The sequence below is a fragment of the Cervus elaphus genome, chromosome 27, assembly GCF_910594005.1.
Source record: "Cervus elaphus chromosome 27, mCerEla1.1, whole genome shotgun sequence".
Lineage (NCBI taxonomy): Eukaryota > Metazoa > Chordata > Mammalia > Artiodactyla > Cervidae > Cervus > Cervus elaphus.
This window is the reverse complement of record NC_057841.1, coordinates 50,139,262-50,261,157: the sequence shown is the minus strand read 5'-3', so window position 1 is coordinate 50,261,157 and position 121,896 is coordinate 50,139,262. Positions and strand designations below refer to the sequence as shown.

The 121,896-nt window shown below is 39.6% G+C and overlaps 1 protein-coding gene across 2 annotated transcripts; it reads left to right on the top strand.

Moving 5' to 3' along the window:
- Nucleotides 1-11,395: 11,395 nt before the first annotated feature.
- SMAD2 (SMAD family member 2) lies at nucleotides 11,396-99,021 on the top strand. 2 transcript variants are annotated; one of them, XM_043889686.1, is made up of 11 exons: nucleotides 11,396-11,521; nucleotides 41,479-41,767; nucleotides 67,329-67,418; nucleotides 68,474-68,667; nucleotides 70,041-70,175; nucleotides 72,440-72,514; nucleotides 83,406-83,459; nucleotides 84,683-84,895; nucleotides 87,270-87,407; nucleotides 87,723-87,867; nucleotides 90,681-99,021. In XM_043889686.1, exons 2-11 carry the CDS (start codon nucleotides 41,532-41,534, stop codon nucleotides 90,802-90,804), a joined length of 1,404 nt encoding a protein of 467 aa, XP_043745621.1. In that variant the 5' UTR covers nucleotides 11,396-11,521; nucleotides 41,479-41,531; the 3' UTR covers nucleotides 90,805-99,021. The 2 variants fall into 2 exon arrangements, with proteins under 2 accessions (XP_043745621.1, XP_043745619.1); XM_043889684.1 differs by lacking the exon at nucleotides 11,396-11,521 and adding an exon at nucleotides 11,730-11,942.
- The last annotated feature ends 22,875 nt before the right edge of the window (nucleotides 99,022-121,896 follow it).

Sequence of the window (121,896 nt, the reverse complement as noted above, 5' to 3'; positions counted from 1 at the left end):
TACTTGGCATTCTTGTTCAGTTTCATCTCTTCCCCCACCTCCTCATGCCCCCTCCTCTCTCTCTTCCTCCCTCCTTCCCATCCAGACATGTTCCTCTCATGTCTGGACCTCTGCACACCTGCTTTCCTTTGTGTCTTGACTCTTTGTCTGGTTAACTTCTGGTGGTACCATCTTGGCTAGAGTTGCTTCTTCTTCTGGGAAGCCTACCCTGCCCAAACCCAGCAAGCTGCCTCCTCTAACAGAATAAAGAATCTTGTAGGGCAAGGACTGTGCCCTGTTCTTTCTCCTTCCAGCACAGGGCATGATCCCTAATACAGGGGAGATTCTCCAGGAACACACAGCTCTGTTGAATGAAAGGAAAACTTGGCTCCTTGGCATCTCCAAACAGAAGTCACAAAATGTCATTTGAGAGATAATTGTTTCATTAGTTCAGTGAAATACTTTCTATATTGGCAGCCAACTCCAATAGCAGCGAGGCTGTATGTTTGCCAAGCTTTCAATATCCATGAATGATCCTTTATAAAAAGCCTGGCAGAATCTTGTAGACTGATGGACAGCATATTTAGAGCTGATCAGAAAGGGAGAGGAAATTTGACCCTAAAGTTAGGGTCTACACAGTAGTATAAAAAATTGTATAAGAATGTTCATAGCAGCATTATTCATGAAAGTGCAAATGCAGAAATGCTCATCAACTGATGAATGAATAAACAAGTGTGGCGTACGCATACAACGGAATATCATCTGGCCGTGAAAAGGAATGAAGTTCTGAGACATGCTACCACATGGGTGGACTTTGAAAATATTGTGCTAAGTGAAAGAAGCCAGTCCGTTTACATGAGACATCCATAATAGGCAAATCTACAAAAGCAAAAAACTAGGTTAGGTGTTGGCTAGGGCTGGGGCAAGGCGAAGAGAAAGGGAAGTGAATGCGATAGTATGAGGTTTATTTTGGGGGTGACAAAATGTTCTAAACTTCTGCTGTGATGATCACTGCATAGTTCTGTGAACATACTAAAAACCATTGAACTGCATAGTTTAAATGGGCAAGTTTCATATTATGTGAACTATATCTCAAAAAAAAAAAAGCTGTTTTTGAAAAGCTGTAGAGAACATTCATTGCAAAAATCATATCTCAGTAGGCTGTGAAAAAAATAAATTTTTAAAGATAATCCTTACTTGTAAGAGTTCTACTTGGTGCTTCTTGATAAGTGAAAAACCAAATCTCTAAAATCCGGGCTTCAGAGCTTCCCTGGTGGTTCAGTGGTTAGGAATCTGCCTGCCAATGCAGGGGACACGGGTTCGATTCCCAGACCAGGAAGATCTCACATGCCATGGGGCAATTACGCCTGTGTGCCACGACTTCGGAGCCTGTGCTCCACAACAAGAGAAGCCACCACAATGAGAAGCCTGTGCACTGCAACTTGAGAAAGCCCACAGGCAGCAGCAAAGACCCACTGCAGCCAAAAATAAATAAATAAAAATTAAAAAACCAAAATCTGGGCTTTTGAACTCCTGCGTGCATAGTCTAGGGAGCCCCACTCACTGTCGGGTATTCAGGATTACAAGATGCTAAAGATGCCAGCCAAGCTGCTATAGTGTGATGAACTCTAGGGAGAAAGCTGTAAATGAGGTGAGTAGAGAGATTATTCAAAGGACATGCGTAATGAGGGGGGAAACAGCACAATTATGCTTAGAGCGTAAAATGTAAACATGTACCTGGAAACTGACACCTTGAAAAGCACCATTGCTTCTGTGTAGACCTCTCTCGGCCAGCTGTCCAATTTGGGGAGTCTTCATTTCAGACACCGCTGTGACTGGAAGGAGTGCTGACCTGGGACTCAGGACACCCACCTTCAAGTCCTGGCTCTGTCATTTATTCTCCAGTCAACAGACAATTATTATAAAGCCTACTACACGCCAGGCACTGTGTCTAGTTCTGTTGACTCACAGTTCAAAGGCACACACCCTACCTCAAGGATCTTATTTTTCAGAGAAAGATGATTTTAAAAAGTATAATAAGTGTTGTGAAGGGGAGGTGGAGGGATCTATTCCCTTTTGAGGAATAAAGAAAGAAAGAGGTGGGAGTGAGGAAGAGGCTGACCGTTTAGTTGAAGTTGTATGTTACCCGCTTGTTTGCTGTCTCACAGGCATGTCAGCTCCTTGAGGAGAGAGCTTCTCTATTTTATTCATTAAAAAAAAAAATAGCCACACACCACACTTTCACTTACTTAATATGCATGCGTCCTAAGTCCTTTCATTGTGTTTGACTCTGCGACCCATTGTACTGTAGCCCGCCAGGCTCCTCTGCCCTTGGGATTCTCAGGCAAGAATACTGGAGTCGGCTGCCATGCCCTCCTCCAGGGGATCTTCTCCACCCAGGGATCAAACCCATGTCTCTTATGTCTCCTGCATTGGCAGGTGGGTTCTTTACCACTAGCGCCACCTGGGAAGCCCAGTTAAGAGTATACAATTCCATAATTTTTAGTATATTCACAGATTTGTGCAATCACCACCACAATCTATTTTAAGGCATTTTTATCCCCAGCAAGAAACTCTGTAACCATTAGCAGTTACTCCCTATCTCATCCCTCTTTGCTCTCAGACCTAGCCAACCACAAATCTATTTTTTATCCTTATAGAATTGCCTATGCTGGATGTTTCATATAAATGGAATCATACAGCATGTGGTCCTCTGTGACTAGCTTCTTTCTCTTAGCACAGTGTTTTCAAGGTTCATCCACGTGGAAGCATGCTTCAGACTTCATTCCTTTTCACCACCAAATAATATTACATTGTGTGGATACTCCACACTTTGTCCATTCATCAGCTGATGGGTGTTTGTTTCCACATTTTGGTGCTTATAAATATGCTGCTATGAACATGTGTGTGTGTTTTGAAGTGAACATATGTTATCATTTCTCTTGGATACATAACTAGGAGTAGAATTGTTGGGTGGCTAAGACAGTAAAGAGTCCATCTGCAATGCAGGAGACCTGGGTTTGGTCCCTGGGATGGGAAGATCCCTTGGAAGAGGGCATGGCAGACCACTAAAGTGTTCTTGCCTGGAGAATCCCCATGGACAGAGGAGCCGGGTGGGCTACAGTCCACGGGGTCTCAAAGAGTCGGACACGACTGAGTGACTAAGCACTTGGTTACTCTGTGTGACCTTTTGAGGAATTGCCAGACAGTTTCCCAAAGTCCACCGTTTTATACTCCTCCCATCGATTTCTCTACATCCTTGCTAACACTTGCTATTTTCTTTTTGATCATACATTCCAATGGGTGTAGTCACCTCAGTCAATTTTGTATCCCTAGTGCTTCCAAGGGAGAAGGCAATGGCACCCCACTCCAGTACTCTTGCCTGGAAAATCCCATGGACAGAGGAGCCTGTTAGGCTGCAGTCCATGGGGTCGCTAAGAATCAGACACGACTGAGCGACTTCACTTTCACTTTTCACTTTCACGCGTTGGAGAAGGAAATGGCAACCCACTCCAGTGTTCTTGCCTGGAGAATCCCAGGGACGGGGGAGCCTGGTGGGCTGCCGTTTGTGGGGTCGCACAGAGCCGCACACGACTGAAGCGACTTAGCAGCAGTGCTTCCAAGAGAATCTAATACAGGCAGATGTCAATTCATATGTTGAGAGAATTTGAGAATGTTTGTCATTTGGGGTTTCCCAAAATCTGATCCCCTTTCTTTTTTTTTTGGGGGGGGGAGTAATATAAGATTATTGGAGAGAAGCAGATCACATTTACAACATAAATGTCCAAAAGTGTCACCTCTTTACATTCCCAGAGCTGCCTGCAATTAGAGCAAGGAACATGTGTTAAACTTAGTAAACCTAATGGGTCTGCCACAGACTTCAAAGAGAGAGCCCTAGTGATACAAAGTAGGTTTGGTGGAGAATCCACTCTGGCGGCAATAACAGGCACTGCAGTGACATCGGCCTTCCAGGACCAAGAGTGCTGGTAGTCCCAGTGGTGGATGGTACCTGGGTCCAGTGCTGTTGAACTGGAAGCTTAAGCTGAGGTATCCTGTTTTGAATGGTGGTGGTCACCTCCTTCGAAGCGTTGTACCACGATACTGGTTGTGATCTTAGCTTCTGCCCAGACTTGCTTGTTCTTGCTGACTCTCTGAGCCTGTTTCTGCAGACTTTCCAGCAATTGTCAGTTACCCAGTATCCTTTCACGAACTCCCTTTCTCCTTAATTCAGCAAATGTCAGCTTCTTTTGCTGCTTGCAACTAATAAACCTGTTACAATGAACCCTGGATGGATGAGTGGGTGGGTGGATGGATCATCAATGGATGAACTGGGGCTACATGGAAACAGTGTTTTGAAGTACAAGTAGAGGTTCATCAGGGCTCCAGGTGACTCAGTGGTCAAGAATCCACCTGCCAATGCAGAAGACGAGGGTTCGATCCCTGGGTCGGGTAGACCGCCTGTAGAAGGAAATGACAACCCAGTCCAGTACTCTTGCCTGGGAAATCCCATGGACAGAGGAGCCTGGCGGGCTACAGTCCGTGGGATCGCAAAGTCAGGACACAACTTAGTGACTAGCGACTAAACAAGAGGAGGTTCATCAAGCACAAATGCATCTCAGGCAGAACAAAGAGCAAGGCATAGTCACCGAGGCATGGAAGAGTATGGTGTATGGGGTAAAACATCAGGAGTTCCACCTGCCTAGGGTACAAGAGCAGGGTGGGGAGGGCTGAGGTGTAAAGCTAAAGAGAGTAGCCTAGGACAGATCATGAAGGATCTTTTGGGTTATGCTAAAGAGACTTGATTCTATCTTAAAAAAAAAGAACTATCAATTTAATCAGGATAGTGACATTATCAAGTTTGCATTCAGAAAATAAACTATAAAAAAAATTTCTGGCAGCAAGAAGGTGACTGAATTGGAGAGGAAGACTAAAGATGTGAAGACCAGTTAAGGAGCTATAGCAAGAATTCCAATGAAAGATGCTGAAAGTCTGAGTCAAGGCAGTGACCTTGGACAAGAGGTATTGGATTGGAGATGTATTAGGGAGATAGAGGAATTTGTGTCAATTAGATATATAGGCAAGGAGAAGGAAGATCACAGACAGTTCCAAGGTTCTGGCTTACATTAGTCAGAGATGGTGATGCCATTTACACACTCATTCCTTCAACAAATATTTATCACTTATTGTGGGTGTGCGCTGCTATAATGCAGTGAAGGAAGCTGACCTGCTCCTGTGTTTGCTGTGGTAACAACTGCTCTGCCGCAGGCTCCACTCATATGTCTTCTCAGATTTTCTGGGCCTCTTGCTCTGTCTTAGCTGCTACCATGAGTGATTTAGTTAAGTCCCTCATGATTTGACAACCTGAGGCAGACCAGCCACATACCAAGCTTTTTCCTACCACTTCTGGCCTCCAGGGAAGGGACCTGCTTTCTGAGTGGCTATCCAAGGATATAGATCACACATGGGAAGTATGGGAAAGTTAGCCCCCTGTGGGGCAAGCTGTGACCAGTGGGTGACTAGAGACATAAGATAAAATTCCTTCCTTCCTCAGATGTTCCAAGGCATGAGTGCTCCATGCTGTCTGTCTGGCCAAGTGGTTGCACTTGTCAAGGCTTGCTATGAAGCAGTGTTCAGCATAGTCATGCATCGCTATGCATTGGTCTCCGTTTTTTCTTGCCTTTTCCCTGTCCCTGACCTGGGATAATATCTCCTAGAGAAAGCATCAGCATCCTGGATTCAGCTTCAGCTTTCTAGGGAACTGGGATAGAACACACCCAGAGAGGAAACCAGAAGATAATGAGTTCACTGCTCACATGTTTGAGTTTGAGGGAAAATTATCCATCCATTCAAAAATATGTATTGAGTACCTCCCAGGTATGCTTGAATTAGGGACAATATGGTGAACGAAATAGGCATGCTTGAGTAGGGGATACTCTGGTGAATAAAGCAGACAAGTTTCCTGCTCTTACAGAGTTCACATTCAGCAGGGAGAAGTGACATGATAAATCAGTAAAGAAATAAATAGATATAATTCCAGAAAATGATAAGAGTTCTGAAGAAAAAAGTTTAAAGGTGATATGAGAGTGTGACTGGTGTGTGTGTGTGTGTGTGTGTGTGTGTGTGTGTGTGTGTAGAAGGGTTGATTCTAATCTAGAACAGAGAATAGCTAGAAGCTTTTTCCATGGACAGAGGACCAGGTTTTCCATAGGAAATGTCTGGAGAATAGATTTGGAGACAGACATATTTGTCTAGTGTTGGAGTTCAGGTGTGGAGGAATCTGCCCCATTTTCAGTGTGAAATTTGGTTAGGACATGTGCACAGAAGGTCAAAGGGAGCCTGAAGAGAGGAGCAAAGGCATAGGTGAGGGTGTAGACCAGGGACAGGTCAAGGTCGGCAGTGTCAGAGCAGCAGAGGCACTGTATCTCTAACCCCTAAAGCGGTCATAGCACTTTGGAAAAGCCTGGGCTTCAGTTTCCTTAGCTGCAAATAAGAGCTTTGATCAGGTTCCACTATTGTATGAAGGCAAGGGGGAGCTGATAGGAAACTTCTCCATAGCTATGTAATTCACCCCTTGAAATCCACCGTTGAAGTCCTTAGGACCCAGGAGTAATCAGCTCTCTTCCATCATTAATTACATTCTGGCCACTCATCAGCTAACACAATTGTCAGACTCTTTTAGCAAAATGTCTTTTTCATAGCTGAGGACTGCTTACAGTAAGGACAAACAATTGGGGCTCATTAATTCAATCATTAGGACACTGATTATGCATCTATTGTCTACTCCAGTCAGTTAAGTAAGCTCTTCAGTCTTCATCAGAACAATTATGCTAAAAAGCTTGAAATTTTCTAAGTGTATTATACCTTCATACACTTATCCTGCCCAGCAGCAGCCTGCCTCAGTCAATATTGTCACACACAGACAATTATAATCAAGGCATAAGGCCCTATTGTTGACATCTGACTACCAAATTATCCCTCTCACAATAGAACTTTAAATAATTTGTCCATTGTCCTTCTAGGATTTAGACAGTGGCCCCTGTTTAGTTTATTTCAAATACAGAGATCTCAGATAACATTTAAATGCCTTTATGGGAACACTCATTTCACTGGAATTGTAATTTTCCAAGTAATATTTGAACAATCATTTGATTAGTAATCTCACGATAAATTAGCCAGTGATTCTTTATGCTTTCAAATGTACAGATAGAAATATTAATTATCAGATGCCTGGATAATGATGAGAAATATAACTTGTTTTCTCCAAATGTATTTCTTTCAACCACAGCCATTTCTTTTCCAATCTCATTTTCTTTAAATCAAAAAGCCACTTGCATGTTTTATTTCCTTGAGTGATTTTTGCCACGGAATGAGAATTCTCTACCATGAAGAACCGATGCTTTTATGATAGGCATATAAGAGATATCTGATAAATACTTGCTGAAATTCTTTTTTCTTGTATATGTTTTCTTATCTCCAGCATTTCCTATCAGATAGTACATATTTTTTATTTTAAGTAAAAATTAGCATGTGAATGTGTGTTTGTAGAGGCAGGTGTATGCATCTTCAACATAACTTCATTTAAAACATGAAATTTCATTGTATTGAGATAAAAATGCAGTTGGTATTAGGTTTCTTCATTTACAAAAAAATAACCCCACACATTTGTTCTTTACAATTTTTACTTAGGTTATCTCATTGATCAGTATCCTTTCAGTAGCAAATAACTGAATCTTTGAGATGTAATACCGCAACTTTGTTCCATGAGGATGAACAAATATAGAGATTGGATATTCATAAGATACTCAAAAGTTTTATTGAGGGCAAATACAAACTGGAAGTGGCAAAACTGTGTAGAATGCTTGCAGACCTCTGACACACATACAGCCTCTTTCTGCTATACAAATGCTGTATTTCATATTTCTTCAATTATGTGGTATTTTATCTCAGATTGTGGGGAAACAACTGAGAACAAGACGCTTACTGTCCTTGTCCTTCAAGAATTCACAATCTAAATGACGAGACAAAACACACACACGAGAAGTTAAAAAACTACTCAGGACTAAACTAATAGATCAAGACATTAATCAAAGCAAAGTCATGGTATGTAAATCTTTCTGACCACGAGAGAAAATTCATAGGTGAGTGATATCCTTAGGGCTGGAGTAACAAGGAAGAGCTTAACAGATTTAGCAGAAAGGAGAAGGAATGTGAGTTCTAGCCTTTGAAAAATCAATACATGGAGATTATACACACACACACACACACACACACACACACACATTCTTTAAAACTCAAACTACAGAAGAATTAATGATAAAAGTTGTCCACTCATGACTTCAAGGCTCTTTCTAGAAGCAAAGACTGTTACCATTTTCCTTACGTGTCTTTCTGGAACATTTTACTACTTTTAAATAGATTCTTGATTTTGGTTTTTCAGTATCGTGTATAATAAAGTGTTAAACAAGGTGTCTTTCATATAAACATAAGATTTTAAATATAATTTATATAATTGGGACCTACTGATAGATCTTGAGGTACCCTAATGAATTTCTAAGCCATGGCGCTCCCTGCTCCATCTGCCTTCAGTTTCTATCTTGACCCACTTTGGCTCAGATGCATTTCTAACTGAGGGGCAGAAAGCATGCTCCTTTCCTAAGCCTTTTGGGGACCACATTGGTAGCAAGATTGCCCCTCCTCCCCTTTCCTTGATCATACAAATCCTGGAAGGCTTCCTAAATGGAAGAGTTAGGGATCCAAAGTCTGACACTTTGGAGAGATGGTCTTAGACCTCAAATATATTATCCATTGAATTAATATGCCTCTCAAAGTACCTCTCACACCAGGAGCAGATTCTTCTGGAATTCCAGTCAGATCTGCTTCTGTTTCTACTTGTCCTCACTCACATGGACACCCAAGTGCACAGCCTGGTCACATAGGAGAAAATACTTGTGTTACCCAGGTAGCTTTTTATAGGCTATTTTATGTAAAAACTGGTGGTCTGTTAGTAGAAAAAAGGACCACAAATCATAAACAGCCTTCCTACTTCTACATCGAATAGCCTTTGCCCTAGAACATCCTCCTTGGTGGCACTGGGAAGTGGAAAGGGAAGTCTTAAGAGGTGGAACAGCTCCACCAATTGTCTTCCTAGCTCTCCTTCACAAGCTGTTTTTAGAAAGAGGTCAGTAGAACTGCCTCTAAATTTACAAGAGGAGACGCCACTCTGGAGGTAAACTTTTGAAGGTAAGATTTCTGCTGAGTGGGTTCATCTTGACCTATGTGCCTGCAGGCAACAGAAGGGAAGAAATGATAATGATTATTGGTTTTCTTCGAACTTCAAAACCCTGTGCTATTCACTTTCATATTTACTACTTTCTTTAATCATCACACAACTAATATTTATTTATTTAATTTTAATTGGATAAGATGGTTGGATGGCATCACCGACTCAATGGACATGGGTTTGGGTGGACTCCAGGAGTTAGTGATGGACAGGGAGGACTTGCGTGCTGTGGTTCATGGGGTCGCAGAGAGTCAGACACGACTGAACGACTGAACTGAACTGAACTGAACTGCATTTTAATTGGAGACTAATTACTTTACAATATTGTAATGGTTTTTGCCATATATTGACATGAATCAGCCATGGGTATACATGTGTTCCCCATCTTGAACCCCCCTCCCACCTCCCTCACATAACTATATTTAAGCAGCTATCATTGCAGGAGAATTTTACTTGCCAAAGATCACAGATTTGAAGCACAGCTGCATTCAAAACTACAATTTGCCCAACTCCGGGGTTCATGCTCTTCATCACAAACTTTTGATGTTTGTGACACTTCCATGTTCGAGAAGGGAGATAGTAGAAATGGAGATTTTTTTTAAAAAGGATATTTGGAAAATCCGTGACACTGAGGATGACCAAATCTCTCTCCAGGTTCAACAGTAGGTCTCCTCCAAAGAGAAGCCTTCATTTCTGAAAAGAAAGAATATATTTCAGAAAGTCTATTTGAAATGGTCATTTGGTACTTCCTGCTTGCTGATTTGTATTGCCAGTGCTGCTCTGCCTCGAGTCCTCTGTTAAATTCACGAAGCAGTGTACATGAGAGTGAGTGTCAGACAGGAACCTAGAATACCGTGTTACAGGTCTAGTCTCTGCCACCAACGACCTATGTGAGACCCCAACTTCAGGTTCTATGGTGTTCTCTGCCTAACATTGTACATGCTTGATAAACGCTTGATGTGATTGGCTGGGTTCAAGATTTCGGGCACAGGCTCGGGGTCTGCAAGGAAAAGGCGACCAAAGTTTCTAGCAGCTTAGAGGCTTTGGAGTGCAGACGTGCGAGGATGGGGCCTAAGAACAGCGCCTGAGCAGTGCAGAAACTCAGAGCAGTGCAGTTAACTCAGCAATTGAGGGACATCGTGCCAATCACTTGTGTTCTAGACTTCACAAGGAGCATTCAGAGAACGCATGATGAGCACCATTTTTTAACGAAGACAGGACCAAGGTTCCGTTCAAGAAAAATACCAGTCACCCCCCCGCCCCCCCACCAGACCCTACAGCCCAAGCAAAGAGCTCGGCCCCGGGCTTATTTACATCTCGGACCCCGCCCCGTTTACCACCACGAGGGCCGCGCCCACTCATTCGCACAGGGCGCGCCCCGCGTGGCTCAGACACGCAGGCTTCGGCACACCCTTCCTCGGCCCCTTAGCTCGCCCACCGTCGGGGCCTCCCACCCCGAGGATGAGCACGCCTCCACTGCCGGCTTGACTACAGAGAAGGTGGGCCGGGCGGCGGCCTCCGACAGGCCCCACCCTGTGGTGCCGGCCAGAGACGGGGACGGAGGACCAGGGCCGAGGTCAGGACGGACGGGTGGTCGCCCTCACGGCAGGTTACGCGCCTCCCCTCCCCGCCCCCCACTCCCTTTCCCAGAGTTTCCCGTGCGAGCGCGCGAGAGACGAAGCCAACCGAAACCGCGGGCGTCCCACCCCGCCTAAGCCCTCCGCCGCCCTCCCGGCCGCGCCTCGCCTCACGCTCTACGGGGGAGGCGGGACCAATCAGCGAGCGACGTCTCCCTTCCGATTCGAGGCCCCCGACGCGCGGCTCACACCCCGAGCACCCAGCGCGCTGATTGGCTGCGTGCGCCGCCGGTCCGGCCGGGAGGGCGGGGAGGCCGGAGGGAAAGGAGGTGGGGAGAGGTAGCGGCCCGCGCCTCTCAGAGCCCACAGCTCGCGCCCTGGCCCTAACCCGGGCGCTCGGGCCTAACCCCTTCCCTTTCTTCGCTCCCCAGGTCTCCCGCGCGCGCGCGCGCCCAAGGCCGCGCGCTCGGCCAGCGTGCCTCGCGCCCCTAACGGGCGTCCGGGGGCACCAATCAGCGGGCGGCAGGGTGCCGGCCCCCCGGGGCTGCGCCGGCGAATCGGCGGGGCTCGCGGCCCGGTGGTGGGAGGCGGGGCTACCGCGCGGCCGCGGCGGCGGCGGCGGCGGCGGCGGCGGAGGAGCAGCTCCCAGCCACCAGCCAGCGAGCGCCGAGCGAGCCGCCCGGAGGTGGGTGCGCCGCGCCGCTGCGGCCGGCGGCGGAGGGCGCAGGGCGGAAGCGGAGGTGGGCCGGCGGGCGCGGCGGGGGAGGACGGCTCGGCCGTCGGGGGCCGCCCGGGGTGGGGGCGAGACGGGCGGGCGCGCGCCCGAGGGGAGGAGGGGCGGCGGCGGCGTCCCCACCCCCTCCTCCCCGCGGGCGGCGGCCGGGCCCGCGCCGCCCCCTCTCCCGTCCCCTCCCCGCGCGCCGGGGCCGCCGGCCGGGCTCCGGCTGGGGGGGCGGGGCGGCCGCCAGAGTGTTTTCAGTTCCGCCTCCAGTCGGCCCATTCCCCTCTCTCCTCCCGGTCCCTCCATCCCCTTCGGAAGAGGAAGGAACAAAGGTCCCGGACCCCCCCGGATTCTTGACGGGGCGGGACCCGGAGCCCCGGTCCAGGTAACGCCACGGCGCCCGGCGGGGCCTCGGGGCCGGGGTGTGTCTCTGTGGGGCTTGGGGTCGGTGAGGCGGGCCGGCCGTGTCACCTGGCCCGGCCGGGGGCCCGGGGGGCCGGGGTGTGGCGAGGCGCCGGGCCGCTTGGTGGGTGCCGGAGCGCGGGGCGGGGCGGCCGGGCGGACGGGGTCGGCGCTGGGAGCCACCCGCCCGCGCGCGCGGCCCGGGGCGGGGGCCGGCTGTGTGGCCCGGCCCGTCCCCTCCTCCTCCGTGGCGGACACCCTCGGTAGTTTGTGGTGGTGATTTTCAAATCCCGCAGGGACAGAGCTTTGGTTTCGGGGACTTGTTGGGAAGCCCGAGTTAGGAGCATGCGAGACTTTGCTTCTACTTTTTTTTTTTCTCCTCCCTCCCCTGGTGCTGTAACCTTTGTTAACTATTCTCGTTTCGGGGTTCAGAATCGCGAGCGTGTGCTCTCACACAAACACGCACACGGCTTCAAGTCCACATAACTTCTCCACTCGCTTGTGAAAGTTGCTCGTGAGCGGAGCCTATTAGTTTTTTTTTTTTTTTTTTTAATCACACGCCTTTAGAGAGCACGCTAATTGATTTCACGTATTTCAAACTTGGTTTTCAAATCCTGCAGCTTTAATTGTTTTCTTCTCTCTTGGGGAATACTGCCCTTGGATTGAGTACTTTTGTCTTCTACTTACTTAATCTTTTCGTGGTTAATGGTTTCCTTTTGATCCTGAACAAAAGAAAAAACAGTAGTTAGGTTGGTTTTGTTATTCCTTCCTCTGGACCCTTGAAAAAGCTAAATACTACCGGTTTGTTGTCAACTAACCCTTTATTTAAAAAGAAACATTTCCAGGTAAAACGAAAATCAGGTAGCATTTTTCCATCAATCTTGTCGTGTTTGTTACAGTTTGGGCTATCCTAAATTGTGGTGTTTTAAAGTTTCAACACGACACAGCTAAATTTGTTGTGAATAAATAAGTGATCTCGCAAACTTGTTTGGAGTAATTCCATCTTTTCAAAAATTCCATCTTCTGATTTCATATGAATTGAACCTTCACCACTGATTGTTAAGGGTGCCTTCCTTGAGACTAATAGATAATACACTTTCTATTATTTTCATATACATTAGCTGTTCTAGTTTTGATCCCTTAAAAAAGTTAGGGTTAGGGGATGTCTAAGCTGAATAGTTAAATTTGGGAAGTTGTGAGCAAGTAAATGAAGCAAATATTCACAGAGATAAAAGAAGTAATGTAAAATGGGCTTCATAAATGTGTCATAGTTTGAAGATGTTTTTCATTTGCCTGAAAAAAAAAAAAAAAACAACATACAGGATATTGAGAGAATTTTCTCTACCAAAAGTTCATTTAGCAAACATTTATATCAAAGTCAGAGACCAACACTGATTTTATTTTTTTAAAGTTTATGTTTTTTTATGCTGTAAAATTAGTTGCTGTAGTAAAGAAGAATAGTTCAAATCTATGGGCATTTTCTAAGATGAGTGCACACTTAAGCCCTTAATGTTAAAATTGAGTTTGAAGTAGTTCATTGGTCTATTTTAATTAAGGTGTTTGGAAACATCCATTCTGGGCTTTTTTTTTTTTTTTTTAAGTATGAAATTGCTGTTAGAACTTGGTTTTTATAGTTTGTAGCTATACCTTCTAAAGTGATTTCACATTGTAAGTGTTCAGCAAAGTTTGGCTTTTTAAAGTTGTAACTAACCTGTACCTAGTAATAAATGGTCAAATCTCTACCCACACATCTGTAAGGTTCATGAAATAATAGTTTGTAAGAAACTGTGCAGAGTAATTTCCTGTTGTTTGTGGCTTGTCAGGCTTGGTATGTGCTTTAACTCTTTAAGTAGGAATTTGGGGATAGTTTTGTATATTTCAGCAGAAATTCTCTTTAGTAAGAACAAAGGTTGTTTCTACTTCAAGATGGCAAACTGTCCCCTTTTCATTTTCATACTTTAAATACTTCAAACGTGTTGCTGAAATCTTGTTACTTCACATTGAGGGAAAATCTGAGTGACAGAATAGTTCAGCTGCATGACCTACTGATCAAAGACCTATTGAATAGTTATATTGCAGATATTTTCAACTTCGGGTTTTTTAAAAGGTCCGAAAGCACTTCTTACTCTTGTTTGGTTTTGTACTTTAGGACTTCTAAGGCCTCGTTTTTTGTAGCAGCTTTTTTATACAGGTGTTTCTGTAATGCATATAAAATCTGTATTTAGTGCAGTCTGGCAGATGGAGCCTTATTCATATTCTTGGGACAAGAGTCATTTTTAGAGGCTGGAGAGGGGCATGTCTTTTGATGGGAGTAGAGGAGCCATTTTTATCTGTAGGAGGAAAGATGTTTTCCACTAAGTATCACAAAGGTATGCCAGAAAATGTGAAATAAAAAGATTTCAAAACCAGCCCAGGCAGAGTTATGCATTTATTCAACAAGTAACTTGTATTTAATGAAAAGGTAACATTTACTCATTTATTAAACAGTAAAATGTTTTGTTGTGTGTCAAGCCCTGAGCTAGGCAGTAAAGTAACAGGGAACAAGTATACGCTGTTCCTTTATGGAACTGGAAAAGTGGGAAGTCTTCCTGTCTCCTTGCCCTGTCCTCCAGTGTTTAGAAAATCATGTTAATGTATTGATACAAATTGAGGGAGATGGTAGCACGGGCCTGAGCCACTTCCTGAAGTACGCTTGTGCCGCTTTTCAGCACAGCACTGGGGAAGGGGTCACGTGTTCAGTATCGTCGTCTCTGGGAACAGGTCATGTATTTTTTTTGGAAAGAGGGAACTTGTCACCAGTTTTGCACAGTCTCTACAAATTGAAGGTATGACCAGTCTTTCAGAAATTAGTATTTGTTGCTGAGCAGGTGAACACTTGAAGAGCTAAGCCTAAGTTGGCCTTGGTTTGATTATGCACTGCCTTTTATATCTTCCCTGATAGCACAGTTGGTAAAGAATCCACCTGCAATGCTGGAGACCTCAGTTTGATTCCTGCTTCGGGAAGATCTCCTGGAGAAGGAAAGGCTTCCCACTCCAACGTTCTGACCGGGAGAATTCCATGGACTGTATAGTCCGTGGGGTATCAAAGAGTCGGACACAACTGAGCGACTTTGGCTTCACTTGATAGAAAATGGTTAGGGAAAGAAAGCAAACCTGAACTGGTCAGGTTCGCGTGAAAGAACCAGAAATAAAGTATAAAAACAATTAGCTAAACCAAGAATGAGGACTGGGCTGTAACCTTGTGTAGTGGAAAGGCCCTGGGTTTTGGGGTCAGAGAGACCAAAGTTTACAGTCAGTTTCTGTTTTTTTGGACAAATTAGTTTAACTCCTGAGCCTTGGTTTTCTGACTGAAAATGGAGCTGATAGCACCTACTTCTTAAGGTTATTAGAAAGAGTAAATGATTGTGATGAGGGTATGAAGGTATCTAAAACAGTGCCTGAGAAGACATAAGGGTCTTCTCAGATATCTCCTTTGTTCTCTTCTGGTTGTAGTTTTCACTTGTTTTCTTTCTAATTCAGACGACTCTCCTACCTTCTTCTCCTTGACCTATTATAACATACATATGAGAAACAGACATTAAGCAGAAAGGCCAAGGGTAGCCAAATTGTCCCAAGTCCAAACCTTATAGCCCTAGTCATGGGAGAGTCATTGCTACCCTTAATTAGATCCTGTTGGCATTTATTTCCTATGTTTTTAACAAGTGAAGTTATCTTACTTCTAACCCACAGTAGATTAGAGACAAATAGATTGTGGGTAATGTGGGAGTCTGAGGCCAGTCTAGTGGGGAGTGAGTGGACTAGGAGGATGGGGAACTGTTAGCCTACTGTCCATTGTAAGGTGAAACAGATAGCAGCTTGGTGAGGATAATGGAGATAATCTACAAGACACAGAAACAAATACTCGGAGCCTAACTAGCCTGTCTGGAACCATTCAGTGCAGGACCAGACCTGAAAGCACAGCAATGAATGTTCATCAATTAGCTTAAATCATATTTGGGAAAATCTATTTAAAGAGCGTGGTAATCGACATAATACACTTTAGATCGTCATTCAGGATGATTAACACATGTTCTTAAAGGAGCAGAACGTGATTCTAATGATTTATTTCATGAAAGATCCACAGTACCTACTGTGACCAAGCTGCTTTTCTTTTGTTTTGCCATCCTGGGGGCCTTCATTCCAGACTGAAAAAATCTTTCATGCTAGGCCAGTAGTAAAGAAGGGTGATCTGAATGGTATAGCACCCACACCTGTTCTTCAGAGGAAGTCATTCTGTCAGTCTGCAGGGATGTCATGTACAATTGCTCACTTGGGTTTTAAGATTAAGTATGCTAGTGATTTCTAGAACCAGTGTGGACAGTTGGCTAGTCTGTCTATTGAGGTCTTCATGCCTCTTATAAGTGATTTCTGTTCAATATTAGCCTTGATGACTTTTTTGGATCTTCCTCGTTCCTATCTCTGAGTTATACTTTCTAAACCATCTACTCCATCGAATGTTAATATTAATTGGTGACCTTGTAATTATAGCCTTAGCTATTTGGAAAAAAAAAAAAAAAAGAGGACTTTTAAAAAAACTAGTAGTACAAGAGTAAACCAGTCCTTTTTGTTTAAAAATGCACAGTTTGAGGCTTATTGCTTTTATCTCTGATTTAATTTTGATCATTTCTTCAGATTGGTATAATTGTGATCTGTTCAATTAGGACATACTTCAATACTGATTATAGGTAGACATCTCAAGGATAGCTCTGAGTTTCAATTTCAGTAGTTTCACGTAGGAAGAATGTAATTTTGCCAAGGCAGATGGGTTTGGACCCTGCTTTTGGTTTGGCTAGTTAGCCAGAAATATTAAGGTAGTTGAGGTCATTGTGGCTTACACACTTGCCATACATTCTAGAGTGTATGGGTTTCTTTTGGATATTAAGTGAGCCACACTGATAGAGAACAGATACCTGGTCATTTAGATCTGTCTTTAGGTTTGTGCTTTTAAGAAAACAAATCCTAAAGTGATTCATTCTCATTAAAATTTTACTAAGAAATTGTCAGTAACTCTTTTAGGTAGTTCTGTAATTTTTCAAAATCTTGGGATTGTAATTTTTCAAAATCTTTGGAACAGTGAAATGTAAATGCAGACTTTAGTTTTGATCTTTTCAGTACCCATGTCCAGTTTGCATCTGAAAACCTGCATTTCCTTAACCAATCTGTAGTGCCTTTCCCACCACCTCCCTTCTCTTGGAGGGCGTAGGCATAGCTTCAGGTTTAAAGTATTCAGCTAGTAAGGAAGAATAACTGGGAGGAGCCACTGCAAGTTCATCAAATTTACTACCTTGAGTCTTTTAATTCAAAAACTCTGAGGATACACTGTAGTAAATCTGTGATCTTGTAGTTTGCCTGTTTAAGATAAAGTACATTTGCATATGTTACTTCAACTTTTTCCAAAATTTCTGTAAAGAGATAATGGTTAAGGATTTGTAAATATTAAAGAAATGCTCTGTTTTAATCACACCCTTCATTACAAAATGTGTGGTGGTGAATCGGGTGTTCAGAGTTCACAGAATAAACTCCTGATAAATGGTGCAGTGGAAGCTGGGCATATGGGCTTTCTCCCTTGATTTGAATGAACTATGGAAACTTTTTTGTTGACTAGAGATTCTCTATCTATGGCAGTGAATGCAAATCTTCCTTGTTTAGACCATGTTTTTTTAATTTATAGACAGGTGGTTAGGCTGTAGTTCAGGTAAGCTGGCCAATTAAACTTTTTGTGTAATGTTTTAAGTATCAGGAGGGTCCTGCTTTGGCCTGAGGTTTGTGCATTGGTCATTTTTGCTCTAAACAGTTTTTAAACGTCACACAGACCTGTGCACACAACAGCAACCAGAAGGAAGGCTCCTGCCAGCAACAGCAACATTATACAGAGTCTCAGAATATAAGCAAAGTGGCAGTTACTAAAGTCCCGCCTGTACAGTTTTCCTGTCATTCTTTTACCCCCAGGAAGCCTTTGAGGCTCTAGAGGAATAATACATTGTAGAGAAGAATCTTTGCTGTAGACCCACACCATTCAGTGTAGTAGACACCAGCTACATGTGACTATTTAGCACTTAAAATATGGCTACTGTAACTGAGGAAATGAATATTGAATTTAATTTTAGTTAATTTTAAAGAAAATTCTGTTGGATATTCTCTAGTCTTTGTTTTAATTGGACTTTTACACCTGAGGACTTGCACCCAGTTGATGTGGGCGTTAAGTTGTTGCTTCAGCAGAAGGTCAATACAGACTCTGGGAATTTGAAGAGAAGTTGGAGTAATGAATATTTGTGCTGATTTGAGTCTGGGCTTGTGTAGTCTCTTAATAATTGCATCCTTTTTTACAATTTGGGGATGATAAAGGAGTATGTAATTTTATGTTTATAAGCTGAATATAGACCTGTGGATTCCACACAGCTCATTAAAAGTGAAAGGAATGTAGCTGAACTGAAGAACAGACAGACTCTGCACAGCAGTCCTCCTTTAATGTGGACTTTCTCTGAACTAATGACCTGCTTTTTAGGGTTAAATTCAAGCTCTGACATTAGGTCTTAACAGTCCATAAAATTGAACACATGCATGTTTCTCTTTGCTTTTGTTTAAAAGGCACATTACCCATTGCTTTCCATGGGGCCAACTTGGGTTTCCGGTTGGCAGTGCCTTTCCTTACTAATGTATAACTTTGGGAATAAGACAGTTACAGTGAGGATTGAGAAATATGTTTTTTTAAACTGGTTTTTATGTGTGTGTGTGTGTGTTCATTAATGCTTTCTATTGTCCTGGTTTCTTTGACTAAAACAGTTGTAGAAATCCAGGTCATTAATATATCTTGCTTTTTTCCCATCTTGTGTGATACATGTTTGAATGTGGATTGTCAAAAATCTAATAGCAATTTTATATTATTTCAGCAGGAACTTAGGTGTTCTTTTTGAGGCAGCACCATCACTTTTCACGTATTTTATGTTGAAATGTCTAACTTGATTTTCTTTTGAAATAAATATATGGATATTTGGGAAATGTTTCATACTTTTAATTTGAAGATGTTTGACATCTACGTTTACTTTCAACACTGAATGACTTTCTTTGTTCTAGGCTTGAACTTCGTGTTTTTTGTCACCCATTTCCATATTTGCCTTCCTGCTGCCCTTAGAAAAGTCATCACTGAATTCTGAACTGCCAAGTTTAGCAGTCTTTATCCATTATCATACTACGTCAGTGTTTGCCATCATTGTACTTCCTTTATCTAGATTTCTTAAAATCATACAAAGAGACATTAGATAAGGCCCTTTTCTCCTCCTTCAAATATTAAATAATATGCACAGCTTTATACACACACACACACACACATTATATATATATATATATATATAGCTGATTTAGAGTGGGAGGCAAGGGAGAAAAAAGTCTCCAGGTATCAGAAGCTTAGAAAATCAATTAGTATCAAGGAAAAACCTTGGGGAATTTATTAGATAAATAATCCAGTAGCTGGGGCTGGGATGTTATGGCCATTTGGGAAAAGGAGATAAAATTCTGTATACTAAAATGTATACTAAAATGCACACATATATGTATGTATCTGTTCCGTTATCATTGAAACTTCTGTGGACTCTGAGAAAAACAAGCTTGTCTATGGAAAAAGTAGAAAAACACTAATCTTTGTAGACGGGCTTAAGTATCCCATGAATGCCAAGCATGGTAAATAAAAAGCAGACACTAGTTAGATGTAGAATAGTCGGTTTTTTGTTTTTGTCTTTTGAATAGTGGGTTTTTAAAGTAGGTAATACATTATTGTATTCAAACTTGAAATTCAAAAGATACATTGAAGTCTTTTTGCTATGCCTGTCCTTTGCCACTCAGTTGCCTTTCCAAAGGCAAGTAGCATTAGGAGGTTTTCTTGTATTGTTCTGAAAGCATTATGCATATATGAGCAACTTTGTGCATGTGTTACCTTTTATTGCAAAAAGTGGTCCTGTATTTGGCTTAATAATGCAGCCTGTAGGTTATTCCTTGCCAGTATATAATTACTTTTTAGCTTTCTTTTGGTTGCACAGTATTTTTTTGTATGTGTGTCTATAATATATTTCATCAGTCCTCTGTTGATGGACGTTTATTTCCAGTCTTCTGTTAAAAATAGTGCTGCAACAAATAACTTTGTTTCTGCATCATTATATACATCCATAGAAGAGATTTCTAGAAGTAGGTCAGAGGATATCTACATTTATAATATATTTTAGGAAATGCACTTTATTCATTTTTTGAATAATAAGAGCACATGATGCCAGATTCGAAAGGAACAAAATAGTAAATGATGAAAAGTAACTCTCCCTCAGATCTCTTACCTCCTGCTATCCAGTTCTGTATCCTTCTAGAGCTGCTCTGTTCAGTAGATAGCCACCAGCTGTATGTGGCCCTTGAGCACCTGAAATGTAGCTAGTCTAGACTGAGATGGGCTGCATGTGTAAAACACACTGGATTTGTAAAACTTAAGGTAAAAAAAAAAAACACTGTAAATAAAGTATTTTGATCTTTAATACTGATTACACAGTGAAATAGTATTTTAGATGTTTGTGTGTGTGCTGAGTCGTGTCCAGCTGTTTGTGACCCGGTGGATTGCAGCCCGCCTGGCCCCTCTGTCCATGGAATTCTCCAGGCAAGCATATTGGAGTGGGTTGCCACTTCCTACTACAAGGGATCTTCCCAACCCAGGGATGGAACCCTTGTCTCTGTTTCCGGCATTGGCAGGTGGGTTCTTTACCACTGAACCGCCTGGGAAAACCCTTTTTAGATATGGTAGGATAAGTTCATACGTGCTGCAGTCTATGGGGTCGCAAAGAGTCGGACACAACTGAGTGACTGGACTGAACTGATTGCATTATTAAAATGATTCATTTCAGTTCAGTCACTCAGTCATGGCTGACTGTTGGCGGATTACTTTTAACTGATTACTTTCAACTATTTTTACTTTTTTTTTTTAAATGTAGCTAGTAGAAAGTTTACAATTAACATGTGTGGTTTGCATCCTATTTTTGTTGAATGGCACTGGGTCTAAAATTCCATATGTATATAAACATGTCTGAACATATGAGAGTTCCTCTTAACAGGCAGGTTTTTTTCCTTTGCATTCTAATCTATAGGATCAGAAATCTGGATGTTGGTTAACGCAGACCAGGTGGTTATTTATTGTCACATTCATTCTCAACATTTAGTGGGTCTCATCAGTGACAGTCATGCTTCCATTGACTTTCACGATGTTTGTCCACTTTGGAGAGAAGCCCGGTATCATTCTTGGTGCATGTTGTTTGAACCCGTTCCCATCTGCACTGGTTTCTGACACTTGTACACAGCAGTCGTCCTGGGGTCCCCCTCCACCCTCATGGGGTTCCTTAGCCTTTCTCCTTTGTTAGATCTCTTATTCTTTTGCTTTCCCTTCTTTTCATAAAACATATCCTTCCCTTCAGGACTTTCCTTAAGAGAGAGTGTATGTGGAAAATATTTGGAGATATTGTATGTCTGAAAATAGCCTTATTCAATCCTGGGTGGCTAATAGAATTCTTGGTTGAAAATAATTGTGTTTCAGAATTACGAGAGCATTGCTCTGTTGGCTTCACTTAGTGTTACTGTTCCAAAAATCAAATCCATTCTGATTCTTTTCTATATGACCTTTTAAAAAATTTATATCTGGGAACTTTTGGCTCTTCCTTTGTCTCCTCAGCATTCAGAAGTTTTACAGCCACCAGCCTTTATGTGGGCATGTTTGATCCATTGGCCTGGGGTCTTGATGGACCTTTTCGATCAGGAAGCTACCATCTTTCAGTTCAGGGGATATTTCTTGATTTCTTTGATAATTCCCCCTCCCTCCATTGTCATCTCTGATGTTTGGACATTGGGCAATCCAAGAGCTCTTCTTTTAGTGTTTGAATGGTTCCCTTTGTAAAGGTTGTTTCCTCTGTAAAACATGCTACTCTTGGTCAGAGTTGCTATATTTTCTCTCGTTTCTCTGGGTGTAGTGATGATTTTGACAGTGTTTTCTTTCTCTATATAAACTTCTTAAAGCTGTTTTTCTGTTTTTGCTTCATTTTTCCTCAGATAATCCAAGTAATTCTTAATTAAGAAAGTAGGGGTCTAAAAAGCTGATTGGAAACTCAACATATGGGTGAGGCATGTCTCCTTTCAGTTTCATTGAAGAATAATCTGAGTGGACTGTTTGTTGGTAAAGTCTTGATTTCAGTGTCTGTCTGTTTTTCCTCCTAGGTTGGTCAGGTACCCCAGAGAGGAGTCTTGTTCTGGCTAAATGAGTAAAGGTCTGGCTTCTAGTATTTTGGGAACCAGAACTCAATGAAGGAAAGGGCTGGGGAGTGTCTGCATTTAGCATGGAGTCCATTTACTCCATCTCTTCTCCTAACAGGACCCAGACCGTTCCCCAGTCCAGGTAGACTGATTTCCTCTCTGCCAAGAATAAACGTTTAGTCTTCTGCAGAGGGAAAGGGGCAGTTACCCATTGGGGGAGCAGATCTAAGTAGGTGATTGCTTCTCAGATATCTCCCACTCAATCCTGTCTCTCTTATCGCCTTCCCCCTCCAGTCTTCAGCTCCTGTTATGCCTGCTGGTGTCCACGACTTAACCTTTTGAGAATTCTGCTGTGTAAACAGAATGGTTCTCTACAGGTAGCTTAGAGTTAGTAGTAGTTTCTGAAATCTGTTCACAGTTACTATTCATCCGTCCATTTTCCAGTTATCAGAATTTTGCCTTCTTACTCTTCACCCTATCCTCATGAGATTGTCTTTTCTTTTTAAATTCCTTTATTTGTGTGTGATTTTGGTTTTTTGCTGTCTTCACCTACAACCACTGATTAAAGTTTTACATTAAAAATTTCAGGAGTGCCTCCTGAAAGAATTGGAATATAATGTGTAACTCCAAATCAGTGGGGATGAAGGGGTTGAAATGATGAATATGTGATCATTCAAGCAGAAGCCAGGAAAGGAGAAAAAAGAATTGAAGAAATTGCTTAGGAAGTAGAAAACAAAATAAGATGATAGAAAGTTAGCTTTGATATCTCCATAAACCAGTACATAATTTCAGATTAAGTTTACTGGTTAAAGGAGAATGAAAATTTAAAAAAAATTTAATTAAATGCCTCTTATTAGTAGATACACTTAAAACTAGGATGACGTAGTTTTAAAGTAAAGAAATGCAAAAAGTTGTGTTAGGCATAATCCCCATTCGGGCTACTGTAATGAATTCTGTAGACTGGGTACGTTATTAAACAGTGAAAATCTATTTCTTACAATTCTGGAGGCTGGGAATTCCAAGTTCAAGGTGCCATCAGATTTGGTGTCTGGTATGGGCCCGCTTCTTAGTTGATAGACAGCTGTCTTTTTGCTGTAACCTCATACAGCAGAAGGGGGCAAGGGAATTCCCTGGGGTCTCTCTTAAAAGGGCATTAATCCCATTCAGGAGGCCTCCACTCATGATCCTAATCACTTCCCAAAGGCCCCATCCCCAGATAACATCACATTGGGAATTAGATTTCTGCATAAGAATTTGGGTGCAGGGCAAGGTGGGTGTGATAGGGACAGTCTGTAGCGATCTATACAGTAACACTGGCAGAATTACAAGGATAAATCAACAAATGTGTAATAATTGTACTAGGAGATTCTAATATATGTCACAATAATTTAAGAAAAGATAGATAAAAAATAAGGTTATACAGGATTGGAAATGTGCAGTTAGCAAGCATGCAACAATTACAGATGATATATTCTTTTCAGATGCCTATGGAATTTTATAAAACTTGGTTATGTATCAAACCTCAAAGCAAATGTTGACAAATTCTTAAGAATTTGTACCCTGCAAGTCATGTTCTGGGACCCTAGTGCAGTTAAGTTAGAAATGTAACAGGAGGATAGCATCAGCTCCCGAATCCATAGTGGTATGCTGGAAAACATCTCTAAATTTAAGAACGAATCGTAAACATGAGAAATGTTTAGGATGATGAAAATGCTGCTTATCAAAACTGGGATACAACAAAAACTCATTTGCCTGCCTGGGAAATTTAGAACTTTAAATGTTTATTAAAGAATTAAGAATGAAAAAAAAAAGAATTAAGAATGTTTAGTAAAGAAAAATAAATGCATTAACTATACAATATAATGAGTTAGAAAAAGGAAGGAAATAAAGTTGAGAAATATTAATTGGGGAAAAATATAATTGAAGTGACTGGACCTAAGGCGCTAAGTTGAAAAGACTTAAGTTAGCCAAGATTGATAGAGGAGAAAAAGAAGGCACAAATATATTAGAAATGAAAAAGGGATAGGACTGTGGACAAGCTGAAATTTCAAAACTGAGAACACTGAACAGCTTTTTGCCTTTAGATTGGAAAACAGGTTAAATGGAAATCTCTGGCAAAATAAATGACCAAAAGTGGCTTAAGGATGTGAAACTTGATTAGATTATAATTTTAAAATCTTAATTCATGGTTAGAAAATACAAAGAAATGAAATTAAATAAAAATTTCAAAAAATCGAAACCCCAAGTGAAAATCCCAGATGCGCAAGTCCTGTAAAACTTAGGAAGGACCAGTAATTCCAGTGTCACGTAAAATGTTACGTGGTCTGGGTCCTGTTAGAAGAGATGCAGTGAATGAACATATGAGAAAAAATCATTTTGCTGGGCTACTGTAATCTTAGTACCACCAGCTGTCAGGACAGATGTAGTATCGGAAGGGAAACACACAGGCTACACCTCACTAATAAGCGCAGCAATGAAATTTTGGATAAAATGTTAGTATTTGCTCATAACAGAAAAGCCACTGTGATTAATTAGGGTTTGTCTCAAAACGTAAAAATGGTTAAACATTAGAAAACCTGTAAATGAAATTCATCACAGTAACACGTCAAAAGAGGAAGCTCTATGATAATCTCAATGGGTGAAGGAAAACATATGATAAAATTCAGTACTTATTCTTGACAGAACTTCTTAGAAAATTAGGAATATAAGGGAACTTGGTTAATTTGAGTAAATGGTCTTTGTTAAAAAAAAAGAAGTGTACCTGTGGCATGATTACAACTTTGTGAATTTCTGTAACAGGTAAAAATTACTTTGATATAAATCAGGAATATGAAGGGTATATTGACTCAGAAGGGATCCAAGGAAACTTTCTGAGACAGAATATTCTGTATCTTGACAAGGATGGTGGTTATATGCAGGTATGTATTTATCAGGACTCACTGAATTACATTTTTAACATCTCATGCATTTTATTGTATGTGAGCTATGCCTCAATAAAGTTGATTTTTTTAAAAGTTAATATGGTTGACACTTGAACTGTGCCTGTCCACTTCTGTGTGTGTGTGTGTTTCAGTAACTATGTACTACCCCATTCATGATTGAATCTTCAAATGTAGAACTGTGATACAGAAGGCTAACTGTAAAGTTATATGCGAATTTTCAAATGCATGGAGGGTCAGCATCTCTAATCTTCTCGTTCAAGGCTCAATTGTATATAAAAACCAATGCATTACTATATGCCAACAACAAGCAAAATCTGAATTTAAAAAAGACACCCTTTAAAATGGCAACACAAACTACAAAATACCTAGGAAAAAATAAAAACATGTGGGACCTTAATGGAAAAAATTATAAGACCCATATAATATTCAATTATAAGAAGATATACTTGTGTTTATGAATAGAAGATGCAGTATCATACATATCAGTTTTCCTCTACTTATTTATAAAGTCAGTATCATTCCAAGTAAAATTGCAGAAAGGTGAAAGAGAATTCATTTTGTCCGATACCAAGACATAATTCTGTAGCTTTAATGGTTAAGATGTGATGGTATTTGTTTCAGATATAGGCTAATGGAAGGAAAGGAAAAAAAAGCCTAGAAACACAAGTAGCATTTGTAATCACTAGGGAAATGATTCGATATATGGTACTGGTGTACTTGATTGTTTCTGTTGGGGAGGAGAAGCTACCTACCCTACATCACACACCAAAGTAGATTGCAACGGTGAACAGCAAAACTTTGCAATTTGACTTTTAAAAGGTGACATCATATGGAAGGACACATAATTTAAAATATGTATACATATTTTAAAATACTGATAAATTTGAGCTCTTTAAAGTGAAATACTTTATTTAAAAAAGGCCATTAAAAGTCACTTGCTAGGTGAAGATATATGTGGCTTGTGTAATTAACAAAAGATGATTATATAAAGAATTCCCAGGTAGCTCAGCTGATCAAGAATTCGCCTGCAATGCAGGAGACCCGGATTCAACTCCTGGGTTAGGAAGTTCCCCTGGAGAAGGAAATGACAACCCACTCTAGGATTCTTGCCTGGAGAACTCCATGGACAGAGGAGCCTGGTGGGCTACAGTCCACGGGGTTGCAGAGGGTCGGACACGATGAGGGACTAAGCACGGACAAGGAAAAGATGGTGAATGTGAACAAACGATTCAAAGGAACAGGATCCTGAAGAATCAGTAAACATGAAAATGTTCTCAAATTTCTTAGTAATTGGGGAAATGCTAAGTGTTGACAGCCCTCCTCTCTGTTGCAGTCATGCTTTTGACGAAAGTTTGAGAGACCAAGTAATGTGTTGATGATCGTGGGTAAAATAGGAACTCACTTTTCCCTGGTAAGAATGACAATTAGTGTAATCATGTTGTTAGTACTTGGTAAAGATGTGCATGTGCATGTCCTGCCAGGCAGCGTTTCCACTTTTCGGTATGTTGTCCTAAGGCATTGTTTTTCATACGTTTTTTACAGACCCGTGGTGGGTAGTATATTGATACTATATGAGACAGAGGCCGAATTAAAATTTTTGAAATTGAGTGTGATCTGTTTTCTACTGTATTCCGTTTTTGTTTTTTTCTTTTTTGTTCTTTTAAAAAAGATACTGCTCAGGATCAACTAAGTTGATTTCATAGTCATCAGTAGTTCACAACCCTCAATTTAAGAGAGATGGCAGAGGATAACATATAATAAAATGCCTGTTTTAAGTGTCTTTGTGAGGCTGCAGTGAAAAATCGTTTTTCCTGCTGTGGGGTTTCTTTTTTGATCAAGAAGTTCAGAAGTTTCTGTCCTTAAAGAGCTCTCATATATGAATGAGAAGTTGTATACCAAACTACAGATGGGAGCTTGTAAGAGTGGGTAATTGGAAACAACCTACTCTTTAGAAGGAGACTAGACACTGAACTGTGTTGGAGTCATACAGTGGAATGCTGTATGACAGCTAAAGTGAATGCCCTAGAGCTGCAGATTATTTGTATGTATTGGCATGAATAGTTCTAATAGTGAAAAGAATGAAGCGACATGAGCAGTGAAGTGTGCAAAACTTTATTGTTACGGATACCATGTGTATCAAAACCTTTTAATGACCATTGGGGAAAGTAAAAATCATGGCTATCTCTTGAGAAGCAAGAGGAAGGACAGTGGGATAATAAAGGAGTTCATAGGGGACTTTTAGCTAAATCTGTCTGTCATGTCTTGTATCTAATCATATACTGCAAAATGCTGAGTTGACAGAGCTGGATGGGAGATCCAAGGGTATTTCAATATATGTTTTTGTATGACTGAAATACTTATTTTTTAAAAAAATAAACAGTAACCACAATAAAATTCACGATAACTGGAGGAAAAAGTAAATTTAATGAGATATGTAACACCTTTATGCAGAAAATTAGACCACTTACTGATGGGTATTAAGTCCAAAATAAATGGAAATATCTCATTTTCATAAATAAGAATACATAGTGTCATAAATTAATACAAATTCATTGCCCTTCCAAAGTTCCATAGGGTTTTGGTGGAATTTGACAACATCAAATTAAAAGTCATTGTTTAGTCACTAAAGTGAAATTGAAAGTCGCTCAGTCGTGTCCGACTCTTTGCGACCCCATGGACTATATACAGTCCGTGGAATTCTCCAGGCCAGAATACGGAGTGGGTAGCTGTTCCCTACTCCAGGGGATCCTCCCAACCCAGGGATCAAACCCAGGTCTCCCACATTACAGGCAGATTCTTTACCAGCTGAGCCACTAGGGAAGCCCAGTCACTGAGTTGCATCCAACTCTTTTGCACCCTCATGGGTGTAGCCTGCTAGGCTCCTCTGGATTTCCCAGGGAAGAACACTGCAGCAGGTAGTCATTTTCTTCTCCAGATCTTCCCAACCCAGGGATTGAACCCGAGTGTCCTTCATTGGCAGGCCAATTCTTCACCACTGAGCCACCAGGGAGGTCCATCAAATTAAAAGTAACATCCAAATTAAAAAAAAAAGTGAGGGAGGACTCACTTTTCAAATGTCAAAACTTGCTCGAAATCAGTAGTAGTAAATAAGCACACCAATGAGCAGAATATGAAGTCCCCAATGAGACACTTATTTACAGGGATTTGATATGTGACAGGAGTGGCATTTTGAATTAGTAAAGAGAAGATAAACTATTTAATAAATGGTGCTTATAAAATAGGCTTCCCAGGTGGCTCAGTGGTGATGAATCCGCCTGCAGTACAGGAGATGCAGTTTCCATCCCTGGGTCAGTAAGATCCCCTGGAGGAGGAAATGGCAACCCACTCCAGTACTCTTACCTGGGAAATCCCTTGGACAGAGGAACCTGGTGGGCTAACGGTCCATGGGGTCGAAAAGAGCTGGACACGACTGAGAGGCTGAGGATGCACACGCACACGCTGGTAAAATAGGCATCCTTAAAGGAGACACTTAGACTGCCATCTCACCCCTTAAATGGAAAGTCCTGGTAAGTTAAAAACCAAATGTGAAAAGCATATGTAGACTTCTACAAGAATGTCAGAGCAATATCTTTATAAAATCAAGGTATCTGTGTCTCAGATTCCTCATTTGTAAATAATAGTACCCACCCCACTGAATTCTTAAGAGAATCAAATGAGTTAATGCTTAGCTGACTGTTAGACTAATGTGTCATTGAGTAAACACTTAGTACATGTTTGCTATTATATTTGAATGCAGAAAGATTTCTTTAAGAAATTAACAAAATTGTATCATAAAATACTTTGATTAAAGTATAAATTTGTATGCTAGAAAGACAGTGTAAGAAAATGAAAAAACATTCTGAGGATTTGGAGAGTTTTTTTGTAATACACATTCAGTTGATAGGGCTTTTTATCAGAATAAAAAGCAGTATATGAAGAATAGCAAATTGAAGACTGAAGAAGTGAAATGTAGGGAATGCCATTTGTAAAACTGTTTTACAGTTATTAATAACTTGAGGGCTTTATTTGCCAGTTTGGGATAATCAGACCTCTTACTTAACTGAAACTTTCCAGTGAGTAATCTTGGAATCCCAATTTTACTAAAATATCACTTGATAAGCTTTCTTCTTTGTGAAGTTTTCCTGTTCTGTTGAAATTTGCACTATGTAAGTATCACAGCTGGAATTAGGAGCAGGGTTAGTATATGAACTTTTCAGTTCTTGCAGATGTTGAGAAAAACATTTCTGACTTTAGTACAGAGCTTGCTACCACACTACTGAAGGAAATCTGTATTATGTAAAAGATTCATTCATATTTTGATAACTTGATCATAAATCTAATTTTCTTACTTTCTTACTCTGTTTTGTCCTCAAGTTGGAACATGCAGAAATTGATACCTTATAAAAACCTAAACTCAGTCTGTTTACATTTCAGAACTTTTGGCTGCATATATGATACTGTAGCTGTTTAAAATGCTCAACTAATTAAAGTGTATTAGCATTACTGAAAAAATTGTTTTATTGCATAATTGAAAAAGTCTCCAGAGATAATTAGCCAGGAGTTAACCAGCCATGATTACTAAGACATGACAAGTTAAGACTGGTAACTTTAAGTGATCACATAGTTCCAAAGTGATCATAACTGCTCTTTTCAAGACATGGGACCCTGATATCGAGGCAGTAGCAGGTCATGAGGCCATTCAGATGACCCAGAATAGGCTTAAACTTTGCATGTTTTCATTTCCATGAAGAAAAAAGTTTTTATAGAAGATTTTATAGAAAGTTTTCAGATCCCTAAGAATACATCTTAACTCACAAGAAACATTTTTCCTAAAAAAAGTGAAACAGAGACCCTGTTTATTCAGGTTCTTCCAGACACTGGGAATCCCTTTCATTTTGCTGGTAATATAAAAGTTTAATTTTTATTCATTTTCTTAGCTGTAATTCTCATGGCTGAATTAATTGAACTAAAGGTATAGAGGCACTTTTAGATAGCATCTTGTTGTATTTGCTTGTTCTGGCAGTTTTTCGCAAGGAACAGGGCTCTTTCCTCTAACTTAGGAACAAGAGTTTTATTCTAAGGATAAAATGGGTGTGGAGCTTAGGCGGTGCCTGGCGCGTCCTCTGACCCGAGCCTTCTCCACAGGACTGCTGGCTCTGCCTTGCTCGGGTGCGCGCGCTCCTCCGCTGCCTACCCGCTGCGGCCGTCCCCTGGTCACGTGATGAACACGAGTAAAGCCATGTATTAATACTGACCCTGTAACCTTAGTTTTCAGATTGGCTTCTGTTTCTGTGTCCTGAATAGTGATTAATGCACCATTCCGTGCTGCTTAGTTACCCTGGTTAGTAACCATTATCTTCAAACCCTCCTTTTCCCTAAACTGTCAATATCCAGTTGGCCAGTAACACATGTGAATTGTTTTCTGCAGTCACTAAAGTAATGCTCTTAATATTAGCGGTAACTTCTGTCTTCGGTTTTTTAAACTGGACTGGCCTCGCTCTTCCCTCTCTTCTCCCTTGTTGCTTCCTTGTATTCGGTTCTAGCAATACCTGCATTTTTTTTTTCTTTTTTTGTAACTTCTAAACCGTTTCCTGTCTCTCAGACATACTGAACTTTCTGCCTGCTGTTCATTTTCTCTCTCTCTCTCGTCACACTTCTGCTCTGTCGTTGCTTTTGTGATGCGTCTCCCTTCCAGAGGCTGAGTTAAGGAGCCGGTTCTGGGCGCTCGGATGAGACTGTCACGTGGTCCTGAGGCTCAGGCAGCTGGCTGCGCCAGAGCGTGCCTGTGGCGCACAGTAGGGGCTCAGCAGAGTTTAAACGTGGCCAAATGCACTTTTTGCTGCCTGTTAGTTGCAAATGTCTGCTTTGGTTTGCAAACATCTACATGTGTTCGGTGAAGTTTTATGTGTCTGCTTTGTTTTGTCAGGTTGTAGTTTTATATGCTATAGTATTTTTCAATTATAACATTTACTCTAGTATACTATAATATACAGCACTTTTATGTATGCTTATTTATGTGCATTTTTACAGCATCTCCCACTCTAGACAGCTTAATGGTGCTATCTACTGTCCAGTTCTCATTGTTCTTTACTTACCTCACAGTGGGAAAACTTTAAAGGAAGTCACATAATCTAATTTTTTGACTCCTTTCAGATTTTTAGCATCTAAATCACAGTTGGGCTATCAAGGATGTCAGGGCAGTGTTGCTATGTGGAATTCCAGAGGTGTTCCCATAAAATAGTTACTATGGCCAAGTAAATTTATGAAATTTGGGACCCTTGGGACAGTCTCCTGAATTAGGTTGGGGACCTGTTAATTGTTTTTTCCTTTTGAGGGGCGTGAATATGATAATGATTATTGATAATTAGGTTGTGACCATTATTTTCTAGCAAACTATACCAAGGCCTCAGTATCTTTAGCTGGAAGATCACTTTTGAGAATGACCTTTTGAGAATTCAGAGTCCTTTTCTGAGAGTTGTACTTAATTATTTTTTAAACAGTAAACGTATTCCCCCTGTACTGCAGCCTTGCCACCACTGCCCCAATTAAGTCTGTGATTGGATGTCATTTGGGCTCTCGGTTTTTGTTCTTAATAACTCCCTCCCCCCACCACACCTGTCCCTGCTCCCCAGCACACACCTAGATGTACCTGTAGAGGCCCACCTCCAGGTTGTGGCAGACACGTGGAGGCTTACTTACGTTGTTGGTCAGCTGCTGCCTCCTCCCTTCTGCAACTTACAGTATGAGTTGGCATATTGAAGGTTTGATAAGTTTTTTAGTTAAGAAATCCTTTTAACTTTGCTTATTTGGAACTTCTTAGTGTATTTGTTTAGGTGCTTTTTAATTTTTCTGAGTTGTGATTTACATGTGATAAACGCCCAAACCTTAAATTTTCAGTTCTATGAGTTTTGCTAATTGTTTACTCACATGTAATTATTTCTCAAAGGAATATAGAAAATAGTTTTATCACCCCAGAAAGGTACTTGTGCCTCTGGCCATGCATTCCTCTGTGTGTTCCTCCCTTTTCCTGAGACAGTTTATTTTGACTTTTGTCACTACATTAGTTTCCCCACTTGTTAGAAGTCATAAGTGGAATCAGTGTATATTTTGTTCTTAAATAATAACTTTATTATTTTTTTCCCAGCATGAGAGTTTTGAGATTCATCTGTGTTGTGAAGTGTATACGTAGTTCACTCATTTTTGTCCCTGAACAGTATTCCATTGTGCGAATATACGGCAATTTAGTTTTTTTTTTTTTCCCAGTTTTCTTGATATTTGGGCCATTTCCAGTTTAGGGCATTGTGAATATGGCTGCTGTGAACATTTCTTGTACAAGTCTCTTTTTGTGAACCTGAGTTTCCATTTTTCTTGAATATAGGTCTAGGAGTGGAATTATTTTGATATAGGGTAGATGTATGTTGAACTTTTTAGGAGCTTGCCAGTCTTCCAAAGGCCCAGAACCATTTTACACTCACATCAATAGGGTGTGAGCATTCCGGTTGCTACACGTGTCAGGCCGAGTAATGGTCCCCAAAGACACCCAGGTTCTAATCCCCAGAACCAGTGAATATTATGTAATACAGCAAAAGGGACTTGCCAGGTGTAGTTCAGGATCTTGAGATGTGGAGGTTTTTGTGAAATATCTGGATGAGCCCTAAATGTAATCACAAGTGTCCTTACAGGAGGGTAGAAGGAGGTTTGATTACAGAAAGAGAAGGCAGTATGACCGTGGAAGCAGAGACTGAAGTGATGTGCTTTGAAGATGGAGGAACGGGGCAAAGCCAAGGGATACAGGAGGCCAACAGACGCTGAGAAGGGAAGGAAGCAAAGTCTCCTCTTAGACTCTTCGGAAGGAACCAATCCTGACGATACTTTGACTTCCTTTTATTTGTTAAAACTCATTTTGGTAAATCTGTATTGTTTTAAGGCACTGAGTTTGTGATAATTTGCTACAGCAGCAATAGCAAACTAATACATTCTACGTCTTCACCAGCATTTGGTGGTGTCAGAATATTTTTAAACCATTTTAGATGTGTAATGCATTGTGAGTTTAACTTGCATTTTTCTGAAGGTGGTTGATATTCAGTTCAGTTCAGTCGCTCAGTCGTGTCCGACTCTTTGCGACCCCAGGAACCACAGCATGCCAGGCCTCCCTGTCCATCACCAACTCCAGGAGTCCACCCAAACCCATGTCCATTGAGTCGGTGATGCCATCTATGCATCTCATCCTCTGTCATTCCCTTCTCCTCCTGCCCTCAATCTTTCCCAGCATCAGGGTTTTTTCCCAGTGAGTCAGCTCTTTGCATCAGGTGGCCAAAGTATTGGAGTTTCAGCTTCAAAATCAGTCCTACCAATCAACACCCAGGACTGATCTCCTTTAGGATGGACTGGTTGGATTAAACATTTCCTAATGTGCTTATTGCACTCCTGTATCCTCTTCATGAAATAGCTGTAATTTGCCTTTTGCCTATTTTTTTTAAAAAACAGAGTTCATGTTTTTATTTGACTTGCAGTTCTTTACATATTCTGAATAGTAGTCCTTTGCCATATATATTTATAACATTTTTTCTCTAATCTGTGACTTGTTTTTTTAAAGGTGTCTTTAGGTAAGCAAGCATTGTAAGTTTTGATGAGGTTTGTGTTACTTATACTTCTTATTATGGTTAGTGCTCTTTATATCTTAAGGACATAAAAGTATTTTTTGTTTCCCTCTAGAGATAAGATTTTCCTTTCCCATTGAGGATGGTATGAGATAGTGATTGAGGCTTACTATTTTCCATGTTGTTGAAAAAAATGTTGAAAATAGATTGACTTGGTGCCTTGGTAACCTTGATAGCAAGGGCTTCCCTGATAGCTCAGTTGGTAAAGAATCCGCCTGCAATTCAGGAGACCCTGGTTTGATTCCTAGGTGGGGAAGAACTGCTGGAGAAGGGATTGGCTACCCACTCCAGTATTGGGCTTCCCTTGTGGCTCAGCTGGTGAAGAATCTGCCTGCAATGCTGAAGACATGGGTTCAATCCCTGAGTTGGGAAGATCCCCTGGAGAAGGGAAAGGTTACCCACTGCAGTATTCTGGCCTGGAGAATTCCACAGACTGTACAGTCCATGGGGTTGCAAAGAGTCAGACACGACTGAGCGGCTTTCACTTCACTTGGGTTGCAAATGAGTTGACTGTATATGTGTGTGTCTATTTCTGAACTCTTGTATTTCACTCTTTTTATTTTTCTTATGCATACTCCATGATCTTGATTACGAAGTCTTGAAATAAGTTGGTATAAGTCCTCCAAAATCATCCTTTTTTCAGGATTGGTTTTACTGTTCTAGATCTCCTGTTTCCATGGGAATTTTAGCATATCAATTTCTTTAAAAAAAATCCTGCTGAAATTTCAACAGGGCTTGCATTTATATGTCAAACTGGGAAGAATAAACATTTACACAATATTGAGTCTTCCAGTCTGTAAACATGGTCTGTATTCATTTCAGTCTTCTTTCATTTACCTTAGTAATATTTTGCATTTCTTAGTATAAAGGCCCTGAGTATCTTTATTTAGATTGACCTATAGGTTTTTTGTTGTTGCAGTTATGCATTTAAATTTCCTTTTCTGTTCTTGTATGTAGAGATATAGTTAGTTTTAAATGTTGACCTTCTATCTTAAAACCTTACTGGTTCACTTACTAATTGTACTAGTGTTTTTATAGATTTTTATGCAGTTTCCAATAGAGACAGTCATATCACCAGAGAATATACTTCTTTCTTGCCAGTCTCTGTGTGTTTTACTTCTTTCTTGCCTTATTGCAGTGGCTGGAACACCCAGTGCATTACTCAATAGAAATGGTGACAGTGGGCATCCTTGTCTTATCCTCAGTCATAACGGAAAGGGACTTAATGTTTTTGATCATTAGATATGTTGCCAGCTGTAGTTTTTCAGTTATCCTTTCTTCCTTGTTTCAGTTTCTAATTCTCTTTAGAGTTTTTAATCGTGAATAGATATTAAATTGCTTCTGTGGTAGCTCAGCGGTAAAGAACCGGCCTGCCAATGCGGCAGATTCAAGTTTGATCCCTGAATCAGGAAGATTGCTGAGAAGGAAATGGCAACCCACTCCAGTATTCTCTCCTGGGAAATCCCATGGATAGAGGAGCCCGGTGGGCTATAATCCATGGGTTCACAAAAGAGTCACACATGACTTAGTAAACAACAATAGATGTTAAATTAGCATTTTCGTATGCTTTTCTTTTCCTGCATCCGTTAAGAGAATCATACGGATTTTTCTTGTATACTGTAAATGAAGTGCTTGTTTTTTTGTTTTTTTTTTTTTAAACTGGTAAGCCAGTTTTGCTCCTTGGGATAAACCTCACTTGGTGATGATGTATCACATTTTCTATATATGGTACTGGGAATGATTTGCTAATATTTTGTTAAGGATTTTTCCTTCTAGTAGTAGCAGACCCTTGCTTTGTATTAGTGCAGAATTTGGCCAAAGGCAATTGCTTGCTTCTGGCCCATTTTCAGATTATTGTATTGTCCATCACTAAGTCCTGTCTGGCTTTTGTGACCCCGTAGACTGCAGCATGCTAGGCTTCCAGAGTTTGCTTAAACTCCTATCCATTGAGTAGTGATGTTGTCTAGGCATCTCTTCCTCTGCCACCCCCTTCTCCTGCCCTCAGTCTTTCCAGCATCAGGGTCTTTTCCAGTGAGTCTATTCTTCACATCACGTGGTCAGAGTATTGGAGCTTTAGCTTCAGCATTAGTCCTTTCAGTGAATATTCAGCGTTGATTTCCTTTAGTAATGACTGGTTTGATCTCCTTGGAGTCCAAAGGACTCTCAAGAGTCTTCTGCAGCACCACAATTCAAAAGCATCAATTCTTTCGCCGCTCAGCCTTCTTTATGGTTCAGTTCTCACATCCATACATGACTGCTGGAAAAACCATAGCTTTGACTATCCAGACCTTTGTCAGCAAAGTGATGTCTCTGCTTTTTAATACGCTGTCTAGGTTTGTCATAGCTTTCCTTCCAGGGACCAAGCGTCTTTTCAGTTTATGGCTACAGTCACCATCTCTAGTGATTTTGGAGCAAAGAAAATAAAATCTGCCACTGTTTCCACTTTTTCCCCATTTATTCACCATGAAGTGATGGGACCGGATCTCATGATCTTAGTTTTCTGAATGTTGAGTTTTAAGCCAGCTTTTCCACTCTCTTCTTTCACCTTCATCAAGAGGCTCTTTAGTTCCTCTTCACTTTATGCCATTAGAGTGGTATCACCTACATATCTGAGGTGTTGGTATTTCTCCCAGCAGTCTTGATTCCAGCTTGTGATTCTTCCAGCCCAGCATTTCACATAATGTACTCTGCATAGAACTTAAATAAGCAGGGTGACAATAGACAGCCTTGTCAAACTCCTTTTCGAATTTTGACCAGTCTGTTCCTTGTCCTGTTCTAACCGTTGCTACTTGACATGTATTTAGGTTTCTCAGGAGACAGGTAAGGTGGTCTGGTATTCCCATCTCTTTAAGAATTTTCCACAGTTTGTTGTGATCCACACAATCAAAGGCTTTAGTGTCAGTGAAGCAGAAGTAGATGTTTTCCTGAAATTCCCTTGATTTCACTATGTTCTAGTGTATGTTGGCAATTTGATCTCTGACTTCTCAGCCTTTTCTAAATCCAGCTTGTACATCTCGAAGTCCTCGGTTCACATACTGTTGAAGCCTAGCTATGAAGGATTTTGAGCATAACCTTGCTAGCATGTGAAATGAGCACAACTGTATGGTAGTTTGAACATTGTTTGGCATTGCCCTTCTTTGGGATTGGAATGAAAACTGACCTTTTCCAGTCCTGTGACCACTGCTGAGTTTTCCAAATTTGCTGACATGAGTGCGGCACTCTAACAGCATCGTCTTTTAAGATTTTAAATAGCTCAGCTGGAATTCCATCACTTCCACTAGCTTTGTTTGTAGTAATGCTTCCTAATGCCCAGTGATTTTACCCTCCAGGATGTCTGGCTCTAGGTGAGTGACCACAGCATCATTCGGGTATGAGCGGCATCAGATCCCTTATGGTTATACAGTGGAGGTGACAAATAGGTACAAGGAATTAGATCTGGTAAACAGTGACTGAAGAACTACAGTGTTACGGAGGTTTGTAACATTGTACAGGACGTGATGACCAGAGCCATTCCAAAGGAAAAGAACTGCAAGAAGGCAAAGTGGTTGTCTGAAGTTGTTGTTTGGTCGCTCAGTTGTGTCCGACTCTCTACAACCCCATGGACTGCAGCACGCCTGGCTTCCCTGTTCTCACCATCTCCCAGAGCTTGCTCAGACTCATGTCCATTGAGTCGGTGATGCCATTCAACCATCTCATCCTCTTTCATCCCCTTCTCCTCCTACCTTCAGTCTTTACCAGCATCAGGGTCTTTTCTAATGAGTAGACTCTTTACATCAGCTGGTCCAAAGTATTGGAGCTTCAACTTCAGCATCAGTCCTTCAGTGAATATTCAGGGTTGATTTCCTTTAGGATTGACTGGTTCGATCTCCTTGCAGTCCAAGTAACTCTCAGGAGTCTTCTCCAACACTACAGTTCAAAAGCATCAGTTCTTTGGTGTTCAGCGGCCTTTATGGTCCTAGTCTCACATCCATACACGACTACTGGAAAAACCACAACTTTGATTATCTGGACCTTTGTTGGCAAAGTGACGTCTCTGCTTTTTAATATGCTGTCTAGGTTTTTCATAGCTTTTCTTCCAAGGAGCAAGTGTCTTAATTTCATGGCTGCAGTCACCATCTGCAGTGATTTTGGAGCCCAAGAAAGTGAAGTCTGTCACTATTTCCTTTGTTTTCCCATCTATTTGCCATGAAGTGATGTCTGAGGAGGCTTTCTAAATAGCTTAGGAAAGAAGAGAAGCAAAAGGCAAGGGAGAAAGGGAAAGATATACTAATTGAATGTAGAGTTCAGAGAATAGTAGGGAGAGATAAGAAAGCCTTAGTGAACAGTGCGAAGAAATACAGGAAAGCAATAGAATGGGAAGCACTAGAAATCTCTTAAAGAAAATTGGAGATATCAAGGGAACATTTCATGCAAGAATGGGCGTGATAAAGGATAGAAATGTTAAGAACCTAGCAGAAGAGGTGGCAAGGATACACAGAAAAACTATATTAAAAAAGTCTTAATGACCTGGATAACTACGAAGGTGTGGTCACTCACCTAGAGCCAGGCATGCTGAGTGTGAAGTCAGATAGCTTTTCTTCATACTCATTCCTCAGCCTCAGGGCACGTTTGCTGCTGGGGGTGGTGCTATTTCCTGCCTTCCTCTAAGAGTGGACCAACGTGATGTTACACGTGAATGGCTTGTCACGTGGCAGGTGCACAAGTCGGTTTTGCTCCCCCCACCCTCCCAGATCGGTCTCTGCTCCTCCCTCTGAGGCAGGGGGATCTTCCTTTGGGCCTGGGGTGTGGGAGGCTTTCTGCATCTCCTCTCCTGGCTGAAGGCTTTGTTTCATGTGAGATGCCACTTAATGGGGAGGAGCTCTCCATTATCTTTACTTTTATCTTTAATATTCAGTAGGTTGAAATATTCAGCAGATTGACTGTTAGCTGTTTCCTTTGCATCTGTGGGTTGATGTCTGATATCATTTTTGCAGTGTTCTTGGCCATTATCTCTTCTTATGCTTTTTCTGCCCCATTTGTTTCCTGGGACCCCAGTTATACTCCCCTTAAACCCAAGTTCACATTTGATGTTGGATGTTCTGGGATGTCTTTCCACACTTCTTTTTTCTCTTCGTGTTTAAATCTGAGCACTTTAATTTGGCCTGTCTTCAAATTCACTGCTTATTTCTGTCTGTTTCTAAATCCATCTAAAGAGATCTTTAATTTCTGATATTGTATTTTTCATTTCTCACATTTCCCTGTGATCTTTTTTTATAGCTTCAGTGTCTGTGATGAAAATCTCTGTTTTGTTATTCATGCTCTCTCTCCCATCAGTGTTCATCATAGTTAAAAGTATGTCTGATAATCTCCAAATCTAGGCCCTCTGATCTGATTATATTAATACTGTCCTCTTTTGACTGTGGTTTGCTACTCTCTCTGTCTTGTAGTTTTTGATTGAATGCTGAAAGTTTCTGTAAAATCAATGCAATGGCCCATCATTTCTTGTGAGGCTAAGTGATAAGATGTGTGTGTGGTTGACCTAGTTCTCGGCTTGTTTGCAACTTCAGCTTGATTAGCTCAAGTGTTTTGAGAGTAGGCTTAAGACTTCACATTCTACAAGATTTGTTGTCTTATTGTAATTTTAGTTCTCTCCCTATGCTTTATATCTGAGCCATCAGCTTTCTGAACTCTGGGTGATTTCTCTGCTTTTCTCTGGGTTCTTGTGATTTTGGAGTGCTACCCCAGGCTCTTGTATCTTCCAGTGCTTTCTGTCAGCAATCCTTTCCTACCCTAGCCTTGGTAGTTCAATTTACAGAGTATCTCTGTAGAAGTTCTTGTCTCAGCTGTCCTGTCCCACATCAGCCTAGGCAGCTCAGTGTCTGGAGTCTCTTGGATTAATTTCTCTTACCTCTCCTCTGCAGGGCATTTGAGGAAGACCTTTAGCTTCTTGGGTTATCTCAGCTTTCAAGCCTTGTCCTCTACCCTTTGGCACATTTTGGCCAACACTTGGCGCAGGTCTGTGGGATTGAGTGGTTGAGTAGTGCAGACTTGTTCTGTGGAATCCTTGGAATTCTAATATATCTTGTCAGCTTACATGTTGCTGTTAAAATGTATTAAAATTTAGGTTGATTTCTCCTTATTCTCACTGTGGTGGGATTATTCCTCCATAGCCACTCCACCAGGAAAGAGACCATCTGTGGGTTCCTTTTTCTATCAAGACTCAACACTTTTTGAAATTTAGTTCCACTCAGGTTACTTTGAATCTTAAACTTCCTGATCGGTTCAGAAAAACCATGATTTTATATCTTTCCTGTCTTGTATTGATTGTTAGGGTGAAAGTGATGATCTATTGTGATCTTTTACATCCTGATTAGAAGTGGAACTCCTTTGTGGAATACTTTGTGGTATATAATCTAGCAAATACCTGATCAAGTTTGTTATTTCACTTTGCTGTAGTTGGATTTTCTACTGAATTTCTCAGAGCTAGATTTTGAAATATTTTCCATTCTTCTCAAATCTGAACTCTCCAGTTCTGTCCTCAAGTGGCAAATTATCTTATCTCTTACTTTGAGATTACAGCCATTGACATTAAATTGTAATGGAGGGGCTTGTGGAGAGTGTGGGAAGAATTTGCAGTGGCTGCTGAGGAAACTGGGCGGATGAGAAACTGACATAGCTGCAGGGAGAGAGTTGTACAGAAAGGAGCACAGGATTGTATAATAGTTTACTACTAATGTCATCAGGTAGAAAACTGCAGTTGGGAGATAGTTATTTTTAAAGTTGGAGGAAAGCAAGTGGCTGTGGTGTAAATCCTGATTTTCCTGTAGAAAAGTCGATAAGTATATCTAAACTTGATGGTTTCAAGGGCTATCATTACTGAGGTATAAATAGCAAGAATAAATTTAAAAGATTTTAAGGAATTTGTACCTTGGTGTAAGATTTGTACCTTGGTGTAAGAAGAGCTGTATTTGACTTTATTCCCTATACATGTTGTTACTTAGATAAAAATGAACATTTTTTAAAAAGAAGCTTAATTAACAGACTTCTCAGGGGATGGTAAAAGTGAACCAAGTCTTTTCTTTACAGACTCTTTTTACTTTTATTTTTTCCTTCTTGTTTACTTCACACTTGATGCCTTTTCCTTTGTTACAACTTTAGATTTTCCTTTATGATACTTAGCTATGAAAGTTGAAAAAACTCTGGGGTGGTTTGGCTTGTAAATTAAAAAGTATCTTTTGTTAACATGTTTTGAGAATAGATTGAAATGCCAAAAAGTGAGGAAAACTTTCTTTTGGTGAAAATACTTTATTGATACTATTAAAAATTAAAAATAAAGTAGTATGGGTAATGAGAAACTTGTCCAGTGTTGATAAAGATGAGATTTTACTTGCAAAAGTATTATATTTATCCACTTATAACATTGTCTTGTTTTTAGAAGAATTTGTTTTTTTCACAGTTCATTTAAATTGGTAAAGATATTTTCAAGAGTGAAAAAGATAACTCTGAACGTCTTTTGTGAAAGTAATAATTTGAATTTGTTTCATCTTGTAATTGGCTTTTGGTACTGTGCTAAAACTAGTGGTTGATCGTAAAGTTAGGCTCTAAACTATTCTTTTGGTGTCTCTTCTAGGTTAGATTAAAGAGGATATTTTCTTAGAGTGGACCACCACTTTCGGTAAGACCATGTCGTCCATCTTGCCATTCACTCCACCAGTTGTGAAGAGACTGTTGGGATGGAAGAAGTCAGCTGGTGGATCTGGAGGAGCGGGTGGAGGAGAGCAGAATGGACAGGAAGAAAAGTGGTGTGAGAAAGCAGTTAAAAGTTTGGTGAAGAAGCTGAAGAAAACAGGACGATTAGATGAGCTTGAGAAAGCCATCACCACTCAGAATTGTAATACTAAATGTGTTACCATACCAAGGTAAGTGTTGTTAGGTAAGAAATTTGAGGGCCTTACTGTTGAAAGTTGCTTGAAGGAATCTAAGGGAACGTTACTGAAATTTTGTTACTTTCAAGTCACCCATCAGTAGTGATTATTAAAATAAGATAGCTGTTCTTAAACCTGTCACATTAATTTTGTTTGACTCATTAAGACTTATTTTAGAAATCATTTTCTTGAACAGTGAGAAGGTTAATCAAGCCAAATAAAATACTTAGATTGTATTTTTATCTCCACTGTCTTCATTTACCTTCATTGCCTAAATGCTTCATTGTATGCTTTTGTAATTTCTGTGATCAAATTTGAATAAAGAGTCAAAAGATTTTCTATCACTAGCGCAGTAGTGACTGACTGTTTTCTCCTCCTTTGGTCAAAACTTCAGTAAGGAGTTAACAGAGGCAGCTCACATTGTGATGAATTTTGTATAGTTTTTATGTGAGTTACAACATTACTTTTAACAAAGAACCGTACGTAAGACAGCTTCCTGTGTGTCATAGTTGGTCAGAACCTGTCTTGAAGACCTGCCTCTTGTATTAGAAGGATGTGTTACCTGAGAGGTTGAAGTTTTATTAGTGTAAGTTTAATCATTTTCAGAGTAGTACCACTCTCAGAAATAGTGTTTTTTGAAATAAAGTAGCAAGTGGTTTTAATTTGTACTGCTATAATTGTGCACATTATAGAGTTTGAGGGAGTGTCAGTTTTTGCATTTTGTAAAATGATTGTTTGCAGTGTCATACACATAGGCTAGCATATGGCATGTGAAACCATTCTACTTGACATGTTTCTAATGAGTTTTGGGAAATACACTGTGGATGCTTGTTGATAATAGAGCCTAGTAACACCAGCCTATCTACTTGCAAATACTAACAGAATGTTTCCTGCCTTGTTTGGTAGATTAATTATCCATTTCTTTTACCTTGCTTGTTTCATGTATTTCTTAAGTAAGAGTCGCTTTTCTTGGTTTACTCTTTCATTTTAGAAATGTTTATAGATGCCTGACATTTCAGTTCACTGAACAGTTGTTAATATCAACATATAGTCTTTGCTGTTGAGTTGTTTACTTCCTAGTAAGGGAGGTAAACTTGAAAAAATAAGAAAGATAGTTTTATAACATACAATAGGCATTCTGAAAGACGTATACTCAGGGAGTAGTGTCCAAAGTGGGAAGCCTTCCCTATCCGCAGCTTGTGAAAATTTTCCTCCTGAAGAAAGATTGGTGGCCGAGTTAGGTGGATGTCAAGGAGGAATTTAGTTAGGAGAAGCTTGATTCACCCAGAGTGACGCTGTAGTATGGACAGTGGCGGTGGGGAGGCTGGTGACCGGGGTCCTGGGGTGTAGGGGAGGAGACGGGAGCTGGCAGGCCTCAGGCTGCGTGGTAGTGAGGAAGCCCTGCATCCCGTGCTGGGGCTTCACACTGGACCTGAGCGTGAGTGGGTGAGGGGGGAGACATCAGAGAGTCTTAGGTAAAGAAGTGAGGAAAAGGGCCATGAGACTGTCAAGGGTGGAGCTGGAGACTGGTTAGTATGTTTCCTCCTCATCCAAGGGAGCGGCGCGGTCCAGGAAGACATGGGGCCGTGGTTTGGCACAGCTCCATTTAAGGCCCTACTGCCCGTGCGGTGACGTGTTGGCGGAGCGGAGCTGTCAGGAGAGTCGTGCAGTCTGTCTCTTAAGGAGATTCAGTAGGTAGCAGCCTCTTGATTAAAATGTATAGACTTTGTATTTAAACTATGGAAGTCCCCTTAGTCAGATTTCTTTTCCTTCTTGTCCATTTTTCATTTTACGCTCTGGTTTCAGAGGTTTTTTTTTTTTTTTTCTTCTTCATTTAAAGATTTTTTTTTTCTGCAACACTTTCACCTGATTAATGAAAGTGAAGTGTTGCTTGTCCAGTATCTTGTTTTTCACTCTTTAATAAAAGTTCCTTGAAGCTTAGAAACTTGCTTGTCTAATTTGGTGGGTTTTTTTTTTTTAATACCACAAGAAATGTAGATTTAATATTGGCTGTTGTCTATTGAAAAATGTAAGTTTCTTATACTGTTTGGAACCATATATTTTTTGAAGTTTGCTTTCTTGTTCATAGTTGAAAATTGTATCAGATTATTAGTCATTTCTTAACTACTAATATCCTTAAACATTTGGTCAACTCGTCATGGTGTCAACTGTAAAACAGGGGGAGTGGGTGCAGAAAGGGCCTGTTGTGGAGGAATCCAAACCTCAGCTTAAGCAAAATTATTTAAGATGTAATGCAAAATGGATTTACTTTATGTCTGTTAGCTTAAAATTGCAAGTGAGTTGTTAATAAAATACCTTTAGGTATTGATGTCTTGATGTTTTCATCATGTATTGATGAACATGAAGCATAAATTACTTAAATTTTTAAAACAGCAAATATTCTTAAATGGTCAGTGTCTCATTGACTCTCAACAGTTTCTTTCCCTCCACCTCCGTCTGCTGATGTTAGAGTGGGACTAAACTGTGGGTAGAAACATAGGCCTGACTTTATATCCCTCCCACCCCCCTCACATAATTAGCTCTGCCTTCGTCACTTTGTCTCTGAAGAAAGGGTAGCTGTGGCTGCACATGTGTCGCGGCTTCCTTCCCACTGTTGTCTGTGGTGACACAAAGTCATTCATGAGTAGAACTTAACCTACTAAGCTGCAGTGAGCTGAATAGTATAAATAAAGTCTCATGAAGCTTTTCCATCTCAAGACAACTCAGTCAGAAATCAGAACGGCAACTGATGTTTAACGAATCAGTCAAAAGAAGAAAAATTGGCTTTCATTGCATATTATCTACAGAAAAACAAAATCGAAACAGCAGTGGAGATAGAGAGCTTGTAAAGTTAAAAACGAGGCTGTGAGGTCTGAATGCTAATTTGATAATGTTTGTTTTACACAAATAAGCGGGAATGCAGAATTTTTTTTCGTAAATATACATTATAAGGAATTTCCTAAGGTGTTACTTTGTGTTTGACTATCTATGACATTTTGATGGTTCATCCTAAAGAAACAGTGAGGAATATGGTCAAAGATTTCTGGTGTTCATTTCAGCAATGTTTTTAATAGCAAAGAATTAGATAAATCCAATCATAACCCATAGTTTCCTTGACTGTAAAGGAAACTTCCATAACTCATTTTATACCAGGGTTGAACGGTAAAGTAAAATTGAATAGCAAAAGTAAAGTTTATACCAATTTTACTCGTAAAAATAGATGCAAAAATTATAAATAAAACTTAAATTATAAAAACAAAACCACCAAATCATGAGTAGGTAAGGTTTACTGCAGGAATGCTAGTATAATTCACCTGTAGGAGGTTAGTTAATAGGAGACACTGCATATTCATATTTATGAAAGCTCTGATCTTAATGGATCTAGAAAAAGCTTTTTATAAAATACAGTGCTCATGTTAACAAATTAGGAATAGGAATTTTCTTAAGTTGATAAAACATAAAAGTGTTAATGCTTAATCTTGAAACTTTAGAAGAAATAATGCCACATTGTTAATAGTGATTACTTATGGATTACCTAAAAAGAGAAATGTCCTATAATTTTTCCCTAGTATTTATCTATGAAAGTATGTTTTACTTTTGTAGTCAGCACAATTAGATGTTTAAAAAAAACTTTTTTGGCAATACTTGGACTATTCTTCTATATTTTTTAAAACCCTTTAAGTCAATTTTCCTGTTACAGGGAAACAATATTTTCATTTTCTTAACATTCTGATACATGTGTTTACATTTTTTCCTTAAAAAGTTTGTTCCTTAAAAAGATAAAAGTAGTATGTGTTGTACGATTCCACATTTGAACACACATTATCCAGCGGGAAAACAACTCTCTCCCCTCCTGTCATCACCCATCTCCTCACCCAGTTGTATTACTAATGTCTTACATATCCTTCTAGGATATTGAGTATCTTATTAATGCTGTCACTGACATTTGGATTTTGTTTTTCATCTTCCAAATTTTTAAACATCAGAGTAATTGAAGTAAACTTTATGCAGATTGTCAGCGTTTATTTTTAGTTTCATATTCCTACTCTTGCTTCTCTGGATAACCCAGGAAGAATTAAAGAAAAGTCTTTAAAAATCAAACTGTAGTATCCTTCAGTTCTTAAATTAGTGCTTTTTTATTTCAGAAGAAAATAAGAATGATTCTTTCTCCCTCATATGTAGATGTGTGTGTGTGTATGAGATAATATATATGGAGTACTATGACAGAAAGAAGTCTGAATTTGAAGTTTGATGACTTGTAAGCTTCTTCAGTACTGATGTATGTGAATCCTAAGGCATGTAACTATTTTTGACTATTTCTTCATCTGTGAAAGGGGTCAGAACTATCTTGGGTTCTTTCACAGTACTCTTCTGGGGTCTTCTGAAATACTATAACTGTTGGTTTATTTGCTGTAAAGCGCTATAGTCATGAATATGATTTATTTGAAATGTTCTCAGGTATGCCATGTCTTCATTTTCCTTCCAGATTTTCTAAGAAAACTCATATTATAATTGTCTATCTTTGCTTAGTAAACGCTTCTGCCAGATAACTATCATGATTTAGTATAACTATTATTTATAAAATCAATTAGTCAAAACAGTGAAGCAGTGTATAAATGCAAACTAGAACTTTGAGACTATCAGCCTCAGCATCCAACTTGTCATTTTCTGTCTGTATGATCTGTGTATAAGTTGTGAAAGCACTTCTGATGAACACTTCATTAGGCTCCTGTGAAACACAGTTTGAAAGACACATTGCTAAGACCCTTAACCTTTATCTGATGCCTACATTTGCATTGTGATTTTTTCTGAGGTAGTGCATGCTGTAGGATCCTGGTATTCAAAGTCCTTTTGTGTATATAATACATTCTTCCATGGGGCATTTTTATCATTTACCTTATCAGAGTAAACATACCTGCCCTAGAACCTAGGTTCCTTTATAAAATTACGGAATTATTACCCAGGTGTACTATTATCTATTTAATTTTAAATTTTAACACTCATTACAGTAAACATCATCCCCACTTTTCTTGTCCAATTCACATAATGTATTTGCTTTGAAGAATTCACTTAACAGCCTAGAATCAGCCTAGTTAAAATAATAAACATTTAAAAAATTGTAGCCATGTTTATAGATGCTACAAGTGATGCTTTCCCCAAAGAGTCATTAACTTTTTCTTATGTCGGGTAGACAGGCTGATCACTTTAATCTCAGTGGCTGATCTGGGCTGAGGCTTGGTTGCCATTTTAATTTGTTTTAGTCTGCACTGGCACATACCTTTTATTTATTTATTTCTGTCGTTAGATAGAAAAGTATCTTCATTTATTTATTTAACTTTTTATTTCATATTGGAATATAGCTGATTAACAGTGATAGTTTCAGGTGGACAGCAAAGACACTCAGCCATATATGACACGTTCCTTTTTCTGCAAATTAGATTCCCCTGGGATTTTGATTGAAATCCAGGCAGGTCTCTATCACCCAGTCCCTCAAGCATTGTGGGAGATTCATATCAACTCTTCTTCCATAATTTGAGTTTGGTGCTTGATCCTCCTGATGGCTGCATTTTTAAAATCAGGCAGACATCTTTGAGGGAGGAGAATCTTGTGATTGTCAGAGTTTGACCGTGTTTATTTTCTTCATTAGAATTTCTTTTCCCAGACTGAACCTGGTGCTCAGCTTGTACCTGGAATGTACAAGTGACTCCAGGGAAGGAAATGGCACAGACAGTTTTCTATTCACCAGAAAGTGTCTTCTCTTCTCACAGTCTTTGTTCGTTTGAATCTCATTGCTTTAATTGCTCACTGTTGTCTTTGAATAAATATTTTTTGTTACCTTTTTTCCTCCAGTTTTTGCAACAGGGAACATTAGCTTGCTGTGTATGACCTGCTTACATCTTACCTTGAAGTAAAATTGTAACAGCTGCTTAAAGTGAGACTCTTATGATGTTTATTCAGAGACCCCCAAATCTGAGAACTGGTTGCATGTAACCTACAATCAGGATTGAGGTGCTGTACTATTCATGCAGGAATTGTAGGAAAGATCAGCTGAGACAAGTATTGTTAGGTTTAACCTATCACTGACCTCCTCGCCATGATAAAGAGTTTGTGAGAGGGATCCCATATGAAAACTTGTAGAAAGTAGGTTTTTGCTGTGACATTTCCCTTCTTTTATCCAATTGAGGGGCATCAGGGAACTCCTCGGTACTTGACTGTCACCTGAAAAAGCCTAGAAGAAAAGGAAGAGAGCAGCTGAGCTGCTCTTGTATCAGTGGAAGTTTCCCACGGGCCAGGTGGACTTTCCTAAGGTAGTTGAAGTTGACTTGTCTTGAAAAGATCAGGAGGCTCAACTTGAAGAGTCAAAGTGACCCGAGCCGAACAGCCAGAGAAACTCTTGCAGCAGGAACCAACTGCAGGAAAAGGGTAGCATTTGGGCTTCTGACCTTATAGGGCTCTTCCTTCCTCCTCTAAAATCTTCTCTTCTTGCTATCCCAGAACCTACAGAGCCCTTAAGAGTAACAGCTGGAGAGTTCTGGAAGAGTTGAAGTTAGCAAAATTGAATGACAGAGTAAGTTTTGATTTAGATCAGAGTAGTAAAATATAAATTTTTTCAAGGAGGTTTTTGTTATATATAATTTATATGCTTTATATATTTATATATATTGTGTACTAGAACAACCATGTGACCTTTTTGAGATTTTATGCAGAAATGAGGAAAACAGTTTGAAAAGGAGTTTGTTTGAGGGCAATGATATGGGAATACTCAACAGCTTTTCAAAAAACTGTCTATATTCTCCTTTTGAAAACTAGGGAATCCAGATTTAGTGACACTGGGGACAAGCAGACTGAATGGGGAGAATGGAGGAATGTTACATACATCTACATGAAGTGCATAGCTTTTTAACAAAATATTTTTTTTTCTAACAAAAAATCTGACTGTATACCTGCTAAGTTATCCAGTGATGCTTTCTCTCCAGGGATGATTTTATTACAACTAGAGTTTTTTTTATTACCATCACATTTTTTTTTCCCCTTGAACTGTTCAATCTCTGTTCTCAGAATCCAGTATTATTTTAGCTTTGCTTTTGGGTTATTATAAACAATGTGAATTGGTTGTCCTGAGACTCGTATGAAACTTACCATGAATGATGCTTAAATTAGAACTAAAGTATGTAAGGTTCTTGATTATCTCCCTCCCAGACTTTTTTCTTTTATGATCCTTGCTTATGTTTATGGCTTTTTATGTATTAAGAGGATATAATTTTTCCGTAACTTGGTTTACCCCAAGTTTGCTAGGCCAGTGTGGGAGAGGAAGTTAAGGGAGGCTGTATTTTTCTTAAGGGTGAGGCAAAAGCTCAGAGTTAGGTAATGAATAGAAGTTTATAATGAAAAGTAATTAACTTACAGTAATTTTCCCATAATTTTTATGTGATTGCTTATATAATTTGCATTAACTATGTAAAACATCTTAACCTCTATGTAAAATCCCATTCATTGTCAACTTCAAAGTGCTATACAAATGTGAGTTAGTTTTTATTTTGTAGGATGCTAATATTAGAATTGTCAAATTAAAAAATCATTTCTTTACAGCCACATACAGCATCACAAAAATGTGTGATTAATAAGTTGAGTTTTTTACAGAACTCTATTCTGTAGTGCAATTCTTATTTTAAGTTTTACGCATTTAATAGATTGAAATGACCATGTTAGTTATATTTTGTTAGGATTTCTTGTCTTTTAGGATACTATTTTTTAAAACTGTTAAAAGCAGAATATGTATTAAAATAAATTTAAAGAATCCATCAGTTGTATTATTAAAATAAATGTCCTTGAGCCTATTTTGGTGCTGGCTTATTTTTTTAAGTAAAAGTTTTTGTTTTTTTTTTTTCTTTTGGAAGAACTTGAAATATTTTGAGCAACTATTTTTAGAATTGATATTTAAATCTTTTTAATGGTAGGGACTATTTTATTTGTGTGGGGAATATTTTGCTTTTTTTCAAAAGCGTAGAAGCACCTAGCAAGATTTCAAAGTAGTATTTTCAAGATAACATTTAAAGAGAAAGGTCAGTAACTTTTTCAATTATTACTTGGTCCTTCCTTCTGTTTTGAAGAAGAGCTGTTCCAAACCAAGAAGAATAAAAGTATCCCTTTTATCTTATTGGACTCTATGGAAATTCTATTGTCTCCTCCTGTTTTAATTTGGGAGTGAATCTACTGATTTCATTGTCCAAAGAATTATTTTTTTTCCTGAGAAATTAACTTTCATAGTGACTGCTCTAGTTTTTATTGTTAAGCACATTCTGTAATGCTTTACTTCTCTAAAATGCTGTACCAAAGTTATTGGTTTAATTTTATCTTGCCACGTTTTTATTTTTATTGAACTACGTAAGAGGCAGAATAGAGTTGGTAATTAAGAATGCAGCCTCTGTCCCCACCACTTGCTAGCTGTACAACCTTCGACATGTCACTTTATCTCTGTGCTTTGATGATCTCATTTGTCAAGTGGGTAACTGCCTTATTTGTGGGTTGTTGGGAGATTAAGTGATCTAGTATGTGTAACAACTTAGTACTGTGCCCGATATTATAGTAAGTGCTTGATCTGTGTGAATTGCATGTGGGATGGATCCCTCCCCAAATTTGATTTTGATGTGAGACTGGTGAAGCCAAACATATATTAAAAGGGAATGAAAAAGATTATTGTTCATATGATAAATCTTTCGGGAAAAGCAGGACAAGCTTCCAGACTGGTCCAAAAATTACTTGAGAAGGAAGTAATGGGAGTGGTGGGGCTGGGTTGATAATTCCTGCGTTCCTGTGTGTACCCAAACTTTCTTGGTTTAAAATTCCCACCAGCCACAAGGATTTCCTTCCCAGTTTGCTCACATTTGAGGCAGAGGGTGGAAGACATGGTGGAACTTGCTGATACTCTCCACAGTTGAACGTCAAAATAGAGTCAGATTCCTCATGAAACTCAATAGGGGTAAATGCAAGTAAACTACACTACGTGCATCATAGTCAACCCATGAAAGAGAATATCGTGAAAGCAGCCAGTGAACAGTGTGACATGTTACATACCAGGAAATAATGATGTGAAGGACATGTGACCTTTTGTAGAAACAGCGGAGCCAGAAGAGGATAAAATGACACCTGAGAAGCCATAACCATAAACGTGTATGTAGTTAATAAAAGTTTCAAAATATATGAGTAAAACTTGATAGAATTAATGTATCAGAATCACAAATTGGTGGTTATAGAGAGTTAAATAAGACTAAAAAAGTGAGTAAAGACATAGAAGATCTAAATTACACTATTATTTTGATATTTATAGAAAAGTAGATCTAAAATCAGTGTATTAAGTCTTTCCAAGTACTCATGGTACCGTCACCAGGAAAGACTATTTGCAGGGTTCAGTAAATTTTGAAAGATTAAAAGTCAACAGAATATGTTCTCTGCCAAGAACAGAACAAAAGTAGAAATCAATACCAATAAGACATGTGTTAAAAAATGGAAATTATCATAATTCTTTGACCCATGGGTTATTTAGAAGAAAACTGTGAGCAAAATTAGAATATATATCAAAACTAAAGGATAAAATAAGTGGGATGTAGCTAAAACAGTGCTTACAGGGAAATTTATAGCTTTAGATAATTATATTAGAAAATATCTAAGATGTCACCTAGGAAATGAGAAAAGGTCAAAGAAAATAGAAAGTAAGTAGAAGGAAGATAAAATAAAAAATAGCAGAAAATCAGTGATTGGAAAAGAGACAATAGAGATAATAAATCCAAAAGCTGATTCTTTAGAAAGATCAGTAGAATTGATAAATTCTCCTATAACACTGATGGACATAAGAGTGAAAGAGCCCATAACCATGCATTAGCTATGTATGAAATGATAGAGATAATATTATGCTAGATCCTACAGGCATTAAAAGCATACTATGAATATATTTTCAACAAATTATGCCAGTAATTTGTAATGGTCAAAGTTAAGAACATGTTACTATGGCTGGTGCAGAAGTGGAGAATTTGGATAGCCCTATTATCAATGAAAAAGAATTGAACTCATAATCAAAATCTCTCTCACAAAGAAAACTCCAGGTCCAGGTGGTTTTACTGGTAAATTCAAAACATTTGCACAAGAAATAACATCAATCTCACAGAAACTCAGAAAAACATTTTATGAGGTCATTGTAACCCCGATAACAAAACCTGACAAAGATGGCACAAAAAGGAGAAAATTTACAGATTAATGTTAGTCATGAGCAAAGGCATAAAAAATTAACAAAACACATATCCTCCAGCAATATACAAAAAGCACATCATGACCGAGTGAGATTTAGCTCAACAGTGAGAGGGTAGTTTATAATATTCAAAAATTAATCAGTGTAATTCAGAGCAATAACAAAGGGGAAAAGCAATGTGATCACTGTACTTGGTTAGAAGCATTTGATAAAAATTCATCATCCATTCATGACAAACACTCCCAGCTTATGAGAAATGTAAAGACATTTCCTCATTCTGATAAAGCACATTTAAGAAAAACTGACAGCTTAAGATTATACTTACAAAATAACATGTTTTCCCTAAGAGCAGAAATAGGACAAGGATATCCATTCTTATGTCTTCTTCAGTTCATTATTTTATCAATAGTTGAGGACCTAGGCAGTGCAGTGGGGCAGGCAAATGAAATATAAGAGGCATAAAGAGCTCAAAGAATGGGTCAAAGCACTTACATTTTGTAGATGATGTGATTAAGAAACAAGGGAGCTGCGAAAACAGTCACTAAAGCAAATGAGTAAATTTAGCAAGGTTGTATTTTACAAGATGAGTTGTATTTTCATACTCAATACATTAACAGCAAACAAGTGGAATTAATATTAAGAAAATTCTGTAAACAGCATCAATACAATTAAAACATCTAAGAATACATTTTTTTAAAGACGATCTGTATATTAAAATTTCAAAATCTTAAAAATTAAGGACTAAATAAATAGAGAATTCTTCTCACATAGATAATTCTTTTTATCAGACTCACACTCCCTCAGATAAACGTTATCAACTCTGCACAGAATACAAAGAAAAATAAGTCACTACAGGGTAAACAAAATAGACATTTTGAAGGAGATTTGACCCTTGGAAGGAAGTGACAGGCAAATTTTCTGTTTTTATTGCTGTTATCCATGCAGAATGGATAGAGTAGCTAAAATTTCAATATGAATTTCACCTTTTCTGGCCTGAAAAACCAGAGATCAGGGTTGAGGACCACCAGAACCAGAGTTGCTGATGAGTGACGGGAGAATTCTAGCATGGAGCCAGCCACTGAAGAGGAGTCCAGATTTTCCTTTAAAACTCTGCCAAAATCCCTAGGCCGACCCCTAAAGCCATGTATGTGTGGGGGAGAGCTAGTGCAGTCTGGCTGAAGGTGAAAACTGATTGAAATTGTTTGAAGACGAACAGTTTGCAGCTTGAGCACAAACAAGTTAATTACCTGCCCAAACAAAACCAGTTAACTCTTGGAGGAATCTGACATCCCCAGCATGTAATGTTCCATGTCCAGCATACAGTCTTTGAAGTTACTCAACCTCTGAGGAACAAAGAAAATGGGACCTTTTGTCAGGAGGAGACCGATGGAGACACCTCTGAGACAACCTTCCTGCTGTAACTATCATGCAGTAAACTGACATGTATTTGTGAATTGATGCACTCAGTAGTAATAAGTTCTCTTCCAGTTTAATCTGAATCAAATCAATCTCCATCAAACCCTAAAAATATATGTATTTGTTTTTCATAGAATGTACACATTTATCCTAAAATTTACATGGAAATACATAGGAAGGACCTAGAATGTCCAAAGCAATTTTGAAAAAGATCAACAGTGTTCAAGGACTTAAATTATCTGACTTTGTGTGAAGGTACAGTAATAATGTGATTCTGTCATAAAAACATAAATAGGATAAAATAGAGAACCTTAAAACAGATGGTTCTATAAAACCATAAGAGATGTGGGTTCTTGGTTATTGGGGCCACCTGATGGGAAGAGCCAGACCCAATGCTCTGGAAGATTGAAGGCAAAAGGAGAAGGGGGAAGCAGAGAATGAGATGTAGAGAGCATCACTGACTCAATGGACATGAATTTGAGCAAACTCCAGGAGATAGTGGAGGACAGAGGGGCCTGGTGTGTTGCAGTTGGTGGGGTCACAAGGAGTCAGTCAGAGCTTAGCAACTGAACAACCAACAAATAGTTATTTGATTTTTGACAGGTTTGCCAAAGCAATCCAATAGAGACAGGAAAGTCTTTTTCAGCAAATAATGGGAGAACTGGACTGTCCATCTGGATGAGGGAACCTTGGTCCCACCTTACACCATTCAAAAAAATTAATTCTAAATGAATCAGAGTTCTCATCTAAAAGCTAAAACTATCAAACTTGTATAGGAAAATACATTTGTGACCAATTTGTTGTGAACAAATTGAATTACATTTGTTCAGTTGTTAAGTCATGTCTGACTCTTTGCGACCTCATGGAATGCAGCACACCAGCCTTCCCTGTCTTTCACTATTGCCTGGAGCTTGCTCAAACTCATGTCTATTGTGTCAGTGATGCCATCCAACCATCTCGTCCTCTCTCACCCCCTTCTCTTGCCTTCAATCTTCCCCAGCATCAGGGTCTTTTATAGTGAGTCGGCTCTTCCCATCAAGTGGCCAAGTCAGCCTCAGTAACAATCCTGGCAATGAATATTCAGGGTTGATTTCCTTTAGGATTGACTGGTTTGATCTCCTTGCTGTCTAACGAACTCTGAAGAGCCTTTTCCAGCACCACAGTTCAAAAGCATCAATTTTTTCACTGTCAGCCTTCTTTATGATCCAACTCTCACATCTGTACATGACTACTGGAAAAACCATAGCTTTGACTGTCCGGACCTTTGTCAGCAAAGTGATGTCTCTGGTTCTTAATACACTGTCTAGGTTTGTCTAGGGCTTCTCGGAACCTTCTGGTGGTAAAGAACCCGCCTGCCAGTGCGAGAGACATAAGAGAGGTGGGTTCAGTTCCTGGGTCAGGAAGATACCCTGGAGGAGGAAATGGCAGCCCACTCCAGTATTCTTGCCTGGAGAATCCCATGGACTGAGGAGCCTGGTGGGCTGCAGTGTAGAGGGTCGCAGAGTCAGACGACTGAAGCGACTAAACACACCAGGGTTTGTTACAGCTTTCCTTCCAAGGAGCGAGCATCTTTTAAATTTCAGTGCTGCAGGCAGTCACCATCTGCAGTGATTTTGGAGCCCAAGAAAATAAAATGTTACTGTTTCCACTTTCTCCCCTTCTCTTTGCCATGAAGTGATGGGACCAGATGCCATGATCTTAGTATTTTAAATGTTGAGTTTTAAGCCCACTTTTTCACTCTGTTCTTGCACCTTCATCAAGAGGCTCTTTAATTCCTCTTCACTTTTCTGCCAATAGAATGGTTATCATCTGCATATCTGAGGTTGTTGATATTTCTCTCCCCACAGTCTTGATTCCAGCTTGTGATTCATCCAGCCCAGCATTTTGCATGGTGTACTCTGCGTAAGTTAAATACGAGTGACAGTATACAACACTGACAAACTCCTTTCTCAATTTTGAACCAGTTGTTCCATGTCTAGTTCTGTTGCTTCCTGATTTGGATGTAGGCTTCTCAGGAGACAGGTAAGGTGGTCTGGTATTCCCATCTCTTTAAGAATTTTCCAGTTTGTTGTGATCCACACAAAGGTTTTAGCTTAGTCAGTGAAGCAGAAGTAAATACTTTTCTGGAATTCCCTTGCTTTTTCTGTGATCCAGTGGATATTGGCAGTTTAATCTCTAGTTTCTCTGTGTTTTCTAAACCCAGCTTGTGCATCTTGGAAGTTCTCAGTTAACTTACTGTTGAAGCCTAGCTTGAAGAATTTTGAGCATTACTGTGCTAGCATGTGAAATGAGCACAATCGTATGGTAGTTTGAACATTCTTTGGCATTGCCCTTATTTGGGATTGGAATGAAAGCTGACCTTTTCCAGTCCTGTGGCCACTGCTGAGTTTTCCAAATTTGCTGACATACTGAATGCAGCTTTTTAACAACATCATCTTTTAGGATTTGAAATAGCTCAGCTGGAATTCCCTCACCTCCACTAGCTTTGTTTCTAGTAATGCTTCCTAAAACCCGGTGACTTCACACTCCAGGATGTCTGGCTCAGTGAGTGACCACACCATCATGGTTATCGAGGTCCTTTAGACCTTTTTTGTATAGTTCTGTGTATTCTTGCCACCTCTTTTTAATATCTTCTGCTTTTGTTAAGTGCTTGCCATTTCTCTCCTTTATTGTATCTATCCTTGCATGAAGTGTTTCCTTGATACTGCCAATTTTCTTGAGATCGCTAGTCCTTCCCTTTCTATTGTTTTCCTCTGTTTCTTTGCATTGTTCACATAAGAAGGCTTTCTTATGTCTCCTTGCTGTTTTCTGGAGCTCTGATTCAGTTGGTGTATCTTTCCCTTTCTCCTTTGCCTTTCTCTTCTCTTCTTTTCTCAGCTGTTTGTGACCTGGACGTAGGCAGTGGTTTTTTTTTTTTTTCTTAAAGGAAATGGAAAGCAATAAGAGGACATTGAGTTAGACTTCCATCAATATTAAAAAGCATTTCAACAAAAACCATTAAATGAATAAACAAGTCATAGAGTGGAAGAAAATATTTGCAGAACATATTTCTAACAAGAGGATGGTATCCGCACTTTATAAAGTATTTCTTAACTCGGCAGTGAGAAGGAAATTGCCTATTTTAAAAATGGACAAAGGATTTGGATGCATCACAGAAGAAGATATGGAAAGGACTGCTAAGCAAATAGAAAGTGTGTGGCATTGTTAGTCAATGGGAAAACGCACATTGTGAAACCACAATGAAATACCACTGCACATCCACCATCACAGGGGAAGAAAGATTGCCTTTGGGGGTGGGGAGGGGGTGAGAGGGATTGACTGAGAAAGGGGTAGGAGGGGACTTCTTGTCAGGATACAGTTACCCAATTTATGTATTTGATAAAATTTAAACTTAACAAAATGGTACCATTAAGATCTGTTTGACTCTGTGTAAATGTTACCTCTAAGAAGGAGTAAACAGTGAACTTTAGTTAACAGTATACGCATGCTTTCAGTGTCTAGATTTAAAGTACCTACAACTTAATTTTGAATACATCAAAAATAAGATGGATTGATAAATAGATACTGGGGCAAGGACAGCATGGCTCCGAGCTTTCATTGGAGTTTTCCAGGGAAGGAATGACAGTGCTGGGTGGATATGCTGAGTTAAGTTTAGGACTAGGTAGTTTTAGTAATTTTGGTCAGCCTGTGGGCTATAGAGGTGGTTCCTAGTTGTCTAGTACATACCCGTAGGTTGATTTAGAGCAGGAAGAATATTAGCTTGGTGTGTCAGAGTTTGATTAAATAGTAGAGGTGTGAGCTCTGAATCTGTTGGTTTGTGTTTGAAAGATGAGCTCTCAAGGGAGTCCCTTGCTGTCTCTAGACCTGGGAGGGGGGTAGTCTCTCTGAAATCAAAGCTCCAGATGCCAGCGTGTCAAGGATACAGAAATGAGAAAATATAGTTAATACATGTTCATATAAAAGCTTAAACCTACAGATTTTAAACCACCATTCTGCAAAGGTATACCTTGAAAAATTTAGACTCTTAAGCCAGCCAGAAGTTGATACAAATCCTGGCTGTTACCTCAGTAGCTTTGTGACCTTTTGAATTATTTAACTGCTCACATTTATTTTTTTATATGAAAATAATATTCATGTTAATTCACTTTATAGGGTTGAGTATAAATTATGTAATACATATGAAGAATAGTGCCAGGTACAAAGCAAATGCTTAAAATAAATGTTGGCAGTTTTTTCTTAAGTTTTCTGTAGCCAATGAAAGTTTCTTAGTTGTTCCTTTATATCCTTTGCTAATTTGTTAAGAACAAGGTTGTTCCTAAAGCTCCTTTCTTGGTGATAGAGGCAAGGTTAAAAACTATCTGGAGATAGGCATTTTCTTGTTTTTTGTTCCCATGCCTCAGCTGTATAATGGTGATAAAGTGAAGTATACAGACACATTTAGTATATAGAATTATAGAGACTATAATTTTTTTTTTATTACAGTTATCAGCTCTTGATTCCTGAGCTGATATAAACTTTTAGCCTTGCTAGTCACATACAAAATGGAAGGACTCCTCTGTTGTAAGTAGAGTTTTAGACTGGTCGATACAAATTATTTCATACAAGTTCATATATCATGCATGCATGCTGAGAGTCGCGTCAGACCCTTTGCGACCCTATGGACTGTGCCCACTAGTTCCTCTGTCCATGGAATTTTCCAAGCACGAATACTGGAGTGGATTGCGATTTCCTTCTCTGGGGGATCTTCCCAAGCCAGGGATCGAACCAGCGTCTCCTGTGTCTCCTGTATTTTAAGGTGGATTCTTTACCACTGTGCCACCTGGGAAACCCCTCGTTTCTCTTGAGTACATCAGTAATCGAACTAGAGCCTCAGGTAAAGTTTCTTTTGTTGATGCCATTCTGTTAATTTTATTCAGTATTCAGTGTTGTATATGTGGGTTTCCTCATGCCGGTCTAGATCCTTACTCCTTTTGATTTGTAGAAGAAATATAATCTTTAGGCAAGAAAGTCATGAAAAATAATGAATTAGTAAAACATAATAGGTTTATTGTGGAGAAATCTCCAGTACAAGGTCTGCAGGACTTTGCATGAGATTCTGATATGGACGTGCTTGCTCATCTGACTGAATCTAGGCGAAGACAGCTTTGTTAGATGACTTATGTTTGGTCTGTTATATCTTATTTCAGCATATTATTGTATGTTAATTGCATTGGTGAACTATATCAAATTTTGACCAGGCTGAATTTATCTGAGACCAGTTTTTGTCTTTAACCAGTTAGCATGCAAATTTTTTTAAACTTTTGAGTATTTAGACTGTCCTGAAGTCAGATAGTCAAATTTAGGAGATGTTGAGCTAATGTGTATGGGACAGTGCTATTATTACAGTTTATTTTGTAATTAGTAAAGTGTAATACTTTCTTTGGAACATATGAATTACTCCTATCAAGTATTTTTATCCGTTTAATGTTTTCAGACCCATCTTTCTCTTCCTTACTACTTATTAACAGTGAAGCATTGATATGTTTCACTTTCAAGTGATAGGTAGACATTTCTTGTGGACTTCTTAATGTTGTTTAAATGTGTAGAAACATAATTTAGTGAAGGTTTATGATTATCAAAAGGCTAATTTATACTGAGTTCTGTAACTGAGAAAATTCTAGCATCAAGTTAATGATTCGTTAATATTGATTTTTTGTTTGCATTGTGATTGTGGTGCTGAATGACTAAGGTTCTTTTAAGGTCAGCATATTATCATCTGCCCTGTATTGCTAAATTCTGTACCTCTTTTCTCTAAGACTACTAGGAAGCATAGTTTATTTAGCACATCCTAATACCACTTGGCCTTTTTGGTGTGGTCTCGTCACTCACATGTTAAGTCAGTCTCTCTACTTACCCTTGGTGCTGAGGTGATTGTCAAACCCTGATCCAAACTGAGATGCTGAGATGATGCAGCAGAGTGAGACTGGTGTTTACCAGGTTATCCAGAACACGTGTCCAGAAGGTTTATGTTACTATTTACTTGGGATGAAAATACAACTTAAAAAAAAACTATTGCAGACTCTCGACAGTACTGTATTTGAGGTGCCCAGGGATCCCCAGGTTTTAGTCACAGAAATGCTGACAGAGGTGCTGTGAAAACAAAAGCTCAGAAAGCTCTTGGTGAAGTGGAAAGTGTTGTTGGACAAGAGTGGGCTGGAATCTTGGCCCTGCCACTTGTTAGGAGATTGTTTTACTGTCCCTCTGAGGCTCAGTTTCCTTAAATTTAAAGCGAGATAGTAAGTAGCTTGCAGGTTCTTATGAGGTCCATAATATATTAAGTCTTAATGATGCCTGGCATATGGCCTGGCTAACTTATGAAAGTAATTGTTATTACTTATTTCACTGGTTTTCAGATGTACATTTCTTCACTTTGGGACGCATCATATAAATAAAATTGAAAGTTTTTCCTTATTTAGTATAAGATAATGTTGCATTTTGGATTTATTGAAATAGAGAATGTACAGAAGAGTTTTATAAAGTAGTTGTAATCAGTGCTGTTTTTCTGACATTTTTCCTGCATTTACTTCTTTTAATATCTTTTGGGAACTGTCCATATTTGCAGTTATAACTTGCCACTCCTTGTTAACAAACTGAAAACCTGAGAGAGCCATTTTCCTCACTGTTATGTAAAGTATTATGATTTAGTGTGCCTGGGAATATTACGATTCAGATTTTATGCTATAAAAATACTAATTTAGTCACCAGCTACCTCGCTTGCTATGTGGTAGGTATACAAAGACCTTTAGGAGCTCAAGGTCTTATGGGGTTTATTTTGTTCATAAATAAAAACTTTGGGTAGAAAGACTCTTTAAAGAAGAGGGAGTAATTAAAACTGCCTGATTTAAATCCCCTAGACTACTAGGTCTTAAAAATTGACCTGTTTTGCTAGGCATACCTAAAGAATTAGTAGTCAAGTTAAAACGGGGCTAGGTGCAGGCCATTGATATAAATGCATGTGGAAGAAAATGGGTACCAAAGGCTCATGTTAGAGAGGACATTTTGCTGGCAGAATAAACAGGCCTCCGACTGGCATTTGTTATCTTCTAAACTAATGCCCTAAGTGAGCTGAAATGGCGCAGAATAGAAAATAACAATCTGTACTTCTTATTCTTAGTTATCTAAGGTTAGAAGCATATCTTTTAATAGAAATGTCAAGACAGCTTGACTTAACGTTTAATTCTTTGGCAGTATTCTTTTGTTTGATTTGTTTAATTTTGGTAAAAGGCAATACATTGTCATAGTTTAAAAATCTGTATATATTTTATGGGTACACATATATATGCATACATATGTAAAAACAGAACGAACAAACATTGAAAAATTTTCTCTTTCCTCCCTCTCCCCACCTCAGGTAACTCCGGTTCGGGGGGGTGGGTGGGTGTGTGTGTGTGTGTGTGTGTGTGTGTGTGTGTGGGGGTGTGTGTGTGTGTGTGTGTGTGTGTGTGTGTGTGTGTGTGTGTGTGTGTGTGTGTGTGTGTGTGTGTGTGTACTAAAATACTGTACTTTTTTTCCACTTAATATTTTATTTGAGAGATCTTTCCTTGTCAATTCATAGGGAACTTTATTATATACTAAATTAATATATAATTTTTTTGTTGGCTACTTTCCATTTTTATTATTTCATTGTCTGAATTTTTACCCCCTTTGCTTGTATTTTTCGGTAAAATTGTCAAATCATAAAGAGCACAAATCACGGTGCTCAGTAGTTTTTGATTTGACAGATGCACAGTCAGTCAGTCAGTCAGTTCAGTTGCTCAGCCGAGTCCGACTCTTTGCGACCCTGTGGACTGCAGCACGTCAGGCCTCCCTGTCCATCACTACAGTATTATCAAGATAAAGAAGGTTTCATTCAGTCACCCAGGAAGTTCTTCGTTCTCTTTCCCTCTAGAGGCAACTACTGTTGGGATTTTTTGCGCTTTAAGTTTGTTTTGTCCCTTCTCGAACTTTATGTAAATGGAATCATTCAGAATCTAGTCTTTCATGTTCAGCTTCTCTGAGTCAAATATTTCTGAGATTCATTCATGTTGTATCAGTAATTCGTCTTTTTCCAGATGTTTTGCTTTGAAGATCTTTTCCCTCGGGCTTCCCATGTGGCTCCAATGGTAAAGAACCTGCTTGCCAATGCAGGAGACTTAAGAGATGAGAGTTCCCCTGGGTTGGGAAGATTTCCTGGAGAAGGGCATGGCAATCCACTCCAGTATTCTTGCCTAGAAAATCCCATGGACAGAGGAGCCTGGCAGGCTGCAGTCCATGGGGTCACAAAAGAGTCGGACATGACTTAGTGACTAAACAACAACATACCATAGGATCTGTGGATAACTTCTCATTACATGCCATCCTTTTTAAAATACATGATGATGAAAACTGATGGAGTCCTCTTGGGAGGTCTTGAACTACATGTCTCCATACACAAAGACTGGAAGGAAGGAGAAAATTGTCCTAAGTTTGGTCTGGTTTTTTTTAGTGATGTAAATTGAAAGCCATTTCTGGGAAGAAATTAGCATTTCTAGAAAAATTTAGGCAATTTTCTAACCTCTTCTAAACAACCAGGCACTTACCACCCACCCCCTGACTCTCAGGCACTGTTTTGCTCTCTTTGTTAAATATTCTGTGTGTACTTGAAGCAGATTCTATAAATGTCAGTTAGATGGTGGTTGATAGTACTGTACAGCTCTTACTATGATATATAGATTTTTTTTTTATAGTCTGACTGTCCTAAGAGTTCGTGAGATAACTCTGATGACTGATTTGTTCATTTCTTTCTTTAGATCTATCGGTTTTTACTTCGTGTATTTTGAACTTTATTTTTAAATGCATACAGGTCTTCTGATGAATTGGCCCTCTCAATGAAATATGTATATTTATCTCTGGTAGTATTTTTAGACATGAGTCTTACTATTTCTGGTACTATGCTTTATTAAACTCACTGCTTATATGAACTATATTTCCACTCTTGTATTTTCAGCCCATCTATATATTATATTTAAAGTACACCCTTTTTGGTAGACATTTTGCATACTGTATTCATTCTGACAAGTCTTTCTTAATTGGAGTATATGGTGTATTTATGTATAATGTTAACGCTGATAGGGTTGGACCTACTCTTTGTTTTACTCTTTACACTTTGTTTTCAGTTATCATCTGTTATTTGTTCTTTCTTTCCTTTGGACTTATTTTTTAGTATTTCATTTTATTAATAGTTTTCTACATACTCTTTAGTTATAGCTCTTGGCTGTTTGAGGAGGGGGTTGCTTTCCCAGTGATAGTCTGTGTTTTTAGTTTTGCAATAGTGTAGTGATTCTAAAACGCCTGCTGTTTCTTCTGCTGCCGTTGTCATTTAAATTACACTCGAATACTTTTAGTTATAGGTTTTTTCTGTAGTTGGTCATCATCTTTCTGTAGAAATGAAGAGCTGAAATGAATACTATCTTTTTATATTTACTTACATACCTATACTTTTTAGTTCTTTAAAAATTTCCCCCGTGATTTAACTTACATCTGTTATTTCTCTTTATCCTGAATTTTCTTGATTATGGTTTTAGGTTGAGGGTTTTTTTCCCCTTGGTGCTCTTTAAAGCTGCTGTTCCATTACCTGCAGGCTTCTGTTGTTTCTAATGAGAAATTGTTGTTATGCCTCTCTGCATATGAATTGTTGTGGTTTGGTTGCTGTCAAAGCTGCGTGTCATTGGTTAAAGGTGATAAAAAGCAAATTTTCTTCAGTAACTATTACCATCAGGGTGGTAAGATGTGAGCCCAATTCCAATTTGCACAGAAGTGACTGGAATAATGAGTAGCACGGGGGTCAAGAGTGGGGTCTGCAACAGAGTCAGGGAAGTGAAAAATTATATGCAGCAAGTGGGCGAGAGGTTTGGTTAGTGTCACTGATTGAGGCCATCTGTGTTTGCCGAAAGGCATTTATCAGAAGTTAGGCTTCTGCCTTTCCTTAGAGGGCAGACTGGGAGGCAGATAGAGGCCCTTTTTTCCTGATGATCAGTTACATTTCAAAGGAATGGTTTTCAGGTCCTCCCCTCCTGAGTTGTAGGAGTCATATATACATTTCAAAGAGACAGGAAGGATTTACAATTGTAAGCTTTTTAAAATAGATGCTCCTCAGGAAAAGGAGGCCAGAAGCCTATGTATCAGTATTGGCTGGGACAAATGGTAAATTCTTTTGGCAGTCTTGAGCATTTCCAGGCAGGAACTCCAGAGGGTCTGTGTCACACCACAGACGAGGCCTTAGGTTTCTAGAAGCCATGTTAGAGTTTGGTCAAGTCTTCTACTGCAAAGGTTTGGGTGGATTCCTTTCTGGAAAGAGTTTTCATACTTCTCACGAGCTTAAAGATTTTCTTTTCAACGTTTGTTTTTAGCAGTTTGACAGTGATATGCCCTAGTGTGTTTTTGGTTGTTTCATGGGTGTTATTTTTAAACTGCTTATTATTCACTGAGTTTCTGGGAAGTATAAGTTTAGTTTTTCACTGAAGTTGAAGAGTTTCAGCTATTATTATTGCAAATATTTTTGTCTGTTCTTAATTGCCCTCTTTTGGGGACTCCATGTGCCACTGAAACTTTTATTTTGTTACTCAGTCTTTTATTTCAGTTCTAATTAGATAACGTCTTTGATCCATCTTTAAATTCACTGACTCTTATGTCTTCTCCCACCATCAGGTTAATTTTTAATTTCTGATTTTGTAGTTTTCAGTTATAGAGTTTTCATTTGTTTTTAGTTTCCCTGAGATTCCTATTGGTTCATTAAGTCCATGAACATGCTCATAGTAAGTAGTTACTTCAAGATTTTTGTCTGTTAATTCATTTTAATGGTCTGTTTCTAACAGCTGTTTTTTTTTTTAACCAGGGGGTAACAGTTTCTTATCTCTTCACCTGTTTAGTATTTTGTGATTTTTGTATTGGCTATTTGGGACAAAATATCATAGAGACTAAATTCTCTTATCTTTCTCTGAAGAATGTTGATTTTTGTTCTTACAAACAGTTTTGGGTCACCTGAAAGTGCAAACTGCTTCTGAGCAAAGGAGTAGCTGAAATCTGAGCTTAGTTCTTTCAGACTTTCAAGTGCTGGTTTTGAACAGGCCTCCACAGCCTCTCCCACAGGGACAGTTTAGGGTCTGGCCAGAATTCACACTCCTGTTTTGATGTGTTTTTTTTTTTTTTTCTTCCCCTTTGTGGTTTCTTTCCTTCATTATGGGATTTCCCTCTTCTTTTTCCAGCCTTTCCGATAACCCCAAATCCACCCTCTGATTCTGCAGGTCGTTAAAACTGCCGTTTTTTCGCTTAAGGTCTAGTTCCCCTGGGTAGCTTCCACTGAGGGTCGCCTTACAGAGCCGCGCAAATGCATCTCACCTGGTCCTGCTGCACCCCCTATAGAGGTTGGCTTTCCTTCAGTTTCTGTCTGCTTTGTGTCTCTCCACTGTTACCAAATAGTTGATTTTATTTTGTTTTCAAATAGTTAATTTTAATATATTTTGTTTAAAGGCTATCATTTTTATCCAAAGGAAGGTTTGCCCGATTGAGGCTGCCCTACTGGCAGGACCTCTATTCTGTTTTGTATTCCTTTATTAATTTCATACAGTTGCCACTGTTGAAGATTATAATGTGTTTCAGGATCTAGTAGAGGCAGTTGCTTCTTCGTGGGAGTTTTCTTGGTCATTCTTGTAATTTTTTTTTATATATGTTGAGTAATTTTGTTTGAGTCTTAAAAATTTTTTTTAATCTTTGTTGAGAGTTCATCAAATATGTAAATTTGGCAGAACTGATATTGCTATGATGTTAGCTTGCTGTTTAGGAAGATGTATGTTTTTCTCTTTGGTTGATTTTTGTGTTCTTTAAGTAATAATTAAAACGTTTATTTTTGTAGTTTTGACACATTTATAATTACATTTATCCTAGATATTTTGTATATTTTGATATAGATTGATTCTTTAAGAAAATTTTCATATATAAATGAGGAAAAATTTTACTTGATAGAAGCAAATTTATTATTTTTAAATAAACCTTCCAATTTGCATGAGAGAGATTGCAATGGTCAATAGAACTGAGGCTTAAATACCCTGTGATGGCAGTGGAAAAGTAGCTGAGTTGAGTTGGGAGGTAGTTCTGTCTGCCTCTAGATTGATTGCATGCTTTTAACAGCTACTGTTTATTGCTCTCTCATATATTTCAGGGCTTGAATAAAACACAGCTTAAGCTCTTCATGCCCTGTTACATTTCTGCTTCTCATGTCAGTTCCAGAGTTTCTTGAATGAAATATTTTTTAGCCTCATAAGAGCAGAATAGCCACATTATGTACTCTTCTCAGTCATTTAAAGATCTTTTGGCTGTTTTTAAAGAGAGAAGAGGAAGATGTATACTGTTCCTTCGGAGGTTTGAATTCAGATTCATGAAACTCCAGAACTGGGTTGGTTTTATTGTTTTAAACCACTTGGTGCTATATGTTTCCAGTAGATAGTTGATAAATATCTTAAAGAACCATTCATGTTATGGTTTTTTAGTCAGTACACCTTTGGGAGAAAAGAAAAGGTCTGAATTAGCCTCCAGTTTGGCCTTTTCTGACTTGTAGTCTGAGAAGTGGAAGTTAGACTTCTGAAGCCTAAAAAAACCAAGAGAATCAGTAAAATGTCTCAACAAGGTGCTCCAAAGTGTCTGAAAATGCATTTTGCAAAGCCATCCTGCATTACACTTACGCTAGCCTCCAATGCAGCTCAGTGACCCTGCGGGAGACTGGACGAGTTGCCCAGCCTCAGGAAGGCAGCGCTTTTCACCAGTGCCCTTTGAAATGCTGAGTGAGTGAGCCGGTTAGCAAAGGATGCTCAAAAGTTGTTTTGAGATGTTTCTTTCTCTTCCTTTAAGTTTTGATCATTTCATAACATGTAAGAAGTTGGAATGGAGTTTCAGAAATTGTCTTTTGACCCTCATTTTTAAAAAAGTATAACCTGCTATCTTTGGCAAGGCCCCTTTGGCAGAGAGTAGTTCGATTCCAGACTGTTTATTAAGCTCTTCTTTTCTCCTCTTCTCAGAATTCTCATTCAAAGGAAGTGGTGGCAGGGAAAATAGGCGGACTTACATCTGGGCTGTCCTTATTCTGGAAAGAAATGTGGAAGAAAAATTATGATTTTTGAATTTTCAAATCAGATTTTTTAAAAAAATCTTTCTGGTGTATGTCTTTCAGGTGAATTGATGAAGAAAAACTAGATACAGCAACTTTGCATAGTCATAGTATCTTTTACAAATTTTGTGCTTTCACATATCTTTAATCCTTGTAGCAGTTTCTTAAAAATTTTCAGGTAGTGTGCTATGCTAGGATGACTTCAAAATCCATTTCCTTGTCCTTTGTAGTAATAAGAGCAATAATAATTTTCAGTAAAACTGAATATGTATGTATCTTAAACAAATAAGCTGGAAATTTTAACTGGATATATGTCTGTTTTAATTGAAATTTTATCTATGTTAAAAATACCAGTTGATATCCATTTTTAGATTTTTTTTTTTTAAAACTGGATTATAAAATGAAGCACTGTTAGTAAGACTTAATGGCATAGGATCCTTTGTTGTGAGTAGAGGAAATTGGAAAAGGCACAGTTATGATTTCATTAAGCTAGAGAGCATTGGTGTTCACATTTTAAAAACATAATCATAACTTATCTGGAGTCACATGTTCCATTTTATTGGCTTCCTTCATATAGAAAATATAGAAATCAGCACTAAATGCCGGTGAAAAAGTGAAGTGGCATATATTTTCTGGGTGAAGGAAGTGTTCTGCACATTCTCCATGTTTTGCATCATGGTAATTTGAATAACCATGCTTCCATGTTCACGTCAACTTTTTGTTTTTCAATTTATGCACAGCACTTGCTCTGAAATTTGGGGACTGAGTACACCAAATACGATAGATCAGTGGGATACAACAGGCCTTTACAGCTTCTCTGAACAAACCAGGTGAATATTCTGCCCTCTATGGAATCCTAGAGATCTTGTGGGAGGGAGGGTGTTTTGGAAGACCTAAAGTGGGTTGCTTAGTATAATTTTGCCTAGGATGTTTCCTTAATGTAAAATAAGGCATGGCATTTAAGATAACTGCTTGCCAGTATTAAAAATATATTAAATGTTTCCGCTGACGTGTTGATCAATGAAATTCTAGTTTTAAATCTTTAAATTACTGCATCCCCTAAAGAATAGGAGCTTCGATAACTATATTCTCATTTTAGTGTGAGGGTAGATTATAATCTGTTGTTGGCCTAATTTTTCAGTAGATACATAACCAGTTTTTGCTAAATTTCTTGCTGTCATCTAAATCTCATCTTTATACTAATAAGTACATGGTTATTTACTGAACCCCTTATGTCACAAATAATGCTAGGCTGACTTGTTTTGGTTATTTTTTTTTTTTAATCACCTTATTCTCTTTTTGAGCATATTGGTATTTGTCCATTTCATCGCATCATTTTCATCACCATCTGCATTTATGTGTGAGCTATAGAAAATATACCTCAGTACTCAAAACAGTCACAACTGGGTAATGAGTTATGTTAGTTTTAGTAAGTTACTTTTACATCATTGTTGGTATTTGCCATTCTTCACACTAGTTCCTTTTTTGATAATTCAGTCACCTACAGAAGTAATGCCCTTAAGCCTCCCTAAGTAAGAGTTTGAGTCACTAAAGATAGATGTTGATAACATTTTTCACGTGTAGCTGTATGAGACTTTACAAAAAAAAAAAACAACAAAACATTTTTTCCCCAAACGGCTACCTGTTCATTGATTGACATTTGAGTCATTTATGTAACATGTTTATAAGAAAAATACCCTAGTGCTGCTGCTTACCTTTATATCAGATCCATTAGATAGTACATTTTTCTTCCTTGTATTCACTAAAACTAACTAAATGTCTGTCATTCCTTTCTTTATGCTCTTAATGTACTAGTTTAGCCCAATTGAGTATGTTTATTGTTTTTAAAAGTTCCCATCTTTCTTTTCCCCTTGCTTCCCAACAGGTCTCTAGATGGTCGTCTTCAGGTGTCCCATCGAAAAGGACTGCCTCATGTAATATATTGCCGATTATGGCGCTGGCCTGATCTTCACAGTCATCATGAACTCAAAGCAATTGAAAACTGCGAATATGCTTTTAATCTTAAAAAGGATGAAGTATGTGTAAACCCTTACCACTACCAGAGAGTTGAGACACCAGGTAGGAAAATTAGATTTTTTCCCCTTGTTTTGGTTAAATGCTTGAATTTAAGTATATTAGGTACTCTTACACCTAATTGACCCAGGGAAACTTTGGCATAAAACTCTTTAATAGTGAAAAGTGAAAGTGTTAGTTGCTCAGTTGTGCCTGACTCTTTGCTTCCCCATGGACTGTAGCCCACCAAGCTCCTCTGTTGGTGGAATTCTCCAGGCAAGAATACTGGAGTGGATTGCCATTCCCTTTTCTTCCTGACCCAGGGATCAAACCCAGGTCCCCCGCATTGCAGGTGGATTCTTTACCATCTGAGCCACCAGGGGAGCATAAAGCTCTAATAAGTTGCCTTGAATTCAGTAAATTTTTTGGCAGTAATTAAAAATACTAAGAAAATGTTGATATATGTTATGGAAAAATATAGCTTAGAGGGAAAGATACGTTAGTTTCTTGAAATAACATTTCACATCAAAGTGCATATCTAGGAAATTCTAATCCTATAGATACACAATCTGATTGGAACTGAATAAGTCTCATTACCTGTCTGCTGCGTTAACTGTTTTAAGTCATTTCGCTCTTTGGTTTTTTGATGTACTTTAATGATATCATTTGTAACTAAGCAGTTTAGTAAAACTCACAGCAGGACTTCCAGTCAGTTTACTTACTCAATTTACTTAGTACTTGAAACTTAATAGAATGCTGCTATGTTTAGGGGAAAAAAGCTTGATTTTACAAATCTTACTGCAACGTTTTCAATGAGGATTTATGAACTTCTGCGGAGTCCCTTGCACTGCAAGGAGATCCAACCAGTCCATCCTAAAGGAGATCAGTCCTGGGTGTTCATTGGAAGGACTGATGCTGAAGCTGAAACTCCAATACTTTGGCCACCTCATGCGAAGAGTTGACTCGTTGGAAAAGACCCTGATGCTGGGAGGGATTGGGGGCGGGAGGAGAAGGGGACGACAGAGGATGAGATGGCTGGATGGCATCACCGACTCGATGGGCATGAGTTTGAGTAAACTCCGGGAGTTTGTGATGGACAGGGAGGCCTGGCGTGCTGCGATTCATGGGGTTGCAAAGAGTCGGAGATGACTGAGCGACTGAACTGACTGACTGACTGATGGTCATATAATATGATCAGGATCACTCTTTCCCCAAAAGTACAAGATAAATCAGAACTTGGAGATTTAGATTGTGGACTTCGTGGTAAATTAAAATCATAATCGGGTTTGTCAGTTTCTCAATAGCTGAATAATACCAAATAAGTCAATCCTAAACTTCAGAAATTAATCGGGCTAATTCTTTTCTGTGTGTGAAGACTTTTGATAAAAGGGCTGCTCCCATCTGCTCTGCCGTTAACTGGGTTTCTTCCGCTCTTTCAGTTTTGCCCCCGGTGTTGGTGCCCCGGCATACAGAGATCTTAACAGAGCTGCCCCCTCTGGACGACTACACCCACTCCATTCCAGAAAACACTAACTTCCCAGCAGGAATCGAGCCGCAGAGTAATTATATCCCAGGTATTTTTGCCTTCTGAGTCTCCTAAACTGTGACATAGATACAGATTTTGTTCATAAACATTCATCTATTAATAAATAAGTTATGGTTTGGCTTTTTAAAAATTTTAGTTCTACAGACACAGCAACATGTATGTTGTACTGAAAAATCAGGAAACTTCTATTTTAGTTCTTTTTCATCTGGGACTCAGTAATGCTGAAAAATAAATGAACCACATAATTCTCAAATTCTGCTCTATAACATTATGTGTCCAGTACAAACTAAAGGGATAAGCATGAGCATATAGCTGTATGTTGGATTTTTTGGTGTTTTAATTTTTTTCTCCGTGTGCAGTATTAATCTATTCCACTTTTATGTTTTATTTATACCACTGAAAATGTGTAAGGAACTTCGAGTTTCAGCTATAGTAAAAAAAAATTGCCTTAATGTGTCTCATCATGGAAATAATGCTTGTTCTTTGGAGGTAATTTTGAAAACATAAGGTAAAAGAAGACTTTTTAAAAACAGCTATTTTTAAGGTTAAAAAGTATTTTCTGACTATCTTGATGCCTTTTTCTTTTACTACTATTTATTCCAAAAGGAGATTTAAAGAATAAAAGCTGCTTTTATTGGGAAACATAAACATTTTGAGGAGTTAGTACAGGGCAAAGAGTTTATTGTGGAAAATGGGGGCTAGGACAAGGGGAAGCAGGGTGAACACTAGGCATTTTGTAGGGAGAGGAATTTGACTGGAAGTAGTTACATGTGAGTAGTGTGTTGGATTGAGGGAGTCCTTAAGTCTGAAGTGGAAATCAGTATAATTCAGCAATCCTTAGGAAACTGAGGTGTAAGCATTCGCTCTTGTAAGATACCTACCCAGTGATTATGTAGAAGGATGTTAATCAAAATGTTTGATTTTTACCTGTGGATATATTTGGGCTGATTTTCCATCATCTTTGTTTAGATTTGGGTCTTTTACAAAGTGGAAAATCACATCTGGATTATACTTAACCTGCTTTTCTGGACAGTGGGTCTTTACCCAGCTCCAACTGACAGCAAAACCTTGGTGTTCACTTTTTATTCCACTGTGAAAGAAATTGTAACATTTCCTCCAAGACACTAGTATTATACCTTTGTTGTTTACTATTTTATGTATAAATAATAATGGAGAAAAATGAAAAAGAATAGCATATTTATCAGTTCAGTATTTTTTCCTATTTACACCTTTGAGACATGTGTGGTTAAACTGGCAAAGCTTAGCTCTTCTTAATTTTATTTGATTTAACTTTTAAAATAGCATATAAATGTATATATTCTTATTTTTATATTCTTTGTTGTTCATGTATTACTATGAAGGAGTTTATTTTCTTCTCATATTAAAAATTTAGGGGACTGACATTTAAAATGAAAAGTTTGATACTTAAGTTAAAACTTAAAATTAACTTATTGAAGAGAGATTGTCAACAAGAGTTCATGGAGGAGACCTTTAACCTGCATCACCTACACTTCTTTTTCTTGCTTGGAATTATGATTGGTAAAATTGTATAAATTTTTTATTTTACATGAAGCTTAGATATTCCAAGTACTGTCTGAATATAAACATTTTGTTCATAAACCATTTTGGAAATGACACATTAGAATCTTATGTATTTTCAGAAAGTAATTGACCTCGGTTTTGTGTAGCAGTCTCATTTGAATTTAATTTTCTACCTCAAGCATTCAGGACTTAACTGTTTAGAAATCACTCAAGCAATCCACTATTTAGATAGAATTCAGGCTAGACCATTCCTGAGCTATATTACCATATTTTGCCCTGTAGAACCTAGCGTAGTTTGTCAGCCTGTATTACTTTGTAATTCTGAATCTTGTGTGCCTATGTTGTGTGTCTAAGTACCCATTTACGATGGCCATTGGTTAAAAAAATTTTTTTTGGTTACTAATTTATTTTAAACATACTGATTAAGAACTGAGGCATCTTTGAAGTTATATTTTTGGCTCTTGCCCCAGAAAATATACAAATGAGAACGAGCCAGATATGTAAATAATAGCTAAGAAAATATGCACAGAGAGCTCAATTGTATTACAAGTGGGTTTTAAGGATTCACCTGTAAGGTTTGGATCGGAACCTGAATCATAAGCCCTCAGTATCCAATACTGCTTTTTATAGTGATGTTATGTAACATTCATATGTTATTTGGAGTGATTTGTTGGTTATCTTTGGTAGCTGGGAGAAAAGGCATTGAGATTAAATTAAAGCTGTTCTTGAATTTGTTCTAAACTTTTGTAGAAACGCCACCTCCTGGATATATCAGTGAAGATGGAGAAACAAGTGATCAACAGTTGAACCAAAGTATGGATACAGGTAAAAAATATTTTCAAAATTACTCAGTAGTTAAATACACAATTTTGTCGTGTTTGAAATTCACTAAAATTATTACTAACCCTTATGTTTAGAAAAGTTGGGATACCTATCAAAAAAATGAAATCTTTTATTTTGATTTAATCATATTTGAGCAATCAGAGAGAGGACCCTCTTTGTCAGTGAAAGATTAACACGTACTACTCTGCAGAATAATTGTTAGGATTTTCTCTTATTAGAGTTAAATAAAAATCGGGGAACACTCAGATATTTTTCAAGTGTTTTATGCTTCTGTTTAAAGTTTTAGGGACTTTATGAATAAATGTCTTTGTGATAAAAGATTCTAATTAATTAACCCAATAACAGGTTTTCAGAGGAACTTGGAAGTAAGATATGGGGATCAGCTTTTTAGTGCTCTTTTAACTTAATAGTTCTGAATTATAGTAGATTGTTTACATAAAGTACCCTGTATATTGTACTTGACCTGCTTCAATTTCTAATACTCAGCTATCAACTTTAAACACAATGAAGAAAAAATTTTGACATGTAATAAATATTACACACATCAAAACTTTAGAAAAGTTGTTATATAATAGAGTGCATGTAACGCATAATAACTGATAGGTTACCAGTGAAGTAGCTGTGATGTCCCTGTAATTGTAGATCTTGATTTATTCCATCCTGGTTGTATCTTAAGGATTGGACAGCTTAATATCACAACCTGCCAAGTTACAGCATAGCTTTTTCTACACAGTTTATACTGAAGCATTCTATATTTATGATAATCTAAGTGATTTTCTAAATAGCAGGGGCTTGGGTGGTTCTCTTTACAATAATTCTGTTGCTTAAATTCTTTCATTATTTCGATTTCCAAATGAAGAAGCTTCTGCTATAGCTAATCATACTTTATAGCTTTTCAGAATAGTAAATAACCAGGAAAAGCAGATGATGATCATTGGATATAGCATGTTGTAAATCTTTTTCTTTCTTTTTTAATTTTGGCTGAATGACTTGTGGGGTTCTTTATTCCCTACCCTCAGCACAGAGTCCTAACCACTGGACCTCATAGAACTGTATTCCTAAATCAGCCATGTTCCTTTTTGCCCTATGATGGACAGTTGCTTCTGTGACACTTAGACGTGAATACCATAAAAACATACTCTGATGACATCATTAGTCATCAGGGAAAATGCAAATAAAATCATGACATATCACTTCACACCCTCTAGAATGGCTGTAATAAAAAAGTCTGATTCTTTGTGAACCCATGGACTATAGCTGCCAGGCACCTGTGTCCGTGGACTTTCCCAGGCAAGAATCCTGGAGTGGGTCGCCATTTTCTTCTTCAGGGAATCTTCCTGAGCCAGGGATCGAACCCAGGTCTCCTGCATTGCAGGCACATTCTTTACCACTGCACCTCCGGGGAAGCTCTGTAGTCAAAAAAGAAGAATAAGAAGTCTTGATGAAGATAGGAGAAGTTAAGAGTCTTCATATGTTGCTAGTGGGAATGTAAAATGGCTCAGTTACTTTGGAAAGATTTGCTGTTCTTCAAAGTTAAATAAAGAATAGCAATAAGACCCAGCAGTTTGACCCAAGAAAATTGAGAACATGTCCAAACTAAACTTACACACAAATGTAAGCATTATTCATAGTAATCTGAAAGTAGAAATGACCTAGATTGTGTATGAGATGATTAATGGATAAATTAAATGAGTTATATCCATACTTGGGAATATTATCCAACCACATAAAAGAATGAAATACTGGTGCATGCTACAATGTGGATGAACTTTGAAAGCATTATATTAGGTGAAAGAAGCCAGGCACAAAAGGCCATAAGGATTCCAATTAGTGCCTGTTGGATAATATAGTTGAAACGTGAGGAGCAATAAGATGAGTATAATCACTGGTTATGCGCTTCCCTGGTGGCTGAGTCAGTAATGAATCCACCTGCAGTGCAGGAGACCCGGGTTCCACCCCTGGGTCTAGAAGATCCCTTAGAGAAGAAATGGCACCCCATACTAGTTTTCTTGTCGGGAAAATCCCATTGACAGAGGAGCCTGGTGGGCCACAGTCCAGGGACCTCTCTGGAATGGTGGAAGGTTCTAGGTGTGTGCTGTCCACGTGGGCACATGCTACTAGGAGTACTTGACATAACTGGTGCAGCCAAGAACCTGAATTTTATCTTTATTTGATTTAAACAGTGACGTGTGGCTAGAGGCTGATGGTAACCCAGCTGATGGCTGTCGTACAGGTGGTGTTTGGGGTCAGAGATCAGCTATCTGCAGGGCTGCGTCTCCGTAGCCAACCCAGTCCTGAGCAAGTGCTCAGGCTTAGAGGACCATGGCCATGCCCATGGGTGACCCCACGTGAGAGCACCTCTGGGTGTGCACAGCTCATCCTGGGGCTGTGGGGAGAGGGTGCAGCAGTAGCATCTCTCACTCACTGCCTGACTCTGGACCTGTCTTCCTGGCTGCATGGAAATCCACGGTCACCATGTAGGCCAGATCTGGGAGGATGGGGCGGCCGCAGGCCAGCCCCTTTCCCGGTGTCCCAAGGGCTGCCAATGCCTGGCTGACCGTGCGCCCAGCTGCCCGCAGCTGCCCCTGTGCTTCTGAATGAATGTGATCAAGAACACACACTTCGTGTTTGACATCCGCAAGACCAGGTTCACGGATAGCCATTGTGATGGTGGTAGCCGCTGCCTGGTGATGGTGGCCCAGACCTCCATGAACTTTTGCTCCGTATCGAACACAAGTTGGGCAAGGACTTGCCCTCCAACGAGTTGCTCTATGCCGAGGACATCCCTAACTGCAAGACTGTAAGAAAGCCTTTGACTGTGTGGATCAGAACAGACTCTGATCTCTTAAAGACTGGAATATCAGACCACCTTACCTGTCTCCTGAGAAACCTGTATGCAGGTCAAGAAGCAACAGTTAGAAACAGATCAGTTCAGAATTGGGAAAGGACTGTGTCAAGGCTGTATATTGTCACTGTTTATTTAACTTACACATCATGTGAAAAGCCAGGCTGGATGAATCATAGACTGGAATCAAGATTGCTGGGAGAAATATCAACAGCCTCAGATATGCAGGTGATACCACTCTAATGGCAGAAAGTGAGGAAGAACTAAAGAGCCTCTTGATAAAGGTGAAAGAGGAGAGTGAAAAAACTCGGTTAAAACTCAGCTTTCAGAAAACTCAGATCATGGCATGCGGTCCCATCACTTCATGTCAAGTAGATGGGAAAACAAGGGAAACAGTGACAAACTTTATTTTCTTGGGCTCCAGAATCACTGTGGATGGTGACTGCAGCCATGTGATTAAAAGATGATTACCTTGGAAGGAAAGCTGTGACAAACCTAGACAGTGTATACAAAGATAGCAGAGACATCTGTAGTCATGACTATACGACAAAGGTCTATATAGCCAAAGCCATGGTTTTTCTAGTAGTCATGAACAGACGTGAGAGTTGGACCGTAAAGAAGGCTGACCGAAAAAACTGATACTTTCGAACTGTGGTGCTGGAGAAGACGCTTGAGAGTCTCTTGAATAGCAAGGAGATCAAGCCAGTCAGTCCTAAAGGCTATCAACCAAGGACTGCTGCTGAAGCTCCAGTACTTTGGCCACCTGATGGGAAGAGCCAACTCATTGGAAAAGACCCTAATGCTGAGAAAAATTTAAGGCAAATGGAGAAGGGGGTGGCAGAGGGATGGGATGGTTAGATGTCACCACCAACTCAATGGACATGCCTTTAAGTAAACTCTGGGTGACTGTGAAGGACAGGGAAGCCTGGCATGCTGCAGTCCATGGGAGCCTAAAGAGTCGGACATGACTTGGCAACTGAACAACGACAGTAATCACTAGTTATGGTAATGGGTCAAAACCCAGTGGGGGGGAATAAGCTGAATCAAAATGAATTCATTGTTTTGGGGCTAGCTTTGAACATAACTTGATATTTCTAATTCTGTTTCAGTGGAGGAAATGTTGCTATCTTTTTCAAAATAACACATTTAAAAGTATTTACTGTAATGACAGTGACTGTGAATATTTGATTCATGAGATGCTAAAAAGTTGCTTTAATACTGTTCTTCTGCCTGCTGTCTGTTGTTCTCTTGGTGCAATGGCAAGAATTTTCTGAGTGCTGCAGGATCCCAGTTTAGAACAAAATTGACCTCTCTTTAAACTCTGGTCCATACTTTTCCTGAGGGAAGACATGATTAAATTAGTCTTTGAAACCCTTCTGGGATAGAAGGAGTTAATAGTTTTTAAAAGGGTGATCAGAGGGGGCATTCCCTGGTGGTCCAGTGGTTAGGACTCTGTGCTTGCACTTCAGAGGGCACGGGTTTAATCTCTGTTGGGAGAACTATGATCCCGCAAGCTTCGGGGCCAAAATAAAATAAATGAAGCCAGAGGACAAATAAAGTAAAATACAGAACTGTATGAGCAGGCACATGTTACTTTTTCTTTGCTTTGTGTTTTTAATTTCTCTGGTCAAGCCTTCATTCTTTAAAACCTGTGGACATTAGGGATTAGGCTGAATGAACATCATAAGAAATACAGGTTTGGTTTAGTTCTGACTTTTTCTGCTTACAATCTGGTCATTCTATGTACCCCTAGATAAGGTTAACATGCTATACTCAGAAGACAGCATCTCTAACCGGATGCATGGCTGCTGGATAGCATGATTGGCCTCTGAACTAGACTACCGGGACTTGAATTGTCCCTCTTCTCTATGCTAGCTTGACGATGTAGGCATGCAGTTTGCTTATCTGTAAACTAGGGATAATTATAGTACCTACCTCATAGGGTTGTTAACAGTAGCTACATGTACCTAACTCATAGTAAATACTGTATGAGTGTGTTTAGAGAAAATATAAAGAAGATGAATTAACCATCAAGAAAAAGAAAAAAGTTGACTGCATGAAGATTAGAAGTAAATTGAGAGAATTGAGATTTCAGAGCAGGAGCAGTTCATTGTCATGATTAGGATCGTCTCAAAATAGGAAAGTGATTTGCCAGGAAAAAAGGGTCAGGTTTGTGAACTTTAGAGTAATGGTCTTACTGGGTTTGCCATCTCTGCAGTGTTTTATAGTTTTTAGCATAGATGTATAGCTGTTAGGAGATGCATGCTTTACTGTTTTAACTTTTAGTGCTATTATATGTTTATTTTTCAATTTTATTTTTTAATTGTTTATTCCTAGAATATAGAGTAAAATTTGATTATTGTCTGTTGGTTTTTTTTCCCTGAACTTGGCTAAAGTCACTTTTTGTATCTAATATTCTGTAGAATCCTAAGATTTTCTGAAAACAGTTTTACTTCTTGCTTTCTCATTTTTATGCTTTCTTCTTTTTCTGTCCTGGCTAAGATCTACAGTAAACTGTTGAATAAAAATACTAAGAATGGATATTTTTACATTGTTGTTGATCATAGGGCGAATACATTTACTAATTCCCGAATAAGTGAGATGTTAATTATGGATTTTTAATAGATTATCAGATTGAGGATGTTTCTTTCTGTTCCTGGTGGTTTGAATAGTTTGTAATGAATGGCCGTGGAACTTTGTCCATACTTTTTCTGTGTCTCCTGAAAGGATCATACAGTTTTATTCCTTTTTGAAGTGAATTTCACAAAGTGATTTTTCTGATAACAAACCAATTTTGACCTTATTTGGTTATGATAAGTTGCACTTCAATAAAAATCTTTATGGGTTTGATTTGATAATTTTTTTAAAGGATTTTCAAATCTATGTTTATAAGAGATTTTGGTCTTCAGTTTTCAAATGTTTTTCTGTAGCTTCAGTATTGCGTGTATCAGGGACCCAGACGGGACGTCCATATTCTGACCTCATAAACTGTGAACACCTTCCCTCATTTCTAGTCTGATAGGAGGTGAAGTTTACAGAATATTCACTTGCCTTCAACAAGTCAGATATGGGAGTTAGAATTGGCTAACGAAGAGGACCGTATCTGTGCTTGAGCTTCTCAGATTCCAGTTGCCTGTGTGTGGCCATTAAATTTTTAGCTGGTTTGTCCTTTGGCAAGACTAGTCCTGTGTGTGCTAACTTGGCAGATACTCCCAGCAATGAAAATGGTTACCACTCCCTACTTACTGTAGGAAGAGCTCATCCCTTTCTGTAAATGACTTACAATTTAAATGAATCTATAGTTTTGGGGTCACTTTTGGTAAAAAATATAATTTTTTAGTGTTTCTGATACTTTCTTATTGTAGGAGTAAGGGTTTTTCCAACAGTCTTCTATATTCTAACCATAAGGGGAACCCTGTACAAGTTACTAATAAAAACAAAAGAAGAGCAACTGTATTCTCATTTTGAACACAATTCATGCTTATAGAAAACTTGGAATTACATAGAACATAATAAAGAAACATGAAGGAAGTATGTATTTTTTTAACTGGATTTGACATAGTTCCTTTATCTTATTTTTGCTTAATCTGAAATTTCTACCATTCTGTGTCGAAAGTTTGACAGTATTTTACAGATTAAAATTATGATGCAACATTTTGAATTATTAAAGCAGGTATTTAATTCATAAAAAGCAGTACCGCAATGAATGCCATAGGAGGATAGGTAGAAAGAGACAGGAATTTGCACCTAGGATCTCAGATTCTCGAAATTCTGTTCCTGACTACTATACTACTGCACTAGGCTCCTCTGGCTTGTTTCAGAAGAGATGGAGAGAGATGCCTGCTTTTGCAGTATTTCCTGAGGGTAGGACTTGGTTGGTGATCAGGTAGGGATATGGTGGAAGGAATAAACCAGCATGATGATCAGTTTTTTGAAAGGTTTGTGAATGTGATTGGTCTCTGTATTCAGTAAATGAGGTTTTTTAAAAGCATATGTTTAAGCCTTTTTTTGGTATAAAAACAAAATCGTAGATAATTTTAGTTCTTTGGGACTGTTTTTTGTAATTTGAATTTAAAGATTATAAAATGAAATTATTTTAAGGCCTTTAACTTTTCTGTCCTCCCATATATGCCTTTTGAAAGAATGTCTATTTTTTTATTTGAATGATAATAATTTATGGTTAGTTTACATACTGAAACTTAAAAAAAGTAAAAGATACATTTCTTTGCCATTAATTTTGCTCAAGAAATTCAAACTAATTTTAGTATTTCTCAAAAAGTTATAGATACTAAATATGTAAGTCATATCAAAATGAATCCCATTTAGAGAGAACTTGAAGTTTTAAAATAATCTGAGCAAGAATTATGCAAGATATAAAACCACAGAAGAAAGGGTTGATAAACTTAAGTAAATGACATTTAAAACATTACTGCTCCATACCTTTAGAATGACCAGAATCTGAATTCTGGCAAGGAAGTGGAGCAGTAGGAACTCTGATTCACTGCTGATGGGAATGCAGAATGAATGGGATAGCCACTTTGGAAGACAGATTGGCGGCGGCTTACAAAGCTGCACATTCTCACCATACAATCAGCAGTCATGCCCCTTGGTATTCACCTAAAGTTGAAAATTTACCTTACGGACACACAGAAACCAGCACTTGGATGTTTATAGTGGCTTTATTCATGAATTGCCAACTGAGATATCCTTCAGTAAGTGAATGAATAAATGAACTATGGCACATCCAGACAATGGGATGTTATTCAGCGCTAAAAAGAAGTCTGCCAAATAAAGGCATGAAAATACATGGAACCTTAAATGCATATTATAAGTGAAACCTATTTGAAAAGGTGACATACCTGTATGATTCCAACTATATGACGTTCTGGAAAAGACACAGACAGCTATAGAAACAGTAAAAAGGTCAGTGATGCTAGGGGTTCAGGGGAGGGAGGGATTAATAAGCACAGAAGATTTTTAGGACAGTGTAAGTATTCAGTATGCTACTGTAATGGTGAATACATGTCATCGTACATTTGTCAAAATTTATAGAATATACAGCAACCAAAGATGAACCCTAATATAAATTACGGGCTTTGAGTGATAATGTCTATGTAGGTCCCTCAGTTGTAGTAAATGTACATTGTGATGTGAGACACTGATGGCAGGCGAGGTTGTAGATTTGAGGGTAAATGGGAACCCTTGTACATTATTAATGCTCAATTTTACTGTAAAGCTAAAACTACTCCATAAATAATTTTATTAAAATTTTTTTATTTTGAAAGATAAACCAAAAAACGGGGGGAAATATTTTTAAATGTACAAGAAGTCTCATAATTGATTTCTAGATTTAAAACCTCCTACAAGTCAAGAGGTTAAAGACAGTGCTTAATGGATAAATGGATGTAAAGAACATGAGTGCACTATTTATAACAAAATAAAAATAAATAAAAATTTTAAATGTTGGAGTTGCCTCATTAAATCTTTTAAATTGTCATATGTCAAAAGGTAGTGATATAGTGTGAAGAAATGCTCATAAATTGTTGGTGGGATTAAACATCCAGGGAGGGTACTTATAAAAATTTAACCTCACATTCCTTTTGCTCAACATTTTCTTGTTGAAAAATGTATCCTACAAATATTTGCAAACTTGTGTACAGGGTTGTGTGCATAAGGATTTCTCTAGATGTTTTAGCTGCAAGTAATAGAAACTAGCTTTAAATAGTGAGATTATTACAAGTTTCTAAAGACTTCTGGTACCTAATACATTTTTATCTTAATTTAACTTCTAAACATTTTGTATGTGATTGTAATCAACTTTTCGTAATCTTCAGTGCTAACTTTTATTACATACGACTGGACTCAGTCAAAATTAATAAACCATGACTCTACTGGTCACTTCTAATAAGTATTTAATAGAGTAAGCAGTTAAAAGATATGAAAAATTGGGCCGTTTCCTCCATTTCTAATAGTGGCTCTGTTTATTTTATCTTAGCTTCAGGAAACAGCAGTGGGTTTTAGTTCATTGTTCTAAATATGTTTTGACCTTTCATAGCTGTACCTGTTAGACTTGCCAGCAGATTTTTCGAAGTGAGGAACAAAAAAAGAAGATAAGAACTTTGTTATAGAAGCTGTTCTGGCTTCTCAAGAATCATCACCTGTTCTTTATTTTTTGGTGCGTTTGTTTACGGGGAGGTTGCTGTTTGACCTGTGTTGCCTGGTGTTTTCGTTCATGGTTGTCGTGTGGAGAGGGAGAGATGGACCCGGGGGCTTCTGGCCTTGTTCTCCATCTGTGCCATTGCTGTAATTTTAACACTTGGGAGCTGTAGGTCTTGCTTTTTTGGGTAACATTCTCAAAATATGTAGAGGATAATGATGCGAAAACAAAGTGTATCGTACAATTATGATTATTTAGCAACAGTTTACAGTAAACATGTTTCAAAATTTGCCTGAAATTGAGTGAAGTAAGGTCTGACTCTTTTTCTTCTGTCTGTGGTGTTCCTTCTTTTTCTTAACTTTTTGTGTTTGTGCCCCTTCCTTATTTTCTTGATTAGATTTAACCAGTTTACCTCAAACTGGAAGAAACAAATACTTTTCTAAGAAAACATAGCTTACCAAAACTGACTCCAGAGTGTAGAACTGTCTTAACAGTCATCTTTCATAGAAGAAATAATGTCTTAGAATATACCCTAGAAAATTATTGATTTCACACAGGAATTCTACCAAACTATTAAAGCATTTGTTGTTCCAATTCTATTTAAACTGTTACAGAGCATAGAAAAGACATAAAGCTTCTAGCTTGACTTTTGAGGCAGCATAACATTTATGCTTATAAATCTACAGATCTTTACTGCTTATGATTTTTTATATAAAATTTCTAAATAAAGAATTTTATCTCTCATCCTCAAAGCCAGCATCATACTTAACGGGCAGATACTAGAAGTATTTCTTTAAAGTTAAGAGTAAGAAAAGAATTTCCCCATCACCACTTTTATCAAAATGTAACATACCCCAAAATGATTGGTTAATTATGTCACATAGAAGTTTTTTAGTACTGTTTAATCAAAATTGGACTGAAAAATAAGACATAAATATTTGCATCCTGTACCATGAAAGGACTAATATTGCTAAAGTATAAAGAGCCTTCTGTAAATCAGTGAGTAAAGTGATCAACACCACAATAGAAAATTGAGCAAAAGAAAAGAACAGACTATTTACAGGAAGGAAATAAAATATAAACAAATAGCAAGCTGCTGAGTGTCATTTATAAGAGAAATGCAGATTAAAACTATACTTGTTAAGACCTTGTTCTCAGCATTGTTTATCAGCAATAACACATGAGCCTCCCCTCACTATTTTGTGACTGGGAGTGTAAACTGATACAACCTTTGATGATGACAATTTTGGCAAAATTTATCCAAGTTTTGATTTGGCAGTTTGAGAGTCCTTTGATTTGGCAGTTTCCCTTTTAGAGTCTGTCCTTCAGATACAATTCAGAGTATGCAAAATGTGCAAGATTAGTTACTCATTGGAATCTTGGTTCTTAAAAGCAAAAGACTGAAAATAACCTGAACATGCATCAACATGGGATCATAATATACCATAATGTAATGTTATGGATAGATGTGTAAGTAAATAGTAAGGAAATGTACCAGCATCTCTAGATGTTGATATAGAATATGTAATACAAAAGCAAAGTTCAGAATTGTGTTTACCATTTGTACATAAAAAGCAGGAGGCACAGAAATATATTTGCTCATATGGTTTGTAGAATATTTCTGGAAAGGTGCACCAAGAACTGGCAACATTGGATGCCTTTGGAAGAAGGTAACTTGAAACCAGGACTTTTTTCTATCTTTTATATATTGAAGCTCCTGAAATTAAATGTCCCATTAAGCATTTGAAATCTTGGCAAATTATCTGTGTTATGATAATACAGCTAGATACAATAAATTTTATTATTGGGTCAGAGGTTTTAAAAATACTTTCTTTCTTAAGCTGTTTTAAAATTGAATCCTTTTGTTTCAGGATCTCCAGCAGAATTATCTCCTACTACTCTTTCCCCTGTTAATCATAGTTTGGGTAAGTTGCAAATACTTTCCCCCTACTGTTTTTATACTGTTCCACCTTTTTATTTAAATGTACTTTCTGGTAGTTATTTTCTGTATAAAGGAGAAAGAGATCTCAAGAATAACAGATGATTGTTCAAATTAGTGCTTTTTTAAAAATGATACTGATAATGTGCCTCGATATTACTAAAACACTTTTCTCCTGGCACATAATGAATATAAGAAGTTAATTTTTTATTCATAGAAATCATATGCATTATTCATGAGGAATTTTATGTCTTATATGGCTAGATTTTATGGGTATATTTAGTTTCTATTATATTTTGTAATAGCAATTATTAATATGAGACTAATAAATATATAGAGACATATTGCTCACATATACATATGATATGGGAGATATATATATGTGTGATTGCTAATACATATGTATTTGTATTGATACATGTGCATATGTATGTTTGTGTGTGTAATATGCACCTTGGTCTTCATTTTATACACTGTTTCACAATTTCTCTTCAGTTTCTACACATTGGAATTTATTCTACAAAATTGTCATTTTTTTCTGTGATATTCCTTATGCATTATAATCAAAATTACAGCACTTAAATATATATCTGGTCCTTGTTTTCCCATGAAATATGTTGTGTTCCCATGATATTTATATTGTTTCCTCTTGCATACTTTGTGCTGTATTACTTTTTGTTTCTTGTATATATGCAGGCTTTCTCTTTTTGTAATTGGGGTAACTCAGTAAGAATCTCATGTTAAAATGTCAGATGTCAAAAATATGTCATGTTTTATATCCTGTCGTGACAGGTTTGTTTTTTTTTTTTTTTTAATCTTTGGCTGTTGATGCATTAATCCTTGCTTTAGCTTTGTTCTACTCGATCCTACCCAAAATTAACTTTATAATGCAAATTGACTTATTTTACATGTGGTGCAACTGGGGTAAAATTACTAGTAGAACAAGTAATCCACCATAAAATCTAAAAAAGATGTTTGAAGATTTGGATGACTTAAGGAGATAGGGGGAATTTGAGAAATTGAAAATCTGCTGTGATCTTTAGAATCTGGGTTTCGTGATGTAGATGTTAAGTCTGTTTCCTGGGCTATTGCCAGTGTAGGCTGGCATAGGACACGTAAAGATAATGATATTCAATCTATTCTTGGCTTGACATGGCTTGAATTGTTCACACAACATTTCTTTTACGGGTTTGTTTTTCCCCCCGCCAGACTTGCAGCCAGTTACTTACTCAGAGCCTGCATTTTGGTGTTCAATAGCATATTATGAATTAAACCAGAGGGTTGGAGAGACCTTCCATGCCTCACAGCCCTCACTCACCGTAGACGGCTTCACAGATCCATCAAATTCTGAGAGGTTCTGCCTAGGTTTACTCTCCAATGTAAACAGAAATGCTACGGTAGAAATGACAAGAAGACATATAGGTATGTTTATTTTCCTTGTGTGAAAAACCAATGCCTTATACTCATAACGTGAGCACTGTGTGGTTTACCACATCAAGAGACTGTGTGCAAGAAAGCCTGCCTTCTCTCAGCTTAAGTGCAGTCAGGTTGCACAGCTTCACCACCTTGAATAGTGATCCTGGTGATCCTTCCTCCGTCTGCGAACTTTTATCTTGAGTTTCTCTTTATTTGGCACCCTCGACACTGGGAAGTCCGTCAGTAAATATGTGTTGAAATTCCTTTGCTAAGCCTCTACCAGTCATAAAATTGTCATGTTCAGATTTTAGGATTGTAATTTTAGCAAATCATGATTTTTTTTCAGTTTGTTTACATCTCCTAGTTTTTTCTGTGCTTCAGTGAATTCATATATCAGATCTGCATGCTGTTAATCTGAAGCAAGATATCTAAAACAAAAACCACCATGAACTTGTTCAGGAATGGTTCAGAGAAACTTAGACTGTGGCGGCCCCAGTGCCCTCTCTGAACGTGTATGAGGGGAGAGCTGCTCTCATAACGGCACTAAGGTGCCGCTTGCCATTCACTCTCACTCTCGTGATTCCACAGTGAAGTATCTAGAGCCTACAAGGCTTGTGATTTTGCAAGAAGTTAAACACAGACTCTGATGAGAATTCTACTGTCTTAAGCCAGACATTAAGGAGGTTTGCAAAGATATAAAACTCTTCTCACTAATTTTTTACTTACTTTGGGAAATAGTTACTTTTCATAAACTTGTTTATGTTAATATGTAGTAAGCTTACTATTTTGATTTTCAAATGAATTAATGAATTTTTTTTGAATCTTTAGTTTTAACACACAGTATGGTAAGTTTGCATATATTTAAGACATATGAACAGCAACATTTTGGGACATTGGGATTTTTTTGTATGTTTGTTTTTGTTTTTTGACAATGAGGGAAAAAATAGTTTGAGTGCTACTAAAATAACTGAACATAATTCTCATCACCTTAAAGAAACTTCTTTTAATAATAGTGTGCTTCTGTTTTCATTTAATTAACCATTACCTCCTATGAGAAGTAATGCTGATCCCTAAAGAGTCAGTGTGATATTGCAAAGTGCTTGTGACTTCAGAGATGTTAGTTGGCTCCATGTGAAATTTCTCAAATCTTGCTTGATGTATAAATTTTACATAATCTCACTGAGGTACTCAGATGTCTTGTAGGTGACAAAGGCCTCTGAATATCCACCCTTCTTTAATGAAAATAGTTCTGATTTTTCTGTGTTCTTATTAGGGCTCTGTATAGAAATTAAACAGGTTAACCCTACCGTATTTACTCCTAAATAAGTAAGTTTACCCTGCTTTTTTACCCTACCTCATCTGAAGCTTGAGGTCCCCTTCCAAGCTCACAGGTGATTACTACAGAGTTCACTGCCTTGAAGTTGTAGCACTGAGATCCTCATTTCCTACAGACTGTCCACTAGAGGCTACTCTCAGCCACTAGAGGCCACCTGCATGCCCGCTCCATCTTCACAGTCAGCAGTGAAGACTCTGTTAAGTTCTTCTCCCTCACACTTTGAGTCACTCTCGCCAGGACCAGCCCAGTCCCTTTAAGGCTTGTCACCTGATTAAGTCAGGCCCACCAAAGGTAGTCTTCGTTTCTTGGGGTCACTTGATTTAAGAACTATACATCTGAAAGATTCCTTTAAGCACTAGTTAGTGTTTGACTGAATAATTGAGAAGATAAACACACCAGGGCTGAGACTGTTAAGTGCTGTCTTAGAATTCTGCTTAAAAAAAAAAAAAAGAGTTCTGCTTTTCCCGGTTTTTTTTTTTTTAATCCTTGTATTTCTTATATTTTATGTATATTTGATCTGTCAGATTCTGAAAGAGGTATATTAAAATCTCCCAATATAATTTTTACTTACCTCATTCTGCTTTTGTAAATAGAGATCTGGTTACCACCATAATATATAGTTTGAGAAGGGGCAGATGGTAATTTTTATTATTTTTTTTTCTTAAGCATAGTGGATTCTTTAAAGAAAAGCTGTGTATTATAATGAAGGCATATTAATCTAGACATTAGTTAATTCCTTCAAATGAATTAAATTGCTTTATTCAAAAATATGATTTGTTTGAAATTATTTTGCTTATCTACTTTTCTACATTAAGTACTTTTAATGAGCACATATTATCTTTACGAATCAATAAAATCATTGTTGAAAAAATACTTGGAAAAATATACAGTAGTATGTTTCAAAGTTAGATTTCAGAAAAGCATAGCTATGGGAGAGATCATCAAGATACTTTATACCATTTTACTTTTCCTCTAAGAATCCTTCAGAAGTGACATTGAAGTAGTAAATGTTGTGAAACTAATTCCATATATATTTCCTTTTAGGAAGAGGAGTGCGCTTATATTACATAGGTGGGGAAGTTTTTGCTGAGTGCCTAAGTGATAGTGCAATCTTTGTGCAGAGCCCCAACTGTAACCAGAGATACGGCTGGCACCCTGCAACCGTGTGTAAAATTCCACCAGGTATGGATGCAACAATATAAATAAGCCTATCATGTCAACTTGCTGAGTTTTTCTTTGCTATTAATTTTCGGAATCAGGAGATGATTTGCATGCTCATACTCAAATGTCTGTTGGAGAAGGAAATGGCAGCCCACCCCAGTATTCTTGCCTGGAAAATCCTATGGACAGAAGAGCGTGGCTGGCGAGGGTCCAAGGGGTTTCGTGACTCAGTAACTGCATCACCACCACCATCCTAATATCTGTAGCTCTTTTAAAATGATTCTCTTATACTATCTTCTTCATACATAATGTTTTTATATATTTTTTCAATCATAGGCTGTAATCTGAAGATCTTCAACAACCAGGAATTTGCTGCTCTGCTGGCTCAGTCCGTTAATCAGGGTTTTGAAGCCGTGTATCAGCTAACTAGAATGTGCACCATAAGAATGAGTTTTGTGAAAGGGTGGGGAGCAGAATACCGGTATGAAATACATATTCAGTTCTTAAATTTCTAGAATGTAATTCTTTTTCTTGCACTCTTTGAATCTTCTGAAGTTTATCCATATTTTCATTGAAGTTTATAGAGAGCAAATCTTTATGTAAAATAAAAGAAAGTTGGAGGCCTCTAGATTCAAAACTATTGCAAATTCCTATGCTGGCACTATAGAACATAGAATTAAAACGTGTATGGACAGGCACTGTAACAGAATGCAGAGTGTTAAATACCGTAAATGGCATATTGGAAGGGTTATTATTCAGTAATAGAAGGGGGTATTTGGGTACCAGGCACTGTGCTGTGTTTTAAATGCAGCATGTCACGCCTCTCAGCATGGCTAAGAGTTACTGTTGCTGTTTTTATTCTTTCTTTATAAGGTTGCAGTCTTTGTAAAGTTTAAAAAAAAAAGGTCTACACTAAATGTTTATTTGGAAATAGGCTTAGGTGAGATTTAATAGTTTGCTCAAGGACACGTTCTCAGTGGTAGAGATGGGACCTGAGGACTAAGCTCTCCTAGACTCTTCTGTAAGGATAGTAGTAGCAGTTACATAATTGAGTTTTACCAGAACCAATCTGTCGTCAGGGAGTAAGATCAATTAGGCTGTTGCTAGGTTATACAGTTGATTGGATTCCGCATCAAAGAAAGGGAATAGTTCATCAACATCATAATGAATAAAACTATAAATAAAATACCTAGTCTTTCTCCAGTTCACATTACTTACTGTCTGAATGTCTGCTTAAGAAGATATTCATATGGTATAGTAATAATACTCCTGTTTCATTCAGCAGTTTGGGCCCTTCTTAGAATTTGTTTCATTTGAACTTGATCCCTTGTCTTAAATTTTGAGGTGTATGACTTTTGTGATGATGAGATTTGAGATCTACTGGTTTGACAACTTCTATAAAAATATACAATGTGTTACATATATATTTGTATCTAAAGTGAGACTTGTCACTATTTTGTCCAAGTTATGTTAGTGCAAGAATTCATTTTTTGACTTCTCTGTAGCTCTCTTTTGTTTTAATCATTTCCCCTTTGAGATGGGATAACTTTAAACAATGCTTAGTTTCTTTTTTCCTTTGAACTTGGATTGAGTTGGTATTAAATTTAGATTCAGATAGTACTATCTGATATCAATTTATTAGGTCACACTTTTTTTTTCTCCTTCGAAAGATTATAATGTTGTGGAACATGGTAGAAATGGAGTGGCATTAAACATGAATCATATAGGTCAGGGAGAATTCCATGTATATCTATGGGTCTCCTGTTAAGATCAATTTTGATTGGTGGAAAGAGATACTGTCTTTGATTCACTGTGGTCTCTGCTGTTCTTTAACCCAGAGATAATATAAAATCTCTACAAGAAGCAGTAATATGCAGTATGTATTCATGGACAGTGGAGGTCAGGTACATCTACTTTGGATAATAAAGTAGTTTCCTTTAACATTTGCAGATCAAAATAACTTAGATACCCATATATCTGTGAACTGTGGAACCTTTTATCCTAATGATACAGGTGCTGAGGAATAGATTTGATGTTTGTATTTCTAAACTATTTTTCAGTTTCTTTAAGTGCCAGCTTGATTCCCAGCATAAAAATCAGGAGACATAGTAAGGGGGAAATACAGATGTGTAAAGAATTCATGTTTCAGTTAAGTGAGTTAGTAGTGAAGTAAATAATCCGGCAGGGGCACTGATAATGTGAGGCTCAGACCCTGAGACAAGGGTTTGCCTGCTAGAAGTATACTCAGGAAATGGAGGGAACACTGCCAAGGAAGGAGGAAGTAGGGAAGAGAGGTAGGGGAGGGAACACTAACACCGTTCTTAAGCCACCTCCTCTAGAGGGCGGGTCACTAGAGCTGTCCCCTTAGGAAAACTTTGGGAAAAGAGTCAAGAACGCTCAGAATTTCCCCACTTGGAGGGAAAGGAAACTGGGCATTTAAATGCCAATTCCCATGTCGTTGGTTGAGGTCTGTTCCATCTCTGGACAGCGCAGGCATCTCAGGCAGAGATGCAGATTCCTACAGTTGGAAGTGGGCTGGAGAACACTGAGAATCTGCAGGGAGCGGCGGGGAACCAGCACCACCTGCTGCGGGAAACCACACCCTCTGAAATACAGTAGTAGTTCTAAATTACATTGAGGATGTGTCACTTGGAGGCGAAGAGTTGATAATGGCCTTTTTTCATGTTTGCAGGATTGTCATGTTGAAGCAAACAGACTGACTGACTGTGTATAATAAATAAGAAACTAAAATCAGTATGTGGAAGTGATAGGATATCCTTGAACAGTTTGTGATTTTCAGAGGAGAGCTCATTTAGTTGAAGTACTAGAGATGTTTCTTATTAAAAGCCTGCATGATTTTGCTAAAAGGGAGGTTGGTTGTTGGTTTTGTCAGGGGACGTTGAACCCCAGCTTTGAACATTCTGTGATAAGCTTGGGTCAGAATTTTTGTTTTGATATACTTTAAGTTTGAACTCTGTTCCATGTGGACTTCATTTTCTATTTGAGTATTTTCTATTCTTCGAATGATAAATAAGTGACTTTATATATTCTGGTTTGCTTGGGACAGTGCTGGTTTGTGTCTCTTGCCCTGGCAGTGATTATTTATAGCATTATAAATACTTTGTTAGACTTTAAGGATTAAACAGTTTTCAAAATAATAGATGTCCAAACTTAATACTAGTTCAAAAAAGAATCTAGGTTTTAGTATATACAACCTGTTGGTTTATCTTAGTTCTTCCATATCCCTGTTATTCTTTTGATTTTGTAATTATTTTCTTTCATTCTTTTGAACAGAAGGCAGACGGTAACAAGCACTCCTTGCTGGATTGAACTTCATCTGAATGGACCTCTGCAGTGGTTGGACAAAGTATTAACTCAGATGGGATCCCCTTCAGTACGTTGCTCAAGCATGTCATAAAGCTTCATCAACCAATCAAGTCCCATCAAAAGACTTAATATACCAACTCTTCTGTCATAGTATTTGTGTGTGGTCCCCGTGGACTGTTTACTATCCAAAAATTCAAGAGAAAACAGCACTTGAGGTCTCATCAATTAAAGCACCTTGTGGAATTGGTTTCCTATGTTCGAATATTAGATGGGAAAATTAATGTCTAGAAATACTCTCCCGTAAAGGAGGAAGAGAAGATTTTAAAGACTTACTGATGTCTTGTTGGGCATAACACTGAGTGTCCCAAAGGTTTATTAATAGCAGTAGTAGTTACGTGTGCAGGTAATGTATCATGACCCAGTATCACAGTATGTGCTGTTTATATGCATTTTTAGTTTGCATAAATTAGGTGTGTGTGTGCTGCTTCTTGATTTAGGCAAGCCTTTATAAAGTTACAGTACCTAATCTGTTATTCCCACTTCTTTGTTATTTTTGTGTGTCTTTTTTAATATATAATATATATCAAGATTTTCAAATTATCATTTAGAAGCAGATTTCCCTTGTAGAAAAACTAATTTTTCTGCCTTTTACCAAAAATAAACTCTTGGGGGAAGAAAAGTGGATTAACTTTTGAAATCCTTGACCTTAATGTGTTCAGTGGGTCTTAAATATTCATTCTTTCTGTGTTTGTTTACTTACTGCTAAATCTTATTATAAGGAAACTTTATGGAAATCTTTCTAAACCTCTCCTCCGTTTCTACTTTTCCACCAAAACAGTGTAGCATGGCATCCATCACCATCAGTGATTGCACTGATACCGCCAGCACCAGTTAATTCTGGGTACAATGAGAATTCATGTGGAGTAAGTCCCTTTGTCTTACACCAAATTTCAGTTTCAACAGGTAATAATAGACTTATGTAACCTGGCAGTCTTTTGATTTATCTTTACACCTCATAAAAAATGCACAGGTGGCAGTATAATTATTTTCAGGGATATGCTGCAATTATTTCGATATATTTATCCTTTCTGAAAATTCAATCTATAAATATAAACACTCTTTTTTAAAAGATACTTTCAAATATTTCAGTAGCAAACCTAGTGCTCTTTTGAGTTGAATTTCATTGGATTTAATTACCAGATTGTCTTATGAAATGGACCTTTTGTAAATGTAATTGCTTCGGCAGAATACCTAGAAAAGTAATGCTGAGGTCTGATCAGCAGATAGGGGCCATCTGTTTTTAAGGTATGTTGTATTAAATTTATAAAATCTTATGTTATTTTACATAATTATGAATTCTGAATTGTAAAATTTGGGGGAGAAGCCATTTAGCAAGTTTTTTATCTTATGAATACCTGTGGTCTGAGCTGTTCTTAACTAATCCTGAATATGTGGTGACTATTAGAAGCCACCATACTTCATGCTCTGCAGGGACAGGCATGACCAGAGGTGTCAAAAGCTCTGTTGAAAGTCATTCTACAGCAGATAATCCTTATTTTATTTAGTTTATTGTTAACTCATTCCAGTTTAAACTTTTCTTGTTTGCATCTCAATAGGAACAGCCAGTAACCACTCCTGGTCCCCTTCTAGTAAGTTTTCATATTTTTAAAGACAGATTATCTTTGGTTGGTACTTGTGTTTTAAAACCATATTCACCTGTATGTACAGGTGTTATTTTCAATACTTTCAGCATTTGATTGTTTTCTGTCAGATATTGCCCATTTTCCTATGTTTGTGTATGCATGTATATGTTCATGTAAACTTGGTAGAGTGATTTTTCGTTCTACAGATATTTATTGTTCACCTGTTACGTGTGCCAGGAACTTTCTTAGCCTTTGGGTAAAGGTGAACAAGACAGCTATGGCCCTTGCCTTTGCGGAGATAGCAGTTACTCTAACACTTGACTAGTGTATTGTCTATGAAGGAGATAAACAGGGTACTGTGATAGAGCAAGGCAGAGGGAAAGCTTCTGTCAAGAAGTGATGCGTGAGGAAGGAGCCAGCCATGTGGAGAGCCAGGGAAAAATAGGCTTTCTCGGCAAAGAAAATGGCATCAAATGCAAAGGCATACTTTAAAGGAAACTCATCATTTATTAGGTGTTTATGCTTTATACAAAAACCTCTTCACAGATCCAAACTTGAGGATCAGATGGTTCTACAATTTATAATAGTTGAAGGTGGCCTTATTTTGTAATGGACTGCTTCATGTGTCATTCTTGTTAGTATTTCCTCTTCCTCAAGTCCTTACTATAAAGAGTTTGCACCAGGTCACTGCCATTTAATGGAACAACCCTTTCTTTAATTCTGCCTTGGGCAAATTTCACCATTGTAGCAACTGGCTGCTTGCTTCCAGACGTCCTGCTGCCCACTGATTACTGCTTGTCCAGCCTGTCTTGTGGATGGTATAAATGTCCCAGGTATCACCACCGTCAGACCTGTTGAAAGTGTGGAGGTTCTGCCCTTTGCACTTGAGAAGTTGTGTGATGTTAGGGAATACTGTTCTTTGTCTGGGGTCAAAGAACAACTCAAAATGGAAGAAACTCCTGGCTGTTACTCTTGCATTGATATGTTAAGCAAAGCAGTACCATCTGTAGCATTTCAGTAATGGATCACATCTCTACAGTTACGGTGGGATTCTTCTGTACAGTATGAAGCTGGGACTCAGCTCTTTGGAAGCACCGATTGTTTTCAGTAGTTAGACCAGTCACGCAGTTGACTTGGTGGTGGTGGTGGTGGTTACATTTGTATGAATATGTTCAATGGTCTTAATTTGTTTTTTAATGAGATGTTGGGTTTGCATTTTGTTTTGTCCACTGTGGCCTAATTTTTGCTGATAATTTTTTTCCTTTATAGGGTTTGTTTTCGTTCTTCTAAGTGATAAGATCTCCGCTCTGTATAATTTTATCTTTATTTAAATTAGCAACCTCATTAAGAATTTCTTCTACACAGGGCTGGTAATGTCCTCAGTTTAACAGCATGAGAACTGAAGGATCATGCTTTCTATCACATTTCCAAAATAAATGGTGGTTCTCACACTGGATTACATATACCTTAGGGCTGATTTAGGGAATTGGAGGCTGGGATATTTCCACTGACTTTGGCCTGGCTGGCCAGTGGCAGCTTCATTTTTATTCTGTATTGGAGTTCTACATAGATTTCTTTTTTTTTAAGTTTCACTGCTTAAAAAAAGTTTGCTTTCCTGACTGGGTTTGAACTACACCATACTAACTAATTGTAATTGTACATTATGATATACATTTATTCAGTGAACACTTACTGATGCCTGTTCTTCACCCAGCCTGTGTGATGGATGTTGAGCGGTAAGATGACTGGGATTTGGTACTGAGTCTTAGTCTTGTGGGGGTTACTTTCTCCCTCAGGACCTGTCACTTTGTCAGAAGAAAACCTGCCTAATTTTTCTTGAAAGCTAAATATTCTTGTTCTGTACTCTTACTCTGTATTCTGAATATATACTTGCAAGTTGTTAATATCTAAAGGTTTTTTAAAACCTTAAATCATATTTAAGGTTTTTACTTATTACTTCATCTGTTCTTTAGACATTGCCAGATTTTCTCCTTTGTTAAAATTATTTTAATTTCACTTTATTTGTGCCTTTATTGTCAGTTTCATCAAGACTAAGATTTTGAAGGTGAAAAACAATCAGTCTAGTCTCTTGCTAGTTCAAATCAAATAAAAGAGAATATGTACCCAGTTGGTTTCTCTACCTCTTCCAAAAACTGTCCAAATATATCTTTAACATCCTTTTTAAAAAAAATAATTAAATACTTTGAGCATTTATTCAGTAATCAGCACCTCCCAGGTCTGGTTGATGGTGGTATGTAATATAACGCAAGACAATCCTCACTGTTCTTAACATCTGTCTTTATGTACAGTCCTGACTTTCATAGCTGGATGGTTCTGAATCACAGATTGCTGCCCCTCCACCATTCCCCCAGTATCTCTTTAGATAATTAGTCTGTGGACGTAAGCAACCCATGATCTTGTCTCTTACTCTGGTGCAGCGCATTGAGGTTTAGACATAACAAATTACTGCCTATTTTCTTTCCTTCATGAACTCTGTTTTACTGAGCCCTTTTTATTCATCAGCTGAATTTCTTTCTTTCTTCCTTCTCTTGACAGCACGTATCCCTAGTGGTTTTGCTGATTGCCCCCTTCCTTTCCAACCATGTTTTATCTGCATACATCAGAGTGTTTCTCTCCTTTGAACTTTACTAAAGACCAAAAAGGATGGTGCTGTTCATACCCAGGGTCCTAACTTTTTTCACCACAAAGGTTGATGTTCAGATTAGCTAAGTCACTTATAAATGGTTCAGAAATTCTATCCAGTTTAAACATGTATGTGTGTGTGAGATGATCAAATAGCATGAATCATCACATTCTGTTTAAATTGTGTTTAGGATTATGAACTTTTCCAGCAGTTGCAGCCAATAATTTCCCCATAATAGCAGCCCAGTTTCCACCTTGGAGCATATTGAGTTGTTGTATGTAGTACAATCAAGTGTAATGATGATAGTGTGTGGTGTCCAGAGGTTGTCAGAATTCTGTTGAGTTCTTTTTACTATCTTCCATTTCAAAGTTTTTATAAATATTTTGTCTGTTCAGACTACCTTTTGTGGGGATCGAGGGACAAATTTTCTCTGGGGAGTGGAATTCCTGTGTTGGGAGCCTCGACCAGGAAATGTGAGCTATACTGGATACAGATAGCCTCATGATCGCTTTTATGATAAGTTGTCTGATGTGTTCACATAATTTTTTGGGTAGGAACTGTTTTCTCTTGGATATAATAGCTAACTTTATATATAGCATAAACTGCCTTAAGTCTTTTTAGTAGGGAATACATTATATAATGTGTATGTATGGATTTATATATACATATACACTCATAAAAATCTTAACGATAGGGCTGGTTTGCACACATTTGAACAGTATTCAATGATTTTATTGTTTAGATCTCAGTAAAAAATTCCTAAGTTGCTTGCAGACTTCCTTTCATGGACAGACCATCAGGGTAAATTTTTTATTCTGCTAGCGTCCTAATTTCGTGGTTCTGTTAGTATGCCATTTTTAGGCAGCTTGACAATTAAGAATTAGAACTGAAACTGACATCAAAAAGAAGCTCTGCGTGGTCTCTGTGGAAGGTACTGACTTAAAATTACATTAAAAAACTTTCTTAATAATAATGTTAGGTTGTGTGCCCCCCGCCCCTACGCTTTTTTCCCCCTGGCATAAGACTGCTGCTTTAGATAACCTGGGAAGTACCACTACCAAGTCCAGTTTTCCTGTACTTAAGGATAGCCTAAAGATGACTTTCTTAGCTGTGCTCAACAGAAATGAATTTTCCAAAATTCTTTGGGTCATTTCTGATTTACAGAGGATCTGACCAGAGTGTATTATTAGCCTGAGTTAACTTCAGTGTCAGTTGGTTCGCTGCCATGAGATCCATAAGAGACCCAGATTTTCACCGTTGGTTGAGATGTAAGGGCCCTTTGAAAGAATAATGCCGCTGAAGAGGAAGTGAGTATTCATTAACTGCACACAAAGAACTTTTAGATTTTTCTCCCCCCACTCCTGATTATATTCTTCTACCCTCTTTTAAAAAAACAAAACAAAAAACCTCTTAACTGTCCCCAGAATTTCCAGTCTGCTCTTTTACAAGGTTGGGGGTGGGTGGGTGGGGTGGTGGGAAGGGTGTTACTTTCTCTTCTGATTAAAGATGCTTATTTATTGAACCGTGAAATTCATAATATATTGATTTAAGGACAGAAGTGAAGTTTTAGAATTGTAAAAATACTTAACTATTATATATTTTTCATTTCACACTTGACTGTTTTTTTTCTCCCTGTGGCTTTAAAGTTTTTGGCTGTTTTTCAGTGTTAGTCTCTAGGTAATTTGCTGTATTTCTGGTTCTGTATTAAGTCCTACCGTTTACACGGCTGTGGCATAAAGTTGGTTCTCAGCATAGAAGTCTTCCTAAAGTCTTTTTCTTCCAAAGAGATTTTCCTTTCTCAATAATTCCTAAGATGATACTTGTTTGTCACTTTCTTTATTCACATTCTTGGATTGTTCAAACAAAAAAAAATTGTTGGTGAAAAAGATTAGGGTCCTTTTCTGATGAATGTATGTACCTGCATTAAGAATGTAGTCATTTGTCAGTTTTATGTAACTAGTATATACACAGATTAAATCAGGAGAAAGAATTATCTCTTACATAGCATGTAGGTCACATGCATGGATTTTACATTTTTTAAAAATGCCCTATTTTTTTGGCAAACTGTAGAACCCAAAATGGTCATTTCTTAGACCAGCTTTACCTCAGGCTTCATTTTTGCTGTTTTGACCTTGGGCCTTTAAGGCATAAATATTTATATCTTTTTATTACTGATAGTGAAACTGTGACACTAACCATTTCTGTAATACAAGACGGCAAAACAAGAAAAACTATAAAGATTAAGATGAAAGCAATTGTGCAGTTGTTGAGCTTGATCATAGCGTTGTAGGCAAAATAAAAATGTGCATATCTGAGAATATTTTTTTTTGCCGTCTCTCCCCAAGGCCAGACCTTCTGGTAGAGCACAGTTAAAAGTAACATAATTCTGGGCCTTTATAATCTGAGGGAAATGGCTCCAGTTGGCAGTCTTCTTGTTAACATATGAAGCCCGAATGTGGGAAATAGTTGGCAAAGAGTATTTTCACCTAAAAAAAAGAATATGAAAAGATATAAAACTGGATTATTCATTTCACTCTGAAAAATCTCAAAAAGATACAGTAAAGTACTATATAACTGGATAAAACCTGAAGAACCTATAGAGGATTTATGTGAAAACAGGCTTCGAGGATGAACTGTTACATGCTCACCAGTTTCTTTAGGTTTGATCAACCTGTTCTTAAAGTAAGGTATTTGTGGATTTCTAGGAACTAGCGATTAGCAGGTGTCCTAAAAAGATTTTTGAGCTGATTCCCTCATAAGTAGCCCTATATGCTCTTGAAGATTCTTACCCTTCCTCTAGTGATCCTAAGGGAGGAATGAGTAGTGCTGTTAGGGTGGCAACCTGCCCTGGCATGCCTGGGACTGAGGTGATCCCCTTGGACGCAAAACTTCGTGAGTGCTAAGCCCAGGAAAGCCCAGGCCCACACAGCAAGGAGGGGCTGATAGCCCTGGCTGTTGCTGTGACTTAACCTCACCTTAAACACTGTACTAGTTTCAGTTAAGTTCACCTGCCTTATGGCACATGTCCTCCGGTCACTTATTACTGTGGATGGGATGTGAGATTTATGACAAATAATAGCTAATGGCACCAACGTGCTCTTGGTAGTGAGACTAACAGTAATCCAGGGAAGATACCAGTGGTTGAATGAAAGAGAAGAGGCAACTAGACAGTGAAGTTCTTCAGAACCTGTGTGTATATGTAAGTACAGATCATGTCTTTATGGGGTTAAATTATTATATCTGAAATTTAAATTCTCATGGTGAAAGAAAACTGAGGAGCATGGATTTTTTCTCTCGAGGAAAGATACGGCCTTTGATGCTCTATCTTCTGCATTCCCCAGACTGTCCTGCTCAAGAAGCCAGAATGTGGCATTATTATGTTTATTCTCAGTGAATGTCGTATTGCGATTACTAAATGCATCAGCCAATGGCAGATCAAGGAACTAGTGTCCTGATCCACACTGAGCAGCACCCTCAGTTCTGATAGCCTCCTGGCCCTCAGGTGCTTACCAGCTACGACACCGACCACGGGAGGCAAGACTCCTCTAAGATGGCGTTGGTTTTGTAATGCAATATGAAGGGTGCAGAGTCTGTTCTTGTTCCCCTGTGGCAGTCTGCAGACTGCATCCTCTCTGTGCACTGTGATGTAGACGGTAGATGTGTTCTTTGTAAGCTTTAATCCTATGATTGTCAGAAGTATGATGTTCCATTTTTTTAAAATTAAACAATGAGCTGAGGCTTTATTTCAGCTGGTTTTCAAGTTAAAGTTGTGAAATACTGATTTCCTTCCCTCCACCCACACCAAATACTTTAGTCTATTTCAAGTACAAAAAAAAATAGTTCTACTTAAGAAAACACTGCTTAAATGTCCTGTGATTTCTGGTCCAATTTTATATATTTGTGTGTGTCTGTATGTGGTTTCACTTTTTATCTTGTTGGCTCTCTACCTGTGTTAACAGTACTGTCACCATTGAAAGGTGAACATTTTTCCTAGCATTAAAAAAAAGCCATTTGAGTTGTTTATCATGTTATTATGGGACTAATTTTTTTATTGTTTTCATTGATCTTGATTTAAACTGATTTTTTTTTAAGAGGGGATTATATTTTGCTGACCACACTCTAAATGATATGGAAACAAAAAGTTTTTTTGTGTGTATTTCACATAATGGAATTATGCTATTGAGTGCCTCTTTTTATTTTTTAAGTTTGGTGTTATATGAAAAGTTTATCCCACTCCCCTGGCAGACAGATATACACTGCTTGGTGTACACTCACACAGCACATACCTCACAGAGCTAGTTGATTACGCATTTTAGTTTATTTCAGAGCTTTCCTGTGCCAAGCTAACGATCTGATACACATGATTGTTCAGTGAACAACAGACTAGAAGGTGAAATTCACATTAACTCTCAAAATGTACTCTTAGCAAAAAAACCAATTGGTATTTTTAAAAGACTTCATTGAAAAATAGTATATAATACATACAACTGTATCACTGTTATGAAATAATTGAGAAACAAACTTTTTACATCAACCAGACTTTCTTTGTGCCTTGCAAGAGCTCAGTTCCTAGGATGAATCAATACTTCTGAATCGTTAGCAGGCTGTTTACTTCAGACCATTTAAGACGCTTACTTTAGGATGCATCAAAAAGGACTTCAAAAGCTAAAATGCACTATGCTACTTGGTACTGAACAACCCAGAGACTAGCTTGATTTTGTTAACAATTTTGTATTGGTAGGAAACCTACTTAAATCCTGCCTAAATTAGCTACACCAGACAGCTCTGTTAATCTAAAAGGAGCCATTGATTTTCAGCATGACTTCAGTTGACAGGTGACTAAAACAGATCCTTTTCCCGTCGTCACTTCACCCTGGGAACAATCCTGTGTGTTAACCTACTGATAGTGATGCTGGTTATCTGCACCATGAGATTTTTAGGACAAACCCCCGTGTCCATAATTGCACATATTCAGTGGGCCGAAGAGTACGAGAGAAGTATTGTTTGCAGTTTGGACTTTACCTGCATTTGGCAAATGCTTTTATCCCACTTGGCTTCAAAATAGATTGAAAGTCCCAGTGTGGGAAGCATGCCTATTAATGCCAAACAAATGTATTTTGGTGCACTCCTTCTCGGCACCAGATGTGCCCAGGAACTAGAGTGAAGACCATGTTCGTCCACTGCTCAAGAATGTATTTGTACCATGCAGTTGTCCAGCTTCTTTTTAACATACTCTCATCCTTTTCATCAAAGTAATACAAGATAAGCCCAACCTAAAAATTAGAAATTTGCCAATGTAGGAATCCAAAAGAAAACAGCATACATAAAAGCTGTTTGCTGCTGCAGTGAATAGATACCGAGATGCTAGTTGGCATTCTTAAAGTCAGCCACATTAACTGAGGGCAAGAACATTGAATCAGACTTACAGGTAGTAAGTTTGTGATAAGACGGCACGATCTTTGGGAAGGTGCAAGACAATACAGAGTAAATTACGGTGTCCCAGTCTTCAGTCCAAGCTACGTGACTTTGTTTGTTAGAGAATAAATTGAGTTTGGGATACGTATCTGCCATAGATTTTACAATCTTCCAATTGTTTTGTTGGCTGCCTTTGCACCTATTAATACCTAATAAGGTTGCTTTAAAAGTGGTTTAGGAAAGAGAGAATATCACAAAGAGATGGAGAGGACTTTTGGGGCCAGTCAGAATGAGGTCTTGGAACAGAACTTGTGAATCTGAATGTGCATGAAAGCTGGATAACTACTGAGCTCCTATGTGTGGTGAGCAGGAAGCTGACAGCCACAAGCTGAGTAGGAGCTACTGCAAAGCCCACAACTAATAATAGAACCTCTATAGCCAGGAGTAAAAGCCATAGCTAGCTCTACACCTTGGGTCTCGATCTGTATAGAGATTGTGCTACTGAGCTGGCTGGCTTGAGGACATTAGTACACCAGCCATAGCCCCAGCCCAGGGTGGATGGAGTGCTTGTTTGGGGAAGGGGGAACTTAAACATGTACATATACATGTGTGTGAGTGAAATTTAACACTTTCCTCACAGCTGGAGAGGATCATAGAGAGCCCTCTGAGATTTTATGCAAAATTTTGTGTATGTGTTATACGCAGACTTTCATGGTGAGAAGTGGCACTCATCAGAGAGGCCTTACCCACTGCCCAACAGCAATTCCATTGAGACCACCCATCTTGAGCTTAGAATTAACTCTGATTTTAAATCTTGTTTAAGGGTTTTTTTCTTGAGAGATCTTGACTCTTAAGTGATATTAATTTCTTCTTGGCAGTATTTGATCACAGTATTTTAAATATAAATGCTATGTAAATAAGATTTTAATATAATTGATGACTCACTTTGAAATAGTTTTCATTTTTGAAGTATGTTTGGGCTGCAGTGGAAAAAAATAATTTTCACACACCCAGCTTAACATCTGGAATCAAAAGTATTCTAGGTTGCCTTTGTATTGGGTTGGCCCAAAAGTTCATTCAGGTTTTTCTTTAAGATAATGTATTGAAAATAGTTTTACATTGAAAAAAATAGATTAGAGTCTTTGTTTTACACAAGAACCACAAGCTACTTTATTCCAACTTTTAAATCAAGATCTTGAATAATAGCATGTGGTATCACCACATTTTAAAAATGTACTTAGTCAATCACAAACACATTTTCTAAGGAATTGAATTTTATAGAGATAATTGAATGCTTTCATCTGTAACAGAATTAGTGGCCTGCAAACCACTGTGGTTTCTTGCTTTGTTCTGAAGTTGTTAAAGGGGGAATTTTCTGCTCCAAGTTATATGCATAAAGGAAGTACGATGCAAAGTAAAATTCAGTTTTAAATTCCAAAGCAACAACCACTGACAAAATGTCCTCTAAAAGTTTAACTACTTTATTAACTAAGCAGCTGTTTTCTTGTCTTTTATCATCCCAGTATCTAGGTGCTTATCAAATATATTAGTAAAATCAAGCTAAACTAAATTTGAAGTAAAATTTCTAGTAATGTCTGTGACTTTCATTCACCAAAATGTTACTTAATTCTCTGTTCTGCTTCCTCCTATTTCCAGCCCACCCTTAAAAACTTCTGCAATTAAAGTAACCCTAGAAAACTGCCTTATCTTAGAACATTTCATTGGATTAAGAGCCAAAATCACAAAAGGGAGAGATATCTGAGAGTCTGATTTGTTATTACATCTTTCAGAAGATCACCTTTAAAATGGATACATATTTCATATATCCTCTTTTAATTTATATTTTCACTGGTATTTCACTCTATTGCCACCAAGGAGCAACTAATCTTCACATTTACAATTTGCATAATTAGTGATTGGCCGAAGAGGAGTATTGAAGATAAAATCTAAGATATGAGAAATGGTGGGAGATTTATATAATTTAGCCTCTTTTGGTTGTCTGGCTGTTTCTCAACTGTGAATAGCAATGTTTCAAAAGACATTTTAAGCGACAAGGTGCTAAGGGTGGAATGCTTGAAGAAAACAACCCTGTAATGGTCAACTACTTCAGTTATCTTGAATAATGAAATAAAACTCAGTTGCCTTTTTAAACAAACTTTTTCTGTCTTGAATGACTTTGGACAGAATAACATTCTGCTCGTTGTAAGCCTTGGTTATCATTTCTGATGTAATGGAAAATACAGCTGAACTCAATCAGAGGCCTTGGGTTTGGGCCTTGATTCTGCCAGTTTGTGGTAACTTTAGATAATTTCATCAGTTTGCTTCAAGTTCCTCCTTTCCTTCAGTCTTCCAAAATGAGGAAGTTGCTGTTCAGGGTGGTTAGGAGGATCACCCAGAAGAGGAGCTCCGTGCTGGAGGACTGCATCCACAGTCGATGGAGCCTTAGGAGGTGGTGGCAGGGAAGGTCTTTGCCACCAAACCTGTCTCAGAGAAGCTGCGCGAGATCCCGTACCAAGAGATGACGAGTCGTGGGAGCGCTTCTCTGTTGCCGCAGAGGTAATGCACAGCAGCCCCCAAAGCCCCGTGGCGTGCGAATACACACATGCAGCCTACAAATTAGGTGGGTCAGCGATTTAGGGCATCTCGGTAGTTCCAGGTTTGCCTGGCTCACTTGACTCAGCCTTTCTCTGCGTGTCATCCTGCATCCCAGGCATGTTTTCATGAGGGGGCAGGGGGGCTCAGCCCCACAAGCCACTTTGCGGTCCCCTGCCTCCCTGCTGACTTCCCCAGAAGGGAGCCCCTGGCTCAGCTCAGCATGGAAAGGCACCACAGAGGAGGAGGAAGAGGAGGAGGAGGGTACCAGGAGGTGAGAATCAGGCCTGGAGGCCATCCGTGCAGCATGCCCAGGCTTTGTATTTACTTGCCAGTGAGGAGGAGGAGATGATGGTCCCACGCTGGGATCTGTTCAGCTCACCTGTATTCACTCCATGGAGCATTCAGTAGAAACCTGTTCTAACACACACCGTGAAGGGGAGTTAAAACCAAAGCCATGTAATTTCTGTCTACTCTAGGTTCTTAATTGCGGTTGTCCCTGGCCATCATCACATGGCAGAATGTTACGTGATTCACGCCACTTTCAAAACCTTTCTGGGACTTCTTATGTGCAAAGGAGCAGTTTGCCTCTTGTACCTCACACTGGCCCTTTCTGGAGACCTGGTATGCTTTAGGAAAGCTTCACCAGTAAGAACGAAGGATCACAGTATGTCGTAACTCTGACACACATTTTAAAAAAAGGAAACACTAATTATCTGTGTCCTCTTGATCACAAATATTGCAATTGTCTGGAGAGTCTGAGTCTTTGCTGTTGAGGAGGTTGGGAAGTGAGCGTTTCTCTGTGATACGGCCCAGCTTGGTAGCCCCTGAAAAGGAGTTGACGTTTTAGCCTTCAACTTTGTGTGCCCCTGTTTCCTTACCGTATGTCTCAGGAGACTGGGTGTTTCTCCTCGAGCACAGATTTGAACGAACTCCCCACACTCCCCTTTAATGGTCACTACTACTGTTGATGATCACGTTCATGAAAATACACGAAAATATTTTGTGGATCTTTATTGGAAGCATAGAGATGGAGCTCCTTTCATTTAACTTTATAATAAATACCCATTATTTTTGTAAAATACAAAAACACCAGCAAAAAAAAAAAGTCACCCACCCAGATAAAAACCAGAGAAAACCACTGCATGGTGTCATTTTTTCCCTCTCCTCCTTACTTTGGATATATGTATTTTTAACAGGAAATGTTTGAAGCATCTCCAGCAACACATTTAGTTGAGGAAGCTATTACAAATCATAAGAAAAATCTCTAAAGTGCATTAAGCAAGCCATAATTGACATGTATTTTTTTAACTTGCGTTGAACAACACAAAAATTTGCTATTTGACAGATTTTAGACAATTCATGCATGATTTTTTTTATGTGCCTCACCTTGACTATTTACTTTGGCTGGTGTATTTGGAACCAAACGTTTCTTTGTCATGTCTGTTGCAAGCATCCTAAAATATAAGTGTGCAGTGGAACCAAGGAATTTTATTCATCAACTAGCATTGTGTTTAGATATAATGAACATAGGAAATGTATTGGACATACGTATTAAACATGCCACGCTAATCTATTAGTAAGTAATATTACCGTAAACCATTTGTGATTACTTTCTTGTTCATGTTTTGGTAAATCATTTAGGCAGTTATTAGGTGAAGTTCTGTGTTTTCTTATTTTCCAACTTAAAAATGTATTATCCAAAAGTATATATTTTACATACAATCCAAAACTCTCATGCTTTGGTATTTTTTTTAAAACTACACACTTATATAAGGATTTTTTTTTTCATGAAAAAAATCAAAACTTCTGAACAATACGTAGATATGGTTAAAAAAAAAAAAAAGAATTTCCTTCCATTCCAATCCACTTCCACAGCCCACCCTGAAAAAAGCCTTTGGTATTTTTGTCTTTGCTAAACATGGACTAAAGCTAAAATTTGCAAGGAAAGTTGATCTTATCTCCGGGTTCTAAGAGGCCCCGAGCTGAGAGGTGCCTTTACTATCCCTTGGGTGTCCCCCCTGCTAGTACCACGTGATGCTCCAGAATTTTCCTTCTCACCACCAGTTCCTTCACCTCCCCTCCTCAGTCCAATGGCAGAGGAATACTTGTCTTATGTCAAAACTAAGCCATGGGCTCCGAGCCCAGCTGGTTCTGTGTGGCTTCTCTAGAGGGCGTCCAATCAGTTATTCCTTCTCAGATTTTCAATTCTCAGTCACCATTTGCCCCTTCCTAGAGCCTGTACATACTCAGTAACTCCCACTCTAAAAGACAACAGGAAAATGCAGACAAATGTCTTTGCAACCCTGTTAGGACTCTGTCCCGCTGTTCCCAGCCACGTGTGTTGAGATCCATTTGTACCAGCCACCCTTGATCTTCCACCCTACCCTCTTACCAAAGTCACCTTTCTGTTCCACTTGCCCCAGATTCTGCACTTGTCTTTTCCCTTTGACTGGGAGGAAGCTGTGTCCTGTCCAAGACTAATTCTTGAATTAATATCAGGGTTTCGATGACCAGTTTCCCAAATGGAGTCACAAGGAGAGCTTTTTTTTTTTTTTTTTAAATGCAGCTTCCCTGGCCTCCCCTGAGGAATCTTGACTTAGCAGGTCTGGAAAGGAGCGTGGGAGCTGCATTTTAGAAAGCCCGAAGTGATGGTCAGTGAGCAAACCCCGGCTTTAGACCCTGTTCCCTGTGGGCTTTCAGACTTGCCCTGTCCATGCCATTCTCTTTTCCCACCTCCCGCACATTGCATCTCAGACCGTGCAAAAGAAAGTTGCACTTTCTTCATTTCATATCATTAATTTAAAATTCCTCGTGAGCCCCATCTAGCTTTATTTAGGAGGGTGTGGGAAGTGGGAAATGACCTTACACTTGCCAATCAAAGATAACTCATTCTCTTATTCTTGAGCATCTAATTGCCTCTTTGGAATAAATGCTCAGCTTTTCGAGGCATCTTCCAATTTTCCTCCTTGAGGTGGCTTTAGCAGGTAGGGGAGTAGAAGTCATCTCTGGGTGACAGGGGAAGCGGTTCCCCAGTGCATGTGCTCAGTTCCTTGCCGCTGGTGAGCCCTCCTGCTGTCTCTATTCAGTGGCTGTTGCCCTCACTGAATCTGCCAGTGCCTGTGACTGACTCTGTGGCTTTTGTCCACATGTTGGTATATCCCGTTCATGACCCTAGCCTGCCGTTGCCTTTGGTTTCAAGGTCTCCATTGTTCAACAGCCTTCATTTTCCAGCTTTAGGACTGTTCATCTGGTTGACTCGGGAAAGGAGGAGATTGGAACTTTGGGATGTCCTGAGCATCTTGCTCAAGTTTGGGGAGCCAACAGGCTATTATCAGACTCCCTGGTCTGTTCCCTCTGCCAGTCCCGAGCTGGTGCCTCCAAGCTGTGCTGTGTTGCATATGCCTCTGAGTCATAAGAAGGACTTCTCTGAGTGGCTCGCCAGGTTATGCCTAGGAAAGTGGTCCTCTCACTCATCATGCTATTTCGGTCTCACTCTCCATCCTCATCCTGCCTCCTCCACACACACACACGAGTTTTGACTCTGAGAGGAAGGAAGGTGAAGTTCCGGGCATTATTTCTTTACAACCTACTCTTCCTTTCTGAATCCTCCTCTGTCCCTGCCCTAGGAGTCATTCCACTTTCTCCCTAATGAAATGACTCTCCTTACTTCATATCCCAAGTTCCCCCTATCTCTGTTCTAGAGAAAACTCCGCATTCAGTTGTCCAAGCTTTGCTTTTGGTATGTGAATGGAACTCTTGGAATTAAGATCTCCTTTTTCATTCTCAATAAAACCTGACATTCAAGACTCCTTATCTTCATCTTAGAGATGCCGGAGAACAGTAAAATAATAAAAAAGACTCTAAATGTCACAGTTACGGTACTAATCTAGTATATATCATTTTCTGTCCTGCCATTATTAAGCATCAGGGCCTAGCTTTAGTGGAAGACCGCAGGAGGAAGACTATAGGAGGAAGATGGATTCTTTAGTATCAGCAAAGTGTTGGCTCTACATAGATGTTCTCACCCCAGACATGCTCTTTCTGTTTACCTGTTCTGGTCCTAGTACCTTGAATGTCCTTCCCTTTTCAATCTGATATAACACTACTCATCCCTCAAAGTCTAGTTCACATCTCTTTGGACCTCTCTTTATTCGCTCCAAACTTCCTTGTCCTTCTAAGCATTCCCTTTGTCATTTGCCTCTACTGGTAGGAGAGCATTTATCATGTTATAATTAGGCCTAGGTACACTCAATTTCCTTGCTAAATCGTGAGCTCCTTTCTGCCTTGGAAAGCTCTCCAGCCTTCGCTCTGCACTTCCAAATTTATCCGTTCTTCTTGACCCAGTTTAAATTCGCTCTCCTGTGTGAAGTCTTCCCTAACCACCGCGACTGAAAATTCCCTCCCACCATGGCAACAACTGGCAGCAGCGCTTGGAACCTCATGAGGATGTAGATACACAAGAACTCACATGGGAGCACATGGGGTGACATGGGTGCACGTGAATGGAAACTTGACAGGCAGTTTAACAGGATCAGGGCCTTTGGGAGGAACGGTTTAGATTCGTTCAGCACCACTTAGGTTATAAGCTCCTTGAGGTCAGAGGCTAAAATCAGTTTTTCCTAAACATTTAAAAAAAATCCATCCTACATCATCGTGTCCACTTCAACATTCCCAGCAGTGCCTTTACGTCTAGCGGGCATGCAATAAAGGTTTCTTGATCAACTGACAGGGGCTCAGAAAAACTCTCCTGATTGATCCTCTTATGATGCCTTTCTTTCTTGAGAGCTCATTAATTTTTAAGTTGTTTCCCTCAAAATGCTTAGTATGCTTCTTTCTTCCTTCCACCACTCCTGTTTTTTTTTTTTTCTTTTGCCTTCCACAGGGTTCCCTCTTGATCAGCTGCTCTCGTTTTCTCCTTGGCGACTCCAGGTTCTGGCAAGCCCTGAAATGAGAGTGAGTTTGGGGTAGGAGCAGGGGGAGAGGTGGGATTGAGGATCAGTCCAACCCAGTTCATGGAAGTAAATGGTACCTGCAGGTGCTAAGGCACTTCTCTGGGTTCCAGGGCAGCGTTTTTACAAAGCGACAGGGGCCACGAGCCTTGTGGTTCTCATCCTTTCCCTGGAAACCAGGTGAACTTGGCTTAGTCATTACCTTCTGTTCAGGGCTGGGGGATAGGAGTTAGATTGGTCTCAGTGGAAGCTGCAGATACTGCAGTGTGGTCCTAAGGAACATCCCGTGGCATTCCAAACCTTGGGGGACAGTGGTGCTCACTCCCACAGGAAAACCTCCAGGTCAATAACTGTGTCTTTGGAGAACAAGGAACCTGTTTTGACATGAGAAAACCAGGAGCAGCGCCCCTCAAATCAAGAGAAGGAGGAGGATGCGGAATCTAGAAGATGGTGCCAGAGGGAGGGTTCAGCCACAGTTAGTTGCGCCTGAGGATGCCTGGGGCTATTTTTATTTACATTTCTACATCAAATATGGTGCTTGATCAACTAGTCTTTTGAAACGCTGGTCACTGTGGATACTGCAGGAGAAAGACTCTACCTGTTTGGGAGAACTTGAGATGCTGTCATGGATGGCCAGTTCCGATCATAAAGCAGTGTGGAATCAGATCAAAAGCACAGTCTGCGGCACAAAATGCCTCAGGATCCTAGAAGGAGCACTGAGGCTGGACCAAAGTGGGGAGGGGCGGGTGGGCAGCACTGACTTTGAGAACAAAGCCTGAGCAGAGGCCCCGTGGGGATGGTGAGCGTGGAGGAAGGAGGTGCAGTGGATGGTGGTAGAGAGCAGGAGTGGGCAAAGAGAAAACCCAGGAGGTTCTGGAACTGGGAAATGACTTGAATGGTGGCTGTTTAGTTTCTTTTCATATGTGAACAATTTGGAATTTGCTTGGTTCCTCGAACTCCGGCATCAAGTTACTTCTTCCTAGGGTGAGAAGCCATTCCAAGGCCCTGCAATATCTGGCTGTGTTGTTTGGCAGTGGCTCCTCAGTGACTGTGCTCTGATGAACTGGTCTAGGCAGCCAGGATGGTAGGAGCCCTCTGACTTCATGTCTGCAAGGGTACGTGTTTCCACTACATAATTACCAGCATTTAGCAGACTTTTATCAGCCCTCTTTAGGATGGCTTTTGGCAAATGGGGTAGAAATCTATCATGCATTTAAATCATTAGACTCACAGACAGAGAGAGCAGACTTGTGGTTTCCAAGGGGAGGAGTAGGGAGAGAGTGGGCTGAGAGTTTGGGGTTAGTAGATGCAAACGATTACATATAGAATGGATGAGTAACAAGGTCCTACTGTATAGCACGGGGAATTATATTCAGTATCCTGGGATAAATGATAATGGAAAAGAATGACAAAGAATGTATATATGTGTATAACTGAGTCACTCTGCTGTACCATGGAAATTAACACAATACTGTAAATCAACTATACTTCGATTGAAAAAGAATTAAATAAAAACATTATGCCTAAAAAAAAAAACCCCAAAAATTGTACCTAGTCTCCTCTTAAAATGTTTTCTGTAGAAGTCCACTGCACTCCATATCCAAGTATGTCTCAGACCAGGAAGCGAAAGGAAGTAGGTAGCTTGTTCTTCAGGGTTGAGAATGAAGAACTCTCTACCCAAATAACAGGTATGTGGTAGGAACATGACATCTCCCTCACTACTTAGTCATCAGGTGAGGAGGGGGTGGGGGAGTGCTCTGTGTGGGGAAGCCTCAGAAGATTTAAAGGGAGTTGCAGACAGACAAGGCTGAACCTTGGATGTCATCCAACAAAGCTCTTAAAAGACTGGAGTCACGGCCCCATGTTTGAGCTCTGACCTGGACCTGGGAGACCTGGCGCACAGTCAAAAGAGTGCTTAATTGTCTTTCTGGTTCTGGCTCCTCTTTAGCCCCAAGGAAGGGGGGCGACTGGTGGGCTGTTCATGACAGCACATATCTAGACTGACTCACCTACTTTAAAACCCCCTGCGGGTTTCTTGAACCTCCTCCCTGGTTCAGTTTCCAGAATGAAGGGTGTCGTCCCCCCACCCCTATCCCCTGACCCTGCCTGCTTCTAACCTGGATAACTGACTTCCCTTTACCACCCACTGACATCCACCACGTGTTTTAGGGAACTGAATAAAAGGAAGGGGGTGGGGGTGACTAGAGGATCTGCAGGCCTGACCTGCAGTGTAGAGACTGCCTGTTTCCATGGCAACACAGAGCTTCTCCCTCCCCGCTGGCCACCAACGACGACAAAGATGCAGAGGACAGACTGACTCCTGTGATGCTGTTGTGGGAGACTTGACTGAGAATCCTCCCTTGAGCTCTGCCTGTGACACCTTCAGTATTTCTTGACTAGGAGAGGGCACATCGTGGGAAACAGCCCAAGTGACCCAGTGGATGACCATGTAAGGGGCTGTTCGTTGTTAGCAATAAAGGTAGAACTAAAGCCTTGGGACTTCTTTTCTCTGTCATTTGTAAATTACCTCTGATATAAATTATTTTTTTAATTTATTTATTTACATTTATTTATTTTTTTCTGAGCTGGATCTTCGTCGCCGAGCAGGCTCTTCTCTGCCTGCGATGAGTGGAGTTTCCTCTCTAGTTGTGGAGGGCAGTCTTCTCATCACAGTGGCTTCTCTTGTTGTGGAAACATGGGCCCTAGAGCACAGCCTCAGTAGTTATGGTCCACGGGCTCTACTGCTCTGTGGCACGTGGGATCCTCCTGGACCAGAGATCAAAGCCATGTCTCCTGCATTGGCAGGTGGATTCTTTACCACTGAGCCACCACGGAAGCCCTCATTTAAATTTTTAAAGTCCAGAAATATTTCCAGCAAAGCAAGGCTCACAGAGGCATATTGTCTTAGGCTACACACCTACACACTTAGCCAGTGTGCTAAGGGCTCTGTGTACATTATCTCCCTGAATCCTTACGATACTCCTGGTAACATCCTCACTTCAAAGGTGGGGAAACTGAAAACCACACAGGTTGGAATCTTACCCAAGCCCTTGATGAGTGGTAGGGTGGGATTTGAGTCCAGGGCTCGAGGAGCAGAGCTTGAGCTCTAATCCCTGACACTGCCTTGCCCCTCTTGACTTTGAAGGGCATCTCTCATCAGAACATAACAGATCCACTGATTTAAGAATACTTGTGGTACAGTCATCCTCCCTTTTCTGAAGTCTCGCTTACTATGATTTCAGCTAACCATATCAACCGTGGTCCAAAAATATTAAATGGAAAATCTGGAAATAAGCAATTCAGAAGTTTTAAATTGCACATGTTCTGAATAGCTTGATGAAATCTCGAACCATCCTGCTCCATCCTACCTGGGATATGCAATCTCTCCTTTGTCTAATGTTCAGTTCAGTCACTCAGCCATGTCTGACTCTTTGTCAGACCCCATGGACTGTAGCACCCCAGGCTTCCCTGTCCATAACCAACTCCTGGAGCTTGCTCAAACTTATGTCCATCTAGTCAGTGATGCCATCCAACCATCTCATCTTCTGTCGTCCTCTTCTCCTCCTGCCTTGAATCTTTCCCAGCATCAGGGTCTTTTCCAATGAGTCAGTTCTTCACATCAGGTGGCCAAAGCGTTGGAGCTTCAGCTTTAGTATCAGTCCTTCCAGTGAATATTCAGGACTGATTTCCTTTGGGATTGACTGGTTTGCTGCTCTCCTTGCAGTTCAAGGGACTCTCAAGAGTCTTCTCCAACACCACAGTTCAAAAACATCAGTTCTTCGGTGCTCAGCTTTCTTTATGGTCCAACTCTCACATCCATACATGACTACAGGAAAAACCATAGCTTTGACTATACAGACCTTCGTTGGTAAAATAATGTCTCTGCTTTTTAATATGCTGTCTAGGTTTACATAACTTTTCTTCCAAGGATCAAGCATCTTTTAATTTCATGGCAGCAGTCACCATCTGCAGTGAGTTTTGAGCCCAAGAAAATACAGCGTGTCACTTTCCATTGTTTCCCCATCTATTTGCCATGAAATGATGGGACCGGATGCCATGATCTGATTTTTTTTGAATGTTGAATTTTAAGCCAGTTTTTTCACTCTTTTCTTTCACTTTCATAAAGAGGCTCTTTAGTTTAGTTTTTGTCCAGTATACCCCGTTGTTTATTGACTTGGTGGCCAGTTAGATTATCAGGTGAACTGTTTCAATATAGCAAGGCTATATAGCAGTTCAAGTAATACTTATTTTACTTAACGGCCCCAAGGCACAAGAGTAGTGATGCTAGCAATTGTCTTACTGTACCTAATTCATAAATCAAACTTCATCGTGGGTTTGTTTGTGTGTAAGATTCGGCCCTATTCCGAATTCCTATTCATTGTTCCAGGCATCCAGTAGGATTCTTAGAAAGAATCTCCCATGATTAAGGGCGGACTACTATATTTTATAGTCACATTCCCAGTGCTCCATGAGGGCAGGGGCTCTGTCTTCTAATTTGTGTCTCTATAGAACTGTGCCCTCAAATGTAAAAGGGGAGTGTAGCACATACCCTCATGGTTTCTAGTCTTTTCGGACAGTAGAGCCCTTTGGGGGACTTCTCTGATGATCCAGTGGCTAAGACTCTGCACTCCCAATGCAGGGGGCTTGGGTTCAATCCCTGGGCAGGGAACTAGATCCCTCATGCCACAACTAGGACCTAGTGCAGCCAAATAAATAAGAAGAAGAGCCCCTTGGGGTCCCTGATGCTCTTTGATGTCTTCAGGGCCCTGTCTGTGTGGATCTTAGGTCCTCTTACCGGGCTGTAACTGACAGGAGAGGATTGCCAGGGGTAACCAACTGCAAAAGTGCTCGGCAAACTAGGGAGCGGCTGTAAAGTTTTAAAATGTAGATAAATTCATTCATTCATTTATTCACTTTTCCTGATTGAGCCCTCTTGAGATGACCTCTTCTGCACGTGCTGCAGGCACATACTGACTCAGTGAAAATCAGAGAGACAAGCTGTGAGCCAACTTACCCCAGCTGCATGGTGACGGCTGGATGGAAATGTCACATTAATGCCCCGAGCTGGTTGTGAATTTGCACAGCACCCTGAGCCACACGTTGCTAATGAAGGACAGTGCATTAGACAGGTCAGGGGATGGCACTGAGCACAGTGTGTATTGAATTGTCCATAAAGCATTTGTTAACATCGCTCTGTGGCTGCGCTGCATAAACACACCAGACAAGAGGCTGGCATTCGCGCCCAGAGCAGGGTCCCTCTGAGCCCATGGGAAACTTATTTCCACCGTGAGGTTTGTGGCTTTTACTTGCTTTTTACTTGCCTACACCGGGGCCTGTCTGCTCCATTTTCTTCATGGTTGCATGTGGTGTCATGGGGCCAAAGTGTCGCCATGTGCGAGCAAGACAGAGTCTGTACAGGAAGGCTTCCGGAGTACAAAACTGTACCCAAGCCATAGACCCCTCAAGCCCAACCACATTCCAGGAAAAGAATGAAGAGACGTTGTGTTTAATATCTTTGGAATTAGGTGAAAGCCTATTGCGGAAAAACACCCCAGTCTGCTGCCAAGTGACTGTCATTCCCTAACTGAAGAATTAGTTATTCTCCTTAGTGGCTCCCAGAGTCTCTAGTTCACATGCAGATATTTATGAACCATGGTAGGATTAATCCATTGACTTCTTACTTTAAGTATTAGACTAAATGAGTAGAAGGAGGAATATAAAGCCAGCACAGGGTTTAGGGGCCTGGGTCCCATTCTGACATGTAGTGGGGTATGGTGGTGTGATAGGGAACGCCCTAGCTCTGTGGTTGGTGGATTTGAATGCAAGCTGCCTGAAATGTCTGCCCCTTATGCCTCAGACTCAGGGCACTGATAGGAGAAACACTCTATTGAGAGTGGCAAGTAGAAATGAAATTAATTACACCGGTTAGCCAAAAGGACTCAAAGAGGTGGGAATATCGGATGGGCAAGTTTGGAGCCTCATGGGAGGAAGAGGATGCTGGTGGGCGCCTGGGAGAGAAGCCAGGGGTCTGATGGCTCATCCTGGGAGGTCGTTTGGGTGGAGAAACTTCGGTGGTGGTCTTTGAAAGAGTTCAGCCCTGTGTGCAGGTGCACGTGTGTAGTGGAGGACCTCAGGGAGAGGAGGAGGGGAGGATAACTGAGGTCCGAGGCAGGGGTGGGCAGCAGGCAAGAAGGAAGTCTAGAGAGAGGAAAGACCGTAGAAGCCATAGGAGCTGTGATGCCTGTGGGTTTGCAGGGAGGGTGTGGAAAAGGCGGAGGCTTGGAAAGTGGGACAGGAGGCAAGTGGGCTTTGGTTTCAAGACTCTAGTAATTAGAAATGAGTCAGCACTGGGTTGGGACTCAAAAGACCTAAGATCTCCTATCGACTCATCACCAACTAGCTCTGTGGTCTAGGCAAGGCCCTTCTCTTCTCTGGGCCTAACAAGGATAGTCTATTGGGATTATTCCTTTTTTCAGAAACAGTCTCTGAGAGACAATAACACCCAGAGTTTCTAGAGAAGAAGGGGCTCTAATGGCTGTGAAAGATATACCAGTTCACCCACGACCAGCTGGGCCCAGGTACCATCAGTTCTCTATGAAGGGCCACATGGCCCCCAGCCCCAGCTGGTCTCTCAGTTTCTGCTCATTTCCACATAGAAGCCAGAGTGGTCTTCTTAGTTTTATCTTCTCTTTGAACAGGAAGCAGAACTGATAAAGTATAGAATTGAAAAAGCCTAACAGGGTGGACGTCGAAGTTACTTTCTTCTTCCTAAGAGGTAATCAATGTTATCAGCTTCTTTTATATGCTTCCAAGATGTAGTTCATGACATCTAGAGTTTACATTTTAAATGTTTTGTAAGTTAATCTTGTCAGTTATAATTTTTTGGAAATATTCCATGCTAGTCAGCAAAGTACACTCTCATTTCTGTTTTTGCATCCACTATTATGGATACTGTACCATATTTAATGGCCGCTGGTGATTCTTAGATTGTTTGAAAAACAGTGTTTTACTGTTATATACTGTTACAAGGAGTAACATTGGACCTATGTCATTTTACACACCCACAAGTATATCTGTAGGACACATTCTCGGTGGTAGACTTGCTGAATCAAATTCCACTTATAATTTTGAGTTATTGCACTTACCTTCCATGAAATTTCTATAAGTATGTACTACCACAAGTTATGAATGAGAATATTTCTTTTGCCACATGCCCTTATCAGCCCAATGTATTAATCGAACTTGTTCAACCTTTTCCATCTGAAAGGTGAAAAAAATGGTAAGAGGACTTGATCTTCTAAAAAAGTCAATCAGATTATGGCCCTCCTATGCTCAAGATCATCACTGTTTTTCCTTTGTTCTTAGAATCCCAACTCCTGGACCATGGCCCAGTAGGTGCTCAAGATTTGGCCCTGACTTAATCTCCCACCTCTCTCCTCCCATCCTCTCTGCTCTAGTCTCCCAGACCCTCTCACTCTGTCTCAGGTGCCCCAGGCTTGGCGCACCTCCAGGGGTTTACTTTTGTCTGTTCCTTTGCTGACCATGTTCTTATCCTTGGAGCCGCTAGTTCACTTTTCTTAAATTGTTTCAGTCTCTGACCAAAACTTACCACCTCAGACTTCATGGAAGCCAGCACTAAACGCAGCAGCTAGAAAATACCCACCCTGAGAGGGGAGAGCACTTACTTACAGAGAATAGCAGCCAGTAAATGCAGGAAATCACCATTATGTAGCCATCAGAGCAATGACTAAATCATAAGGACCATCAGTGGGCACTAAAACCATTGAGTGAAAGTTAATCAGGGGTTGGCATATTTGCGCATATCATTTATCAGTTACAAGAGGGAAAATGGTATCTTTACAGTGGAGAATCTTGGTGGAACCCTTCTTTAAAAAGTGATCTGTGGGGACTTCCCTCGTGGTCTAGCGGTTAAGAATTTGCCTTCCAGTGGAGGGGATGCAGGTTCAATCCCTGGATGGGGAACTAAGATCCCACATGCTGCAGGGCAACTAGCTTGAATACTATAACAAGAGAAGCCTGCTAGCTATAATGAAAAAACCCAGCACAGCCAAAACTGTTAAAAATTTAAAAAAAGATTTAAAAAAGTGATCAGTGGTTTGAGTGGGTTTTCTACCAAATATATAACCTGAATCAAATCGTGATGAAGCTTCAGAAAAAGCAAAATTGAGGACATTCTGCAAAGTAATTATGATCAAATGGTAGAGAATTGAGTAAGATGAAGACAGGGATATAACAATGAGCCTTGTTGACTATCATGAGGTCTTAGGGTTTTAAGCTGGTCTTTGGTAAATATACTGGAAAGCAATTAATGGGTTAATAGGTTTTGAGGTGAGAGTATTTGAGTAGTATACCTGTACAGAGGTAAGGAATAGAAACCATGTGCAATAATCCAGGTAGTGGTGATGATTTGGAACAGGATGGTAATAATGGAAGTGGTGAGAAGTGGTTTGATTTTGTGTCTGTGTATATTCTTTTCAAATATTTATAAAAACAGAACAGGATAACAAATAATCATTACCTGTCACCCAGCTGCTACAATTATCATCTCATGGCTGATCTTGTTTCATTACACTCCTATCATTTTATTTTTATGCAAATATCAGAGGTATTACTTCATTCTGAATATGTGTAAGAATTTGCTGATGGATTAGATGTGAGATGTAAGGGAAAAGGAGAGCCAAGGATGTGTTCAAAGTTTGCATGAAGGACAGAGGTACCATTTACTGAGATGGGGATGACTGCACGGGGCGAAATCTTGCGGGGGAAATTATCAAGGGATTACTTCAGCTTATGTATGGTTTGAAATGCCTGCTTGACAATTCAGAAGATATTGGATATACAAGTCTGGATACCAGGGAGAGACTGAGCCTATAGATATAAATTCAGGAGTTGTATGATGATAGAGTGTCTAAAACCAAAAGAATAAAGCTTCAGCCTCTGGTAACCACAGAGTAGCTTGCATCAGACTAACTCTTTTGCTGACAGTAATTATAAACTCTGGAGGCATGGGAGAGTGACCTACAACAGAAAGATACTAGAGGAGATTCAACCCTTGAGAGAAGGGAACCACACTGCATGAGAGCCATGTTTATACAGGTTATTTTCCTGAGGGTACTCCCTGGCCCATGCACTATATAGTGAATCAAACTAAAGCAGAAATTAGCAGTCATACTGGGCTGAAGTTTCTAGAGAAGCTGACAATTGAGGTGGAAAGAAGTCACAGAGCAGGGAGTCCCATAATCTGTGTACGAGTTCTTCTCAAATCCCTGCCTGACTCCTTAGGTAAGCATGTGGGGGTCAAAACTCCAAGGTGCCCAGAGGAAAACGATGACTGGAAAACTGATAGAACTCAGCAGAGGTGCTTTGAGGAAGGGTCAGACCACCACGTACTGCTGATGCTGAGAGGTTAGGCTGGAGGAGGAACCAAGAAGTCATCCCCAGGTTTGCATCCTGGAGGTCACTGGTGACGGTGACAGGAGCCAATTGATGAAGTGATGGGAGTGAAAGCCTAATCAGGGTGAGTTGAAGAGAAGTTCAACAATAGAAAAAAAATAGGGGTAGGCGTTAGGAGACAACCAGCACGCTATGGCAGACTCCTTTCTAGGTAAAATGCGCATAGCATGCTTGGCTCATAGCAGTGGCCTGCTACTGCCTGGTTCTTCCATCTTTCTCCAGGGGAGGCTGGCACTGACCTGGTCCCTGTAATAGAATGGGCAAGGGCTGAGGAGGCTGTTCTTAGGTGTGCAGGGGAAAGTACCAGAGTTCTATTTTAACCTTTCCCCTATCTGCAAGCTTCTTACCCAGGGACCCAGAACGCTGGGTGGCTATAGGTTTTGTGGTGCACAGCCAGCTTGGTGGCGTGTTCTGAGACATTGTCCCAGCACATTAGATGAGAAGCTAGGGCAGAGGCCCAGGAAGTGTGTTAGAAGGGGCAGCTCCCTGACCCCATGCTGCCGCAGAGGACGGCTGGCAGGAGTCTCCTGCTGGGGCCCGTGCACGCTTGCTCCCTGCCAATTGGCCTGAATGGCAGTGATTCATCTAGGATACCCTTGGCTGAAAAGAACAGAAACTCAATTGAAACTAGACTAAATAGTGAAGAAGCTCAATGTCTCACAAAATAGACGCCTAAAATAGCGTTTACCCTGTGTTGCAAGGGAGTAAGTTACTTCCTGTCACTGTACTCTGCTCTCTCCCCCATTAATTCATTCACACATTCATCCATTTAACAAATACTAATATTTATTAGGTGCCTGCTTCATGCCAGGCACTGCTCTGGGGGCTGGAGCTAAACCAATGAGCAAAACAAATAAAATCACTTCTCTTTGGTATTTACGTTCTATTTTGGGGAGAGAGACAGAAAAGGGCCATGATGACAAATAATATGAAAATCAATCAAGCTGTACAGGGGAATATAAAGTGTCTGAAACTGTGAGGATCCTATTATGTATAGAAGGTTAGGGAAGACCTCCCTAATAAAGTCACATTTGAGCAGAAACCCCTGGAAGCAAGCCATGTGGGTCTCTGGGAGAAGAACATTCCAGGAGGGGGGAAGAGCCAGTCCAAAGTGATGTGGAAGTTGCTTGGTGAGTCTGGGGACACAGGCATGGTGTGAGTGAGAACACAGAGGTAGCTGCAATGGGCTGGGTCACACAGGTCTTCGTAGGCTGTGGTGAGTACACTGGATTTCACTCTGCAACGGACGCCCTTGGAGGATTTTTCAGAAGGGCAGTGCCTTGATTTAACTTAAAGAATCACTCTCTCCTGAAGAAGGGCAGGGGCAGAGAACTCAGTTAAAGGGCTTTTGCAGTAATAGTCCAGGAGAGAGAGGTTGGTCGTTTTGAATCAGGGTGGTAGCAGAAGTGATGAGAAAATTTCAGATTCTGTGTGTATTTTGATGATAGCACAAACAGAGTTTGCTGATGAGTTGGATGTGGAGTCAAGACATCCTGGAGGTTTTTGACTTGAATGACTTGAAGAATGGAACTGCCAATAACTAGGATGGGAAACTAGGGGTCAGGGGTAGTAGGTTTGGGGCTTAAAATCAAGAGTTTAGTTTTGAATATCTTTCACTTGTCCAAGTGGAACTGTTGATTTGGCAGTTGGATGTACAAATCTGAAATTTAGTGGTGATGACTGGGCAAAGATGTAAGTGGAGGAGATATTGGCAAAGATGATGCTCAATGCTTATGCCTGACGAGCCCACTGAGGAAGTGGGTGTGAGCAGTAAGGCGTATGAGGATTAATCCTTGGATTCTCCAAAGTCTAAGGGTTGGAAAGATAAGTTAAAGACACCGACAGCAAAGCTCCTAGTAAGGAGATTCAACTCATCTCAAACTTCTGGTTAGTGGTAAAGAACCCACCTGCCAATGCAGGAGACATAAGAGACGTGGGTTTGATCCCTGGGTCGGGAAGATCCCTTGGAGGAGGGAATGACAACCCACTCTGGTATTCTTGCCTGGAGAATCCCAGGGGCAGAGGAGTCTGGTGGGCTACAGTCCGCAGGGTTGCAAAGAGTCGGACACGACTGAGGCAGCTTAGCACAGAACAGCACAAGGAGATTAACAGGAGACGACCAGAGAAGTAGAGGAGAACAAAGGGAAAGTGTTGTCCTCGAGAACAAATCTCAGGGAACACGAATGACGGGGCCACACGCTGCTGGCGATCAGAGCCACATCGACGAGGAGCGAAGCTGCTCTCTGTCGGCCTGAGACCTGGGGTTGTTTGTTATTGCCGCATAACTTACACTGAGGGCGAGAGGAGAAGGGGGCGACAGAGGAGGAGATGGTTGGGTGGCATTACTGACTCAGCGGACATGAATTAGAGCCAGCTCTGGGAGATAGTGAAGGACAGGGAAGCCTGGCGTGCTGCAGTCCATGGGGTCGCCAAGAGTCAGATACGACTTAGCAACTGAACAACAAACGACCTGTGCTGACTGATACTGCTTGCTTTTCTCCAGCTATATTATCTTACCTGAGTGCAGGCCCAGAGAGGACAGACTCTTGGTGTAACCAGCCTTGGGGTTTTGCAAGGGAGGCCTGACAGAGGGAAGGGAGGACGTTGAGGGTGTGTTTAATGAAGCCTGAGCTGGGTGATGAGGGAGATAAGGGAGATGCTAGATTCTCCCCAAGGCTCCTCCCTGATATTTATGAGAGGGCGGCCAAGGCCAGTCAGGACGAAGCGCTTCTCCTGACATCCCTGAGGAGAAGATGCCCCCGTGTCCAGGTGCAGCTCCGGCAACAGTGAGGGCCCTGAGCTTTCTCTCCGCGAGGGCTCCGTTTAATTTTTCATTCCAGCGGGGCCTCTGCCACAGCTATTCTAGGTACCGACTTTTGTTTTGTCCTTTTCAGATTGAAGGAGGGAGAGAGCGAGCGAATGAGAACACAGGTTCCTTTCCCATTTTGCCCTTTGGGAGGGGAGGACTTCTGCTTGCTGTAGATTCTCCACGGGCGCGGGTGAGGACGGTCCCGTGTGGCCTGCCCACAGCCTGCAGTTCCGGATGATCACCGCCTGCCCATTCCAGGCGGGAGCAGGGTCCAAACCACACAGTTTGGAGCCTGGGCAGGCTGAAGGCCGGTCCTTCGACTCTAAGCCCCCCTCTCCTCGTACTTTACTGCGAGGGGCGAGAAGGGTCCCCATTCCTACAACCTCCTTCCCCTTCTCAGAGAAGCCAGATGGGCCCCAGCCCGCGCCCAGCTCAGGGGACAGCGGCAGTTGCATCTCCCAGCTACCCATCCTGCCTCCAGCCACGACATTGGACAAGAGTCCACGTGCTCTTTGCTTCTCAGCCTCTGCTCAGCCTCGGGCACTTGAAAGAAGCTCCAGGATGAAGGGCAGGAGTGTCCAGACAGGCCTTGTTTCCCAAGCCTGCAGGGTGCAGACCGTGACTGGTTCAAGCCGCTCCCCTCGCCAGACACTTCATCTATGGGACTCTGGCCTCTCTCCAGCCCACAGGGGCTCTGTGGGCCTAACTGGCACCCCCACCCGCCCTCAACAAAGAGCCCACTGAAGGCAGGGCTGTGGAGATGCCCCCACAGCCAGAGGTTGTTGAGGGGAGGGCAAGCCAGGCGTGGCTGGATTTCACAGAGGGAGTTCACGTTCAAGGTCACATGGCTCACAGCACCAAGTCCACAGTCCTGTCTGAGATCTCCCTCACTCCCAGGGGAGGGCTACTATGCATTCAGGGTAGTGTCAACTAAACTGCCTGGCCTCCCTGGGACACCTGCTTGGCCAACTGGTAAACCTCGCCGAAGGCTCCAGAGTGAGCTCACTCAGGGAGCGCAGAGATTGGGGGAGGCAGGGCCCTGAACACAGGCTGCTGAGGACAGAAGACCAGGAGACTCGGGGGGCAGGTGTGGGGGAGTGGCCATGGCCAGATTTCTGTAGGATTTCCCAAACTTTCTTATTTTATAGGAGGCAAGCATGTTATTTGTTCAAGGACTGAAACTTGATCTCAGGTCCCTTTGAACAAGCCTTGGGCTCTTGGGTGAATCACTCATCCCTGCCCCAGTTTCCCCATGGAGCATGGTGACTCTGAGAGGCCAGGGCTCCAGCCTGTTCACAGGGGCCCTGTTCCGTCACAGGGGAGGAGCTGGCATGGGCGGGCTGTCTGGGTGGGGAGGGTCAGTGGTGGGAGCTGGTGACAGAGCCAGACCAGAGAGGCCCTGACTCACCACCCTGGGGCTCTGGGACAGTAGGGCGGGCCAGTCTCAGTTTTCCCAGCTGTAAAATGGGTGTTGGGCCATTTACTTCTAAGGGGAGGGCCTGAAGGGCTGTAATTATGCAGGGGTGTGTAAAACCCTGGGAGCCCAAGGATGGGGCAGCCTGAGGAAGCTGGCAGAATGGCCAAGGGTTTTAACTGGCTGGGGAATTAGGAATTCCTTTTTAGAAGAAAGAACTGTGGGGGAGGGTGAAATAGT

Bases quoted from the DNA above. Each gene is read 5' to 3' on its own strand.
- SMAD2 (XM_043889686.1), top strand. From the start codon at position 41,532: ATGTCGTCCATCTTGCCATTCACTCCACCAGTTGTGAAGAGACTGTTG. The intron at 87,408-87,722 runs GTATGGATGCAA...TTTCAATCATAG, and splicing joins CGTGTGTAAAATTCCACCAG to GCTGTAATCTGAAGATCTTC. The intron at 87,868-90,680 runs GTATGAAATACA...TCTTTTGAACAG, and splicing joins GGGTGGGGAGCAGAATACCG to AAGGCAGACGGTAACAAGCA.